At 43.1% G+C, this 115384-nt stretch overlaps 1 protein-coding gene, 1 long non-coding RNA gene and 1 pseudogene across 6 annotated transcripts; 1 reads left to right on the top strand and 2 right to left on the bottom strand.

Moving 5' to 3' along the window:
* Window positions 1-2205: 2205 nt before the first annotated feature.
* On the bottom strand, window positions 2206-2964 carry LOC134732463 (uncharacterized). The gene is made up of 3 exons (XR_010115652.1): window positions 2896-2964; window positions 2574-2655; window positions 2206-2363 (listed from the first exon to the last, which is right to left on the bottom strand). It is a non-coding gene; the product is annotated as an uncharacterized lncRNA (long non-coding RNA).
* A 6083-nt stretch (window positions 2965-9047) lies between these two features.
* ULK2 (unc-51 like autophagy activating kinase 2) lies at window positions 9048-113207 on the bottom strand. Of its 5 annotated transcripts, XM_063617737.1 has the most exons (29): window positions 111860-113207; window positions 110317-110409; window positions 109385-109426; window positions 91914-91946; window positions 91548-91584; window positions 85378-85551; window positions 83957-84030; window positions 81780-81881; window positions 80189-80247; window positions 79081-79137; window positions 77201-77283; window positions 64265-64312; window positions 63983-64105; window positions 63364-63452; window positions 54444-54615; window positions 48088-48148; window positions 42398-42535; window positions 39452-39597; window positions 37152-37232; window positions 33915-34201; window positions 32617-32804; window positions 32146-32249; window positions 22497-22646; window positions 18504-18712; window positions 16706-16884; window positions 15830-15948; window positions 15318-15475; window positions 12444-12579; window positions 9048-11299 (listed from the first exon to the last, which is right to left on the bottom strand). In XM_063617737.1, exons 1-29 carry the CDS (start codon window positions 111947-111949, stop codon window positions 11241-11243), a joined length of 3291 nt encoding a protein of 1096 aa, XP_063473807.1. In that variant the 5' UTR covers window positions 111950-113207; the 3' UTR covers window positions 9048-11240. The 5 variants fall into 5 exon arrangements, 4 of the variants coding, with proteins under 4 accessions (XP_063473807.1, XP_063473809.1, XP_063473808.1 ...); XM_063617739.1 differs by lacking the exon at window positions 63983-64105; XM_063617738.1 differs by lacking the exon at window positions 79081-79137.
* LOC129463299 (uncharacterized) lies at window positions 86727-86818 on the top strand (annotated as a pseudogene).
* Window positions 113208-115384: the final 2177 nt, after the last annotated feature.

Below are 115384 nucleotides of genomic sequence, written 5' to 3'. Positions count from 1 at the left end.
CCTGGCTGGGTATGCGGAACCCTCTGGCAGGCTGAGAGTCCGGAGGTAGAGAGCTGCCTCACAGGAAGGCGTGCCCACCAGGAAGGCACTGAGGAATTCCATCACCTGGTTCTAGAATCCCTCGATGGCTGTGGGAGGGGAGCTGGTGGGAGGAGGTGGTCTCTAAGCCTTCTCCCACCGTGTGCCCTCCATGCCCCTGACCACCCCCAGTCAGCCCAGGGAGAAGAGAAATGGCTGCTCCCCTCTCTCATCCCTTTCCCTCCATCTTCCCTTTTGTGACCAAAAATAAGTCCCCCCCACTTCCCTGGTGACGACGCAGCTGTGGGGGAGGGGTGGTATTGCTGTTGCCATGGCAACTGCAGGCCACCTGTCAGCGGGGGGTGTGTGGACTCAGAACCTGGAATCTGTTCTTTGGTTCCCACACAGACTGCAGGGCATCTAAGCCGCCTCCCCAAGGCTCAGGACTCTGAGGTCAGAATGGCCCCTCCCTGCTTCCCAGTGGCACCCCATCCCCACCCCCATCACTGCCCTCCAGGCAACCTTAGTGAATAATGTGGCAGCAGGACCCGGAAGTCCTGGCCTTTCCAACCCAAGGCAGAAGGTGTTCGATCCTCCGGTCCCCCTGGTCCCCAAATCATAAGCCTGGCCAGCAGGAGCCAGAACGGGCACAGCTTGTCCAGGGCCTGGGGCTCTGGCCACCTCCCATGTCCTGCCTGCCCTCCCTGTGGCCCAGAGGCCAGAGCAGGTGCTGCCAGCACTCAACTCCCAGCCAAGTCACCAGGGCCAGCCACCGCAGAAGTGGGCAGCTCACCCCGGGCACTGGCCCCCACCTCCAGAGGCCTCCACTGATGGCATTCCTTCTTGTGAACGTGCATGTGTTCATGAAGAGCTTCCTGTTTTTAGTAAATTCACTCCCTCCGTGTGGCCTCCGCCACCCCCAGCATACCCCCACCCTGGGGATGGTGGCTCTGAGTTCCCTGTGCCCAGTCTGGCCTGGCTTCCGAGACAGTTCCCTCTGAGGGCAAGGGAGGAGAACCCCCTTATTCACAAAGAGGGTCCAGCCTGGCCCCTGAGCCCTCCTTTCATTCATTTCTGATGCCCCGTGGGTGACCGCATGGGGTGTGTGCATGCACGTGCTCACACACACACACACTGGCCTTCAATCCTTCACTGTAGCTGGCCAGGCCTGGGGAAGGCTCACGGGCTGTTGGTTTTGCCCACAACCTGACTTCTCTGAGGGTCACTGGCTGGCACCCAGCACAGCATGAAGCACATTTTTGGGTGCCTACCATGTGCCAGGTGGGGTCGTGCTGCAATCCCATCGGGGTGGCGTTATCCATCCCACGGCACGGATAAAGAAGCCGAGGCACAGAGAGGGAAGGGGCACTTGTCAGAACATGAGGCCATTCCTCTGCAACTCCTTGGCCCCCCTGGCCAGCTCTCTCCTTCCGCTGAGCCATCTGTGTCCAGGGGCAGGGTGGGGGCCGCAGCACCCCGTCCCACCTGTCTCCGCCGGTTGCTCTCTATCCCCAATGGGCCATCTCTTTGGCCCCCTGTTTAGATTCAGCATCCGGGTGGGAGCCAGGGGCTAAAAATACTCCCCATGTGTTTAGATGGTTCTTGGAAAATAAACTTCCCCATCTTGGCTCTTGGTTTGCACACTTGCTGGCCCTGCTTCCTGTGACTCTGATCTGACAATGTGGGGGTGGAGGAGGAAGGTGGGGTGGAGGGGGGTCTACAGGGGGCCCAGAGTCATGGGGGCGGTGTGGATGTCTCCTCATGGTTCGTGCAGGCTGCCGTGTCTCAAAACTCCAGGGGGCGCCTATACCGACATGGCCTTGTGAACGGTGCCCCCCACGTGGTGCAACCCCGAGGCTCTGAGCTTGTGTGTGTGTTGGGGTGGGAAGAGGCAAGGAAGCTGGTGGCTCCATGGGCATGGAGGCATGCTCCCTGCTCTGGGCCTTGGTTCATCCATCTGCAGAAGGGGCTACCCTTCGTCCCCCCATCTAATTGGGCCTGGCTGTCCCAGGCTCCTGCTGTCCCCAGTGACCTCGGAAGGAAGGCCAGGCCTCTCTAAGGTTGGGGAACTGTTCCTGCACCTTGCACTACACATGTCCTAGCTGCTCTGTTTGTTTATCTGAGAGGGGACAAAGGCATTCTTTCCCCCAGGGACGAAGGACGATGCCAAGGCCCAGGGAGGGGCTTCCTTTGGAGAAGAGCTGCGGGACAGAAGTCAGTTCCTTCCGCAGATGGCTGGACATGTGGGAGGTTTTTCAGGTTGTTCCAAGTGTCAGCTGTCGCAAGGTCCGGAGGACAGGAAGAGGGCAGCGGAGCAGGACACAGGGAAGGGATGTGGGTGCATTCTGGAACAAGATTTAATCCTCCATCAAGATTTAGTCTTTTCAGCCAGGCGCAGTGGCTCACGCCTGTAATCCCAGCACTTTGGGAGGTCAAGGCGGGAGGATCACTTGAGCCTGGGAGTTTAAGATCAGCCTGAGTAACTTAGGGAGATCCTGTCTCTATGAGGGGGGAAAAAAAGCCAGATGTGGTGGCACACCTGTGGTCCCAGTTACCTGAGAGGTGGAGGTGGGAGGCTGGCTTAAGCCCAGGAGTTCAGGCACCATTGCACTCCTGCCTGGGCAACAGAGAGAGACCCTGTCTCAAAAAAGAAAAAGAAAAAATTAATCTTTCTTTTCTTCCTTCCTTCCTTCCCTCCCTCCTTTCTTCCTTCCTTCCTTTTCCTTCCTTCCTTCCTTCCTTCCTTCCTTCCTTCCTTCCTTCCTTCCTTCCTTCTTTCCTTCCTTCCTTCCTTCCTTCCTTCCTTCCTTCCTTCCTTCCTCCCTCCCTCCCTTCCTTCCTTTCTTTTTTCTGTATAGAGAAAAACAGCATACATACATGGTTTGGCAGTTTCCAAGGTTTCAGACATCCATTGGGGGGTCTTGGAGCATAACCTCATGAATAAGGTGGGACTCCTGCAGTTGTGACAGAGACCAGACGGTCTTCAAAACCTAAAATATTTGTATTTTTCTACAGGAAAAGCTTGCCAACCCCTGGTCTACACACCTGGTATCTTGGACCATCCTGCCCCAGACTTCCTCTGTAACAACCCATATAATGTTTCTATGACCATAGATGTAAAAGGAAACTGTGACCTTTACCAAAATAAGCAACTTATTTTTCATAAATTACTTATGTAATAAGCATCCTGTTTCCAAAACAGACCTCAGTTTTCATGTCTGTTTTGAACTGACATTTGTCACACTGCTGACTCCTTTGTTACTGAGTGAACGATATATTCTTGAGATCAACTTTTCTAAGAAATGTTATTTTAGCACATGTTCCATGGAAAGGAGGGTTTATGTTTCCAAAATACAGATGTGACAAAGAGGAAGCACATCTGATGGCCAAAAAGGAGAAACAACAGGGTGGATCCTGAGGCCTCCTGTGTCCTTTCAGCCTCCCTCTGCTACTCCCGCTGCTGGCCGCGCCAGCCTCAGGCAGGGACTGCCATGCGCACTTTCCATGGCAGCTCATTTAACTCTTGCAGGAAACCCGAGAGGCAAGGTATGTTTCTGTCTCTGCTTTACTGACAAGGACAGGGAAGCCCAGGGAGCGAGGCGTCTCACCCAGGTCAGTGTGGGCGCACACAGGAGGCAACCAGGGCATGTGGCAGGGCCCCACAGGACACCAGGGCTTCTCAAACCCGCTACCCTTTCAGGTCCCTCTGCTGCTCACCATTGGTGAGATGGGGCTGTCAGGAGCAAAGAGAATTTCTGGATTTTCTCCTAACATTTTCCCCTACTTTAACCTCCCTTCATCTGTTGAATTTATTGCAAATCTTTCCTAGTCTTTTAGTTTTCCTATACTTAAAAAAACCTTGTTTTTAAAAATTACATAATTAGGCTGGGCACAGTGGCTCATGCCTATAATCCCAGCACTTTGGGAGGCCAAGGTGGGTGGATCACCTGAGGTCAGGAGTTCGAGACCAGCCTGGCCAACATGGTGAAACCCTGTCTCTACTAAAAATACAAAAATTAGCTGGGTGTGGTGGCACGCGCCTATAATTCCAGCTACTCAGGAGGCTGAGGCAGGAGAATCACTTGAACCCGGGAGGTGGAGGTTGCAGTGAGACCATTGCACTCCAGCCTAGGCAACAGAGTGAGACTCCATCTCAAAAAAATACAAAAAAAAAAAAAAAAAAAGTTAGCCAGCCGTGCTGGCACACACCTGTAATCCCAGTTAGTTGGGAGGCTTAGCTGGGAGAATAGCTTGAACCCAGTAAGCAGAGGTTGCAGTGAGCTGAGATCGTGCCACTGCACTCCAGCCTGGGTAACAGAGTGACACTCTGTCTCAAAAAAAAAAATTTTTTTTTAATTATATAAACTCATGGCGAAAAATATCAGCATTATGGAATATAAAATTAAATGTCTCCTGTAATCCTAGCACTTTGGGAGGCCGAGGCGGTGGATCATCTAAGGCCAGAAGTTTGAGACCAGCCTGGCCAACATGCTGAAACCCCATCCCTACTAAAAACACAAAAAAAATTAGCCAGGCGTAGTGGCAGGCACCTGTAATCCCAGCTACTTGGGAGGCTGAGGCGGGAGAATCACTTGAACTTGGGAGGCAGAGGTCGCAGTGAACTGAGATCGCACCACTGCACTCCAGCCTGGGTGACTGAACAAGACTCAGCCTCAAACAAACAAACAAGTCTCACCCACCTTCTAAAATAATTCCCATTTTCCAGATCCATCAGACACTACAGATAGGGAAGGAAAACTTATTCCATTGGACACCCACAGATATATCTTTATCATCTTATAAACACTTAAAACGTATTCAAACCTTTTGTGCATACTTTCATCATATTGTAGGGAAGTTCTCCCCAAGAGACAGGCGTATGGGGGTGCTGTTTTCTTTCTCCGAATGTAAAAGGGATTTATGGAAACAAAACTGTTCGTGCTCAAAATATTCTGGGTTTCTACTAGAAACTAAATCCATTTTCCAACCACAAGGCATTCCATATCGAATTAGCAGTCTGCACTTTCTGCTCCTCATGAGAATTCCTAAATCAGCCATCTTTGGTTTAGCTCCAAAGTTTATCAACTCATCTTCATCTTCACTGAAATTTTCCAGAGGAAGTGGAGCAATAACCTGTAGCCACCCAGGGCCCCTCAGAAGCCCTGGCTGTTCCCATCACTGCTTCCTGAAGGGAATCCATGTGCTAGACAGGAAGTCACTTTATTGCCCGTGAGACTTGGGAGAGGCCTTCCAGAGATCTGGCCAGGCTCAGCCACTATCTTCTTCCCCAGCCTCTCCCTGTAGTAGCGGGTGGGGGTGCCAGTGTAAACAAGGGCCCTCATGTGGGCTGTGATGGGAACAATAGGACAGAAGGTAGGAGAAGGCAGCAACTGGGTGGACTTGGTGGCTGGAGACGGGGTTCTACATACCATCCTCCTCCTGCATAAGCCAAAGGGGACTGGCACTGAACGCTAGGCTGGGCAGGCCAAGGTGAGAACGGGAGCGCACACAGCCTCAGCAGCGCAGCCTCTAAAGAGCGTTCCTGGAGAAAGGGGCTATGTCTACTGCCATCAGTGAAGGAACTCGCCCCAGTAGGCAGCAGGGCCTGTGGCGGGGGAGGGTCCTCTGGGCACATCTAGACTTGAGGGTCCTCCCACTTCCCACTGAAGCAATTCCCTGCTCCTCAATCTCACTGCCATATGCAAAAACAAGCAAACAGGAACACTTAAAAGTGGGTTGATCAAATGCTTGAGTTTATTAACATGTCTCCGAAGTCTTTTTTACTGGGAGTTTCAGGGTGGTCTCTGAAATCCATTGCTGTTGAGCTCCAACTCCAGGCCCCATGGGGTTGCACCAAGCTGCTCAACCTCACCTGTTTCTTGAAATTTTGCTGCCTTCCACTAGGCAGAAGATGGGTCCAGCAGGAGACATTGAAGCACCAAATGGAAAAGCTCTTCCTTCTTTCCCCTCTTCCTGTACATCAGAAAGAATGCATTAGAAAGAAAAGGAGTGAGCATTTGGGCTTTCTAAGGGTGAGACAGTGTGGGGCTCCTGTGGGGAGGTGGGTACTGCTGCACCCAGTGTGGCCTCCTGCTCCCACCGCTTTCCAGCCGTAGGGCTTTTCCTTGTGGAAATTACTTTCCAAGTTTGATTTTTCCATCTGTAAAAGGAGGCAAGTAAGGGTTGGTATGAGGATCAAATGAATTAACAATTATCAGACTGACACAAACATTCCACTTAAACAGCCAAATTGACTTAAAAGGGCAACATAGATGTCTGAAGCCAGACTGCCTGGTGGGCAAGCTGGAGAAAGCAGCTTCTATGCAAGAACTGTGTCCTTTCAGAAGCTCCAGCCAGAGCACATGTGGTTCGAGAGAGCCCTGAAGACAGGCCTTGCCCCATACAAACACAGAACAAATTGTTCTCCACCCCCTCCCAACACAAAACAAGAGCAGTGAAGAGCCACAGAGTGATGACCACTACAATGGATACAGTATTGCTGAGCCTTCCATGGGCCAGGGCTGGGCAAAGAATGTCATATTCATTAACTTATTTCTCACCTCAACTCTGTGAGACATGCACTCTTCCCCCACTGACAGATTCGGAGGAGGGGAGGAACTTGCCAAAGAACATGCAACTGCACATGGTGTAGCTGGAGGTTGAGACCAAGTGGACCACTAAGCTACCTGCCAAATTGAGTTGCAGAAACCCCAAAGGAGGCATAGAACATGGTTTCCAATAAACAAGAGTTCATGTGGGCACTTCCTAATGAGAGAAGCTAACTGTCCGAGAGCACGACTGTTTTGGGACAGGAGGTCATGCAGCAGAGCCCAGGGAGGTCCGCCCTGCGCAGAGAGGGAGTGCAGACCTAAGGAGAGCCACACTCTGTGAAAAGAGGAAAAACCTACAGATTGATCCCACCTGTTCAGAGCAACAGGCACAGCTTCACTCGGGACCACATGTGCCCAGGGGCTCTGCAGGGCTGGGTCCTGGCTCTGGCCATCTCTGCACAGCCTCTGCTGGGCTACTCTGTGAGAGGTCACGCTGGCAGCAGGATCTCAGCCTCTGCTCCTTTCCCTAGTACAGTTTGATCTCTGAATTCACTTTGATCTTTTACCAGTTCAGCTTCACCTCTTGCACCAAGGCTGTGATTTCTCAGGGCAAGTTGTCAGTTTTCCTGCAGTGTTCTTCTAGGTGGATTGTTTCTGATGTGGTTTCCTCTGATGCAGGTGAGGGAAGTAATATCTTGACTCCTCCCCCAATAAAATTATTCTCACAGGGCTTTACTAAACATGAGACTTGGGAGGGACCCAAGAGCTTGCTTGGCTGCAGATTCAAGGGTACAGGACTCAGAAGAAAGTGGTCTGAGGCCGTCTAGAAATAGGCACAGATGCTTCCAGGATGCATGTAACAATACCAAGTTCTCTGAGCAGTAGCTACTCCCTGCCAAGTAATCCTCCTTGAGGAATATTGATCAACCTTGCTTTATTCCAGAAAGAATTTAAGACTGCTTATAGAAAATATGAGGGAGCATAGTTAAAAAAGTGTTAAGTCCTCCTCCAAAACATGTGCTAACCACTAATATCAACATTAAGGACAGCCCGTGGGCGGTGGCTCACGCCTGTAATCCCAGCACTTTGGGAGGAGGGTGGATCACGAGGTCAGGAGATCGAGACCATCCTGACTAACAGGGTGAAACCCCGCCTCTACTAAAAAATACAAAAAATCAGCCAGGCGTGGTGGCAGGCGCCTGTAGTCCCAGCTACTCGGGAGGCTGAGGCAGGAGAATGGCGTGAGCCCCAGACGCGGAGCTTGCAGTGAGCCAAGATTGTGCCACTGCATTCCAGCCTGGGTGACAGAGCGAGACTCCATCTCAAAAAAAACAAAAAAAAAACATTAAGGATTTCAGCCGGGCACGGTGGCTCACCCTTGTAATCCCAGCACTTTGGGAGGCCAAGGCTGGTGTTTAAGACCAGCCTGACCAACATGGTGAAACCCCATCTCTACTAAAAATACAAAAAATAGCTGAGCGTGGTGGCGCATGCCTGTAATCCTAGCTACCTGGGAGGCTGGGGCAGAAGAATCACTTGAACCTGCAAGGCAGAGGTTGCAGTGAGCCAAGATTGCGCCAATGCACTCCAGCCTGGGCAATAGAGTCAGACTCCGTCTCAAACAAAAAAATAATATGGATTCTTCAGATATCTGAGTACAGGTCCTCATGTCCACTGTGTCCAACTCATTACTGTGCAGACTGAGGCAGTCCAGCCCTAAAAATCCCCTCAAGCTCCTAGACGGGACTCTAGTGAGGGCAGAACTGCTGGGCTGGTAGTTCCTCTTAGTGGAGACAAAGGGACATGGGACTATGGGCACTAAGTTACTTACCAGTCTTCACTAGAGGGTGTTTCTCTCAACTAAAGTTATCAAAATTGGGTGTTATAATTTTTAACTTGATATTCCCAGACAAGTGCCAGGAGAGCTGTTGCAAATAGCTAGCTGAGTGGAGAGGAGAAAGCCTCAGCAGAGGCGAGCTGGAGGGAGGGACGGATGCTATCCTTCTCTGGACTGAAGCAGTCATAGGATGGCTGCACAGAGAACTCCTGGCATGCAGAAGGAGGGGTGGGGATTCAGACACTCTAAGATGCGTGGGTTTGGGGTACCCATTCCAGGCCTCATGTCCACTGTATCCAACTCAATTTCCTCCTAATTACTGTGGAGACTGAGGCAGCCCGACCCTAACAGTCCCCTCCTCCCAGCTCCTATTCACCACTCCAGCGAGGGAGAACAACTGTTGCTTTGGTTACTTCTCTCAATGGAAGGAGGGGACAGGGACTGTGGGAAACCAACTATATAGAGCACAGGCTCTCTCTATATATATAGTCCAGTGGAGGGTATAATTAAAGCAAACCCTTAGAGTAGGAATAGCTGGTCAGCAATTTTCCAGGTTATGGCTTGAATACAGGTGTCAACCCATGAATGTATGAACTGGTACATTTCCACTCTATGAAACACGATATGAAATTTTAAAATACTCAGGGAAACATAAAGCATTTGTTTATTATTGCTATACTCAAGGCAAAATCTCTTAAAACAATTAGGCTTGATAATGGAAGTATAACCAGAACCATTATTCATGAATTTACATTTTGTTCTTTTCTGCTGTTGAGACTTCACTGTTTCACACACACCATCTACCCACGACCTTTAACATACAAGAACAAGAAGAATTAACTTGAAAGTCACAAAGCATGGCTTGACCACTTGCCTAGTTCCTGACTTTAGGCCAATCACTTCCCCTCTCTGAACCTGTTTCATCCTGTGTTAAAAAAGAAATGGGAGAGGAAGAGGAGAGGATAGAATAAGCCTACAACTGAGATAACACAGGTGATAACTGAAAGAACATGAATGAAATTTCACTGTGAATAAAAAATATTATATAAAATAAAGTATCACTAATAACAAATAGGGTTGTGGAGGTAAACAGTCTATGTTCCTGGAAGCCTGCATGACAGTGGCCGAGATCTAAATCCTGGGGCAGGACAAAGGATATTCACGGCCAAGTCTCTAAACTCACTAAGGAAGTACCTGGCTCAACAAGCCACTTAATATGTACCCAGCTACACCCTAGAAACACTTTGTCAGTTTTATTTTACCTTAATATACATTTGTACAGGCAATAATAAAAAGGCTATTACACAACAATTCAGTGAGTTTTACCTAGTTTCAAGAATAATGCATGCAGTTACAAATGAGAGGTAGAAACACTGTATTAAAGACCTAAAAATACAAACGTCATATAAATAAACGTTCAAATTACTACTGGAATTTCATACAGATAAATAAGGTAAAAATTACATTACTTTGTCAAAGTAAAGGAAAACCATGTTTGTTTTTATCAGTACATTAAAATTAGATTAATGCCAAAGAGCTCTGTGCAATTTGTCAAAGAGTTCAGATTATTTTATTTAAAAGGATTAAAATAAAAGGATTAAAATTGGTGAATGGTTTATTCCAGTATTCAAGCAGGTAAGTAAAAGAAACCAAATAATACACAACGTAGGAGCCATTCCTGGAGGGATATTAACTGCCTGCATTCTCCATGACTAGCTATTTGGTGAACTGTCAGGATTAACATGAAAAATACACATTAGGCAGAAAACAGCTGCCCATTTTCCTAAGAGAAAACGAACTTCATTTTCCACTCACTGCATGTAGGAACTCCACATCACTAACAAACCTTTAGGTCACCAACTTTGTTTTGGCCCTATTCAAATGATCAAGAGTATCTCTTGATCCATGATTTTGTTTCTAATGCTGCCCAAATAAACCTAGCCTTTAATAAACCTAAGGTCACAGGCATCAATGTACATTCTGCATGCACAATAAAAAATGGAACCAAAAGCTAACAAAAACATTACTGAGAAAATCTGTAGGTGTAGATGAAGAAGTTAAAAAAAAAAAGTGTGCAAAGGTTCACATGAATACAAGTTTTAACCACTTAAAAGTTCACTGGAGATTACATGTGAATTCTGGAAAGAGTATATGTATACAATCAAGTAAAATATTTTAAACAAGTCCATTGTGCCTTAGTTAAATTACAAAATCCAATACACAGTTGTTTTAATAAATTAGCGCAATATGAAAGATTTTGGAAGATTAACATGTGTCCATATTAGGATCAAATTGAAGATTTCAAAATTTCTTCCAAGATCCATGTTTCACTTCTTCTTAAGCTATTTCTTCCTGAGCTGTTTAAAGATGCATGCTCAGATTTAAACAAACTTACTCCAAATATCAAACTGCCTGGATGAGGGGTGAATACTTTTACCTTTATACCTCAGCAAACACATGGAATTTCACACACTGCTCTGATGAACCCAGTGACAAGCACTCACTTTGTTTCATTTTTAATTATCTTTAAGAATAACTGTACCCGATTATCCTAGTTCTAAGGTACATTTATTCACCAAGTCCAAACTGGGAGCCAAACATTCTTGCTCCTGCTTCTACAAGAAAAAGGGAAACGGTGACTTTCTCCAGTAAGGCAGATTTCCAACAAATATGTAGTTTTTGGATTGTTTTTCCTTTTTTAAATCACTGCTTGTTCTTTGGTAGTCACCAGTTAAGAAGCTAGTTTCCTGGGGATGGGGTGACAAAACTCAAGCTGTAATCCCAAAGGCATCACCTCACGTTCCCACCACCGGTCCATGGGATGAGGCTGCTGCTCACACGGTTGCGGTGCTATGGCAGAGCGCTGACAGTCTTCTCTCAATACTACATTTATCTAGAAATAAAATAACAAAAATGAAGAACTAATGAAAAAAATCACTATACTGTCATCTCTATTCTATCTTTGCCCCAAATTTAACAGTTCTGAGTATGTTTTCTTCTTTCTGCTTGGTAATAGTTATGACTTCTAGCTTAGTGCTGCAAAGTGGTAAAATTTAGGTAAGCACATCGGCTAGCTTGCTCATAAATGCAAATAATCTTAGAACTGCCATCCTCTTGTGGCTACTCAAAATGTAGCAGGACCGCATACACTCCAACCAGTCCACCATCTCTGCCTAAAAAGCCAGATTATTGGGCTTGTATGTGATAAGTAATAACATCCTGGTATCCCATTAATCTCCACTCTGCTATCTATACAAAGTCTGTAGTACACAGAAGTTTCACAGGACTCTTCAGTCACTAAGCCCATGAGGCTTAAAACAGTTACATTTAATAATAAAAATAAAGTCCTCCTACATATACAAACACTTGCCAACAAAGTAACACAGCGTAGAAATCTAAAGATGAATTACGCAGTCACCAGTGCTTTTCATGTATCACCTGTAATCCTCACAACAACCCTGCAAGGCAGGCACTGCTGTATCTATGTATCTATCTAGCTATGCATCTATTTATCTATGTATGTATCTATCTATGTATCTATGTATGTATGTATGTATCTATCTACCTACTTACCTACCTAGAATGGAGTCTTGCTTTGTCGCCCAGGCTGGAGTGCAGTGGCGCAATCTCAGCTCACTGCAACCTCTACCTCCTGGGTTCAAGCGATTCTCCTGCCTCATCCTCCCGAGAAGTGGAGCTTACAGGTATGCGCCATGATGCCCAGCTAATTTTTGTATTTTTAAGACAGGGTTTTGCCATGTTGGCAGGGCTGGTCTCGCACTCCTGAGCTCAGGTGATCCGCCCACCTTGGCCTCCCAAAATGCTGGGATTACAGGCGTGAGCCACTGTGCCTGGCCCTACTCCTATTTTATGAAAAAGAAGCCGAGGCCACACAAAGGCTCAGTGATTTGCTCAAGGCTGGAAAGCCACGATTCAAACCAAGGCAGGATTCCAAACTCGAAGCTCTGTACAATGCCTGTGATAGACAACTAAAATGAAGTAAAAAAAAAAATACACTACTTTGTAAGTCAACTTACATTTATGTACATTTTCAATATCTCCAGGGTCCTGTAGAATCTTACTTAGGCCTTCCAAAAGAAGGGCTGCCTTATGATAGCGATAAACAATATCTTCGGTCTGCTGAAACATCTCATCCAGGGCTGCAGACTGAACCTGGAACCAGTCAGCAAAAACACAATTCTCTCAATTTTTCCAAGAAAATACACATTCATCTGGGCAATGAAGCTTTCAATGGAATCCACCTAAAATTAACACATTTTGGTAAAGTGATACAGTCTGCAAAACTACATAAAATTCAAAGATTCTTTGGGATGAGCAATATATAAGAGCAACTTCATAAAAAGTCACTCTGCTTTCAAACACAGCCTTCTGGTATTCAGAGGTATGCTTCATAAATTTCATACTAGAACCCTTCTAAACTGGCTCTTTTATGACTTCATTATAAATTGATTTTAAACACACACTTCCATACAAGGGTAACCTGAAATTTCATTAAAGTAGATTTTGTTTCAATAATATAATTAAATGATGCTAATAGTCACTTACTGGCTTTATTGGCTTCTTTTTCTAGCCAAATAATTTTTGGGTGTAGTCATTCATTCATTCAAAGATACTTATTGAGCACCTACAAAGTGCCAGGCACTGTGCCTACAATGAAGGAGAGCTTGCAGTCTGGAGGAAGATACAGTCCTGCAAAAAATGCAATTCTAATGCCAAGGGAGACACATGGTATTACAGGAGGAAGCACTGGATGGTGCGGAATACATAGGGGATGCCTCTAACCTATATTACGGAAGGAGAAGATGATTAAGGGAAGCTTCCAGGAGGTGCTGTTTGTGCTGAATCATAAAGCAACAACAGCAGAAGTGAATCAGGTGAGGAAAAATGTGGGAAGGGGCTCTCCAGAAAGAGGGGATGGTAGCATTATTCACAAGGGTTTCCCCATCGACATTCTGATTTTCTCTTTGATCATTAAGTACCAGAACTCTCAGTAATCCAGTATCCAAATTTACTTGTTAATATGCTATATCTTGTTTTTGTTTTTAATTTTTAAAATGTATTTATGTATTCTTATACAGATGGGGTCTTGCTCTGTTGCCTAGACTGATCTTGAACTCCTGAGCTCAAGCAATCCTCTCGCCTCAGCCTCCTGAGTAGCTAGGACTACAGGTGCATGCCACTGCACCTGGCTATTCTCTCTCCTTCAAAAAAATAATTTCAAGCAGCTAACAATAAAGCAAATAAAATGGATACAGAAGATCAGAGCCAGGACAAGGAAAAAGAAAAAAATAACTAAGTGTTAATGCCTCTAAGCTCACTAAGCAGCCAGGATGAAAGGAGGAATTTATTAAGTTATAGGGCTCTTTATTCTGAGAAGGAAAAACAGCATTATAATTCTTTATGGAGGACATTTTTCTGGTGCAAAATTCTAAAAATAATTTATCATATGAAGTCTCAACTCAGCATACAGTGATGCAGTGCATATTATTCATCTCAATAGTTTATAGCAATATGATATATACTATTTTTGTCAAGAATTTATATTCCAAAGTTATTTTCCTATGGTTATTTTAATACATTTCAAAATAAGGCCATGGATGTAACATAACAGCACAGTTCACAGTAGACAAATAGAAAATGGAAAGGGGGATCTATTATGTTAATGTGTTAGAAATACAATTGGTGTGCCGGGCACGGTGGCCCACACCTATAATCCCAGCACTTTGGGAGGCTGAGGCGGGTGGATCACCTGAGGTCAAGAGTTCAAGACCAGCCTGGCCAACATGGTAAAATCCTTTCTCTACTAAAAACACAAAAATTAGCTGGGCGTGGTGGCAGGTGCCTGTAATCCCAGCTACATGGGAGGCTAAGGCAGCAGAATCGCTTGAACCTGGGAAGGGGAGGTTGCAGTGAGCCAAGATCATGCTGCTGCATGTCAGCCTGGATGACAGAACAAAACTCCATCTCAAAAAAAAAAAAAAGAAAAAAATATGATTGGCTAACTAATGAATTTTCCCCCACTTAACTACTTTTTCAACAGCCTCTATTTTTATTTATACTTCAGAGCAATTTTTCCCCAAGAGAGGCAGAAAACAAATTATTTCCAATATTAAAATCAGAAAATAGGAAAAGGAGGTTTTACTTTGTGTCTATACTACAATATCAGTAAGTGGGACCTGAGCACATAAATTTGTATGGATTAATAAAGCAGTGTTTTTCCTAAGAGTTTTATCAAGCCTAACTTTCTTAAACAACAGAAAATGCAGAAACAGATCCTGCTAATGCTTTTAGATGCACACTATAAAAAGATTAGATCGGCTGGGCACAGTGGCTCACACCTGTAATCCCAGCACTTTGGGAGGCTGAGGAAGGTGGATCACCTGAGGCCAGGAGTTGGAGACCACCCTGGCTAACATGGCGAAACCCCATCTCTACTAAAAATACAAAAATTAGCTGGGCATGGTGGCAGGTGCCTGTAATCCCAGCTACTCAGGAAGCTGAGGCAGGAGAATCACTTGAATCTGGGAAGCAGAAGTTGCAGTGAGTTGAGATCGTGCCACTGTACTCCAGCCTGGGCAACAGGGTGACTCCGTCTCAAAAAAAAAAAAAAAAAAAAGATTAGATCATGCCTAATGCCAGCAATGTTTAATAAGAGCTGTAATAAACTGCTAGCAAATGTGGTAAACGGATTTGTAATTACATAAAATACATTCAGTAAATTACATTAAGAGTTGCTTAAATCCAATTACTTCTTTAGTAGAAGGCAATCCACAATACTTGGGACTTGAGACATTATCTTTTAAAAGGATAGCTGTCATATAGATATTCAATTAAAAAGACACTTAAAAGGTAAGTAGTACTATATAATATTAAACCTTAGAAAGGGTTACCATTTCTACAGCACAATTATAGATGAGTTTCTCTGCAGTCACACTGTTGATTTCATCAATAAACCTCTGTTTGTCAGAGAAGAATCGATTCAGCTTTTCTGTAAGTTTCTTGCACATGGTGATGCAGAATTTGTATCGTTCATTCAGATTCTTGACAACTGAAAAAAAATTGAGATGGGAACTAATTTTAATTTTCCTCCAGAAATAAAGACACAGTTATATGTATCTTTCCTGCTGATATATAGGGGAGGTGTCACTATGTGATCATTCAAAAAAAGAACCAGAAATAGGATTCTTTCATATGTTATCTCTTTCAATATGAAAAGATTGAGAATAATGCACTTCTGACTTCTATCGATTGAACTGCAAAAAGCTAATAACACAGCATCTTTTCCCTTTAAGAATATTGAAAAATAAAAACAACAATGGGTACTCATCAGACGCTCTCTCACAGTGTGATGGGAAAGAGCAACTTAAGAACCCCTGGAGTCACACACTGCCTTCTCCCATACCTTGTTTCACAGCTGTGGATGGGCTCAGTTTCCCGGACTTGATCTGGGCTTTAGCAAGATGCAGAGAAGCCGCAAGCAGCTGTGCTGCTTTCATGTACAATACCAGCTGCTCCACCCGCCTGCACCCAAAAGACAGTAGCAGAGGGTTATCTTGTGAACTAATATAAGATGTGGCACTCTACACAACAGGTCACCATTAAAATTGGCTTTCTATAAAGGAATAGCATCCCTTTTGATTTCTCTTTTTTCTGACAGAGTCTTGCTCTGTCCCCGAGGCTGAAGTGTAGGGGTTTGATCTTGGCTTACTGCAACCTCTACTTCCTGGGCTCAAGGGATCCTCCCACCTCAGCCTCCCGAATATTAATAGTTGGGACCACAGGGACGCACCATCATGCCCGGCTAATTTTTTAATTTTTTGTAGAGACAGGGATTCATCATATTGCCCAGGCTGGTCTCAAACCCATGGGCTCAAGCAATCCTTCTGCCTCACCCTCCCAAAGTGCTGGAATTACATATAGGCGTGAGCCATTGCGACCAGCCCTCCTTAATTTCTTAATGCACAAGTAAACTCTCGAGGGACAAGGCACAGTTAAAGATGTGTGTACTGTGAAAACAACGGATACACTCAGATAAAAATCAATACAATCTATTTACATAAAAGATCTTCAACAGTATAATTTACAAGGAAAGGCAACACTGAGGTTGCATAATCTCCAGGTCTTGGCTCATATAGTGAAATGTAGTACAAAGAAATAATTGAGACTCCTAGCTTTTAATAATGAGATATGATCTTCAGTGGATGACAATACCTACAACTTCGACACAAGTTTAGACAAAGCATGAAAAGTCTGGAAATGAATGACGGGGGGCACCCACCCCCAGTCTTTGCTCAGCTGACTGATCTGGTCCACCACCACACTCTCCTGGATCTGGTACAAGGACACAGCAGATGTGTACAGCTCAGGGTTTCCTCCCCTCATGGCTGTCAGGTCCAGCACACACTCAGTGAACATCAGCATCACATTCAGATGGTGTAAGGTGTCTGTGTGTTCCCGCTGCAGCAAAGTCAATTTGTCTTAGAAAATTTCAGGTTAAAAATAGGTACATACTCATTTCTGTACATAAACCATGGCCACTGATCATGTTTTCTATACTTATGAGTATCAGAATGACAAAAGGAGATTGAAATTTTTAAATTCCAGAAAGCTGGTAAGAAAATGAACACAAATGAAACCAAATGTAGGTATATGCGTGTGTTTGTGTATATGTATCAGAGTACCCACATAAGTAAACTCAGGATGGGTCGCTGTGCTTTTACCAGAAAAACAAAAGAAAGCTGAACGATTAAATCAATATACATGAGACAAAAACATGACAAGTTAGACACCAAGATTATAAAGATACTATAGGTGCTAAATCACACTTCTTGATACTGTATTGAATTCTGCTGACTTCTTATAATTTCAGAGTTGCTTTATTTAATTTCTGGTCGTTTTTCAGTTAACAGTGATTCCTAATACCAAAGCTCTAACTTTCTGTGATCTTTTCAGTTAGTTAAAGAGGGGAGTGTGGGTAGACATAACAGCATTCAGAGGGCTGTCATTTAAAAATGGGCATTCTAGGCCGGGCATGGTGGCTCCCACCTGTAATCCAAGCACGTTGGGAGGCTGAGGCGGGTGGATCACCTGAGGTCAGGAGTTTGAGACCAGCCTGGCCAACATGGCGAAATCCCGTCTCTACTAAAAATACAAAAATCAGCCGGGCATGGTGGCATGTGCCTGTAGTCCCAGCTCCTCAGGAAGCTGAGGCAGGAGAGTGGCTTGAACCCAGGAGGTGGAGGTTAGAGTGAGCTGAGATCGCGCCACTGCATTCCAACCTGGGTGACAGAGCGAGACTCCGTCTCAAATAAATAAACAAATAAATAAATAAATAAATGGGTATTCTAGATTGTTGTTTTGAGATTTGTTTTTAGTTATAAATGCATTCTGAAATCTCAAATAAGCCTAAAAGTTTCCCACTCTTTTATGGTTAAAGAAAGATGAGAATCATTTTCCTAGTGACAGGAGAATAAGCCAACTGACTTCTAAAAGTGTCTCTGCTCTGTGACAGCATATTGCACTATATGTTTCAATACACTGGAACACGTAATAGAATGTACTAGAATGCTCATGCCTGTAATCCTAGCACTTTGGGAGGCAGAGGTGGGCGGATCACGAGGTCAGGAGTTCGAGACCAGCCTGGCCAACAAGGTGAAACCCTGTCTCTACTAAAAATACAAAAATTAGCCAGGCATGGTGGCGTGTGCCTGTAATCCCAGCTACTTGGGGCACTGAGGCAGGAGAATTGCCTGAACTCAGGAGGCGGAGGTTGCAGTGAGCCGAGATTGCGCCACTGCACTCCAGCCTGGGTGACAGAACAAGACTCTGTCTCAAAAAAAAAAAAGAAAGAAAAACACAGAATCTATGTGTTTCTTCCTATAAACCAAAGCTTATTATGGATGAGTGTCACTGTCAACATTAATCTAAAAAGACATCAGCAATACTTTTCAAACAGAAAAGGAACGTTAAAGAGAACATAACTTCCTAACTATTTAACTTATTTTGTTCTTGTCATCACTAGAATGTTCTCATATCAAATCAACACTACATTCACACCACTATAGTCTCTTCTCTACCTCCATCAGCGTCTCCTCTGGCAGTTCAGGGGCTTCAAAGGTGATGAGCCCCTCTAGGCTGGGGGGTGAAGCACCATAAGGCACGTATCTCAGGCTGGGAGCTGCCTCTGCTCCTGGAGGGGAAGAGCCGAAGCCTGGGCCAGGCGGGGACCCCACGCACACGCGGCCACTCATGGCACACAGAGAGCCCCCGGAGTTGCTGGGCCCCACTACAAGGAAACAGAGGATACATGGCAGTGTCCAGAGTTAGGGCTTTCACACCCACTCCTACTCTTATTTGCTGAACGAACCTGCTGAGGTGATAAAGAAAACATTAAAAGAAACTCACTGACCCCCATGTACTATTTAAGGATATTAATAGTTTTTACTTATCCATGTTGATTGTTATTCCTTATCTATATATTTTATATTAAACATCATCAGAGCTACTTTTTTTATACTGTTTTTTTATTTTTATTTTTTATTTTCTTTTTTTATTATTTTTTTTGCACACAAAACAATAAACATTTTCTAAAAATACATACAAACAAAAAGATGCATATCAAACATATTAGGAAGGTTGCACATGGGAAGACGGGGAATAGAAATGGGGGGTGGGAATTAAAGAAAATAAATGAGAGAGGGACTTTGTATGGATCAATGATAATAACTCAATCCTCTATTTGACAAAGAAGGAGGAGAAGGAAGAGGAAGAAAAAGAAAGTGGGATAAAGGATCAGAAAGGGAGGAAAATAGAAAAAATTAGAGTATGACTCCAGGGTAGACCTGTTTTGTTGTCGCTTGGTTGGTTGGTTGGTTTGTCAGTTGTATTTTTCATGTTTTGCCATATTGGCCAGGCTGGTCTCGAACTCCTAGCCTCAAGTGATCAACTCGCCTCGGCCTCCCAGAGTACTGGGACTACAGGTGTGAGCCACCACGTCCAGCCCCCACATTGCTTCTGGCCTCTGTGGTAGACCTCCCAGACGGGGCGGCCAGGCAGAGGCGCTCCCCACATCCCAGATGGGGTGGCCAGGCAGAGGTGCTCCTCACTTCCCAGACGGGGTGGCCGGGCAGAGACGCTCCTCACTTCCTAGACGGGGTGGCGGCCGGGCAGAGGCGCTCCTCACATCCCAGACAATGGGTGGCCGGGCAGAGGCGCTCCTCACTTCCCAGACGGGGCGGCCGGGCAGAGGCGCTCCTCACTTCCCAGACGGGGCGGCCGGGCAGAGGCGCTCCTCACTTCCCAGACGGGGCGGCCGGGCAGAGGCGCTCCTCACTTCCCAGAAGGGGCGGCCGGGCAGAGGCGCTCCTCACTTCCCAGATGGGGCGGCCGGGCAGAGGCACTCCTCACCTCCCAGAAGGGGCGGCCGGGCAGAGGCGCTCCTCACTTCTTCCCAGACTGGGAGGCCGGGCAGAGGCGCTCCTCACTTCTTCCCAGACTGGGAGGCCGGGCAGAGGCGCTCCTCACTTCTTCCCAGACGGGGTGGCGGGCAGGCAGAGGCCCTCCTCACATCCCAGACGATGGGCGGCCGGGCAGAGGCGCTCCTCACATCCCAGACGATGGGCGGCCGGGCAGAGGCGCTCCTCACATCCCACACGATGGGCGGCCAGGCAGAGGCGCTCCTCACCTCCCAGACGGGGCGGCCGGGCAGAGGAGCTCCTCATAACCCAGACGATGGGCGGCCAGGCAGAGATGCTCCCCACCTCCCAGACGGGGCGGCGGCCGGGCAGAGGCTGCAATCCCAGCACCCTGGGAGGCCAAGGCAGGCAGCTGGGAGGCGGAGGCTGCAGCGAGCCAAGACCATGCCACCGCACTGCAGCCGGGGCAACACCGAGCACCGAGTAAGCGAGCCTCCGTCTGCAGTCCCAGCACCTCTAGAGGCCGAGGCGGGCAGACCACTCGAGGTCAGGAGCTGGAGACCAGCCTGGCCGACACGGCGAAACCGCGCCTCCAGCCAAAGCAGAAAAACCAGGGAGGCGTGGTGGCGCGCGCCCGCAATCCCAGGCAGCCAGCAGGCCAGGGCAGGAGAATCACGGGAGCCGGACGCAGGGAGTTTGCAGCGAGCCGAGTGTACTCCAGCCTGGGCCACAGAGGGAAGAAAAGAAAAAGAAAGAAGAAAAGAAAGAAAGAAAGAGAAGAAAGAAAAGAAAGAAGGAAAGAAGGAAGGAAGGAAGGAAGGAAGGAAGGAAGGAAGGAAGGAAGGAAGGAAGGAAGGAATACTCTGTTTTAAGCAAATTTAGATCATATTCATTTCTCCTTGCTGCTCCACAGGGCCTCATAATTATAAAACTCAATGGATGCACAGTGATTCATTAAGTTTATATATATTATATAATGTTTATCTGGAGTCATTTATACTATTTCTGATTTTATTCATATTACAAATAGCACTGTAATGAAATGCAGACAGTTGTTCCTTCTTTTGAGTAATTTCTTTGTGATAAATGCTCTGAAGTGGTATAAGAAGGAATGGAATTAGCATAGATCAATACATATGTTTACAGCTCTTCCTAAGAACTGTTATAGTACTCTCTAACGCAGCCCTGAGTAAGCACATAGATCCTACTAAACCTCCTCAGTAACACTGGACATGATACTTTTTTTTTTTTTTTTTTGAGTCAGGGTCTTGCTGTTGCCCAGGCTGAATTGCAATGGTGTGATCACGGCTCACTGCAGCCTTGATTTTCTGGGCTCAGGTAATTCTTTCACCTCAGCCTCACAAGTAGCTGGGACTATAGGCGTATGCCACCATGTCTGGCTAATTTCTATATTTTTTTGGTAGAGACGGGGTTTCACCATGTTGCCCAGGCTGGTCTCGAACTCCTGACCTCAAGTGATCCTCCCACCTCGGCCTCCCAAAGTGCTGGGATTACAGGCGTGAACCACCATGCCCAGTCTTGGGCACTGTACTTTTTAAGATATAGGTATAGTCAACAGATATAAAATGTTACTTTCTTAAAATGGTATTTTCTTCTTATTCAAGGTTTTTAATTGTCTTAAAAATATAATTTTAGATCTATTTTCTCTTATTATCTATTTCTATCCTTTGCTTATTAATCTGGTGTCTTGATTAGCAACTTATTTAGAATAAGATAACTTGACTCATGATACAACAGGTAAGACATCAAATTATTGATTTCAAGTCCAATCTAAATACTTTAATTTTTGGTATTAACCTATTTACAGATTATAAATGATAAAACAAATCTATTAGCCTTCTAACCATATATAGGATTAAGTGCAAAGATTGAGACCCAAAGTACAAAAAATTAAAAAATAAAATAAAACAAGTTTCTTTTTTTTTTTTTTTTTGAGACAGAGTTTCACTTGTTACCCAGGCTGGAGTGCAGTGGCACGATTTTGGCTCACTGCAACCTCCACTTCCCAGGTTCAAGTGATTCTCCTGCCTCAGCCTCCTGAGTAGCTGGGATTACAGGTACCCGCCACGACACCTGGCTAAATTTTTGTATTTTTAGTAGAGACGGGGTTTCACCATGTTGGCCAGGCTGGTTTCGAGTTCCTGGCCTCAAGTGATCTGCCTGCCTCAGCCTCCCAAAGTAAATGCTGGGATTACAGGCATAAGCCACCTCACCTGGCCAAAACAAGTTTCTTTAAAAAAGAAAAAAAAAACAAAACCTATACTTTTCAAATAATTTATTGGATCTACTAAAGTAACCCTTTAATATATAACCTGAGAAGAACCATATATGATTTGCTTCTTCATGAAGAAGTCATATTTATACTATATGTCATTTTGTAAAATATTATATACAACATATATTTATAATATTTTAATATCTAATATAGCACTTTACAAAGTTTTTTCCCCACAAATGATGCCTCATTTACTTCTTATAACCCATTAAGATAAAGAAAATCGTAATCTCCATTTCACTGGTAAAGAAACTGAAGCCCAGAGAAGTGACTTGTCCAAGTTACAACACTGAGTCATTTGTCAAAACGCTACATTCCAAATACTAGCCAAAGACTGTAATATAACAAATGCTCCTTACCTGAGGTTGTTCTTGTTTGAAGGAACACGTGGGTACAAGTGGGAGCCGCTGCACTGTGTGGAGGAGACCCTACAGTGAAGAGGACAGCCCTGGAACTTGCTGCTGTACCTGCAGGAGGTGCCAGAACACCACCACAGGCTCCTGCCGGAGCTACAACAAAAAGTTTATAGAAGGTCATATTACCTTGGTAGTGTTTATATCCGGCAGATGGGATTGCAGGGGGATACTGACTTTTATATCAGGAGTCTAGTGGCTTTTTTTTTTTTTTCCTCTTCTTACAAAAAGTACTTATTGCTCTTAAAATCAGAAAATGTAATACAATATTTTCATTAAAATAATTCATAGTAATCTCAAGTGTGAATCTTCTTCACACCGAAATCTAGCATTCAGAGTTACGTTTGTATACTTCTAAAATACATGAACCGTAAGTTATACATGCTGAAGACAGTCCTAAAAAGTGAACGCCAAGAACTGGGAATAAAAACAGGTTAAACTAGGGTGGGTGTGGTGGCTCATGCCTGTAATCCCAGCACTTTGGGAGGCCAAGGCGGGTGGATCACCTGAGGTCAGGAGTTTGAGACCAGCCTGGCCAACATGGTAAAACCCTGTTTCTACTAAAAATACAAAAATTTGCTGGGCATGGTGATGCGTGCCTGTAATCCCAGCTACTCAAGAGCCTGAGTCAGGAGAATCTCTTGAACCCAGGAGGCAGAGGTTGCAGTGAGCCGAGATCCTGCCATTGCACTCCAGCCTGAGCGAGGCTCCATCTCAAAAAAAAAAAGAGAGAAAGAAAAGAAATCAAAATAAAGACATTCCCAAATAAACAATAGCTGAGAGAATTTACTGCCAGCAGACCTGTCTTACAAGAAATACAAAGGATAGTTCTTCAGACCAAAAGTAATTAACTCCAAATAGTAATCCCAATCTGTAAAGATAATTATAAAACACAAACTGTGTATTTCTTCTGTTAACCGATTTTAAAAAGCAACTGTATAAAACATGTATACAGTTGCATTGTCAGGTCTATAGCATATAGAAATGTAATGTTCATTTATTTACTTTTTTTCTTTTTTGGAGACAATCTCACTGTCACCAGGCTGGAATGCATTGGCACGATCTCGGCTCACTGCAACCTCCGCCTCCTGATTCTCCTGCCTCAGCCTCCCAAGTAGCTGGGATTACAGGCACGTGCCACCACGCCCAGCTAATTTTTGTATTTTTAGTAGAGACAGGGTTTCACCATGTTGGCCAGGATGATCTCGATCTCTTGACCTTGTGATCTGCCCGCCTTGGCCTCTCAAACTGCTGGGATTACAGGCGTGAGCCACTGCGCCCAGCCTTACTTTTTATTTTTTTAGAGACAGGGTCTCCACCTGTCACCCAGGCTGAAGGGCAGTGGTGTGACCATAGCTCACTGCAGCCTCCAACTCCTGAGCTCAAGTGATCCTCCTGCCTCAGCCTTCCACAGTGTTGGGATTACAGGCGTGAGCCACTGCCCCCAGCCAGAAATATATTTGATAATAAGAACATAAAGGAGTCAGATGGGAGTAAAACTGTATTAGAGTAAGGATGTGACACCAGATGGTAACTCAAATCCACAAAAACACACCAAGATAACCAGAAATGATAAATAAGAAAGTTAATATAACAAACTATAAATATATACTTGCTTTCTTATCTCAGCTTCTTTTCAAAGACATAAAATTACAAACCAGGGTAAGATGGCAAAATAGAAGGCTCCATCAATTGTACAACCCACCTCCCAAAAATTTGCACACAATAAAGCACCTTTATAAGAACCAAAAATCAGGTGAGTAATCACAGTACCTGGTTTTAACTTCGTATCACTGAAAGAGGCACTGAAAAGGGTAGAAAAGGCAGTCTTGAATCACCAGCACCACCCACCCTCCGCCCCTCCCCTGGCAGCAGCTGTGTGTGGCAAGGAAATAATCTGTGTACTTAGGGGAGGGAGAGTGCAGCAATTTGGGGATTGCACATTGAACTCAGTGCTGCCCTGTCACAGTGCAAAGGAAAACCATGCTGAACTCAGCTGGTGTCCACCCACGGAGGGAGCATTTGGACCAGCTGTAGCCAGAGGGAATGTGCCCGTCTGAGTGGCCAGAATGTGAGTTTCCACAAGCCTCACCACCACAAGCTAAAGCGCACTGGGTCCAAAGTGAACTTGAAAGGCAGTCTAGGACACAAGGACTACAATTCCTAGCCAAATCCTGGTGCCGTGCTGGGCTTAAAGCCAGTGGATTGGGGCATGACCTAGAGAGACATCAGACACGGCTTCTAAGGGAGTGTTTGTGCCACTCCTCCTCCCAAACCCAGGCAGCGTAGCTCACAGCAACAAAATGACTCCTTCCTTCTGCTTGAGGACAAGAGAGAAAGGTAAAAAGGGCTTTCTCTTATGTCTTGAATACTAGGCTCAGCCACAGTAGGACGAGCCCCGGGCAGAGTCGTGAGACCCCCATCCCAGGCCCTAGTTCCTGCTGACATTTCTAAACATACCCTGAGCCAGAAGTGAACTTACTGGCCTTGAAAAAAAAGACCCAGTCTTGGCAGGATTCATCACCTGTTGACTGAAGAGTCCTCGGGACCTGAATAACCAATAACACTACCCAGGGAGCATGCTTGGGCCTTGGGTGAGACTCTGAAACATGCTGGCTTCAGGTAGCAGCTTGATCACAGTGGGATAGAGCACCAAGCAGGCTCTTGGGGTTCCTAAGTCTAGGCCTAAGCTCTTGGACATTTCTGGACCTGTCCTGAAGGGTGGGTCCTAGGCCTAGCAGCACTCAGCACATGCTGACTGAAGAGCCCTTGGGCCTTAAGTTAACATCAGTGGTGGCCTGGCAGAACTCCTTGTGGGCCAGTGGTGGTTATGGCCACAGGTATAGGTTCCTCTGCCTGTAGAAGGGGCAGGAAAGACCGGGAAGGACTTTGTCTTGCGGTTTGAGTGGCAGCTTAGCTGCAGTAGGATACAATACCAGGTAGATTTCTAAGGTTTTTTATTCCAACCCCTGACTCCTAGATAGCAACTCTGGACATGCCTGGTGCCTGGGGAACTTGTTGCCCTGAAAGGAAGGACACAAATCTGGCTGGTTTCGCCACCTGCTGATTGTAAGTCCCGGGGCTTGAGCGAACATAAGTAGTAGCCAGGCAATGGTTAAAGAGGGCCTTGGGCAAGACCCAGGGCTGTGCTGGCTTCAGGTCTAACCCAGGCAGTTCCAGTGGTGGTGGCCACAGGGGTGTTTGCATCACCCCACCCCCACCTCCAAGCAGCTCAGCATAGAAAGAGAGACACGCCATTAGTTGTTCACCTTTTGATAAAAAGTTAGGGAAGAGAACATAAGTCTCTAGCTGGTAATCCATAGAATTCTTCTGGATCTTATCCAAGTCTACGAGTCTGCAAGAACTACAGCATTACTGGGCTTAGAGCCCAAGTCCTGTCAAATACCTGGAAAGTCTCCCCAAGAAGGACAGGTACAGATTGCAAAGCCCAGACTGTGAAGACAACAATAAATACCTAACATGTCAGTGCTCAGACACGGACAAAAATCTACATCAAGACCAGCCAGGAAAACATGAACTTACCAAGTGAACTAAATAAGCCACCAGGGACCAATCATGGAGAAACAGAGATATATAACCTTTCAGACAGAGAATTCAAAATAGCTGTTTTGAGGAAACTCAAGGAAATTTAAGATAACATAGAGAAGAAATTCAGAATTCTATCAGATAAATCTAACACAGACTGAAATAATTAAAAGAATCAAGTAAAAATTCCAGAGGTGAAAAATGCAACTGACACACTGAAGAATGCATTGGAGTCTCTTAATAGCAGAATTGATCAAGCAGAAGAAAGAATTAGTGAGCTTTTAAAATAGGCTATTTGAAAATACAGAGGAAACAGAAGAAAAAAATGAAAAAGAAAGAAGCAAGCCTACAAGATCTAAAAAATAGTTGCAAAAAAAAAATTCTAAGGGTTATTGGCTTTAAGTAGAAAGACTAAACGACGACCCAATCAAAAATAGTAACTACAACTTTTCAAGACGCAGACAGTACAATAACATATAAAGAGAAACAACAAAAAGTTAAGAAGCAAGGAGATAAAGTTAGAGTATTTTTAGTTTTCTTATTGCTTATTTATGCCACAGTGTTGTCATCACTTTAAAATAATGGATAGGGCCGGAGTGGTGGCTCATGCCTGTAATCCTAGCAATTTGGGAGGCCAAGACAGGTGAATCACCTGTGGTCAGGAGTTCGAGACTATCCTGGCCAACATGGTGAAACTCCGTCTCTACTAAAAATACAAAAATTTGCCGGGTGTGGTGGCAGGCACCTGTAATCCCAGCTACTTGGGAGGCTGGGGCAGGATAATCACTTGAACTCAGGAGGCAGAGGTTGCAATGAGCCAAGATCGTGCCATTGCACTCCAGCCTGGGTGACAAAAGCGAAACTCCATCTCAAAAATAAAAAAAATTAAATTAAATTGAATTAATGGATAGTATTTACAAGCCTCATGGTAACCTCAAATAAAAAAACATATACTGGATACACAAAAAATAGAAAGCAAGAAAATCAGTGATACCACCAGAGAAAATCACCTTCACTAAAAGCAAGAAAGAGGGAGGGAAGAAGGAAGGAAGGAAAAAGACGACGAGAAAACAAATAACAAAATGGCAGATTAAGTCCTTACTTGCCAATACAAACATTGAATATAAATGAACTAAACTCTTCAGCCATGAGTTAAAAGACCTTGAGTGGCTGAATGGATTAAAAAAATAAGCCCCACCTATCTGGTACCTATAAGAAACATACTTCACCTATAGAGACACACATAGACTGATAATAAAGGGATGGAAAAAGATATTCCACGCAACGGAAACTAAAAAAGAGCAGGAGTAGCTATACTTACAACAGACAAGTTAGATTTCAAGACAAAAACCATAAAAAGAGACAAAGGTCATTATATAATGACAAAGGGGTCAATTCAGCAAGAGGATGTGACAACTGTAGATATATACGCACCCAACACTGGAGCATACAGATATATAAAGCAAATATTGTTAGAGCTAAAGACAGAGATAGACCCTAATACAATAGCTGGAAACTTCAACACCCCACTTTCACCGTTGGATAGATCATCCAGACAGAAAATCAACAAAGAAACATCAGACTTAATCTGCACTGTAGGACCTAACTGATATTTACAGAACGTTTCACCCAATGGCTGCAGAATATACATTGCTCTCAGCATATGGATCATTCTCATATGTTAGGTCACAAAACAAGTCATAAAACATTAAACAACAACAACGGCCAGGTGTAGTGGCTCATACCTGTAGCTGCAGCACTTTGGGAGGCCAAGGAGGGCAGATTACTTGAGGCCAGTTCGAGACCAGCCTAGCCAACATGACAAAACCCTGTCTCTACTAAAATTACAAAAATTAGGTGGGTGCAGTGGCCCACGCCTATAATCCCAGGACTCTGGGAGGCCAAGACGGGCAAATCACATGAGGCCAGGAGTTCCAGACCAGCCTGGCCAACATGGCGAAACCCTGTCTCTCCTAAAAATACAAAAATTAGCTGGGTATGGTGGCACACACCTGTGGTTCCAGCTACTCAAGAGGCTGAGGCAGGAGAATCACTTGAACCCAGGAGGAGGTGGTTACAGTGAGCCAAGATTGCACTAATGTACTCCAGCCCGGGAAACAGAGTGAAACTCTGTCTAAAAAGAAAAAAAAAAAATTATAAAAATTAGCCAGGCAAGGTGGTACACACTTGTAATCCCAGCAACGAGGGAGGCTGAAGCACAAGAATTGCTTGAACCTGGGAGGTGGAGATTGCAGTGCACCAAGATCGTGCCACTGCACTCCAGCAACACCCTGTTTACAAAAAAAAAAAATTTTGAAATAATATCAAGCATCTTCTCTGACTACCATGAAATAAAACTAGAAATTAATAAGAGGTATTTTGGAAACTATATAAATACATGGAAATTAAACAATATGCTCCTGAATGACCAGTGGGTCAATGAAGAAAGAAAATTGAAAAATTTCTTGAAACAAATAATAATGGAAACACAACATACTAAACCTATGGGATTACAGTGAAAGCAGTACTAAGAGGGAAATTTATAGCTAAAAGTGCCTACACATCAAAAAAGAAGAAATCTTCAAATAACCTAACAATGCATCTTAAAGAACTACAAAGGAAGAGCAAACCAAACCTAACATTACTAGAAGAAAAGAAATAATAAAAATGAGGGCACAAATAAACGAAATTGAAACTAAGAAAACAATACACAAAATCAAGGAAATGAAAGCTAGTTTATTGAAAAGATAAATGAAATTGACAAACCTTTGACCAGACTAAGAAAAGAGGAAACAAGACCCAAAAGCCCTTATGAATGGATTAATGCCATTATAAAAGGGCTTGAGGTCAAAGGACAAGCCCTCTTCTGCCCTTCTGCCTTCCACTATGTGATGATGCAGCAAGACCCTCACCAGATCAAGTGCTTTGATCTTGGACTTTCAGCCTCCAGAATGGTAAGAAAGTAAATTTCTGCTCATTATAAATTATGCAGTCTCAGATGTTCTGTTATAGCAGCACAAAATGGACTAAGACAGATTTCAATATTCACTAAAGTGATCTAATAATGCAATCTCCACCAAAAACCCGGCCAGTCTCTCGGAGCTTGCAGTGAGCCAAGATGGCGCCACTGCACTCCAGCCTGGGCAACAGAGCGAGACTCCGTCTCAAAAAAAAAAAAAAAACAAAAATAAAAAACCAAAAAAACCCAGCCAGTCTCTCTACAGAAACTGACAAGATGATGCAAAAATTCATATGGAAACTCAAGGCACCCCTAATAACCAAAACAATCTTGAAAAAGAACAAAAAAGAAAAACTCCTATTTCCTGATTTCAAAACTTACGACAAAGCTACAGTAATCAAGGCAGTATAGTACCAGCATAAATTGGCATATAGATCAATGAAACAGTTAAGAGTCCAGAAATAAACATATTTGTAGTTGTATTAGTTCGTTTTCATACTGTTATAAATAACTGCCCGAGACTGGGAAATTTATAAAGGAAAGAGGTTTAATTGACTCACAGTTAAGCATGGCTGGGGAGGCCTCAGGAAACTTACGATTACGGTGGAAGGCAAAAAGGCACTTTCTTGACAAGGCAGCAAGAAGGAGAAATGCTGAGCAAAGGGGGGAAGAGCCCCTTATAAAACCATCATATCTCGTGAGAACTCACTATCACGAGAACATCATGGGGGAAACTGCCCCCATGATTCAATTACCTCCACCTGGTCTCTCCCCGACACATGGAAATTATGGGAAATACAATTCAAGATGAGATTTGGGTAGGGACACAAAACCTAACCCTATCAATGGTCAACAGATTTTTGACAAGGCTAGCAAAACAACACAACAGGGAAAGAATAGTCTTCAATGGTGCCACGACCACCAAATAGCCCATCCAGAAGAGTAAAGCTGGATCCCTTCACCACATCATCCATATAAATTAAGTCAAACTGGACCACAGACGTAAGTGTAAGAGCTACATCTTACACTTTTAAAATTAGAATTATAAAACTCTCGGAAAAAAATACAGAGTTAGGCAAGGTCCAGATGCAATTTAAGAAGGAGTGTATAGGGAAACCTAAAAACAATAGGAGAGACAAAAACAAGGATACCAGAGAAAATTTTAGCCTCTGATACCTACAGCTACAGCAAACACTAAATAAAGCTTAACTCCTGGCCAGATAAACAAAAAACCTCACACTAAAGGCCTATTTAACTCAGTTTTTAAACAAAGTACATCATACCCAGCCTCAATTAAAAGGCATGCTAAAAGGCAAAAGAACAGTTTGAAAAGAGAGAGCAAATCAAACATCAGAACCAGACTCACATATGGCAGAGATACTGGAATTGTTTAATACCACGCTGGGAATTTAAAGTAATGATAATTAATATACTAAGCGCTCTAATGGAGAAAGTGGACAACATGCAAGAATAGATAGGTAATACAGAGAGAGGGATGGAAACTCAGAGTAAAAAGAAATGCTAAAAATCAAAATCACAGTAACAGAAACAAAGAATGCCTTTGATGGGCTCATCAGTAGACTGGACTTTGCCAAGGAAAGAATCAGTGAGATTGAAGATATGTCAATATCTTCCTGAACTAAAAAGCAAAGAGAAAGAAGAATGAAAAGAAGAAAAAAAAAAGAACAGACTAAGAACAGTGGAGCCAGTGCCCAGCTAGCTCAGTCAGTAGAGCATGAGACTTTTAAGAACAATGGGCCAACTGTAAGAGTGGAACATATACTTAATGGGAATACCAGAAGAATGAGAGAGAGAAGCAGAAGAAACATTCAAAGTAGTAATGGCTGAAAAACTTCCAAAATTAATGACAGAACCAAACCACGGACCTAGGAAACAGAAAACACCAAGCAGAATGAATATGAAAAAATCTGCACCTAAGCATATCATATTCAAACTTCAGAGAATCAAAGACAAAGAGAAAATTTTGAAAGAAGCCAAAGACAAAAACACACCTCACCTATAGAGAACAAGGGTAAGAATTAACGTCAGATTTCTCTTTAGAAACTATGTGGGGAAGAAGATAGTACAGTGAAATATTAAATCCTACAGTATTCTCTTTGGATTAGAAAGAAACCATGCTGGCTCAGATATTCCCTCCTTTGCATGCTCATGGGGAAAATTAAAAAATCATAGAGAAAAAAAAACAAGGAGATTACAATAGTGATTCTCAAATCTGGGTGTCCACAATAATCACCTCAGAGTGTATGACACATATTGATTCCTGAAAACCCCCAGAACACTTTGGGAGGCCGAGATGGGCGGATCATGAGGTCAGGAGATCAAGACCATCCTGGCTAACACGGTGAAACCCCGTCTCTACTAAAAATACAAAAAAATTAGCCAGGTGTAGTGGCGGGCGCCTATAGTCCCAACTACTTGGGAGGCTGAGGCAGGAGAATGGTGTGAACCCGGGAGGCGGAGCTTGCAGTGAGCCAAGATTGCACCACTGCCCTCCAACCTGGGCGACTGAGCGAGACTTCACCTCCCAAAGAAAAAAAAAAAAACCAGAAAATTTAAGCAAGCAAGTCTGGAATATGGAATTAGAGTCTAGAATCTGCATTTTGTTTTTGTTTTTTTGACACGCAGGCCAAGTAATCTAGATATATATATGGGTGGTCACGAACATACAGTCTCTGGAGCAACTCTGAAAGGTTCAGGGGTCTCAGTGACATATGGGTCTTTATAAAATCCAGTTGCTGTAAAGTAAATGCTCAGGAGTACATGTAGGTTTAAGCCAACTTCGACCAGTATTATCCTACTGATGAAAAAAAAAGAAAAAAAATCTTGGTCAGAACTCCTTCCATTAGTAATTCACAGGCTGCTGCTCATCAAGATAGTGAATAAGCTCCTATTCTAAATGGGATACTGAGAAGGAAGATGAGAGAATAGGGATGGCATCCAGAACTATAAAATAATACATTTGTGTTGTTTTATGCCACCAAGCATGTGATGATTTGTTACAACAGCAGTAAGAAACTAATGCATATGCTAGCAAATTACCTGCCTAAAAAGAAACTACACTTTTCTTACCTATATCCATTGGTCGTTCTGTACTTAAACTGTCTGTGCTGCCCTGATGTCGACATATAGGAGTCTTTCCTTGTTGATCTGATAACTTCCCAGTACTGACAGATCTAAAAAGAATGGTGATGTTTTTAATAAAGGAAAAGTACACTTTTTAAAACTAGAAGGGTTAATAGGAAGTTAGAGAATGAGGAAACAAGAAATAGATACCAAACAATTCAGGGTCGAGATAAACTTCAATAATACAAATAAAGGACAGAAATAGAATATTCAAAAAGTTCAGGAAGAACTATGTTCCTACACAGTTACAGGAAGCATTTGTGGTTTTCAGAGATTCTAAATGTACGCAGTACATATCAATAACCACATGGCACAAATCACCCACTACACTAATGTAGTCTTGCTGCTTTTATAACAGAAATCTGTTTTACTATTACAGTTTTCATGTTTAATGCTAGAATGGAAACAGTCTTTTACCTGCCAAACACTGCCTTGCTCTGCTGCTCGGCCCGCTGCCTCTCACTTCCTTGCACTAAGAGGCAATGGGCACATTCCCGTGGCTCATTCCCATCTTTGGACTGTTCTTCAGCAGGCCCATGACGAGTAACCAAGGCTAACAGGTTGGAAGATGCTTGCGTTTTAGGGATTTTGAAAGGAGCTGTGGTCTAAAGAGACATATATATGTAAACTAGTTAATACGATGCATGAACTATTCAGTACTGGCAGGCTTGTATGACCCAGTAGTCAGGAGTATGTAGGAGATAGGTCGGGGTGGTGGGAAAAATTGTAGAAAGATGCAAACCTTCCTGGAAGGCCGGGAGGTTTTACAAAAATTAGGATTTGGCTGAAGGCAGCCAGATTCTCTTATCTGGTGCCTGAAAGCTTAGGTTAGATAACAAGTGGATGTTAAAAAACTGATCTAGATAATTTAGTTTACTTAGGCCTTGGAACATGGCCTTTAATCATCCATGCACAATTACGTACAAGTATGTTGACTCAAGGCCTTTGTCATTAACTCTGTACTAAGTAAATGCCTGCAGCACCAGCAGGTCAGGGCTGTGGCTGCTACAACTCTTTCTGTGAACGGCCCAGTCCCCTAGCCCACTCCTTCACTGGATATCTGTTTCGGAGTGCATTTTTTCATCCATTGCTTGGTCAGGGTCTGCGGGTCAGACCTGGCAGGAGTATAGACTCTGGAGTCAGTCGAACCCAGATTCAAACACTGGCAGCTCTATTTACAGCTTGTGTGACCTTGCACAATTCATTTAAACTCTCTAAGCCTCAATTTCCTTTTTTCAGGATTAAATGGGATCATACACAAAAAGCATTCTGCAAGTAAAGTACTTACGCTGCGTCTGGTACATAGAAAGTGCTCATTATATTATAGCTATTATTGTCTAGGAGCAGTGGCTCATACCTGTAATTCCAGCATTTTGGGAGACTGAGGCAGGCGGATCACTTGAGGTTAGGAGTTAAAGACCAGCCTGGCCAACATGGTGAAATCCTGTCCCTACTAAAAATACAAAAAAAATTAGCTGGGCATGGTGGCACATGCCTGTAATCCCAGCTTCTCAGGGCTGAGATACCAGAATTGTTTGAACCTGGGAGGTGGAGGTTGTGGTGAGCTGAGGTTGCGCCACTGCACTCCAGCCTGGGCGACAAAGCAAGACTATCTCAAAAAATAAAATAAATAAATTATAGCTATTCTCATAATGAATCCTTTCCATAAAGTACTATACCAGTTCCTGACCTACAAAAGGGTTTAATAAACAAACCTTAGTAGGAGAGCCAATGATTGTTGGCAAAGGAGTTTTAAAGAACCAGTCAGAACTCCGTGGAGAGGACCCCAAGTGCTTGGTGGGAGAAGTTCCAAGGCTGCCAGGCCGACTGGGCTGAGGCGAGTAGCTGTACCCAGCCCCAGTATGGGATGGGCACACGGGGTCAGAGTGCTGTTTTCTGAGCTTCTGCTTGTTCTGATAGATGTCAGTGAGGGTGGGGGCGCTCTGCAGTCTAGCACCCAATAAGAGAGACTGTGGTGACTGAGCTTGTGGCACTGGAGAACCTAACAAGAAAACAAATCTAACATTAACCTGAAGTGAAGAAGTGCAGTGCAAAAATATAAAAATTAAGAAGACAATTTTTAAAATGAGAATTCTGATATTTTTCATAAGACATTCTAAAAGTGATTTACTTGGCAAGAGACTATTTTTCTGTCATCCTTTGCAAAACAAGTCCATTGTTCATATTCTCAGGAGACAGAATTTAATGATTATGGGTTATTAGCTGTTTTTAATCAGTAGGTAGCAAATAACTCAGATTAATGCAAGGTCTGATTAGCACCAAAGAGAACAATATTGTTAATGATTAAAGTTAATGAATACAACAAAAGCCTACATTGAACAGGATGATTTTTACTCTGGATAAATATATGTAATTATTCTCTTTTCTCACACAGCAACTAAAAGAAAACTCAAACTAACCCAAAATAACTCCTTATTCAAAAAAAACAAAATAAACAAATATATATAACGTGTAGGAAAGAAGATAACAGACCTTTCTGAGATTTTACTTTGTGTAAAAATAGCAAGCATGTGGATTTTCTGTACTTTGTCCATTAAATTACACACTTAAAACCAAAAGCATCCATATTCTCACAAAGAAAATACTTGCCTGCAGATATCCTTGCCTCTTCAGGGGACACCAAATCAAGAGCCTAGGAGGTCCCCTTTCCCCCGCTACAAACCTTGTTGTTTCCAACCCAAGGTCCACTAATCCTTGACTCCAGTTACACAATCTTTGGAGTTTCTTAGAAGCCAAACTATCAAGAATAACATAAAGGGCATGCAAATATTCTTAGTGACCTAACCATCATTCTTCTAAAAACAGAAACCAACAGAAGCTTTGCTATTGACCACTCCTGGCTTCATCTCTTTCCAAACCTGATATTTAACTTTACTGCCCTTTATAAAAATAAATTTGTGTTAAAATCTTATGGTCTGAATAAAGTTATTTAAGCTTTGTTAAAGAGTGCTTTTCTAAGTAACACAGGAGTCCTTTAACTGGCCAACTCCTTAAATATCCATACAATAGAATTTAACTTATAAAGCCACGATTCATACATATCTTTTCAGGCAAATATATATTATATAATTTTAAAAATCTGTATTATTTTATCTGATACTGACTCATGGCTCTTACCAAAAATGGTATTAATCAGCTGGGCATGGTGGCTCACACCTGTAATCCCAGCACTTTGGGAGGCCGAGGCGGGTGGATCACAAGGTCAGGAGTTCGAGACTAGCCTGGCCAATATGGTGAAACCCCGTCTCTACTAAAAATACAAAAATTAGCCGGGCATGGTGGCGCTCACCTGTAGTCCCAGCTACTTGGGAGGCTGAGGCAGAAGAATTGCTTGAGCCCAGGAGGCGGAGGTTGCAGTGAGCCAAGATCGTGCCACTACACTCCAGCCTGGGCGACAGAGCGAGACTCCATTTCAAAAAAAAAAAAAAAAAGTATTATTAATCAATAGTATTAAAGTAATAAAATTTCACTCCATAAATAATTTTCATTATCTATGTGAAAATAACCAAAACTTAGCCAAGTTATTTAATTCCTAAGACTTACTTTCATTAAGGAATCTCATATCCAAAAGGAGGTATTAGATTAGCTTTATGACATATTAAACCACATTAGACCAAGATTCTAAAAATCAGGATGGCAGAGGAGATATTTCTTTTTTTTATAGTTTTTTTTTTTTAATTTTTTATTAATTTTTTTTGCATACAAAAACAATAAACATTTTCTAAAAATACATACAAACAAAAAGATGCGTATCAAACATATTAGGAAGGTTGCACATGGGAAGTCGGGGAATAGAAATGGGGGGTGGGAGTTAAAATAAATGAGAGAGGGACTTTATATGGATCAGTGATAATAACTCAATCCTCTATTTGACAAAGAAGAGGGAGAAGGAAGAGGAAGAAAAAGAAAGTGGGATAAAGGATCAGAAAGGGAGGAAAATAGAAAAAATTAGAGTATGACTCCAGGGTAGACCTGTTTTGTTGTCATTGAGTTGGTTGGTTGGTTTGTCTGTTGTATTCTTCATGTTTCGCCAAGTTGGCCAGACTGGTCTCGAACTCCTAGCCCGAAGTGATCAACCCGCCTCGCCCCCCAGAGTGCTGGGACCACAGGCGTGAGCCACCACGTCCAGCCCCCACATTGCTTCTGGCCTCCGTGGTAGACCTCCCAGACAGAGCGGCCAGGCAGAGGAGCTCCTCACTTCTACCCAGACACGGGGCGGCCGGGCAGAGGGGCTCCTCACTTCCCAGACGGGGCGGCCAGGCAGAGACGCTCCTCACTTCTTCCCAGACGATAGGTGGCCGGGCAGAGGCGCTCCTCACTTCCCAGACGATGGGTGGTCGGGCAGAGGCGCTCCCCACTTCCCAGACGATGGGTGGCCGGGCAGAGGCGCTCCTCACCTCCCAGACGATGGGTGGCCGGGCAGAGGCACTCCTCACTTCCCAGATGGGGCAGCCGGGCAGAGGCGCTCCTCACTTTCCAGACGATGGGTGGCCAGGCAGAGGCGCTCCTCACCTCCCAGACGATGGGTGGCCGGGCAGAGGCACTCCTCACCTCCCAGACGATGGGTGGCCGGGCAGAGGCGCTCCTCACCTCCCAGACGGGGCGGCCGGGCAGAGGCGCTCCTCACTTCTTCCCGGACGGGGCGGCCGGGCAGAGGCGCTCCTCACTTCTTCCCGGATGGGGCGGCCGGGCAGAGGCGCTCCTCACTTCCCAGACGGTGGGTGGCCGGGCAGAGGCGCTCCTCACTTCTTCCCGGATGGGGCGGCCGGGCAGAGGCGCTCCTCACTTCTTCCCGGATGGGGCGCCCGGGCAGAGGCGCTCAGAGGAGATATTTCATATCAATTCTGTTCTTTGATAAGACTAGAAAAACACAACTCAAATCCATTTATAATACAATTCAAATTATTAATAAACCAAATACATTCTCCTACCTGAGGAGTTTCTACTCCTGGAGTCATGGCCCTGAGGATGCCCACAGCAGCACTGACTGAATTGCTCAGGAATGGTACCAACTACAAAAAAAAAAAAAAAAAAGATGGGGAAAGGAAGAAAAATGATCAAAAACCAATAAAAGATGGCAACAGGCAACACATGCACAAATTGCACAGTAAATTACTGGTTAGAAAATTTTAAGTAACAAACGTTTAGTTCAACTAACATTTACCGGACAACGAATCTGCTGGGTGCTGCACACTAAGATAAAAAGTATCATATAATCTGCCTTGAAATAAGAACATTAGGGGAAGAAAAACCACATAAACAAATAAATGCTCCTAACAGGTATGTCCATAAGATAGGTAAGTACAAAGAGTTTGTACAAAGTGTCCGGGCTTGTGGAGCTGCAGGGCACAGCTAACAGACAGCCCCAGCTGCAGTCCCTCTGGATCTACTACAGTGGTGCCAAGGCTAGGCTTCCCCCAGGGCTGTTCCCAGCCAATGACTGCATATGGTGGGGCACGAATTCAGGCTTGTTGAAGCGGGTCAGGGAATTCCTCTAACAAGACAATCTGGTGCTTGGGGCTACTCCTTCAGTCTGGCTGAAACCTTCTTAGACCTACACCACAGTCTGAGACTCTTCCTGACCAGCTCTTCCTCCTTCCTGCCCTCCTTTTCCAGGTGTTGGACCTATGTCTTGGTCTGAGGGCCCTCCCTGCTTCCTCCTGCTCCTCCCCTTTATTCTTCACAGAAGTTTCCCCAAGTCACTCTCTTGTATATCTAATATGTTCTATGCATCCATTTCTCTGAGAATGAAAACTAACACAGAGAGAGAGAGTTAGGGAAGGCTTCAGGGAGTTTAAGCAGATGAGAAACATATGTCTATATCAAGAGGGCTCATTCCAAGGGATCAGGCAGCGGGCAGAGATCAGATCCTTAGGGAAGGGCTTTATCCTTGTGTGCAAGGATGAGATTTGGACCTTGTCTTTGGAGACCTTGAAGTACCTCAGGGGCTGCTACGGGGGTGAGAAAGAGCCAAAATTTTATTTAAAGATTTTTCATCTAAAAACAGCTTTGAAACCATTGCAACAGGTAATGTGGCAATTTAAACTTTTTTCTTTTTCTTAACACTATCATTGTGTGTTTTGTCTTGTTTTAAATAGGGCTCCTGAGGAAAGCCCTTCTCTTTTTGTCTCTGGAGACTTCTTCCCGTTCCATCTTAGTGTTACTTCAGCAGTTCTGACTGAAGGTGGGGCCCTCTCCTGGGGCCCCTTTTTTGCAGTTTTGAGATTTGCCACCCCCAGGCCCTATCTGCACCACCTGTTCTTCCCACCACCTCAATGCTGCCTCTCATACAGCTGCTGTAGTCTCAATGGCTTTCGCTCTCTCACACATATTTCTGGAGTTTGAGCTTTTATTTCTGTCTCCTGGTTTCAATGAAGATATGGTACATGGTTTGTTTTTCCTTTTGGTAGGGTTTTTCTTGTTTCTGGTGTTTTGTTTGTATTGGTATTCTCCTTATTACAGTACCAGGAGGAGTGGGAAGATCTATAACGAAGCTGTCACAACATGCCTACCAAAACTGGAAGGTTTCTGGTAATTGTGACCCAGAGCTGCTATACAGTAATCCTTATGAGTGATAAGTAGAAAAGGCATTTTATGCACTTCAACCTAGGGTTTCTGACTTTGCATTTAGAGCCCAATCCCAAAGGAGATGTTTTTTATACATAAGTTACATTTATATTATTGTATTTCCAGTAGAGATCCTAACAAATGTATACAGAGATTCTCAAAAAGAAGTTGGGGCTGGGCGCAGTGGATCACACATATAATCCCAGCACTTTGGAAGCCCAAGGCGAGTGGATGCTTGAGCCCAGGAGCTCGAGACCAGCCTGGGTAACACAGTGAAACTTTGTCTCTATAAAAATAAAAAAATAAAAAAAATTAGCTGGGTGTGGTGGCATGAGCCTGTAGTTCCAGCTACTTGGGAGACTGAGGTGAAAAGATCCTTTAAACCCGGGAAGCAGAGGCTGCAGTGAGCTGAGATCATGCCCCTGCACTCCAGCCTGGGCGACAGAGTGAGACCTTGTCTCAAATAAAGAAAGAAAAAGAAAAAGAAAAAAAGAAAAGAAAAGAGGGAGTTGGGATTGGGGTAAAGATGGAGGGACGGGATATGGCCTCCAATCAGCAAAGAATCACTGCCATCATGAGCCAAATGTCCTAAAGAAAATGTGTCATGTCAGATTTATTACAGTGAAGAAAAGGTTGAAAACAATTGTTTTTAAACTCTACTTACCCAAAGGGGAAGGTGAGTAAGGCCTAGAAGACCCAGTGGAGAGCCTTCGTCCAACTGTCTGTGCTGTGTCTGCTGGCACCGGGGAACATGATCCCAGCCGGAGGAAGCCCATGGGGCTGGTGTTGGACCTTCGTACCACTGCAGATCTGAAAAGTAAATTATTCCTTCTATAAAAGGTTCTAGAACTCTCTTTTTATTCCTGCATTTTCTGAAACTTCCTAACAATATGCCACGGAGTAGTTTTCAAAAATATGTAATACAGTCACATGGAACAATTATAAGATGCATAGAAAGAGTGAGGTCTACCTCTCATTTTTCTATTCTATCTGCCTAATTCCCAACACTTCCCCAATTCTGTTCAAAAGGTTACCATGATTCTTAGTTTCCACTGCATCCTTCCAGAGTTCTTTAATGCATATACAAAACAAACTAAATATATACTCCTTTTCACCACGTTTTAACACCAAAGGTGATATATTACATACCAACCATTTTGAATCCTTTTGGTCTCAGGTCCTCTTTATACTCTTAAAAATTACTAAAGACCCCAGAGAGTTCTGTTTATGTAACTTATATCTACTGATATTTACTGTATTCAAAATTAAGCTGAGAATTTTTAAGAATTAACTCATTAATAAGCTTATTCCATGTAATATAAGATTATGAAAAATAAGCATATTTTCCAAAACAAAATAAATTAGTAAGAAGCATGGCATTATTTTATATTTTTATAAATTTCTAATGGCTCACAGAAGACATTTGGATTCTCATAATTGCTTCTGCATTCAATCTGTTGTAAGATACGTTATTTTGAGTGAAGAATATGAAGAGGATCCAGCCTTCCACAGATGTGCAACTGTGAAAGGAAGGAATATTTTGGTAGCCTTTTCAGGTTAACTGTGACATGTTTCTTTGATACTACACCAAAACTCATCAAGTGGTCGTTGCTAAAAGGTTGGCTGCAATGTGGATCTGAAACCAGATTAATGAACTCATACTCCATTATGTGAGACTCCATTCTTTTGCAAAGAATCTTGCACTTTGAATGAAACTTTTACCTGTGCATTTTTTTAAACCATTCAGTAATTTGGAAAACGTTGGTTCACTGAGTTATGCAGATATTCCAATACTGATACATTAAACAATATCAAAAAGTCATATTCATAACAAAATATCACCCTCAATTTTAAAAGAAACACGTGTCAAAATATAACAGAAGCTGTCAAACTTGTATTCACCACTGAATTTTTCCAACATTCTAATTTTTGCTTAAAAGCTCAAGTTTTATCATTGATATTTATCATCACTTGTTTTCTTCAAAGTGGAAAGACTTACCATTTTTGACAGAATGGATGCTTGATACCTATAACCATGGTTTATCAGCCATTTTTTAAGGTAAAAAGGGTACTCTATGACAAAGCAGCTAGTTCAGCTTGGAACTGGAACAATCATACAATGCTTTTCCTAAGATAACTACTCTAATATGCAGCAAAAGTGCTTTATGTGTACATCTCACTCAAAGATTGAGATTTTCAGAGAAAAATATTAATTTTTACTGCCTCATTACGGACATTCCTTTGTACTGCAAGTGTGTAGTGGAGAAGAATACAAAGACTAATAGTACTGTTTGGGTACCACCACCCTGATTCAGGCAAAGGTACCAATAGCTTTATCCATCTTTGCTTTTTGTACTATCAGTGCATGTACCAATATAATGAAAAAAACAAATAACGTCTAATTTTTATTACGAAAATAGTTTTGACCTCATGGACCCTCTGAAGGGATCCACAGACTAAACTTTGAGAACTACTGCACGATATACTGTTAATCACTTTACTTTTTTCATTTTATAGTATAACTTGGAAATCTTTCTATCTTGGCACAGAGGGAACTCCTTCACTCTTTGTGGAATGGAAGGTGTTTAATATTCCATTATCAGAGATGGATCATAATAAATTAGTTCATTACTGGTGGCCACTTGGCTTATTTTTCATCCTTTCATCCTTGTAACCCTGTAACAGTTAACAACTTTGTGTAAATGCAATTTCATACACAGGAGAGGCCTGTATATGTAGAGTATATCCATGACATACATATATGTAGAATTAGTTACCAGAAGTCAAAGTGCTATTTCCTCCCTCCACTCTATCAAGTTCTCTGAGATTTAGGTCTCTCTGAGGGTACTGTGGGGCACAGTGATTCTCCTTATGTCAGAATCCCTGATTATATGCATACTTACATCTGCCATGCTAAATCAAGTACCATTCTTCTATCCCCTTCTGTTTTCCAGAAATTTACTGAACTCTCTCTCTCACTGAATAGAATAAGAATAATCTATGCTTGGCCAGGCGTGGTGGCTCATGCCTGTAATCCCAGCACTTTGGGAAGCTGAGACGGGAGGATCGCTTGAGGCCAGGAGTTCAAGACCAGCCTGGTCAATGTAGTGAGACCCCGTCTCTAAAGCACAAAAAAAAAAAGGAAAAGAAAAAGAAAAAAAAAAGAATAATCTATTCTTATTTCACTTGTTTTTGTGGACTTGTACTTTTGTTATTCCTTTAATATGATCTTAGTAAGGTCTCAGGATGGGGGAAAAGTAAACAATATGTAAATAATCTGCTACAACTGGTGGGATTTCATTTTTTAATAAGTTCTTCCTCAATTCTTAAAAGTATACTTTTTAAGTATATGTATCTATACACATGTATACTTAACATATATAAATAAATACACAAATATATACATATCATACTATATTATCAAGCTAAGCTTAAATATCATTTAAATTGATCAATTATAAAACTTTATTATTCAATTTTGTGCATTTCCATTATACACACATGTAAGAGACTAACTATGCCACAGAAAGTAACACATCTTCCAATAGCAATAAAATTTTTTTTAAAGGAGAAGAAAAAGAATTAAGCAAGAAAAAAGCTACTAGCTTACCTTGGAGAACCATGTACATTTGTGCCTGAGCTGGCAGTAGATGTAAGATTCTGCTCTATGCGCTGATAATTCCTTATTTGAGTAGGAACTGGAATTGGTGCTGTTTCGCTGTGAGGTGACACAGTAGGCTGACACTGCCTGCAATCATAATTTATTGAAAAAGGAAAGAAACAGTGGTAGGACTGTTTTTCTTTCATTTGACCCATTAGTTATATTTAGAGAAAATTCCAGAAAGAGCCAAATGGTCACTCCACTATCTTAATAAGAAATGATCTTGTTAAAAAAATATATAAAGCCAAAAAAATCACATTTATTATCTAAAAAACTCCTGGCATTCATATGCCTATTGAGCACTAAGAATTATAATAACCTGGAAAAAAGTTCCTTTACAACAACAGGAAAAGTCCACAGGTCAGCAAAACTGTTTCATCCACTCACATTCTGCTATTCATTACTATGTGAGAGAAAAAATATCCAGGAAAATATGCTGGATAAAAGAACAGGAAGTTCAACAACAAAGATGACTGGAATGTTTGCAAAAGTCATGAATGCTGTAAGCATTCCCAAAGAGCTCTGAGTTTATGAAGGAGAACACCTTGCACAAACTCTCAAAGCATGCAACTCATCTGACGTCCACATTTTGTAGTGTCAGTGTTTGGTTTCTTTAATAGCCTCTTTCCTCACTTTTCATAAATTCAGAAATAGAATGTCCTTATATTACTTTCAATTCACTTTACAACATATCCTAAAACATATCAGAGATAACACTGAGCCCTAAGAGAGATGACTTATTTCAAAGTAAAAAGAAATATAAAACACTTTTGTAGTGGAGATGTTAGCTGCTTTCCCAATATCCATTCAGCCTTTATGTCTTACTAAAAAATAACTTAAATTTTATTAGTGGCAATAATATGCCCAATTAATTGCAGCATATCCCAGACTCCCTTGCAGCCAAGGATAACCATATGACTTTCTTGGTCAGTGAGATATAAGCAGAAGTATTCTACTCATTCTTCCTGCTCAAAATGTGAGCATACTTGCTGGAGCTTCGGCAGTTACCTTTGAACCACAAAAAAAAGGCCAAAAGACCTGAAGACACGTAACCTCCTTGAGCCACAGAAACCAAGGAAACAACTGTTTATCGTGACTTTTCTTCATGTGAGAAAACTTTTAAGTGTTCAACCACGCTATAGTTAGGACCCTGTGGTTTACAGCCAAGTGGAATTCCTCATGATACACCATTTAGTGTGCTTCTATGAGTTCTCTATATACATTTTTATTTAGGTATTTCCATTTAGTATCTTTAAATACAATAATGAATGTTTTTAGTATCTACACATCGGATTCTTCAGTTTATCTACATCCTAAAAACAAACAAACAAAATCCCAAAAACACAAACCCTCTACTACCACTTAAAACAGCTTAACAGTACTTCACTAATCAGCTCTGGTGTCTGCAAGCCAGTGCACTCACAGGTCTGACAACTCAAGTTCCTTAACAACAGAATAACCAACACAGTCATCAATTAGCAGAATGTGAATGAATAAATGCCATTTTTTTAATTGTTTCAATTTAGTAAGTAAACAGAGTTTTTGAAGCATTCATTCCCTGCTAAAGTACATCAGGGAATTTTTTTTTAAATACACATTATCAAGCTCTAAAATTTTTCCTGTACTGGTTAATCTCTGAAGGGAAGAAGCTAAATAAAGGTACCCAAAGAAGTAAACTTAGCAACCTTATAATTCTAAGCGCCTCTCTCAGGTAATCTCAGCTGCCTTCTCTAACACCTCTGGTTCCTCCCCCTAGCAGCATGAGGACATGAACAGCCATGGACGGTGTTCTGCAAACGTTATCTCAGATAGTCTCTGGACAGGACCTGCAAGCAGACTTGCTCAGAGTCTAGAAAGTCTTCCCTGGACAAATTCCAGATCTCCAGCTAGCTACGACAACTGCAGCCATTTTCCTGTACAACTTAATATTAACACCAATATTTAACCATCACTCAACTCCCTGAGTCCAAGGTAAGGAGAGGGAAAGTCTATGTATGTCCTGAGTCTCCAGCATATCTTCCTCACCTCCACTAGGGCCTACAATTCACAACATTCTCTGTGTGGACCGTCATCTTGGACCCATATGAAATACTTGAAAGATGAGGCAGCCTGGCCACACAGTAGCACAATCACATGTTACTCCATCTACTTGTGCTGACAGAAAAGCACAAATGCAAATGGACAAATAAAGACTAGGTGATAGTATGACAACTTCTTCAAATTCACAATCTTCACACCAGGAGATCCCCAGTTGCCTCTTTGTTTTAGAAGACTCCATGAGTAAATCCTAAAAGGCTGACAAGTAACCAGGAAAGCAAGGGTTCAGCTGGAAGTAATGCCAAGGGACAGAGGGAAAGAAGAAGGAAGGATCTGTGCATAAGAGCTCCTGTGAAACGCTATCTAGCAGACTAATGCTAAGCCACAGTTGTGAGCTCATGCTCATGAGGCTGGGTAAGCGACGGGGAGCCAAGTGGAGATAACCTGCTCATCACCCAGGGACCCAAGCAGCATCAGAGAAGGGCCTAGTCTGGCACACAGGCACACAGCTTGCAAGGTTCTAGTGAGAAAGGGGTTACTGCATGTAAAGGGAAGCAATCAGAAAGGTAGAAATCCACTCAGATGGTGCACTCTAATGCACCATGGGCTGTGTATGCAGCTGACCTCCATCAATGCCTGGCAACAACCAGTCTTAGAATTCTGATATCCTAACTCCCATGCCTGTGCCTATTTTTTGTCTGGATGCACAAGGAATAGATATTATATTCCCTACATGTACTGAAAACTGCCATGTAGCTAATGAAGGCACTATTACTAAGAAGTGCTGCTTTAGAGAAAAATGCATATTCACTGGTAAAGGAAAGTTCAAGAATTAGACCATAGGAAGAGAAGCCAAAAAGGAGCCAAAGACAACTCAAGAAGAAAAAAAGGCAGCACATCAAAAGAAGTGAAAATTTGGCAACATACAATTCCCATATTTGAATTCCCATATCCTCAAAGAAAGGAAAGAAACAAGATTGTACAAGATTTGCTTATCCCCATGGTTCCCAAAAACTGTGCACTGAGGGCCCCTAAGGTACCAGTGCTACTCAAGGGGCGCCTTAGAGTACATCAAATTGTTTAAGGTTTGGGAGGCCGAAGCAGGTGGATCACGAGGTCAGGGGTTCGAGACCAGCCTGACCAACATGGCGAAAACCGTCTCTACTAAAAATACAAAAAATTAGCCAGGCGTGGTGGTGGGTACCTGTAATCCCAGCTATCCTGGAGGCTGAGGCAGGAGAATTGCTTGAACCTGGGAGGCGGAGGCTGCAGTGAGCCAAAATTGCACCATTGCACTCCAGCCTGGGCAACAAGAGCAAAACTCCACCTCAAAAAAAAAAAAAAAAAAAAAGATACTCTTGCATATACAGTGAAATGATCTTAGACAAGAATGCTAAGACCACACAACGGGACAGGGACAGTCTCTTCAGCAAATGGTGCTGGGAAAACCGGATATCCACATGCAAAAGAGTAAAGTTGGAATCTTATCATACACCATACACAAAAATTAACTCAAAGGGGATTAAAGGCCTGAACATTACACCCAAAACTATAAAACTCCTAGACGAAAACAGAGGGAAAACTTAATGACATAGGAGTAGGCAATGATTTCTTGAATATGATGCCAAAAGCACAGGCAACAAAACAAAAAATAGACAAATATGACCTCCTCCAACTTAAAAAATTTTCATGTATCAAAGGACACATGAGTCAAAAAACAACCAACAGAATGGGAAGAAATATTTGCAAACCATACCTGACAAGAGGCTAATATCGAAAATATATAGAGAACTCTTACAACCCAACAACAAAAACCCAAATAACTCAATTTAAAAATGGGCAAAGATCTTGACTGGAGATTTCTCCAAAGATGATATACAAATGGCTAAGTATAAGAAAAGATGCTCAACATCACTAATCATTAGAGAAGTGCAAATCAAAATCACAATGAGGTATCACCTCATGCTCATTAATTAGGATGACTACTATCAAAAAAATAGAAAATAACAAATGCTGGTGAGAATGTGGAGAAACTGGAACCCCTGTGCACTGTTGGTGGGACTGTAAAACAGCACAACTGCTATTTAGCCAATTCCTGAAAAAATTAAACACAAAATTACCATATGATCCAGCAGTCTCACTTCTCAGTACATATCCAAAGGTACTGAAAGCAGGATCTTAAGGAAATATTTACACACTCGTGTTCATAACAGCATGCACAATAGCCAAGAGGTTGAAGCAACTCCAAATATTCACCAATGGATGAATGGATAAACAAAATGTAGCATATACATACCATGGAATATAATTCATCTGTAAAAAGGGAAGAAGCCTGTCACACGCCACAACATGGATGAACCTTACAGTCATTACGCTAAGTGAAATAAGCCAAGTCACAAAAAAGGCAAATGCTATATGATTTCACTTACATGAGGTATCTAAAGTAGTCAAATTCATGGAAACAGACAGCAGAATGTGGTTATTATCAGGGCCTTGAGGGGAAGGGGAAACGGGGAGGTAATGTTTAACGAGTATAGAGTTTCAGATTTGCAAAATGAGAAAGTCCTAGAAATTGGTTGCATAACAATGTGAACATATTTAACATTAATGAACTATAAACATTAAAATGGCTGAAATAGTAGATTTTACTTGTTTTTTAATCACAATTAAAATTTCAGGCCGGGCGCAGCGGCTCACACCTGTAATCCCAGCACTTTGGGAGGCCAAGGCAGGCGGATCACCTGAGGTCAGGAGTTTGAGACCAGCCTGGCCAACATGGTGAAACCCCATCTCTACTAAAGACACAAAAAATTAGCCGGGCACGGTGGTGCGTACCTGTAATCCCATCTACTCAGGAGGCTGAGGCAGGAGAATCACTTGAACCCGCGAGGCAAAGGCTGCAGTGAGCCGACATCACGCCACTGCACTCCAGCCTGGGTGACAGGACGAGACTCCGTCTCAAAAAAAAAAAAAAAAAAAAATTAGCCGGGTATGGTGGCACATGCCTGTAATCCCAGCTACTTGGGAGGCTGAGACAGGAGAATGGCTTGAACCCAGGAGGCAGAGGTTGCAGTGAGCCAACATCCCACCAATGCACTCCAGCCTGGGCCACAGAGCAAGACTCCATCTCAAAGAAAAAAATAACTAAATAAAATTTCAAGAAAAGAAATACTGAGGCCGGGCACGGTGGCTCATGCCTATAATCCCAGCACTCTGGGAGGCCAAGGTGGGCAGATCATGAGGTCAGGAGATCGGGACCATCCCAGCTAACACAGTGAAACCTTGTCTCTGTTAAAAATACAAAAAATTAGCCAGGCGTGATGGCAGGCGCCTATAGTCACAGCTACTCGGGAGGCTGAGGCAGGAGAATGGTGTGAACCCGGAGGTGGAGCCTGCAGTGAGCCGAGATCGCACCACTGCACTCCAGTCTGGGTGACAGAGCCAGACTCCATCTCAAAAAAAAAAAAAAAAAAAGAAAAAAAAAAACCAGAAATAATGGACTGTTAAGCAAAATAGATCTTAAATCAAGAACACTAAGTTCTATAACCTTACTCACAAAAATATAAAAAAAACTTTTAATAAGATAATGTAAATATACATACCCTCCACACACCAAGAACTCATTTGAAGCACGTCTGCCAGCAGTCCCCATTGGCATATCATCTAAAGGAGAGAAAAGTACAATCAGTTCCTGTTATACCATCTGCTTAAAAAAAACACAAATTTGTTCCAACATGATTATTAGGATTTCATGCACAATGCAAAATTACCATTGGCTTATGTTATGATTTCATCTATAAGAAATAATAGATGACGTCAGAAAACTACGCCTAGCTGAAGACATAGGCTGCAACTCTTTGGATGCCCACTTCTATAAGCAAATTTGAGGTCTTCTTCAAAATAAAATGCCATATTTATTGCAGTGTTTACATATTTCTTCCCCATTAAATATGCAAAAACTGTGCTGTTTTTATCGGGTTCCTTTTTCTGTGTCAATGACAAAAGTTCTGAGAGTTGTGCCCTTTAATACCACTTGCACATAACTTTATTGCAAAATTTTGCAAAGAACATGTATGTAACATAATAGAAGAAATGACCATATAACAAAGTCTAGTTCCATAAAATGTCAGATTACCCCATCCTCCTGCATAACACTCTCTCAGGTCTTGCATGGGTTGTTGAACAAGATGTCATGGAAGAAGGCCAGGTGTGGTAGCTCATGCCTGGAATCCCATCACTTAGGGAGGCAGAGGCGGGAGAATAGCTTGAGCCCAGGAGTTTGAAACCTGCCTGGGCAACACAGCAAGATCCCATTCTCAAAACAAAAAACATAGTAATGTCAGGTAGCAATAAGCATTATAAAGGAAAATAAATCAGAGTAAGGGAACAAACAGTAGCAGGGCAAAGGGGAGTCCATTTTTATTTAAAGACAATGAATACATGTCTATAGGAGAATTGAGAAAACAGGGAGAAGAGGCAGGGATAAAAGCTAGATTTCACTAAGTGTACTTTCTTTTGTAGCTTTGAGTTTGAAACCATACATAATTTTCAAACGAAATTAAATCAAAAGAAAGTAAAATCCCTAAAAATCAAAAGTAAAGGAATCTAATCATGTATCAACCTGATACTTAATCATGAGAGGGAAATTATTTCAAGTAACTTTTTTTTTTAATTTATGTATTTTTGAGACAGAGTCTCACTCTGTCGCCCAGGCTAAAGTGCAGCAGCATGATCTCGGCTCACTGCAACCTCTGCCTCCAAGGTTCAAGCAATTCTCCTGCCTCAGCCTCCCAAGTAGCTCGGATTACAGGTGTGTGCCACCACACCCACCTAATTTTCGTATTTTTAGTAGAGACGGGGTTTCCCCATGTTGGCCAGGCTGGTCTCGAACTCCTGAGCTCAAGTGATCTGCCCACCTCGGCCTCCCAAAGTGCTGAGATTACAGACATGAGCCACTGAACCCGGCCTCAAGTAACTTTGAAACTCAGTAATTTGACTGCATATACGCAACGAGATTATCCTAAGGACAAAAAAGATTCAGAAAAGATCTTAAATGGCTTTCAATGACCACATTTAAAAAATTTTTAAGTCAGATAGGACCAATAAATAATCATATTTTAAGTAATAGTCACAGAGTTCTTTTGATACCATATTGTAATTTTGAAACTATAGAGGCAACGGGACAGAAAAGAGAAGAGCCTAAACTCACAAGGACAAAAAGAACAGAAAAGTTCACAGCCACCAAAATTTGGAAGGTATAAAGTTGATGGATAAGTAGTATTTGACTTAGTTGACCCAAGAAGATAGAACCTTAGCCAGCTGAAAAGCCCAGAAGTAAACCAATTTACATCACAGAACTCCAAAATGCTGAGTAATCAGCAGTACCAGATACCTTTCAGAGTAGCACTGAAGGTAGGACTAAAAGCAGGATTGATTGAAAGTCTATTTAGAAGCAGTTAGAATATAGTTCATCATAGTGTATCATATTCAGGATTTTTGGTAAGTGAATAGATTACAGCTGCTCATGGAAGGAGGGGTGAGTAACTATGTAAGTTGATGAATACACTGATTTATTTCACTGTAGTAACCATTTTACTATATACAGATGCCCCTCAACCTAAGATGGTGTCACTTCTGAATAAACCCATTGTAGTCTGAAATTGTCCTGGGTCAAAATGCATTTAATACACCTAACCTACCGAACATCATGGCTAAGCCCAGCTACCTTAAACATACTCAGAATACTTACACTGGCCTACAATTGGGCACACAAAGCCTATTTTATAAAGTGTTGAGTATCTCCAGCATCAGCTGTTTACTCTGGTGACCGCAGGCTGACTAGGAGCTGCAGCTAGCTGCTGCCACCCAGCATCACAAGACAGTTCTGTACCACATATTGCTAACACAGAAAAAGATCAAAATTCAAAATTTGAGGGATGGTTTCTACTGAATGCATATCATTTTCCCACCATCATAAAGTCAAAAAATTGTAAGCCAGTGACCATTTGTATATCTCATAATATCATGTTGCATACCTTAAATATACATAATACAACATATTTTTATATAGAATTCTTTTTAAAAGTAGCAGTTAGAATTTTATATCCTTTCCCCAACCTTATGCAGGTAGGCAATGCCCATCTCCCACTATAGCAAAAAACTGTACATTCATACTTGGGACAGAGTAAAACAGAGGGTCTCTGAATTGCAGAACAGCAGGAAAAATTAAAAGCAAGGGTACTTACTACACTGATAAAAGAGATTAGTGGAAAAGAGTTATTAAATGAAATTTTACGCTGACTATTGAGAACTCCATACTTCTTCCCCCATTTTGCTACTCCAGATAGTATCGGGTTTAAACTCTTTAGGCAAAAGATTGGATGAGTCTTTTGGGGGATCTGAGTAGCCCTCCAAAAGGGAAATAGTCCCAAGAATTGCCCCCGCCATATCATTCATCAAAGAGGCTTGCTTGCTGTCAATGAGACGCTCCCACGTAAAGAGCTCTCAAACAACTTTCAAATTCTCCATCCTCAAAGAGCATACAATAATATACTGCACGTTGAAATAAGAACAATACTCAGAGAAAAAGAACTTCTGAAAATTTAAAACATGAGAGCATAAAAGAAAAACTCACTAAACGGGTAAAAAGAAACATTAATGAAATTAAATTAGAGCAATAAGACAAAAAGATGGAAAATCAGACCAAAAAAAGATAAAAATCAGCAGGGCACTCAGGTACTTGTTATGTATTACTTTTAAACTGTATAGCTGTTTTAAACATCCTGTATGTATGATACATTTCACAATAGCACATTTTTAATCGTTAAAAAGAAGGGCATGATCAACTGTAACAAATGTGGATATATCAGGACAATGAGGACTGAGAACCGACACCTAGGATTTGACAGCAGGAAGATCTTGACAGGAGCAGTTTTGAAACATTTACACCAGCACACACAAGAAAGAAGATAACTAGAATAAAACAAAAGATGTGAATGCTCTTTATATACAAAAGTATAAAAATGTATCAAAACACATTAAAGAAACCTAAATAAGTGGAGAAATACGCATTCATAATTAGGTAACTTAATATTGTCAAGAACCTGCCTGTCCTTGAATAGGTCATACTATATAGTCAATGCAATTCCCATCAAAATCCCAAAATGGTTTTCATAAACTTATTGAGCTGAAATTAAACTGTACGTGGGGGGAAAGGGCCAAGAATAGCCAGAGTGATTCTGAAGAATACTGAAATGCTCTCTGCCCCTCCTTCCCTCCCAGACCACACACACATACTGACACACACAAATTTAAAAATAATTATAATATAGACAAAAAAAGAAACCCCATCCTGTATTTCAAGCTGACATGACAAACGTGACACTGCATATCAGTGGAGAAAAGACAAATATTTAATAAATAGGACAACTGACCGATCTCTACCTTGCTCCATCTACAAAAATGAATTACAGGTAAAATTATATGTGGAAAACAAAATCTTTAGAAGAAAATATAGAACACCATTATAACACTAGGACAGCATGACAGAGAATATTAGTACAAGTTGTTTGTACCAATATATTGTAAAGTTGTAGATATCTAAGTTTTTAGTTAGAAGAAATTCTGGGACATGTACACAAGAATGTCTGTTATTATATACATATATATATATTTCTTTTCTTTTTTTTGAGACAGGGTCTTGCTCTGTTGCCCAGGCTGGAGTGCAGTGGCACAGTCATGGCTCACTGCAGCCTCAAACTCCCAAGCTGAGACTACAGGCATGAACCACCACACCCAGCTAATTTTTCTATTTTTGGTAAAGGTGGGGTCTCGCCATGATGCCCTGGGTGGTCTTGAACTTAGGGGTTCATGCGATTCTCCCACTTCAGCCCCCAGAGAAGCTCTGACTACAGGTGTGTACCACCATGTCTGGCTAACTTTTTAGTTTCTGTAGAGAAAGAATCTCACTATGTTGCCCAAACTGGTTTCAAATTTCTGGGTACAAGCAATCCTTCCTCCTCAGCCTCCCAAACTACTGAGATTACAGGTTGTGAACCACAATGCCTGGCTCATTACATTTTGGATAGTGAAAAGGTAGAAGTAACCCAACTATAAATCAGTAGGGAAATGGATAAACTGTGTTTTAGTTATATTATACAATTCAGGTATTAGAATGAATTTCGAATTTTAGAACATTCACATTATACTGAGCATTCCAAATGCAAAAATCTAAAATCTGAAATGCTTCAATGAGCATTTCCATTGAGCATCATGCTGGCACTCTAAAATTAGTTTCAGATTTGGGGGCATTTCAGATTTTCTGATTTGGCAGGCTCAACCTGTAACTATAAAAACACAAAAACCCTATGTTAAGTATGGATACAATTATATGCAGAAATATGAAATCTACAGGAAGAATATACCGCTAGCAAGAACAGAAAGAGAAAAGGCACTTTAGCTTTACTTACAGCATTTTTTGTTTGTTTGTTTGTTTTTTGAGACGGAGTCACTCTCTGTCGCCCAGGCTGGAGTACAATGGCACAATCTCAGCTCACTGCAACCTCCCCCTCCCAGGGACCCCAGTGCTCCTGGAGGGGGTTCAAGCGATTCTCCAGCCTCAGCCTCCTGAGTAGCTGGGGTTACAGGTGTGCGCCACCATACCTGGCTAATTTTTGTATTTTTAGTAGAGACGGGGTTTCACCATGTTGGTCAGGCTGGTCTCAAACTCCTGATCTCATGATCTGCCCACCTTGGCCTCCCAAAGTGGTGGGATTACAGGCGTGAGCCACTGCGCCCGGCAACTTAGAGCATTTTATATATTTTTAAAAGACATCTAAGACAAATATGGCAAAATATTGACCTATATAAAAGTAACACAGCCTAGTGGGTACCTTGAGTATCTGCTCTATTATTTTGTTTAAAATGTTTCATGATTTTAAAAGTTTGACTTACTTTTGGTAAGGAAATAAAATCACTTGACGAGTTAATGGGTGCAGCACACCAACACAGCACATGTATACATATGTAACAAACCTGCACGTTGTACACATGTACCCTAAAACTTAAAGCATAATAATAATAAAATTAAAAAAAAAAAAAGAAAAAAGAAATAAAACCACTGTACTAGATGACTTTTAAAGGTAACTCTCACTTCTCATAATGCTGGTTATAAACTGCCATGGCATTGCTGCTGTGGTCCATGTTTTCCCTTCTGCACCCAGCTAATACTTAATTACATTCAGTCTAGGGATTATGGTCTTCACAACAACTAGCACAGTGCCTAGAATGAGCATCTACTAAATAAGTACTAGACGAACAACTAAAAAGACCTGATACAAACTGCTGCACACAATTAGCACTTGATACTATTCAATTATTACAGTAATCAAATCTCTAGCTTTTCTGATACTATTCCTTCATGATCAAACCATGGTTCCTTCTTTTTAATAGTTTTACCTAATCTTTTTTGTAGGTTTTCTGGTACCCTTCACTATTCCAAAGTACACTGGCTCTATTTAGTCACTTGGATTCTAGTTCCTTTATGAAAATTCTTCCCAAATATTTATGAAGCTCATTCCTTAACTTATATAAGTATTTTCTGAAGGACGTTCAGATTGTTTATAACACTCTTTTGACTCAGGTTTTTTCCCCAAATGAATTGTTCCCTTCTTTCCTTAGTTTCACTCACTCTGCTGGTTTCTCTATTTCTTTCTGTTTGGATACAAACAGAATTTGAGATCATTTCCTATAAAGTTTTCATGTACCTTCAGAATCCAAAATTATTGTTTAATAGAAGATGATTGAGTAAATTTTAAAAAGGTAGGAATATAATTCTGAGAATTCAAACAATTAATAAAATGCTCATTTGAAAAGGTGCCCTACACAAGAAAGTGTAATATACGGGTGCTAGTTTAGTAGATTAAGAAATACAATGTGTACAAGTAGAAAAGATTCTCACATGAGTGGTCTGACGAGATGTTGTGTGGCACCAAAACAAAGTCATCCGTGTCACAAGAAGAGTTCTTGCTACTAGTACTGGCAGAATCTTTGGAAACTTGTAGATAGTTGGGAGGACCCAATGGTGGGGAAGATAAGTTTTCTTCCTGAATATGCTGCATATCTGGAAGGGACTAAAATTAACAACATAAAATTAAAACTGGCCTAATAATCAAATGCAAGTCAGAATAGTGACTAGACTAAGGAATTTTTTTTTTCCCACAAAAGTGGGCATAAAGTCCAATTCCATCTAAGGTTTCAAAAAATCTCTTTAGAAAAGCTTTCCTTTAGAAAACGTTTCTTTTAAAAGTGTTTGCATAAAGACTTCTAAAATGTTTTCCAAAAATGATACTTAAAAATATATCATATCACTTATCCAATGTACTTGCCGCCCTCTCCTGAAGTTTTTGAGAAAGTGAATTGGCCGCACGCGGTGGCTCACGCCTGTAATCCCAGCACTTTGGGAGGCTGAGGCGGGCGGATCATGCGGTCAGGAGATTGAGACCATCCTTGCTAACATGGTGAAACCCCGCCTCTACTAAGAATACAAAAAATTAGCCGGGCATGGTGGCGGGCGCCTGTAGTCCCAGCAACTCGGGAGGCTGAGGCAGGAGAATGGCATGAACCCAGGAGGCGGAGCTTGCAGTGAGCTGAGATTGTGCCACTGCACTCCAGCCTGGCTGACAGAGCAAGACTCTGTCTCGAAAAAAAAAAAAGAAAAAAAAGAGTGAATTTTTATCATCACAACATCCCCCAGTTCTAGCTCATGACCTAACAAAGCAGATACTTAATAACTCTCCACTTAATGACTAAACACAAAATGTCCAGAGACTTTAAATTAATGACATCTTACACACACACAAGTTTTAAATATATAATGAAGAAAAATTACAAGCAGGAAACCAACAGACCACATTTTCGTAAAAAAAAAATAGACAAATCAGGAAGGGTGCCTGCACCTAAGACCAGAAATGTATTTATAGACTTGGAAAACCTTACAGGTCTCCTTGTGTTCCTCTTGTTTTTGTTTTACCGGGGGGTAGTAGTTGATTTGTTAGTAGGAGATAGGATAGGAAGGGAAGAAAAGCATGTAAATATATTTAAACAAATACTTAAGAGCTAACTAGCTACGTATCTTTTGTTGTTTATCTAGTTCAAGGACCCCAGTTGACAACTCATTGAATATCTTGATTATTACAATGGTTTCCTACAACAATGAACTTCATAGCTTATTGTGTTAAGCCCCTATTAACCTGTTTCATCTTTGCCTTTATTTAAGGAAAGGAAAAATACTGTATTATGCTCTTTAAACCCAAGCCTTAAATACCTGGTTCACTGTTGCTGCTCCTTTGAATGTCACTGTGCCATGGTATCGGTCACTGATACCACTTATTTTCACGTGTGTGACATGCACTTGACACAATCTCTCCTTATCACTTTTTGAAGAGACTTTGTATCACAAGGTAATGAAGGGAAGGGAAGATGGAAGAACTAGCACTACTAAGCCTCAACCATGCACTAGGCACTGTTAAGAGCTTTCCAGCGGGGCGCAAATTACGGCTCACACCTATAATTCCAGCACTTTGGGCCTGTAATTCCAGCACTTTGGGAGGCCGAGGTGGGCAGATCACAAGGTCAGGAGATCGAGACCATCCTGGCTAACACGGTGAAACCCCGTCTCTACTAAAAATACAAAAAATTAGCCGGGGGTGATGGCGGGCGCCTGTAGTCCCAGCTACTCTGGAGGCTGAGGCAGGAGAATGGCGTGAACCCGGGAGGCGGAGCTTGCAGTGAGCTGAGATCGCACCACTGCACTCCAGCCTGGGTGACAGAGCAAGACTCGTCTCAAAAAAAAAAAAAAAAAAAAAGAGCTTTCCATGTTATCTAACTTTAGCCCATTCACATATAAATAAACAAAGTTCAGACAGGTAATTTGCCCTAGATCACACAATTAAAAAGTAGTCCAGCTGAGATGTGATTCCAATTATCTAACTCCACAATATCTTTCCAGTGGTTTAGGCAGGAACTTTCCCAGTTTCTTCTCCTGCTATTTACAAAATTACCTGCATCCACAATCACCCTGGTTATTCTTTCTCGTAATAGTGGAAGAGATGCTTCTCTTCCATGGGAGCTCCTCTCTCCACCTGTGCTCTGCATTCCATGCTCCTCTATGTCCCCAGTGGCCTAGAACAACTCCCCTCAGCTCCTGACATTCTTATCCTCTCCCTTTATTATGGCATTTTTTCCCTCTGTAGATAACCATGTTTAACTTTCTCACATCTCAAATCCCTACAACCCTTTCGAATTATCATCTCTTCTTCACTTCTTTTCTTCTTTTTTTTCTTTCTTTTTTTTTTTTTTTTTGAGATGGAGTCTCACTGTGTCACCCATGCTGGAGTACAGTGGCATGATCTTGGCTCACTGCAACCTCTGCTACCCAGGTTCAAGCGATTCTCCTGCCTCAGACTCTTGAGTAGCTGGGATTACAGGCGTCTGCCATCATGCCTAGCTAATTTTTGTAGTTTCAGTAGAGACGGGGTTTCACCATCTTGGCCAGGCTGGCCTTGAACTCCTGACCTCATGATCCACCCACCTCAGCCTCTCAAAGTGCTGGGATTACAGGCGTGAGCCTATAAACAACATATCTTGAAATTATCATCTTCACTGACTCAAATTTGTCACATCCTATATATCCCTTAATTCAACATAACCCACTCTGTCTTCAACCCTTGAATAAAAATACCTTTACTAAGATTATCAACAATTTCTATTGTCAAGTCCAACAAGTATTTCCCATACTCCTTAACGTACTTGAACTTTCTGCTCCATCTGTACTGTGGACCATTCTTCTCAACACTCTGCCCCTTCATTCAGTGACCCTGCAATCTCTTGTTTTTCCTCCTACTTCTTGGGGACTCCTTCTGAGTCTCTTTTGTGAGTACATACTTCTCATTTGCCCCTCAAAAAGGAGGAGGAGAAGAGTATTGAGTTCCCCATGAGCCACCCTGGGCTCTTCACGCTTCACTTGTTGTACTTACCCGAGTGACCATGCTCACCGTCCCTCCTACCCTTAACTACCACTCACAGAATGATGGTTCCCACTTTTTGATCTTCAGCCAAGATTCTCTCTGACGAGCTCTAGATCCCTTTGTTCACTTGCCTATACAACACATCCATGCCTGTACGTTAACTCATCACCATTACATTCCAAAGCACTGCTCTCCAAGTTCCCTCAGAGTGACCTTGCCAGCCGGCCATTGTCACCAGCAAGGTCTCACTCTTCTTCAGGTCCTAAGTTCAAGCAATCTTCAAGATCTGTGTGCTCTTTGCCTTTCTCTTACCTGGCTCTTCTCCTTTCCTACTGCCGCCTTAGTTCAGGCTTCATTCTCAAAACAGTAATGATGACAATGACAATAATGATGATAAAATAAAAGGTGCAAGGGTCTCAACGTGTCCTCTCTCTTCTAGTGGAGACCTCTGTATTTCCTCTCTCACTCCAACCTAGTCCTCCACCCTGCTTTTGGGAGAATCTAGCTAAAAAACACAGTGGATCATATCACTCACTCTAAAATCATTCCAATGGCTCACTGCAACTTTTTTTTTTTTGAGATGGAGTCTCGCTCTATCACTGATCTCAGCTCACCGTAACCTCCGCCTCCCAGGTTCAAGCGATTCTCCTGCTGCAGCCTCCCGAGTAGCTGGAACTACAGGCGCGCACTACCACGCCCAGCTAATTTTTGTATTTTTAGTAGAAATGGGGTTTCACCATGTTGGCCAGGATGGTCTCAGTCTCTTGACCTCGTGATCCACCCGCCTAGGCTCCCAAAGTGCTGGGATTACAGGCGTGAGCCACTGTGCCCAGCCTGGCTCACTACAACTTTTAAGAATGCAGCTGAAATTCCTTTGCTTGACCTCCAAATACTGTCAGGCCTCTGTCTACCTCTCTAGCTTTCTTTTCCCTCCACCCATCACCAATGCTCTCTACATCCACAAAAATGAACTACTGAGTGCAGCCTTGTTCTTTCTGCAATGATGGAAAAGGCCTATATTTGAGCTATCCACCATAGGAGCTACCAGCTAGCTAAGGCTACTAAGCACTTGAAATGTGGCTGGTGTGAGTAAGAAAGTGAATTCTAGAGAGTTCCTTCAGTGGCTCACGCTTCTGTGACTTTATGTATGGAAATTCTTCTGCTTACAATATCATTCTTTCACTAATTCTTGCAATCTTTCTTCAAAACTCAGCTCAAACAATCCCCTCTTTTTAGTAGCCTTCCTAAATCCTTAGTCTAATTTTGATGTTCCCCAATCACATTCCCATAGGCAATGAAGATACATATACATATGCTTCTGGCAATGACTGAGTTACCTACCTCTTCTCCATACAATTAAATTAAAACTTCCTTAATGTCAGGGACCTGGTCATCTCATTCATTAGTATAAACCAGAACATCACACAAAGTAGGTATTCAATAAATGTTATAAAATGAATAAATAGGCCAGGCGAGGAGGCTCACATCTATAATCTTGGCATTTTGGGAGGCCAAAGCAGGCGGATAACCTGAGGTCAGGAGTTCGAGACCAGCCTCGCCAACATGGCGAAACCCCATCTCTACTAAAAATACAAAAATTACCCGGAAGCGGTGGCACACGCCTGTAATCCCAGCTACTTGAGAGGCTGAGGCAGGAGAATCACTTGAACCCAGGAGGCAGAGGTTGCAGTGAGCCGAGATCGCACCACTGCACTCCAGCCTGGGTGACAGAGTGAGAGTCTCAAAAAAATAACTAAATAAATAAATATTCAAGATTTACCATCTAAATAGCATTTAATCTCTAGTCAGTATCATAATTAAGAGTGATTTGGAGTTTTTTTATTGTTTGTAATTTTTTGTTGGGGGGGGCCTAGAATTTTTCTGGAATAAAATAGCAGCTAGATATTTACACGAGAATGTAAAAACGACAACGTTATATCACATGCCTGCGCATCTCAAGCCTCTGTATGAGTCTACACCAGTCCCAGAAAGAAGGAAAGGGAAGCATGTATGAAATCATCTTATTTTTGGCAGATGATGTTAAATGTAAAGTCTATCAAACCATCCCATTTTCTAATCCCACTAACTGGAAACTATATACAAATGTTCGTACTTTCCTTTTTTCCCCTGCTTTCCACTTTATTTCCATTTTTTTTAAAGGCTTCCTAAAATGGTGTTTATTGGTTAGTTGGTTGGTTGGTTTTTGAGACAGTGTCTCTCTGTATCCAGGGTGAAGTGCAGTGGAGCAATCATAGCTCACTGTAACCTCGAAGTCAGGGGCTCAAGCACCCAGCTAATTTTTAATTTTTTTGTAGAGACGGGATTTCACCATGTTGCCCAAGCTGGTCTCAAACTCCTGGGCTCAAGCAATCCTCCCACCTTGGCCTTCCAAAGTGCTGGGATTACAGGCGTGAGCAAGCACACCCAGCTGACCTTATCTTTTTTTTTTTTTTTTTTTTTGAGACAAAGTCACAAAGTCTTGCTCTGCGGTGGCACAATCTCAGCTCACTGCCATCTCCACCTCCTAGGTTCAAGCGATTCCCCCACCTCAGCCTCCCAAGTAGCTGAGATTACAGGCACACGCCACCACACCCGGCTAATTTTTGTATTTTTAGTAGAGACGAGTTTTCGCCATGTTGGCCAGGCAGGTCTCAAACTCCTGATCTCAAGCGATCCACCCACCTTGGCCTCCCAAGGTGCTGGATTAAAGGCGTGAGCCACTGAGCCTGGCCCAACCATACTTTTTAAAGAACTCTAATGAATAAGACATAAAAAGGATATGTTTATGCCAGTGACTTATTTTATTGTTTTTTTTTTTTTTTTTTTTTTTTTTTGAGACGGAGTCTTGCTCTGTTACCCAGGCTGGCTGGAGTGCAGTGGCGTGATCTTGGCTCACTGCAGCCTCTGCCTCCTGGGTTCAAGTGATTCTACCGCCTCAGCCTCCTGAGTATCTGGGATTACAGGTGCACGCCGCCATGCCTGGCTAATTCTTGTTATTTGAAAAAACACCAAGACAGGGTTTTGGCATGTTGGCCAGGCTTGTCTCAAACTCCTGACCTCAAGTGGTCCACCCGCCTCAGACTTCCAAAGTGCTGGGATTACAGGCGTGAACCACCACCGGCCATTTTACTGTTTTTTGTTTGCTTTGTGTTTTTTTTATTGAGATGGAGTCGCGCTCTGTCGCCCAGGCTGGAGTGCAGTTACGTGATCTTGGCTCACTGCAACCTCCGCCTCCAAGGTTCAAGCGATTCTCCTGCCTCAGCCTCCCGAGTAGGTGGGAGTACAGGCACGTGCCACCACGCCCGGCTAATTTTTTGTATTTTCAGTAGAGATGGGGTTTCACCGTGTTAGACAGGACGGTCTTGATCTCCTGGTCTCGTGATCTGGCCACCTCAGCCTCCCAAAGTGTTGGGATTACAGGCATGAGTCACCACGCCCAGCCAGGTTTTTTTTTTTTAATAGAAGCAGGTTCTTACTACGTTGCCCAGTCTGGCCTTGAACTCCTGGGATCAAGCAATCCTCTCATTTCAGCCTCCCTTACAGCTGAGTCTACAGTCCTGCCCAGGCACACCTGGCTATTTGTTGTTTTTTTTTTTTTTTTTTTGATAGAGATGGGTGGTCTTGATATGTTGCCCACGCTGGTCTTAAACTCCTGGGATCAAACAATATTCCTGCCTCAGAAAAAACAGGTTTGTCCACCAGAGTTTTCAACATCTAAAAATGCCTTTCTCTTTCTCCTGCCTCTCTTCACTCCTCCAGTTACTTCTACATTCAGCTACTCCTTGGCAGCCCTAGCCTGGCTCCTATTTGTTCCCCTCTTTCAACCAACAAAAACCCCAAAATGCTCTCTCCAGTCAAAGAAAATTTCCAGTTCAACGTCCTCCCTGCTGGCCTCTCTCATCCCTCAGTCACACTATCATCCCACAGGCTCCTTTATGTTTGCTCTCCCAAAATTAGATTCTTCCCTGTGTTCTTTTCTCTAGCACAAGCTTTGCTTTTCATATTACATTGTGTCAAATATATGGTTCATAATAATAGCCACAATTTATTGAGACTTTGCCATGGCTAGGCACTTCCCACATCTTACTACCAGGACCCTGCAAGCAAAGGTTAATCAAGCCTATGGTCCAGAAGAGGACACCATGGCCCACCTCTCTAACTGACCAGCCGAAAGTCACTGGGTGGGCTAGCAGCAGGGCTAGGACTGGTGCCAGTGTGTCTGGCTCTTAATTTTTTTAGTTCACGAGAACATAAGTCTTATTAACATAATCTGCTTTATCTATTTGATATGAATTTGCAGGGCTCTGTAAGAAAGGTCTGCTGCCAGTTTTGAGACTTGTCTGTTTGCAACAGGCTACATCTGCATCTGATTTACCTAATAGTTGCCACCTCCTGCGTTATATACTATGTGTCAGACCCTGCATGCAATAAGTGCTTACACTCACTTATCCCTGAAGAACCCTACGAGGTAGGTAAATTACACTCACTTGACATACAAAAAAAAGGTGTCCTAGTTAATATGACAGGTAAGGTACATGGAGGCTGCAAGCCCCATCCACTTAAACCTCTGAGTTGCCTCACTTTTATGGCTCCCCTACCTTTCTGCCAGCGGCATTCAAGAAATTGATGTCTGGGGCCGGGTGCCGTGGCTCACACTTTGGGAGGTCAAGGCGGGCAGATCACTTGAGTTCAGGAGTTTGAGACCAGCCTGGCCAACACAGTGAAACCCCGTCTCTACAAAAGATACAAAAAATTAGCTGGGTGTGGTGGTGTGCACCTATAGTCCCAGCTACTTGGGAGGCTGAGGCTGGAGAATCGCTTAAACCCAGGCGGTGGAGGTTGTAGTGAGCCAAGATGGTGCCACTACACTCCAGCCTGGGCGACTGAGCAAGATTCCATCTCAAAAAAACAAACAAAAAACAAAAAACAAAGGCCTAAGAGGAGAGTGGAGTAGGAAGAAGTGACTAGAGTGACCAGAAGGCCTCAGGATTAGGAAGAAGTACTGAGATGGGAGGGAACACAGCCATGAAGAAAATGGCTTGGGAGCTTCAAGGAAAGGAAGAGGTTTAGTAGAAGCCACCTTAAAGTGCCAGAAATCATGATTAAAAGAATCTAAGTCAGAGAAATCTGGCTCAGAGGTGACTCCTCCCTCAGTAGAAATTCCACATACAAAAAAAATCCAAGCGGCTGGGCGCGGTGGCTCACGCTTGTAATCCCAGCACTTTGGGAGGCCGAGGCGGGCGGATCACGAGGTCAGGAGATCGAGACCACAGTGAAATCCCGTCTCTACTAAAAATACAAAAAAATTAGCCGGGCGTGGTGGCGGGCGCCTATAGTCCCAGCTACTCGGAGAGGCTGAGGCAGGAGAATGGCGTGACCCCGGGAGGCGGAGCTTGCAGTGAGCAAGATCGGGCCACTGCACTCCAGCCTGGGTGACAGAGCGAGACTCCGTCTCAAAAAAAAAAAAAAAAAAAAAAATCCAAGCTCATGTCTACAGCGTTCAGATAAAATAAATACTTACTGCCTATCCACCTGTAATGGGTACTCTTTGCTTGCAAGTATCATCACCAAAACACCATAGGGTATAAAAAGGTGATAGTACTATACTCACTGTTCAGAGGAAAATGGCCCAGAGAGGTGACATTTCTTTCTAGAGCTTACACAGTAACATATGGACAGAGGTCCGAATGCAGGTCCATTTGACCCAACTATCATGTTCTTTCTCCCAAACCTCAGCTGCATTAGTAAACATTACACATAAAAAGAATATCCACAGTGTATGTGCATGCTCCATTTCAGAACAGATGTAACAGCACTAACTCTGAAATTATTTTTAATAAAACTATAACTTACTGGTGGAGAAGCAAAACGACAAGATGGAGAGCTGCCACAGGAGCTTCCAGAGACAGAACCAGAATACACGGGCACTGGAACTGGGCAAGCTAGGGGAAGAAACACAAATGAACTACATCATTTTGTAGTGCAGTCACATGACCTGTATAACAGAAACACTTGCCAAAACTACTACATACACCTTTGTGTTTCCCCAAAATCTGCATTTACCTATTTATTAGCACATCTGCTGATGAAACTAAAAGTGCAGCAATTACTAAAACTATTCCAACTCCGTTTCAGAAGGAAAAATAGAACAGTTATTAAATAAACACAATTGTAGGTATCTAAGAAAATCAGGCCAGGTGCAGAGGCTCACTCCTATAATCCCAACACTTTGGGAGGCTGAGGCGGGAGGATCACTTGAGGTCAGGAATTTGAGACCAGCCTGACCAACATGGTGAAACCTCGTCTCTACTAAAAATACAAAAATTAGCCAGGTGTGATGGTGCCCGCCTGTAATCCCAGTTACTTGGGAGGCTGAGGCAGGAGAATCACTTGAAACCAGGAAGCAGAGGTTGCACCACTGCACTCCAGCCTGAGTGACAGAGCAAGACTCCGTTTGCGTGGTGGCACATGCCTGTAATCCCAGCTACTCCAGAGGCTGAGGCAGGAGAATGGCTTGAACCCGGGAGGCAGAGGTTGTTGTGAGCTGAGATCGCGCCACTGCACTCCAGCCTGGGCAACAAAAGTGAAACTCCGTCTCAAAAAATAAATAAATAAATAAATTAATTAATTAATTAATTAATTCAATGAAATTTTAAGAGTCACAATAAAAGATTAATTTTGTAGTAAAAATCATTAATTTTTCCTAAAGCTTGCATTCATTCTTTAAGTGAAAATACAAAAAATGGATACTCACATTTTTTTACTGGAACTTGTTCAAGAAAAGGATGGCTAAAAAATGCTTCTGTAACAAGAAATGAAAATGCAACCTTTAAAGAGACATTGACTAAAATATCAACCAGGTTATTTTTTCTCAATGTATTCAACATGTCTTTGAGATCAGAATTTAACTTCTTTATATAGGCTCCATTTCCTTTAAATGTAAAAGCGTATTTTTTATAAATCCTCTATAACTATTTTTATAATCATATAAAATAATGAATCAATAACAAATTTTAAATAATTATGAATTCTCAAAACATCTATCACCAGCACAACATACTCTGATGCTACTTACACAGATATGTTCTCTAACATATGCCACTCTCTAGTGGACAGCCCCACAGGAGAACTGTGATCACCAGGCCCTTGTTAAGCATCCATGTGAACTACAGCTGTTAAATTGTCCTAAGAGGAAACTGAGGCAGCTGATTTATACAACAAACTATCCTTCGCCCCTAGAAGTATTCCTGATGCTGATTTCACATTAAAAAGAGAAAAAACTGGCCGGGTGTGGTGGCTCATGCCTGTAGCCCAGCACTTTGGGAGGCTGAGGCAGGCAGATCACCTAAGGTCAGGAGATTGAGACCATCTTAGCTAACACGGTGAAACCCAGTCTCTACTAAAAATACAAAAAATTAGCTGGGCATGGTGGTGGCCGCCTGTAGTCCCAGCTACTCGGGAGGCTGAGGCAGGAGAATGGTGTGAACCCAGGAAGCAGAGCTTGCAGTGAGCCGAGATCGTGCCACTGCACTCCAGCCTGGGTGACAGAGAGAGACTCCATCTCAAAAAAAAAACAAAAAACAAAAAAAAGAAACTACAAAAACAATACATTCAATAATTTTAAAACCATTATCCTTAATAGTTGTTTCACTATTGACCATAATTCTCGTGGTTCAGAGCAACTCTCAGCTTAACTTCTCCCTAATAGGTATAAATATTTCCAACTACATGAACTTAATTTTAGTCCAACTTTACAAAACGTTAAGAAAATAGGTATTCAAACCATTTCATCTTTTCCCCGGCATGGAAACAATTATAGCTATCCTCTACTGAGTATTCAACATTCACTAAGACAATGAACTGGGTGCTTCAAAAACCTTATCTGAGGACGTATGTCGTCCTATCATGGGTAAGAAAATTAAAAGCACAGGAAGGCCATGTTTCTTGTCCAATATCAAAGAGATACTAGGGTGAGGGACTAGAATTCAAATTCCAGTCCATCTTATTTAAATACCAATGTGGATTTCCATATTATACTATACATTAGCAAACCAAAATCCTGGAGTATATTTCCACAAATTTCTGTTAGTATTACAACTATTACTACAGGAAAAGTCAAACACTTTTTTCCCTAAAAACTACAAGATCAGGGTTAATTTGCTAAGTATTGGGGTGGGGGGAGGGACCAATGAGGAGTTAATGGGTGCAGCACACCAACATGGCACATGGATACATATGTAACAAACCTGCACATTGTGCACATGTACCCTAAAACTTAAAGTATAATAATAATAATTTAAAAACAAAAAGGAAAAAAAAATTTGCTAAGTATTTTCATTAAACATGTCTTAATGATTTCTCTGGTCTGACATTTTCAAGTATTGCTGTTTTTACCTAAGATAAGAATTAGGTTGGACCGGGCGTGGTGGCTCACGCCTATAATCCCAGCACTTTGGGAGGCAGAGGTGGGCGGATCACCTGAGGTCGGGAGTTTCAGACCAGCCTGACCAACATGGAGAAACCCCGTCTCTACTAAAAATACAAAATGAACAGGCATACTGGCACATGCCTGTAATCCCAGCTACTCAGGAGGCTGAGGCAGGGGAATCGCTTGAACCCGGGAGGTGGAGGTTGCGGTGAGCCGAGAACCTGCCATTGAGCTCCAGCCTAGGCAACAAGGGCGAAACTGTCTCAAAAAAAAAAAAGAAACTTCCAAAAACTCTTAAGATAAACTGATGAGACCCACACAGAGTTACAGAATCAAACTTTCAAAAGACAGAGAGAATCTTGGAAGCAGCAAGAGAGAAGCAACTTGTAATATACAGGGATCCTTAATAAGAATATCAGCCAATTTCCCATCAGAAATCTTGAGGCCAGAAGGTAGTGGGATATTATCTAAAGTGCTGAAAGAAAAAAAAAGTTAACTGAGAATTCTATATTCCACAAAACTGTCCTTCAAAACTCAGGAAGAAATTAAGATATTCCCAGAAAAACAAAAGCTGAGGGAATTCATTACCACAAGACCTCCCCTATAAGAAATGCTAAAGAGAGTACTTCAGATTGAAATGAAAAGAGCTAGACAGTAAAAAGCCACATGAAGACATAAAGATCTCCGGAAAAGATAACTGCACTGGCAATTTAAAATCCAATAGTACTGTAATTTTGGTTTGTAACTTCACTTTTTCACTTGCTACAGAGTTTAAAAGACAAATGCATTAAAATCACTATAAAGATATAACTTGTAATATCAACATAAAGGGGGGATAGAGCAATACAGAAGTAGAGTTTTTGTATGCAACTAAAGTTAATATGAATTCAATAACTTTAGATGTTATATGTAATCCCCAGGTAACCACAAGGAAAAATATACACAAAAGGAAATGAGAAAGGAATCAAAACACATTACTATAAAAATCAAACAACACAAAAGAGAGCAGTAATGGGAGAAACGTGGGACAAAAAAGCTGTAAGACATAAAAATAGTGAAATGGTGAAAATCTTTCCTCATCAGTAATTACTTTAAATGTAAATAGATCTCCTTAGGCAGAGACTGGCAAAGTAGATTAAAAGGAAATAATCCAGCTATAATCTGTAAACAGAACAGAGTCCCTTTAGGCCATGTGAGGTGGCTCACGCCTCTAATCCCAGGCGGATCTCTTAAGCTCAGGAATTCAAGACCAGCCTGGGCAACACGGTGAAACCAAAAAATACAAAAAAATTAGCTAGGCATGGTGCTGCACATCTGTGGTCCCAGCTGAAGTGAGAGGATCGCCTGAACTCGGGACACGGAAGTTGCAGTGAGCTGAGATTGTGCCACTGCACTCCAGCCTGGGTGAAAGTGTAAGACTACATCTCAAAAAAAAAAAAAAAAAAAAAAAAAAAAAAAGAAAAAGAGACTTACTTTAAATCTAAAGACACAAATATATTGAAAGCAAAATGATGGAAAAAGCTATTCCAGACAAATACTAAGCAAAAGAGAAGGGCAAAGCTGACTATCAGACAAAATAGAATTTGAACTGAAAACTGTTATAAAAGACAGAAAGTACATTAAATAAGGCCAAGTACAGTGGCTTAAGCCTATAATCCTAGCACTTTGGGAGGCCCGAGGTGGGTGGATCGTTTGAGCTCAAGAGTTCTAGATCAGCCTGGAAAAAAAGGTGAAACCCTGTCTCCACAAAAAATACAAAAATTAGCCAGGTGTGGTAGCTTTGTACCTGTAGTCCCAGCTACTTGGGGGGCAGAGTGAGAGGATCACTTGAGCCCAGGAGGCAGGGGTTGCAGTGAGCCGAGACTGCACCACCACGCTCCAGACTAGGTGACAGAATGAGACCCTGTCTCAAGGAAAAAAAAAAAAAGAGGGGGGGGGCTGGGCACGGTAGCTCATGCCTGTAATCCCAGCACTTTAGGAGGCTGAGGAGGGCGGATTGCAAGGTTAGGAGTTCAAGACCAGCCTGACCAACATGGTGAAACCCCGCCTCTACTAAAAATACAAAAATTAGCTGGGCGAGGTGGCAGGCACCTGTAGTCCAAGCTACTTGGGAGGCTGAGGCAGGAGAATCGCTTGAACCTGGGAGGCGGAGGTTGTTGCAGTAAGTTGAGATCGCGCCACTGCACTCCAGCCTGGGCGACAGAGCGAGACTCCATCTCAAAAAAAAAAAAGACATTAAATAATGATAGAAGGGTTAATTAACCAAGAAAATTTAAGATTTATAAACATCAGAGCCCCAAAATACATGAAGCAAACATTGACAACTGAAGTGAGAAAGAGATTTGTACAATAATAGTTGGAGACTTCAATATCCCGCCTTCAGTAATGGATAGGATAACCAGATACAGCATCAATAAGGAAACGGAGGCACTGAACAGTGCTATAAACTAACTGGACCTAACAGACATACACAGAGTACTCTAGTCTCCGAGAGCAGAGCACATATTTTTCTCAAGTACACATGGGACATTCTCCAAAACAGACCACACCTTAGGCCACAAAACAAGTCTTAATAATTTTTTTTTTTTTAATCAGAGACAATGTCGTGCTCTGTTTTTCAGGCTGGAATGCAGTGGTGCAATTAGCTCATTGCAGCATCAAACTCCTGGGCTGAAGTAATCCCTCTTACCTCAGCCTTCCAAGAAGCTGGAACTAAAGGTGCACACCACCACACCCAGCTAATTTTTAATATTTTTTGTAGAGACAGGTTCTCACTATGTTGCCCTGGCTAATCTCAAACTCCTGGCCTCATGCAGTCTTCCTTCCTCAGCCTCTCAAAGCACTAAGGTTACAGATATGAGCCACCATGCCTGGCCCATAAATTTTAAAAGACTGTAATCATGGTGATTGATTATCTTTTCCAATCATAATGGAATAAAAGTGGAAATCAAGGGCCGGGCACAGTGGTTCATGCCTGTCCTTTTGAGATTCTGTTTAAAAAAACAAACAAACAAAAACTAGAAATCAATTAACAGAGGAAATAACGGGAAAATCCACAATATGTGGAAATTAAACAAAACACTCTTGTATTACTCTGTTTTCACACGCTATGAAGAACTACTTGAGGCCGGGCACAGTGGCTCATGCCTGTAATCCCAGCACTTTGGGATCCAGAGGCAGGCTGATCGCTTGAGAACAGAAGTTCAAGACCAGCTGGCCAACATGGTGAAACCCCGTCTCTACCAAAAATACAAAAATTAGCCAGGCGTGGTGGCATGCAGCTGTAATTCCAGCTACTCAGGAGCCTGAGACAGGAGAATCGCCTGAACCCCGGAAGTGGAGGTTGCAGTGAGCCAAGACTGCTCCACTGCACTCCAGCCTGGGTAACACAGCAAGACTCCGTCCCTAAAAAACAAAATAAAACAAAACAAAACAAAAAACTACCTGAGACTGGCCATTTCATGAAGAAAAGAGGTTTAATTTAGTTCTCCATGGCTGGGGAGGTTTCAAAAAACTTATAATCATGACAGAAGGCGAAGGGGAAGCAAGCATGTCTTACCATTGCAGAGCAGGAAGGGGATGTACCACACTTTCAGACCATCAGATCTTGTGAGAACTCACTGTCACAAGAACAGCATGGAGGAAATCCACCCCCATGATTCACTCACCTCCCACCAAGCCCCTCCCCATTCACTCACCTCCCACCAAGCCCTTCCCCAGACACATGGAGATTACAATTCAAGATGAGATCTGGGTGGGACACAGAGCCAAAGGATACCAACTCTTAAGCAACCATTGAGTCTAAGTCATAAAGGAAAATTAGAAAATATCTTGAGACAAATGAAAATGAAAACACAACATACTAAAACTTATGGGATGTAGCAAAAGCAGTAGTAAGAGGGAAAAATATACCTGTAAACACCTCCTTTAAAAAAGAAGAAATACTGGCCGGGCGCGGTGGCTCACGCTTGTAATCCCAGCACTTTGGGAGGCCGAGGAGGGCGGATCACGAGGTCAGGAGATCGAGACCACGATGAAACCCCGTCTCTACTAAAAATACAAAAAATTAACCGGGCGTGGTGGCAGGCGCCTGTAGTCCCAGCTACTCGGAGAGGCTGAGGCAGGAGAATGGCGTGAACCCGGGAGGCGGAGCTTGCAGTGAGCCGAGATTGCGCCACTGCACTCCAGCCTGGGCGACAGAGCGAGACTCCGTCTCAAAAAAAAAAAAATAAAATAAAAGAAGAAATAAGGCCAGGTGCCGTGCCCCACGCCTATAATCCCAACACTTTGGGAGGCCAAGGCAGGCAGACTACTTGAGGTTGGGGGTTCAAGACCAGCCTGGCCAACATGGTGAAGCCCCATCTCTACTAAAAATACAAAAAAAATTAGCTGGGCGTGGTGGCGGGCACCTGTCATCCCAGCTGCTTGGGAGGCTGAGGCAGAAGAATCACTTTAGCCCAGGAGGCGGGGGTTGTAGTGAGCCAAGATTGTGCCACTGCACTCCAGCCTGGGCAACAGAGCAAGACTCTGTCTCAAAAAAAAAGAAGAAATAGGCCAGGCATGGTGGCTCACACTCGTAATCCCAGTATTTTGGGAGGCCGAGGCAAGTGGATCACCTGAGATCAGGAGTTTGAGACCAGCCTGGCCAACATGATGAAACCCTGTCTCTACTAAAAATACAAAATAGCCAGGCGTGGTGACTTGAGCCTGTAGTCCCAGCTACTCTGGAGGCTGAAGCAGGAGTATCGCCTGAACCCAGGAGCTGGATGGAGGTCGCAGTGAGCCAAGACGGCGCCACTGCACTCCAGCCTTGGTGACAGAGCAAAACTCTGTCTCAAAAAAAAAGAAAAAGAAACATCTAATCAATAAGCTAACTTCATGCTTATGGAACTTTTTAGAAAAACAGCAAACTAAGCCCAAAACTAGTAGAAGGAAAGAAATAATAAAGATTGGAGTCAAGATAAATGAAACATTTTCTTTTTTTTTTCTTTTTAGACAGGGTCTCACTCTGTCACCCAGGCTGGGTGCACTGGCATGATCACAGCTCACTGTAGCCTTGACCTCCAGGGCTCAAGCAATCCTCCCAGCTCAGCCTCCTGAGTAGCTGGGACTACAGGCCCACACCACCACACCAGCTAATTTTTGTATTTTTAGTAGAAGGGTTTCACCATGTTGCCCAGGCTGGTCTCACTGATCTGCCCACCTCAGCCTCCCAAAGCACTGGGATTACACATGTGAGCCACCATGCCCAGCTGTGCTTGAACTTTTAGTGCATTCCCCAAGCCACACACAGATCTATGGACAAAGGATGGTAACTTACCGTCTCAAAGCACCATCTTTGACCAATAACTGGCTGACCACTAAAAAACTGTAGACACGGGGTGACCCCTAGGAAACTGGGCTTTACAATTTTTTTAACTGAAAAAAATACAAAAACAATTCTGGAGATAAATCAATGTTCAAAAACTGCAAGGAAAACAATATTCCACAGATTTCATCCAGGCAAGTTACTAAACAAATAGAGCAATCCGACCAGGCATTGTGGCTCATGCCTGTAATCCTAGCACTTTGGGAGGCCGAGGCAGGTGGATCACTTAAGGTCAGGAGTTCGTGACTAGCCTGGCCAACATGGTGAAACCCCGTCTCTACTAAAAATACAAAAATTCTCCAGGCATACTGGTGTGCACCTGTAATCCCAGCTACTCGGGAGACTGAGGCAGGAGAATTGTTTGAACTCGGGAGGCGGAGCTTGCAGTGAGCTGAGATCATGCCATTGCACTCCAGCCTGGGCGACACAGTAAGACTTTGTCTCAAAGGAAAAAAAAAAAAAAAAAACAGAACAACCCCCAATTGGGAGAGGGAGAGGGTTCAAATCTAAAGTTGCTATCTGTATTGAACAAAATGTTTGATCTTTGACAAAAAACCACAAGGCATGCAAAGTAACAAAGAAGTATGGCCCATACACAGGGGAATGAAGCAGTCAATAGAAACTGTCATGAGGGGGCCAAATGTTGGACTTAGCAAAGACTTTAAAGCAGTTATTATAAACAAAGTTTTTTTTTTTTTTGAGACAGAGTCTCGCTCTGTCACCCATTTTTAAAAGTAGAGAAAGCCAGCCGGGCACAGTGGCTCATGCTTGTAATCCCAGCACTTTAGGAGGCCGAGGTGGGTGGATCACGTGAGCCCAGGAGTTCAAGACCAGCCTGGCCCACATGGTGAAACCCTGACTCTATTAAAAATACAAAAAATTAGCTGGGCATGGTGGTGAGTGCCTGTAGTCCCAGCTATGCAGGAGGCTGAGGCAGGAGACAGTGACTCATCAAATAGAGAATATCAAGAAAAAGACAGAAATTATAAAAAAGAACCAAACAGAAAATCTGGAGTTAAAATCACAATAACTGAATAAAACAATCAGCAAGCTTGAGAACAGATTAATAGATATTTCCAATCTGAAAAACTCAAAGGAAAAAACAATATGGAAAAATGAACAGACTCAGCTGTGGAACATCATCAAGCATAGACCATTTTTTTTTTTTTGAGACGGAGTCTGGCTCTGTTGCCCAGGCTGGAGTGCAGTGGCCCTATCTCAGCTCACTGCAACCTCCGCCTCCCAGGTTCATGCCATTGTCCCGCCTCAGCCTCCCGAGTAGCTGGGACTACAGGCGCCTGCCACCACGCCCGGCTAATTTTTTATATTTTTTAGTAGAGACAGGTTTTCACCGTGTTAGCCAGGATGGTCTCGATCTCCCAACCTCATGATCCACCTGCCTCGGCCTCCCAAAGTGCTAGGATTATAGGCGTGAGCCACTGCGCCTGGCGCAAGCATAGACCATTAAGTGCAAACAATGGGAGTCTCAGAGAAGATAAAGAGAAAGTGACAGAATGAATATTTTAAGAAATGATGGTTGACAACTCCCCAAATTTGGTGAAAAATATTTATTTATATATCCAAAAAGATCAATAAACTCCAAGCAGGATAAATACAGAGATACACATCTAGACACATCACAGTTAAAACTGTTGAAAATCAAAGACAGAGAAAAATCTCAAAAGCACTAACAGAAAAATGACTCATCACCTACTAGGGAAACCTAGTAAGATTAACAGGTGACTTCTCATCAGAAACAATGGAGGCCAGAAAGCAGTAAGATGACATAGTCAAAGTACTGGCTGGAGGAAATCCTAACAACCAAGAATTCAGTATCTACCAAAAAAACACTTTTCCAAAGTGAAGGGAAATAAAGGGAAATAATGACATTCTCAGATAAATGAAGATTCTGAGAATTTGTATAAAGAGCATTGGTAATTATGTAGATAATTATGGAAGACAGTACATTATGTATTTTTCTCTTAGCCAATTTAAAGGACAACTGTATAAAATAATTATAAAATTGTACTATTGGGCTTTGTAACATACAAAGATTAATATATATGATAACACAAAAGAGGAGGAAAGGAATGGAATTATATTAGAGCTAAAAAAATGACATCAAACAAAAAAGAGATAAAAAAATACAAAAAGAAAAAAAAATGACACCAAACAGTAACTTGAGTCCATAAGAATAAATGAAGAGTGTCATAAATGATAACTGTATAAGCTAAAATAGTACTCTAAGGCTGGGCATGATGGCTCACACCTGTAATCCCAGCACTCTGGGAGGCCGAGGCAGGATGTTCGCTTGAACTCAGGAGTTGGCGACCAGCCTGGGCAACATGGCAAAAACCTCTCTACAAAAATTTTAAAAATTAGCTGGGCATGGTGGTGTGCACTTGTCATCCCAGCTATATAGAAGTTTCAGGCAGGAGGATCACTTGAGCCCAGGAGGTCAAGGCTGCAGTGAGGCTTGTTTGTACCACTGTACTTAGGCCTGGGTGCAGAGTGAGATTCTGTCTCAGAAAAAAAAAAAAAAAAAAAGAGAAACACACAACAAGACGCTATACATGTTTTTCACCTTTCTTCTCCTCACTTCTTAAAAAGAGATAAGACTGCATAAAGCAATCGTTAACACTGCACTGTTGAGATTACAACATAGACATAATATGAGACAATAACAGCACAAAGGGAAGAGCGAATGGAGCCATATTAAGGGAACAAAGCTTCTATATTTTAATGGAATTCAACTAGTTTTTTGTTTTTTTTTTTTTTGGAGATAGAGTCTTGCTTTGTCGCCCAGGCTGGAGGACTGCAGTGGCGCGATCTTGGCTCACTGCAAGCTCCGCCTCCCGGGTTCATGCCATTCTCCTGCCTCAGCCTCTCGAGTAGCTGGGACTACAGGCGCCCGCCAACATGCCCAGCTAGTTTTTTTGGTATTTTTAGTAGAGACAGGATTTCACTGTGTTACCCAGGATGGTCTTGGTCTCCTGACCTCGTGATCTGCCCACCTCAGCCTCCCAAAGTGCTGGGATTACAGGTCTGAGCCACCACGCCCGGCCTCAACTAGTATCTATATAAAGTAGACTGTGATAAATTAAGATGCATACTGTAATCCCTAGAGCAATCATTAAAAAAAATAATAAATAGTACAAAAAAGCCAGAACACTCAATGAAAGAATTTAAATGGCACACTAGAAAATAATCTATTTTGACTAGGAACAATGGCTCATACCTGTAATCCCAGCACTTTGGGAGGCTAAGGCAAGAAGATTTCTTGAAGCCAGGAGTTCGAGAATAGCCCTGGCAATTTTTTGAGACCCTATCCCTACAAAAGGGTAAAAAAATTAGCCGACTGGGCAGCGCCCGCTGGCTCATGCCTGTAATCTCAGCACTTTGGGAGGCCAAGGCAGGTGGATCACCTGAGGCCAGGAGTTCAAGATAAGCCTGACCAACATGGCAAAAACCCATCTCTACTAAAAAAAAAAAAAAAAAAAATACAAAAATTAGGCTGAGCGTGGTGGCTTACGCCTGTAATCCCACCACTTTGGGAGACCAAGGCAGGTGGATCATGAGGTCAGGAGTTCAAGATCAGCCTGACCGACATGGTGAAACCCCATCTCTACTAAAAATACAAAAATTAGCCGGGCATAGTGGCATGTGCCTGTAATCCCAGCTACTCAGAAGGCTAAGGCAGGAGAATCGCTTGAACCCAGGAGACGGAGGTTGTAGTGAGCTGACATTGCGCCACTGCACTCCAGCCTGGGTGACAGAGCAAGACTCCGTCTCAAAAATACAAACAAGCAAAAAAAATTAGCCAGGCACGGTGACGGGCACTTGTAATCCCAGCTACTTGGGAGGCTGAGGCAGGAGAATAGCTTGAACCTGGGAGATGGAAGTTGCAGTGAGCCGAGATCACGCCACTGCACTCCAGCCTGGGCAACAAGAGCAAAACTTCATCTCGAAAAAAACAAAACAAAACAGGCCGGGCATGGTGGCTCATGTCTGTAATCCCAGCACTTTGGGAGACTGAGGTGGGCGGGTCACAAGGTCAGGAGTTCAAGACCAGCCTGGACAAGATGGTGAAACCCTGTCTCTACTAAAAATATAAAAAATTAGCTGGACATGGTGGCGGGCTCCTGTAATCCCAGCTACTCAGGAGGCTGAGGCAGGAGAATTGCCTGAACCCAGGAGGCGGATGTTGCAGTGAGCCAAGATTGCGCCACTGCATTCCAGCCTGGGCGACAGAGCGAGACTCCGTCTCAAAAACAAAACAAAATAAAACAAAACAAAAAATTAGCCAACTGTGGTGGTGCAGGCTTGTAGTCCCAGCTACTAAGGAAGCTGAGGCGGGAGAATCACTTGCACCCAGGAGTCCAAGGATGCAGTGAGCTACGGTCACACCACTGCATTCCGGTCCAGCCTGGGTAACAGAGTGAGGCCTTTTCTCAAATAAAGGAAAAAAAGAAAGAAAATAATCTATTTAATAAATATTGCTGGGCACTGTGGCTCACATTTGTAATCTCAGCATTTTGGCAGGCCAAGGTCGGTAGATCACTTGAGCCCAGGAGTTTGAGACCAGCCTGGGCAACATGACGAAACCCTGTCTCTACAAAAGAATACAAAAATTAGCCAGAGGTGGTGGTGTACATCTGTAGTCCCAGGTACTGGGGAGGCTGAGGTGGGAGGATCACCTGAGCCTGGGGAAGTCAAGGCTGCAGTGAGCCATGATCGTACCATTACACTCCAGCCTGGGTGACAGAGTAAAACCCTGCCTCAAAAAAAAAAAAAAAAATACATACATACATAAATAAATAAATAAATAAATAATAAATAAATCCAGGCTGACAACTCCCCAATCTGTCCCCAGTCTAGACTTTTCTGAAATTCAAGTGCACTTCTCACATTGACACTTAGATATCCAATGGTTATCTTAAATTTAACACGTCCAACAGAAACTCCTCATCTTGTCCCCATAGCCCGCTCTATCCATACAGTCTTTCCCTTTACTGTAACCGACAACATCCTTTCAGCTGCTCAGGCCAAAAACCTTGGAGTCATCCTTGAGTCTTCTTTCTCACACCCTCATATTCAATCCGTCAGTGAATGCTGTTGCCTCTACCACCAGAAAGACTTCTTACCACCTCCACTACTATTACCCTAGTCAAAGCTACACTCATCTCTCACCTGGGTAACGACAAGAGTCTCCTGATTAGTCTCCCGGCTTCTGCTCTTCCCCTTATATCCACAGTCTATTCTCAAGCAGCAGCCAGCTTGATCCTTTTTAAAAACATTAGTCACATCACTTTTCTTCCACTCAAAACCCTCTAAATGACTCCCATCACATTTTGTGGAAAAGCCCAAGTCTTCAACTGGCCTTCTAGTTGTTCCTCAAGCTTACAGGCATGCTCCCAGCCCTAAGCATTTATATTGGCTGTTCACTCTGCTTAAAAAGCTCTTCCCACAGATATCCACATGGCTCATTCTCATTTCATGTCAAGTCTTTTTTCAAATGTCACTTTCTCAGTAAGGTCTTCACTGACTACCTTATTTAAAATTTCAATCCCCACCCCCACCCCTACCCCCACTTCTTTATTCCCATAATACTTAGCAACTTCTAATATAATATGTAATTATGGTTTTTAATTTGTTTATTGTCTCTCTCTACCACTAGAATATATGTTACATGAGCAGAGTGATTTTATTACTCTATCTCCCATACCTAGAACATAGTAATAAGCACTCAATAAATATTTACGAAACTAGTGAAGGAAATAAACCAAAAGAAAAGTGAAACTGACTTTAATTTTCTGAAATCTCTATTTTTTAAATCTTTCAGCATATATAACAATAAAATTAGAAAACATGCAAAAGTTAAAACTATTTCTTACCAAAGTCCATTCTATCTTTTTGGTTTCTCTGAAGCAAACCCAAAAGGAGATTGGCCAAATAAGGTGATGTTTCTCTGGGAATACTGGGGGAAAGGAAAAACACAACCACCTGAGTGATAAGTTTATATATATAAACATTAACTTTTGCCTTCCATATAGTAAACTAAAACGTATATGCGGTTTCACAAATACCGATACATTTATACCAAGAAGACCATGTAAGAGTCATCTAAAGAAGGAAAAAAAGCCAGGTGCTGTGGCTCACACCTGTAATCCCAGCACTTTGGGAGGCCGAGACAGGCAGATCATGAGGTCAGGAGATCGAGACCATCCTGACTAACACGATGAAACCCCGTCTCTACTAAAAATAGAAAAAAAAAAAAATTAGCTGGGCATGGTGGCGGGCGCCTGTAGTCCCAGCTACTTGGGAGGCTGAGGCAGGAGAACGGCATGGACCTGGGAGGTGGAGCGTGCAGTGAGCCGAGATCATGTCATGGTACTCCAGGCTGGGCGACAGAGTGAGACTTCATCTCAAAAAAAAAAAAAGAAGGAAAAAAAAGCACTAAATTGCCTTTGAGAAACGGCATCAAATTGAGAAGATTCCTGTATTGTGCTTGCTGTTGTTTTGAGTATCTGTAGGAGTAAGGCACCTCAAAAGCCCAATGTTGAGTTTTAGCATAGCTTCAATCTTGCACTAATAGTTGCTATAATGTTCTCTATTACAAAATAGCCACCTCCATTTCTGTCTGGAAAGGGGCAGCACTTAAATACAAGTGAGAACTAATACAACTTCCTAATATCCAATATGAAAACAACAAGCAATAGGAAAATGAGTTAAGTAATAGCAGTACACAATTCAAAGAATAAGAATTACAAAAAGATATTAAACAGGCTGGGCATGGTGTCTCACGCGTGTAATCTCAGCACTTTGGGGGGCCAAGGCGGGTGGATCACTTGAGGTCAGGAGTTCAAGACCAGCCTGAACAACATGGTGAAATCCTGCCTCCACTAAAAATACAAAAATTGGCCGGGTGTGGTAGCCTGCCTGTAGTCCTAACTACCTGGGAGGCTGAGGCAGGAGAATGGCTTGAAACTGGGAGGTGGACGTTGCAGTGAGCCAAGATCGTGCCATTGCACTCCAGCCTGGCAACAGAACAAGACTCCGTCTCAAAAAAAAAAAAAAAGAAAAAGATATTAAACAAATACAAAGAAGCCAAACTCACTAATAAAGAGAATAATGCAAATTAAATTAATAGCTAACTGGTCCTCATGCATTTGTGCGGCATCAAATCCACTAACATTCCGTGTTGGTAAAAATGAGGGAAAAGGAGCAGTCTTCTATCTTGCTGTATTCACTGGGACAGCCTATTTGGAAAGTGTATCTTTTGGTCTGACAATTCCATTTCTAGGAGTCCACCCTAACAAAATGCACACATACACAAAGGTGTACACACACATACATACGTACACACACACACACACTTCACTAGAGCCTGTTTGCAGTAACCAAAAAATGAAAACAGGGATCTGATTAAATAAAATAATGTGCATCTATGGGACTCTCTGTGGCATTTAAAAGCATACAGTGGCAGGTGCAGTTGAGCCCCGGGTCACCAAGATGTCATTCCCAAAGTATACTCCATCGCGCCTGGCCACTCTGCCCCTGACATCTCAACCCGGCCAAATACGACATATCTCTGGAAACCCAACGGGCACAAGTCGAGCAGCTGGCCATAAGAGCCTGGCTGAAACAGAGTACCTGCTTCAGTACAACAACCCCAACAGCAGAGGGCTCATCGAAGATCCTGCCTTGATTCATTGGACCTATGCAAGATCAGCAAATGTCTATCCTAATTTCAGACCCACTCCTAAAAACTCACTCTTGGGCGCTCTGTGTGGATTTGGGCCCCTCTTCTTCTGGCATTATGTTTTCAAAACTGACATGGATAGAAAAGAAAAACTTATCTGTGAAGGAAAATTGGATCAAACATTTAACCTCTCATATTAAGTCTGTCAATGATGACTATATGTACTCCTCCCTAAATAGTCTATTAATCATTAAAAAAACAAACAAAAAAAAGCATACAGTTGGCCAGGTATGGTGGCTCATGCCTGTAATCCCAGCACTTTGGGAGGATGAGGCGGGGGGATCACTTGAGGTCAGGAGTTCAAGACCAGCCTGGCCAACATGGTGAAACTCCGTGTCCACTAAAAAAAAAAAAAAAAAAAAAATACAAAAATTAGCCAGGCGTGGTGGTGGGTGCCTACAGTCCCCGCTACTAGGAAGGCTGAAGCAGCAGAATCGCTTGAACTTGGGAGGGGGAGGCTGCAGTGAGCCGAGATCGTGCCACTGCACTCCAGCCTGGGCGACAGAGCAAGACTCTGTCTCAAAAAAAAAAAAAAAAGCATACAGTGGCTGTCCACATCCTGCTGCGGAACATCATCTGTGATGTGCTACAAAGTAAAAAACAAAACGACGCTGCAAACAACTTACAAAATATGATGTAATTTGTCTTAAACTATGCATGTGTATAAATACATACATAAACAAGCACTCATCTCAAGATACAAGTTCAAGAGAAAAAAAAAAAAAGGAAAACAAGCACTCAAACACGTATAAAGAATGCCCAAAAAACTATGAAGAAAGAGACACAGCAACCTCTTGTTACCCCTAAAGAGAGCAAAGCTGGGGGGAATTCACTTCCTACTTTACGCGTATCTATTCTGTCCACATTACCCTCCCCACAAGGAACACTGTAACTTCCATATATTTTTCTTTTAAATTTGGATTTTAAAAAAGAAAGAAAAGAGTACAGCACTACACAGACACCTATGATGTGCCAGCAATTTTCTAATTTGTTGTAACAAATGCTTTCACATTATCAACTGAAAAAGAATTAAAAAATGAGAATACATAAAACACGAACAGTTCAAATAAACAACACTGTATTCACAAATAGTAAAACCCAGTGTAATCTAAACACATACCTAGGCATTAAGCTCCTGTTTTTTTCATAAAACATCCTTAAGTCTTGAGGACTACTGGCCTATTAAAAAAAAAAAAAAAAGGTTTAATTTCCTAAACAACGGGGGAAAACTTTCAAATCATATGATTGACACTCATATGCTTTTTTTTTAAGGGATTGAGGGAGTGGGAGTTTCAAGGAAGGGACTGAGAGGGAAGGAGGGAAAGTACGAGGGAGGAGGAAAGGAAAGGGAGATGATGCTCATACTCTTGCTACAGAACATAGATTCTCAACTTGAAAGCCACGGATTGCTGAAGGACCCATAACTGGTCATTAGGAACTCATAAAACCTGTGACACTGTGTGAGAATTCTGTACATCTGAGTATAATGTACCTTTTCTGAGGTCAGACTCTGAGAGAAGCCTGAAACTTAGAATAGATTAAGGGCCACTATTCTGAAGGTTACATGGCCTGCCCAATAGGTACATTATTGTTGGGTAAAATTCAGGTGTACTTTACCTTAGAACCCTGAAGGAATTCAAAGAAAAGAACTATGTATACTGCTACTATTCAGTCTCTCCACAGCAACAAATAGCTGATAACAACAGCTGATGAATTAGTGAAGCCTCCTCTACATGCAAACTAGACTAAGAAATGAAAAGTGTTTAACCTGGCTGTGTTACTAATTTTCTTTTTTCTTTTTTTTTGAGACGGAGTTTCGCTCTTGTTGCCCAGGCTGGAGTGCAATGGCGCGATCTCGGCTCACCGCAACCTCCGCCTCCCAGGTTCAAGCAATTCTCCTGCCTCAGCCTCCCTAGTAGCTGGGATTACAGGCATGTGCCACCACGGCCAGCTAATTTTGTATTTTTAGTAGAGACGGGGTTTCTCCATGTTGGTCAGGCTGGTCTCGAAGTCCTGATCTCAGGTGATCTGCCTGCCTCGGCCTCCCAAAGTGCTGAGATTACAGGCGTGAGCCACCGCGCCGAGCCGTCACTAATTTTCTTAATACTATCTTGGGCAAATATTTTCACTTTGTTCCAGTTTTCAAATTCAAAGATCTTCTTTGTAACATAAGAAATTATAACACGGCAATATGAACTCAAGAGAAATCATCTTGATTATACTCTACAGGGTCACTTTTTGGCAGGATGTTGGGGGAGAGGAGGAGAAGACAGACCCATAATAATTTCCATAAAGTGTATATAATTACCTCCCTCTCACCTAGCAGTGTCGGGAATAGAGAGCTAGAGATGGTTTCCAGAGATCTCCCCAGACCAGCCCCAGCCCTCATGTGGATTCCAGGATCCCAAAACCAGGCTAACCAGGAAGCTCTGGTGTCACCATTCACACCCATTTCCCACCAGGCTGTTAGCCCCGAACCCAACATACAACAGACTTCATGCCCAGTCCAACTACAAAGGGCAGGCAGATAAAAGGGGAAAACCAAAAGACGTTCTGACTCACTAAAGCAGTTCTTGCCTATAACAGAATCAAAGTAAGTCACAGAGGAGCCAAAAACACTGCTTTCAAAGTATTCTTCATTTTACAAATCAAACGCAACTATAAAATGACAAGATCCCAAAACTGAGGACATAAGAAAAAAGTCAGCGTACCTGAAAAGGTGGTTTTCCAACTAGGCATTGGTATATCACTGTTCCTATGCTCCACAAGTCAGCCTTAGCATCATAATGTTGAGACATAATAACCTCAGGAGCCTGGAAACAGAGAAATTTAAGGGGCATGCAGTACGTTATTTACATAATTAATATGCACATATTAACTGGTAAAGGTGACACTCCTAACAAACTACCAGAATAAAACAATACCCTATGATAGTTCTCTAATCAAATAATAAGGCAATGAACTTACAACATATTATATATTGAGATTTACTAGTAAATCTCAAAATCAATGTTGCATGAAAAGAGGCAAGTTATAGAAACAAATGTTTCAACTGATTATGATGGACACATGAAGTACAGTGAGAGGGCCGAAATAATAATGAAAAATACACACCATAGGACATGGTATATAAAATACATACCACAGGACAGAGGTTCCCTCAGGTGTGTGAGAGGAGCAGAGGAGGAAATGGAATCAGGGAGAGGTACAAAAGGAACTTGAGCTGTCTCCAAAATATTTTTCTTTTCTTTTTTTTTTTTTTTTTTTTGAGAATGAGTCTCACTGTGTCACCCAGGCTGGAGTGCAGTGGCGTGATCTCGGCTCACTGCAACCTCCACCTCCTGGGTTCAAGCGACTCTCCTGTCTCAGCCTCCCGAGTAGCTAGGATTACATGCACCTGCAACCATGCCCAGTTAATTTTTTATATTTTTAGTAGAGACGGGGTTTCAACATGTTGGCCAGGCTGGTCTCGAACTCCTGACCTCGTGATCCTCCCACCGTGGCCCCCCAAAGTGCTGGGATTACAGGCATGAGCCACCATGCCCAGCCTATTTTATTTCTTTCAAAAACAAGATCAAGACAAACATGGCAAAATGTTAACTTTGTGAAATATGGATGGTGGGTACATAGGTGTTTGCTATATTATTCCCTATGTTTTTTGTAATCTGAATACTTTTATAGTAATAGAAAAACTATGATGCAAAACCCCACACAATACTAAAAATTGTCCTAAGGGCAAAACCATTTCTCTGCTGCTTTGTTACAGGTATTTTCCCACCTCTCATCAAATTTTGCGTTTTAAATAAACCATTAATCAGGACAAATATTAAACAGAAACGGAAAATATACTTAAAGATAGTTTTATTTCTCAGAGGTAACATTTCCTTTTAACTTTACTTCTTTGTGGAAATGGGGTCTTGCTGTGTTCACAGGCTGGCCATGAACTCCTGGGCTTCAGAGGTCCTCCTGCCTCAGCCTCCCAAGTAGCTGGGACTAAAGGCACGCATCACTACACCCAGCTCAGGCATAACATTTTTATTTATTTTCCCTAGTAAATTTCTTATTAAGTCAATATCCTTTAATAATCAGCCAAAGCACTCTAACCTCAAGGCTAAACTAATTTTCTACTCAAGAAGTACAAAGTAATTTTAAAATTCATATAAAATTATAAAATTTATTATATATAAGCAGTATAAATCTAATAAAAATTTTTTTGAAATTTGATTACTAGTTCAAAGTTGATTTTAGTTTAGAGAAATTTTGAATTTAATAGAAATCTATTTTAAATTTAGAACTGAAACAGGTACAATTATTTCACATAATTCTGAAGCTCTAGAATTAAGGTATTTCCAGACTTAATACTGCACATTACTTTAGAAGTTTCATAGCCTAACCCTATAATACATGATGACATCTATTTGAGAGGATAAAGGGGAAAGCTGAGATAGTTCAGCTGTGTGAGGCTAATGGAAAAAACATCTATAACATAGGGATCCTGTCAAGAGAGTTAACATGCAAAAGATGAGCACATCCTACAGCTGAAGAAGTGCTCCTAGAAGGTGTTTTTTAAAGCACTCCTAGTATTATACATTATGTACAGCATGACTACCCTTGATTAATTTTTATTTTCAACTTAACAGATTTGTCTCATAACTAATCTTTTTTAAAAAATAAAAACAAATGGGCAAAAATGACTTACTTTTATAGTCCACTATGCTAAGGCAAAAGATGTCTGTATTATAGCATTATTAGTAATATAATTAACATTAGTAATAACAACTTGGACTATATGTAAAATCACATCTTATTTGGAAGCAAGCATTATATTTAAATTCCAATGCTTATGGAGCCATGCTTTAAACACACAAGGATGCAAAGACTCACTCACCATGTACATTGGGGATCCACACAGTGTTGCAGCCATCATGTTACTATGTAGGTAACGAGCAAAACCAAAATCCGCTATTTCACAAAACAGAAAGTAGAAAAGCAAATTATATCTTCGCTCATACCTAACATATATCATATGATTCTTCAAGACACAATAAGGCACAAAGGACTGTGAAAAATAAACAGCTTATTGAATAAGACTATCCACCAAAGAAAAAAGTACCTACCTTGATTTCAACAAGCTAAAAATAGTAGTAATCGTCAACTGTACAACTCACTGCTCTGCCAGATTTGTAACCAAGGTGCACGAAACTTTGCAAGTGAAAATGCTAATTCTAGTAAGTAGCTCATTAATACAGTTTTCACTAAATATCAATACCAGATGGAGAATGTGAACAATTATGTTTTTATTGTTTCAAATAATTCTGAGGTACTACTAAAAAAAACTGCCAAGGGCTAAACTAGATGGTCTCTGAGATCCCTATGTCAAAAGCCTAGGAACTGTAAAGAATCAGGGTTATGGCCAGGCGTGGTGGCTCACACCTATAATCCCAGCACTTTGGGAGGCTGAGGTGGGCGGATCACCTGAGGTCAGGAGTTCAAGACCAGCTTGGCCAACATGGTGAAACCCTGTCTCTACTAAAAAAAAAATACAAAAAAAATTAGCTGGGTGTGGTGGCACATGCCAGCTACTTGCGCATCCCAGCTACTTGGGAGGCTGAGACAGGAGAATCTCTTGAACCTGGGAGGCAGAGGTTATAGTGAGCCTAGATCGTGCCACAGCACTTCAGCCTGGTGACAGAGCGAGACTCCATCTCAAAAAAAAAGAATCAGCGTTATTAATTTGCTGCCAGTAACCACACCACATCAATTTTCCTCTCGAGAGACGCAGGTATTCATATTTAGAGCTCCTGATGTGGGCCTGTCAGCACTGCCTGAGACTTAGCAGAAACTGTCAATAATGTAAAGGATTCACCTATCTAACAGAACTCCACGATCTCAATAAAAATATCAAATTGCATCAATAAAATCCATCATTTGGCCAGGTGTGGAGGCTCACACCTGTAATCCCAGTACTTTCAGAGGTTGAAGTGGGCAGATCACCCGAGGTCAGGAGTTCAAGACCAGCCTGGCCAACATGGTGAAACCCTGTCTCTACTAAGAATATAAAATTTAGCTGGGCATAGTGGTGCATGCCTGTAATCCCAGCTACTCAGGAGGCTGAAGCAGGAGAATCGCTTGAACCCCGGAGGCGTAGGTTGCAGTGAGCCAAGATTGTGCCACTACACTCCAGCCTGAGCAACAGAGCGAGACTCCATCTCAAAAAAAAAAAAAAAAATCCATCATTCAACAAAGCTAAAGTTGTCTAAAAATAGTTTCAAAAATGTCCTTTCCATGACACAATACATGGTCATTTACCTATTTTGATGCGAATACCACTGATGCTTGATTTTCTGCGACTGGCATAGGACAGCAAGATGTTCTGTGGTTTGAGATCTCTGTGGATGATTCCTTTGCTGTGCAGAATTCGCATGGCAGCAGCAATCTGATGCAGAAACACTCTGATAGTATCTTCACTGAGAGTTCCTTTCACTGGTACAAAAGGAGTCACGTAAATATTTAAGCACACAAAATCAAATACCATCTGCATATTCCATCCACAGGACTAGGTCGTGAAGGAGAGCATGAAGGGAATGAGGAATTTGGATTCACATTTATTCATTTTTTTAACTTTAATAATTGAAATCTACGAAGAGATACCAGATTTCTCAAACCTGTAGTCCATCTGTTGTAAAGAGAACTGACTGGCACTTTCATCTTTTGTTTCACCTGTGTTTTTTGCTTTTCCCTTCCTGTTCTTACCACTGAAGGTGCCCACGTGACTGAACACCATATGTACTCAATAAATATGAATGTCCTTTACAAGCCAAAAGCTAAGTTCCTCTTCATATTAGTCAAATATCTGGAATAAATGTCCATATTTAATTCCAACCATTATGTGAGCACAAATTAAAAACAAGCAAAATCTTTGACCAGAGGGACCAGATACTACTGCTACCTGTACCTGTGAGGCATCTGTGTTCCTGCATCTACTCTGTCCTTTTATCTCCCACACCCCCGTCCCACTATCTTTCATAACTAAAAATACCTTAAGAATAAATGTTTTAACCTATTTCACCACTATAAAGAGGTGATATGAACATTATTTGAAAGTAGTGAGTCATTATTCTGTAAATTTTTTTTTTTTTTTGAGACAGAGTTTCACTCTGTCCCCCAGGCTGGAGTGCAGTGGCACAATCTCAGCTCACTGCAACCTCCGCCTCCTGGGTTCAAGAGATTCTCCTGCTTCAGCCTCCTGAGTAGCTGGGACTACAGGCATGTATCACCATGCCCAGCTAATTTTTCTGTTTTTGTAGAGACAGGGTTTCACCATGTTGGCCAGGCTGGTCTTGAACTCCTGACCTAAGTGAGGAGTGCCTCAGCCGCCCACAGTGCTGGGATTACACTGAGATTACACTGAGAGACATCGTGACCAGCCTATTCAGTAAATTCTACAGTATTTCTGTGTATGCCAGAGAATGTTGTGGTTAACAGCTTGATTTGAAGTCTAACTGCCTTCGTTCAACTCCTAGTTCTTCCACTTAATGTGTGACCCTTTTTAAAAGACAATCCCTCTGTGCCCACCTTCCTCATGTATAAAAGTTGATGAGAATAACTACATGAGTTGACATGATGATTAAATAAAACCCATTTAATAATGAAAACTTGTGCTCATTTCAGCAGCACATGTACTAAAATTGGAACAATACAGAGAAGATTAGCAAAAAATATTTATATTAAAAAAATTATGAAAACTTTAGAAAAAGGCTTTGCACATATTTCAATGTAGTAAGTATGCAAATAAGCTTATTACAGTGAGTCTAAAAGTCACAAGTGTAATTCCTTACCTACACTGAGGATTTAGTATCCACGTACCTATTTAAATTATTTGTGATGCATATCTGTCCGTATAATTCTTAGAGTATGTTCTATATAACCTTTCCATTTGTAAATAAGAGAGAAATAACATTAATACTTGGAACAAGTGAAATATTGTGGTTTTAAAATAATTTTAATGACCTGTCAAGTTTTACAAGTCCTTAACGTCTTCAAATAAAGTAAATCTTTATGGTTTAAAAATTATCAAATATGGCCCGGTGTGTGGCTCATGCCTGTAATCCCAGCACTTTGGGAGGTCATGGTGGATGGATTGCTTGAGCCCAGGAGTTTGAGATCAGCCTAGACAACATGATAAGACTTTGTCTCTACAAAAAAATAAAAAAGTAAGGCCAGGTATGGTGGCTCACACCTGTAATCCCAGCCCTTTGGGAGGCCAAGGTGGGCGCATCACCTGAGCTCAGGAGTCTGAGACCACCCTGGGTAACATGATGAAACCCCATCTCTACTAAAATACAAAAAATTAGCCAGGCATGGTGGCACATGTCTATAGTCCAGCTACTTGGGAGGCTGAGGCATGAGAACCACTTGAGCCAGGGAGGCAAAGGTTGCAGTGAGCCGAGATCATGCCATTGCACTCCAGCTTAGACTACAGAGATGCCATCTCAAATAAATAAATACAATTAAAAATTAAAACTAAAAGAAATTTTTGGGGACTGGGCACGGTGGCTCACACCTGTAATCCCAGCACTTTGAGAGGCCAAGGCGGGTGGATCATGAGGTCAGGAGTTTGAAACCAGCCTGGCCAGCATGGTGAAATGCTGTCTCTACTAAAAATACAAAAATTAGCCCAGCATGGTGGCGCACGCCTGTAGTCCCAGCTACTCGGGAGGCTGAGGCAGGAGAATAGTCTGAACCCAGGAGGTGGACGTTGCAGTGAGCTGAGATCTTGCCACTGCACTCCAGCCTGGGCAACAGAGCAAGACTCCATCTCAAAAAAAAAAAAAAATCATCCTTCGGAGATGAACACTGTTAAAAATTTGATGTGCATTTTTCCAGCTCTACTTTCTGGCAGATGCTAATATATATATTATCGCATATTAGTGGGGAGGTCAAATCAACAACTAGAACTTTATTTTTGTAATGTTTTATTAAATTACATTGTGGCAATTGAAATGGATGGTATATTTAAAATTTATTTTGGCCGGGCGCGGTGGCTCACACCTGTAATCCCAACACTTTGGGAGGCCGAGGAGGGTGGATCACCTGAGGTCAGGAGTTCAAAACCAACCTGGCCAACATGGCAAAATCCCGTCTCTACTAAAAATATGAAATTAGCCAGGCACAGTGGCAGGTGCCTGTAACATACTCGGGAGGCTGAGGCAGGAGAATGGCTTGAAACCGGGTGGCAGAGGTTGCAGTGAGCCAAGATCGCACCACTGCACTCCAGCCTGGGCGACAGAGTGAGACTCCATCTCAAAAAGGAAAAAAAAAAAAAGAAAGACAATGTAAAAGGTGTTTGTTTCAAAGAGCAAATTAAAGGACTAAATGACCCTATTGTGACACAATGACATTCAACCTTCTAGACATTCCAGACCTTCTAGACATTCCAGACCTTCTAGACCCGTGCTCTCTAACAGGAATATAAGGTGGCCACACATCAAACTTTCCGTTTTCTAGTGGCCAGATTTTAAAAAGTGAAAAGAAAGAGATATAATATATTTAACCCAATATATCCAAAATATTACCATTTCAACTTGTAATAAATATTTTTATTTTTTATTTATTTTTTTTTGAGACGGAGTCTCGCTCTGTCGCCCAGGCTGGAGTGCAGTGGCACAATCTCGGCTCACTGCAAGCTCCGCCTCCCGGGTTCACGCCATTCTGCCTCAGCCTCTCCGAGTAGCTGGGACTACAGGCTCCCGCCACCACGCCCGGCTAATTTTTTGTATTTTTTAGTAGAGACGGGGTTTCACCGTGGTCTCGAACTCCTGACCTCGTGATCCGCCCGCCTCAGCCTCCCAAAGTGCTGGGATTACAAGCGTGAGCCACTGCGCCCGGCAATAAATATTTTTAAATTAATGAGATTTAATCATTCCTTCTGATGAAGTATTCAAAATCTGTTGTGCATTTTACACTTACAGCACATCTTGATTCTGACTAGCCACACTTCAACAGCGCAATGTGGTCAGTGGCTACTATACTGGGCAGTGCAGCTCTCAATAATTCCTCTAAGGACCAGAATTTCTTTCATATGTCTTTAAAGTGCTTTCATACTACAAAGGATTCCCTTAAGGACTGCGGCAGAGAAAGATCAGGGAGAAGTTAAAAAACCAAAATCCTACAGCAGTATAAGTAAACACTAGTGCTAGAACCATGCTTGCCTGGCTGACTCCAACATTCAAGCTATTAAGCTCTTCACTATTCAGTCTCCTAACAATATTGCTTTAGAATATCAAACACAAGAGTTCAACAAAACTGTTCTAATAGTGCTTCTATGGGTGAATAATAGTTCTGTTAATGAGACTGATATTCTCTCTCTTTTTTTTTAACAACATGTTCTCTAGAAAAGAAAAAACTGATATTCTAAGGAGGGTGGTGTCAACTGATACTCTAATGAGGGCTGTAAGCTGGTGTCACTCAGTCTGACGCCAGGTAGAAAAGTGCTTCATCAGGAACGCTAAGGATGTCAAGAAAGGCAGAGCAGGGTGCTTTCCAGCTTCAACTCCTTTCCAACAGCAGTGAATGAAAGTGTCTGTCTCACTGCATTCTATCTATGATTAACATTTTGAAATCTGTTTACTAAATTGACAGTTTTTTTTTTTTTTAACTACCAAATTCAGGACAATGGCTGCCTCTAGGGAAAGGACAGGAATGGGGCTGCAGAAAGGCTTACAGGGAGCTTCAACTGTATTTATAATTTTTTTTTTTTTTTTGAGACAGAGCCTTGCTCTGTAGCCCAGGCTGGAGTAAAATGGTGTGACCTCAGCTCACTGCAACCTCCGCTACCTGGGTCCAAGAGATTCTCCTGCCCCAGCCTCCCAAGCAGCTAGGACTACAGGAGTGCATCACCATGCCCAGCTACATTTTGTATTTTTAGTACAGACAAGAGTTTCACCATGTTGGACAGGATGGTCTCGAACTCCTGGCCTCAAGTGATCCATCCACCTCGGCCTCCCAAAGTGCTGGGATTATAGGCTAGAGCCACCACGCCCAGCCTATAATTCCCTTGTAATGGTGGTGGGGGGTACACGTACTGGTATTCTTTACACTTTTCTCCACACAGCTTCTGAATGTTAGCAATATTCTATATTATTCTATATATCTATGTTATCTTTTGTAAACTGTCCACAGTGCTTTTACCATCAACTGCCATAATCTATTTTTTTTTTTCTGAGATGGGAGTTTCTATCTTGTTGCCCAGGCTGGAGTGCAATGGCATGATCTCAGCTCACTGCAACCTCTGCCTCCTGGGTTCAAGTGATTCTCCTGCCTCAGCCTCCCAAGTAGCTGGGATTACAGGCATGTGCCACCCAGCTAATTTTGTATTCTTAGTAGAGATGAGGTTTCTCCATGTTGATCAGGCTGGTCTCGAACTCCCCACCTCAGGTGATCCGCCCACCTCAGCCTCACAAAGTGCTAGGATTACAGGCGTGAGCCACCGCACCCGGCCGCCGTAACCTATTTATAGGTTGAATATTTTAACCTTTTACTGTCTTTTTGCATATTCCCCTTGCATCTTTTAAGGGGTGAACGAGTACATACTGGCTTCACTGGCCAGGTGCGGTGGCTCAGGCCTGTAATCTCAGCACTTTGGGAGGCCGAGGCGGGCAGATCACGAGCAGTTCAAGACCAGCCTGATCAACACGGTGAAACCCTGTCTCTACTAAAAATACAAAAATTAGCTGGGCATGGAGGCATGCACCTGTAATCCCAATTACTCAGGAGGCTGAGGCAGGAGAATCACTTGAACCCAGGAGGCGGAGGTTGCAGTGAGCCGAGAATGCACCACTGCACTGCAGCCTGGGCGACAGAGTGAGACTTCATCTCCCCCCTCCAAAAAAAAAAAAGGAAAAAGAAAATACTCTGAAGGCACACAATTTGATCTGAATGCTTCATATCCTACATGTATGCATTTTGGGTTCAGAATTTCAAGCACCATCTAATACTAAAATCTTACTTCTGTACCACAAAATAATTTAAATGTTACCTTTAATGCCTTATAATTTTTGTTGCCTTTTTTTAATTGCAAGAAATATTCACATAAATACATTCTTGGATATATTTTTCCACTATAATTTTTTAATTTTGAAAGAAACGAAACAGACTAAAACTCAGTCAAGCCTTTTGAAGGAGAGGAATTCTATCGGGTTTCTCCTCTCCTGGGGATAGGACCATCTCTCAAACACTGTCAGAGAGAGACACACAAAAAGGTAACTACTTATATACAAGTAAAGTTTAGGAACAAAACCACAAACAACAACAACAACAACAGGTCTGCAAAGTGACCACAAGTCAAACAAATACACAAATATTTATTGAATGTTTCTACATAAGAGCAGAAAATGGGTAGTGTATTTCAAAAGTACCTCTTAGGATTAAACAGGCTGCAGCACTATCTTTACTGAACACTGACACACACACACAGTTACCTTGCAAATAATCTGCGAGGTCTCCACCATTGCAATACTGACATAGAAAAGAGAAAGTAATGAAAATAAGGACAGTGATTCAAGATTAATTCAATCCATTCGCAATTGTGATTAAAAAATCATTTGTATATAATGTCATGTAAATATAGCCTAAAAACATTATTATAGATTCAAAATTTTTAAAATTTTATATTCCTCGAGTAGAATCTGGATCACTGAATCAACTTTATTAATACAAAAATTCAAATAATCTACTACCAATTTTAAAGTTCATATTAATCAAAAAGGATTTGAAATATGCAGATTCATGCTAGAATCTAAAAAAAAAAAAATTTGAAATTAAACAGAAGTTTGTATACTACCTACCTCCATCACCAAAAAGACAGAGTTGGGTAATTCCTGAAAAGTAAACATATTAAATATCATTTAGAGAAAAATTAAACACAAAATTTAAAGATAATGATAGTTAAAAATACCATACTTGTTCATTATTAAAACTGGTAAAATGAAATCACAAAATCTTTTAGAAGTGAAATTAGGCCCAGGCGCGGTGGCTCACGCTTATAATCCCAGCACTTTGGGAGGCCGAAGCAGGCGGATCACGAGGTCAGGAGATCGAGACCACGGTGAAACCCCGTCTCTACTAAAAATACAAAAAAAATTAGCCAGGCGTGGTGGCGGGCGCCTGTAGTCCCAGCTACTCGGAGAGGCTGAGGCAGGAGAATGGCGTGAACCCAGGAGGCAGAGCTTACAGTGAGCCGAGATTGCGCCACTGCACTCCAGCCTGGGTGACAGAGCAAGACTCCGTCTCCAAAAAAAAAAGAAAGTGAAATTAAAATTCCCAACACAATGATGTAATTATCTCCTCTACAAAGCCAAATCAAGTTTTGGTAACACTAACGTAGTCATCAAGAAGTAAAATTTTGTTTACAGAACTAACTAGAGAAATATTCATCTTTTGGTTACGATTGACCTAAAACAACAGATCTAGGACAAAAAGCATGGTAAATTTACAAGGGGGAAAAAGGAAGGATTCTTTGGTCCTTGGGGAAAGTTTCACTTTGAAAAGTTTATGATTCGGAGCAGTAAAACAGCATAATCCTCCCTAGCAACACTATATGCACAATCTGATTTCTGGAATATATGACGCAGGATGCCTGGTTTTTTGTTTTTCTGATTTTTATGTTTATTTGGGGCAATCGCATTATCAGCAATCGGTGGCAAAGGGAAATGTTTTATCACATTATCAACACGTTCCAAAATGTTGAGGAAATCAATTGAGGGCTCTTAAAAAGTCTCTCAAATCCATATAGCTCCAGGTCTGCTGTTGATTAAGTAACTCAAAGACTGATTAGCTGGCTCTTAACGGCAATTTTTATAACGATAACTAAATTTTAGATTGAACTTCCCTGTGGCTTAACTTGAGCCAGTGTGCAAATGTGATTCAAAATATAGCTTTTGGCCAGGTGCGGTGGCTCACATCTGTAATCCCAGCACTTTGGGAGGCTGAGGCGGGCAGATCATGAGGTCAGGAGATCGAGACCATCCTGGCTAATACAGTGAAACCCCATCTCTACTAAAAATACAAAAATCAGCCGGGCGTGGTGGCAGGCACCTGTAGTCCCAGCTACTTGGGAGGCTGAGGCAGGAGAATGGCATGAACCTGGGAGGCGGAGCTTGCAGTGAGCCGAGATCATGCCACTGCACTCCAGCCTGGGCAAGAGAGCCAGATTCTGTCTCAAAAGATATATACAGATAGGTGGGCCGGGTGCGGTGGCTCACACTGTAATCCCAGGACTTTGGGAGGCCAAGGTGGGTGGATCACGAGGTCAGGAGATCGAGACCATCCTGGCTAAAACGGTGAAACGCCATCTCTACCAAAAATACAAAAAATCAGCCGGGCGTGGTGGCAGGCGCCGTAGTCCCAGCTACTTGGGAGGCTGAGGCAGGAGAATGGCATGAACCCAGGGGGCGGAGCTTGCAGTGAGCCGAGATTGCGCCACTGCACTCCAGCCTGGGTGACAGAGCGAGACTCCGTCTCAAAAAAAAAAAAAAAAGATATATACAGATAGGTCTAGATCGGTCTAGATCTATCTATATCTAGATATATAGCTTTTGGGCTGGGCCCAGTGGCTAACACCTGCAATCCCAACACTTTGGAAGGCCAAGGTGGGAGGATCACTTGAGCCCAAGAGTTCAAGACTAGCCTAGGTAACACACGGAGAACTCATCTCTACTAACAATTAAAAAATGGCCGGGTACAGTGGCTCATGCCTGTAATCCCAGCACTTTGGGAGGCTGAGGCGGTTGGATCACCTGAGCTAAAGAGTTCGAGACCAGCTTGGCCAACATGGTGAAACCCCGTCTCTAATAAAAATACCAAAAAAAAAAAAAAATTAGCCGGGCGTGGTGGCGGGTGCCTATAATCCCAGCTACTTGGGAGGCTGAGGTAGGAGAATCACTTGAACCCAGGAGACAGAGGTTGCAGTGAGCCGAGATCGTACCACTGCACTCCAGCCTGGGCAACAGAGTGAGAATTCATCTCAAAAAAAAAAAAAAATTAGGCCAGGCACAGGGGCTCACACCTGTAATCCCAGCACTTTGGGAGGCCAAGGTGGGCATATCACCTGAGGTCAGGAGTTCAAGACCAGCCTGGCCAACATGGTGAAACCCCATCTCTACTAAAAATACAAAAAAATTAGCCGGGCTTGGTGGTGCACGCCTGCAATCCCAGCTACTCCAGAGGCTGAGGCATGAGAATCGCTTGAGCCTGGGAGGTGGAGGTTGCAGTGAGCTGCGACTGTGCCACTGCACTCCAGCCTAGGCAATAGAATGAGATGCCATCACAAAATAAATAAATAAATAATAAAAATAAAAAAGTCTTGAAGGACACAAAACAGTTTTTTCTTCTGGAAAAAGGAAATAAAGAGGTATAAGAAGAGGGCATCTCGGCCGGGTGCAGTGGTTCTCGACTGTAATCCCAGCACTTTGGGAGGCTGAGGCGGGTGGATTACGACGTCAGGAGATCGAGACCTCGATGTCAGGAGTTCGAGACTAGCCTGGCCAATACAGTGAAACCCCATCTCCACTACAAAATATAAAAATTAGCTGGGCATGGTGGCACGTGCCTATAGTCCCAACTACCCAGGAGGGAGAGGCAGGAGAATCACTTGAACCCGGGAGACAGAGGTTGCAGTAAGCCAAGATCGCGCCACTGCATTCCAGCCTGGCAACAGAACGAGAGTCCATCTCAAAAAAAAAAAAAAGACAAAAATTAGCTGGGCAGCGTGGTACACACCTGTAGTCCCAGCTGCTTGGGAGGCTGAGGCAGGAGAATCGCTTGAACCCAGGAGGCAGAGGTTGCAGTGAGCTGAGATCACGCCACTGCACTCTAGCTTGAGCGACAGAGCAAGATTCCATCTCAAACAAACAAACAAACAAAAAAGCACCAGGTGCAGTGGCTCATGCCTGTAATCCCAGCACTTTGGGAGGCCAAGGCAGGCAGATCACAAGGTCAGGAGATCAAGACCATCCCGGCTAACACTGTGAAACCCCATCTCTACTAAAAATACAAAAAGTTAGCTGGGCATGGTGGTGGGTGCCTACAGCCCCAGCTACTCAGGAGGCTGAGGCAGGAGAATAGCGTGAACCCGGGAGGCGGAGCTTGCAGTGAGCCGAGATGGCCACTGCACTCCAGCCTGGGTGACAGAGTGAGACTCCATCTCAAAAAAAAAAAAAAAAAAAGAAGAGGGCATCTCTTTTTTACTTCATATACTGCTAGACTATTTGAAGTGTTTTTATACTGAAGGTCATTTACTTTTGTAATTTAAAAAAACAATAAAGTAAATTTTTTTTTTTTTTTGAGACGGCATCTCGCTCTGTGGCCCAGGTTGGAGTACAGTGGCGTGATCTGAGCTCACTGCTCCACCTCCCGGGTCCACGCCATTCTCCTGCCTCAGTCTCCCAAGTAGCTAGGACTACAGGCGCCCGCCACCACACCTGGCTATTTTTTTTTTTTTTTTTTGGTATTTTTAGTAGAGACGGGGTTTCACTATGTTAGCCAGGATGGTCTCGATCTCCTGACCTCATGATCCGCCCACCTCAGCCTCCCAAAGTGCTGGGATTACAGGCGTGAGCCACCGTGCCCGCCCAATTTTTAGAAGTCAAAATAACATGAGTAGGTGGTTCTCTCCAGTAAATTCAGATGCCTAGAAGCAGAAGTAGAGAAAACGGCAGCATGATACAAAGCAACAGAAAAGTAAATGACAAGCCAGACATTTCAAAGAAAAATTCCTGGTTTCTTTTTTATTTTAAATGACACTTTTTAAAATTTTTTTAATTTTTTTTTTTTTTTTTTTTTGAGACAAGGTCCCGCTCTATTACCCAGGCTGAAATTCAATGGTGTGATGTTGGCTCACTGTAACCTCCACCTCCAAGGTTCAAGCGAGTCTCCTGCCTCAACACCCCTGACTATGACTAGCTAGGACCACAGGTGTGCACCACCACGCCCGGCTAATTTTTATGTATTTTTTCTAGAGACGGGGTTTTGCCACGTTGTCCAGGCTGGTCCCAAACTCTTGGACTCAAGCGATCTGCCCAGCTTGCCCTTCGAAAGTGCTGGGATTACAAGCATGAGCCACCGCACTTGGCCTAATTCCTGGTTTCTAAAACCCAAATCCTCACATCTCTCTGCTATATTCTTAATTCATTCTCCACCCCTCAGCCAACTTCTATGGTTTATGTCACAGGAAAAGAGGAAAGAAACATTTCTACAATTCTTGGGCTTATTTCCCTTAGGGTTACCTGGTACTGGACTGCCTCAAGGCATGACTAAGTAGGGTTGGAATATCACTCACACTTTGGTGAGAGGGTGGTGTTAACATGGAAAAAGTGGTTTGCTCAAGATCCTAAGTTGAGTTTGCTAATAACAGTACTCTAAGCCCATGTTTCCTTATTGACATCTATGGCTCTTCCTCTTAGATCATTTCTTAGTCCATTTAGGCTGCTAAATTTTCATAACAAACTACCATAGACGGGGGGGGTTGAAAATAGAAATGTATTTCTCACTATTCTGGAGGCTGGGAAGTCCATCAAGGCACAGGCAAATTTGGTGTCTGGCCCACTTGTGGTTCAGACGGCCATCTTCTCACAATAAGCTTACACAGCTGAAGGAACAACGGAGTTCCCTCTGGAGTCTCTTATAAAGGCACTAATATCTCATTCATGAAGGCTCCACCCTCATGATCTAATGAGGCCCCACCTTCTTTTTTTTTTTTTTTTTTGGAGAGAGTCTCACTCTATCGCCCAGGCAGGAGTGCAGTGGCACAATCTCAGCTCACTGCAACCTCCACCTCCCGGGTTCACGCCATTCTCCTACCTCAGCCTCCCGAGTAGCTGGGACTACAGGCGCCTGCCACCATGCCTTGTTAGCCAGGATAGTCTCGATCTCCTGACCTCATGATCCGCCCGCCTCAGCCTCCCGAAGTGCTGGTATTACAGGCATAAGCCACCGCATCCAGCTGAGGCCCCACTTTCTAATACCATCACCTTGAGGGATAGGATTTCAACATATGAATTTTGGAGGGACATGAACATTGATTGACACCATAGCAAATCAAGTTCTACAAAACTTAGAGATGCAAAATACAATATATGAAAGCCAATTCTGGCCAGGCACGATGGCTCACACCTGTAATCCCATCACTTTGGGAAGCCGAGGCGGGCGAATCACCTGAGGTCAGGAGTTTGAGACCAGCCTGGCCAACACGGTGAAATCCATCTCTACTGAAAATACAAAAATTAGCTGGGTGTGGTGGTGCATGCCTGTAACCCCAGCTACTCAGAAGGCTGAAGGAGGAGAACTGCTTGAACCTAGAAGACGAAGTTTGCAGTGAGCCAAGATCGTGCCACTGCACTCCAGCCCGGGCAACAGAGTGAGACTCCATCTCAAAAAAAAAAAAAAAAAAAAAAAAGGCACACAAAAAGAAAGCCATTTCTAGCTTCCTGATCTAACACAAACCCAACATAGGTTTGTGGAAAAACTCTCCTTCAATGTGTATCTCATTAATACTAATTACACCAAAGGTTGCAAAAATATTCAGAATATATAATACTGATGTATAAATTTATAAATTGATTCTCACCTAATCTGACCCTGATTTGCTATAATTCTTCAAATTCCCTAAGTCCTAACTCTTTTTAACAGTCTTACAGAAGACTTCTTCTGTAGATATCCTCAAAAATAGGTAAGAGTCTGGGATAGCCGGTTGGGCTTTCTGGAAAATAAGTTAAGTCCCTACATTATCCCTTTGTACATAACTAAGTTCCAGAGATCAAAAATATAAATATGGGCTGGGTGCGGTGGCTCAAGCCTGTAATCCCAGCACTTTGGGAGGCCGAGGCGGGCGGATCACGAGGTCAGGAGATCGAGACCATCCTGGCTAACACGGTGAAACCCCGTCTCTACTAAAAATACAAAAAATTAGCCGGGCGTGTTGGCGGGCGCCTGTACTCCCAGCTACTCGGGAGGCTGAGGCAGGAGAATGGCATGAACCCGGGAGGCGGAGCTTGCAGTGAGCCGAGATTGCGCCACTGCACTCCAGCCTGGGGGACACAGAAAGACTCCGTCTCAAAAAAAAGAAAAACAAAACAAAAATATAAATATGAAAAAATGAAACCCTAAGTACTAGATGAAAACATGGGGAATCATTTTCATAAGCTCAGGGTAAAGAAATATTCTGTAATATGAAACCTAGGGGTCATTAAATAACAAGTTGGATAAATTCTACCATGTAGGAACTTCTATATATTAAAAAGAGGCAGGCGGGGGCGTGGTGGCTTACGCCTGTAATCCCAGCACTTTGGGAGGCAGAGGCGAGTGGATCACGAGGTCAGGAGTTCAAGACCAGCCTGGCCAAGATGGTGAAACCCCGTCTCTACTAAAAATACAAAAAATAAGCTGGGCTTGGTGGCAGATGCCTGTAATCCCAGCTACTCAGGAGGCTGAGGCAGGAGAATCGCTTGAACCCAGGAAGCAGAGGTTGCAGTGAGCTGAGATCGCGCCACTGTACTCCAGACTTGGCAACAGAACAAGACTCCATCTCAAAAAAAAAAAGAGGCTAGGCCAGGTGCGGTGGCTCATGCCTGTAATCCCAGCACTTTGGGAGGCTGAGGCGGGCAGATCACCTGAGGTCGGGAGTTCGAGACCAGCCTGGCTAGCATGGTGAAACCCTGTCTCTACTAAAAATACATTAGCCGGGTGTGGTAGCAGGTGCCTGTAATCCCAGCTACTGGGGAAGCTAAGGCAGGAGAATCACTTGAACCCAAGAGGTGGAGGTTGTAGTGAGCCGAGACTGCACCATTGCACTCCAGCCTGGGCAACAGAGCAAGACTCCATCTCAAAAAAAAAAAAAGGAAAAAAAGTCTAAAATAAGACCCCCCCAAAAATACCAAACAAAATGGGAAAAATATCTCAAAACATGACAAAGAGCTATAAACTCTGATTCCCTCTTGTTAACCTCCTACAGTCCAAGTGCCCAAGTCCTACCAATTCTGTCTCCTAAACATCTCACTAATCTGTCCAGCCCTCTGTCTCCATTGATATCATCAGTCTTTCTTACCCAGATATAAATAGCTCTTTCTTTTTAATAACGGTATACACTGAGTATGGTGGCACAGGCCTGTAATCCTAGCTACTCAGGAGGCAAAGGCAGGAAGATCGCTTGAGCCCAGGAGTTAGAGGCTGCAGTGAGATATGATGGCACCACAGAAGAAATGCACTCCAGCCTGAGTAACAGAGTAAGACCCCATTTCTAAATAACTATTTAAAAATAAAAATAAATGTACAGTTCAATGTGTTGTGACAAATGTTTACACCTACATATCTACCCTGCCAATCAAAATACATAACAATTCCATCACCCCAAAAAGTTATCTCATGCCTCTTTCCCATCAGTCCCTGGGACCAAGAGGCAACCTCTGTTCTGATTTCTATCACCCTAGCTTACTTCTGACTCTTCCCAAAATTCACAGAAACAGAATTATACTGTAGCAGTATATGGCATGCTTCTTTTTCTCAAAATAATGTTTGAGGCCAGGCGCGGTGGCTCACGCCTGTAATTCCAGCACTTTGGGAGGCCAAGGCAGGCAGATCACGAGGTCAGGAGATCGAGACCATCCTGGCTAACACGGTGAAACCCCGTCTCTACTAAAAATACAAAAAATTAGCCGGGCGTGGTGGCAGGTGCCTGTAGTCCCACTCGGGAGGCTAAGGCAGGAGAATGGCAGGAACCCGGGAGGCAGAGCTTGCAGTGAGCTGAGATCGCGCCACTGCACTCCAGCCTCGGGGACAGGGTGAGACTCCGTCACAAAAAAAAAAAAAAAAGTTTGAGATTCACATGTTATGACATGTATCGTTTGTTCCTTTTTATATATGTCAATTTGTTCATTGTATTATTTATTATAAAACGAGTTTTACGGCCGGGTGCGGTGGCTCACGCCTGTAATCCCAGCACTTTGGGTGGCCGAGGCGGGCAGATCACAAGGTCAGGAGATCGAGACCATCCTGGCTAACACGGTGAAACCCCATCTCTACTAAAAAATACAAAAACAAAATTAGCCGGGCATGGTGGTAGGCGCCTGTAGTCCCAGCTACTCGGGAGGCTGAGGTGGGAGAATAGCATGAACCCAGGAGGTGGAGCTTGCAGTGAGCCGAGATTGCACCACTGCACTCCAGCCTGGGTGACAAAGTGAGACTCCGTCTCAAAACAAAAAAAAAAAAGAGCTTTTAAAATTTTTTATAGCCAATCCCAGCACTTTGGGAGGCCGAGGCGGGCGGATCATGAGGTCAGGAGATCGAGACCACGGTGAAACCCCGTCTCTATTAAAAACACAAAAAATTAGCCAGGCGTGGTGGCGGGCGCAAGTAGTCCCAGCTACTCGGAGAGGCTGAGGCAGGAGAATGGCGTGAACCCGGCAGGCGGAGCTTGCAGTGAGCCGAGATTGCGCCACTGCACTCCAGCCTGGGCGACAGAGAGAGACTCCGTCTCAAAAAAAATAAAAAAAATTTTTATAGCCAGGCACTGTGGTTCACACCTGTAATCCCGACACTTTGGGAGGCCAAGACGGGCAGATCACCTGAGGTCAGGAGTTCGAGACTAGGCTGGCAAATATGGCAAAACCTCGTCTCTACTAAATATATAGAAATTAGCCAGGCGTGGCGGTGGGGTGCCTGTAATCCCAGCTACTCAGGAGGCTGAGGCAGGGAGAATCACTTGAACCTGGGAGGTGGAGGTTGCAGTGGGCCAAGATCACAGCATTGCACTCCAGCCTGGGTGACAGAGCGAGACTCTGTCTTAAAAAAAAAAAAAAAAAAAAATGTTTTATATGTCCCTACTACAGCTTCTGATACTACAGCTTCTGAGTTTCCTATCTTGATTTAAAATGTCTTTCCATCCCTTAGATTATATAGTCATTTAAATATTATTCTGAGACTGTTATTGTTTACTTTATATATTTAAGCCTTTAATTCATTTGGAAATGATTTTGGAAAATGATGAGAATGGTGTTCCAATTCTATTTTTTGTCAGATGTCTCAGTTTTATGAGCACCACCTATTAAATTAATCATTTTTTTCTTGTGATACTAAAAATTACTAAGAGGTAGATATTAACCAGGCCACTGACAATCACAGTTATATATTCCTAAGTGAAAGTATTTATCTCATGCTCAGAGTGCTCTAGGAGACTTATCTTTTGAAAAACAAAAACGGTATCACTCTCCCGCTTTTAAAATTCTTCAATAGCTTTGTACTGTCCTTAAGATAAAGATCAGATCTGGCTCCTGCTAACCTCTCCAGTATCATCTAACACTATGCTCTCACTCTCATTACTGTACTCCAGACACACTAGCCTTCTTCCAGTTCCTTAAACTCAGTGATCTCTCCTGTCAGTGGTCTTTACAGAAGACTTCATCCCCTTGGGAAACTTACTTTATTTTCCCCCATTAACCCCCACCTAGCCTTCTCCCACCCATCCCTCAATCTCTACACACATCGTTTCCCCAGGAAGCCTTCCCTTGTCCCATTTTCCTAGCCCCCATATTGTCCAAACCTCGCCAACAGCTCTCCCTTACAGCACTTGGCACACTTGGAAATAGTAACTACTGGCCCAGGTATGGTGGCTCACGCCTATAATCCCAGCACTTTGGGAAGCCAAGGTGGGCAGGTCACTTAAGCTCAGAAGTTTGAGACCAGGCTGAGCAACATGGTGAAACCCCATCTCTACAAAAAATAGAAAAATTAGCCAGGCATGGTGGTGCCTGCCTGTAGTCCCAGATACTTCGAAGGCTGAGGTGGGAGGATGGCTTAAGCCCTGAAGGTGGAGGCTGCAGTGAGGTGTGATCATGCCACTGCACTCCAGCCTGGGCAAGAGAGCCAGACCCTGTCTCGAAAAAGAAAAAAAAAAAAAAGAAATAGTAACTACTTGCTTAATGTCATCTTCCCTAATATCCTGTAAGAGTTCCACAATGACAAGGACCATTTCTACTTTGTTCACCACTATACTCCTGTACAACTCATTAACTAGCTCAAGAAATACTAGTCACAAATAAATCAGTAAGAAAATTGAACACAACCTATGCATCACAGGACAGCAATGGGAACGTCACAGAAGAAATGTAAAAACACAAATACAGCAAAAAGATGACTGATACCCTAATGATTTAAGAAAAAAAAAATACCAGATGGGCGCAGTGGCTCACATCTGTAATCCCAGAACTTTGGGAGGCTGAGGCAGGTGGATCACTTGAGGTCACGAGTTCGAGGCCAGCCTAGCCAACATGGTGAAACCCCATTTCTACTAAAAATACAAAAATTAGCCAGGTGTGGTGGTGGGTGCCTGTAATCCCAGCTACTTGGGAGGCTGAGGCAGGAGAACTGTTTGAGCCCAGGAGGCGGAGGTTGCAGCGAGCCAAGATCGTGCCACTGCACTCCAACCTGGGCAACAGAGTGAAACTCCATCTCAAAAAAATAAAAAAAGGCCGGGCACGGTGGCTCACACCTGTAATCCCAGCACTTTGGGAGGCCGAGGCAGGCGGATCACAAGGTCAAGAGATCGAGACCATCCTGGCTAACACAGTGAAACCCCGTCTCTACTAAAAATACAAAAAATTAGCCAGGCGTGGTAGCGGGTGCCTGTAGTCCCAGCTACTAGGGAGGCTGAGGCAGGAGAATGGCGTGAACCCGGGAGGCAGAGCTTGCAGTGAGCCAAGATCGTGCCACTGCGCTCCAGCCTGGGCAACAGAGAGAGACCCCGTCTCAAAAAAAAAATTAAAAAAAAAAAAAGAAAGAAAAGAAAAGTAATAAATAAATAAAAAAATTAGGCTGGGCATGGTGGCTCATGCCTATAATCCCAGCACTTTAGGAAGCCAAGGCAGGAGGATCACTTTAGTCCAGGAGTTCGAGACCAGCCTGGGCAACATAGTGACCTCATCTCTACTAATTAAGTAAATATCATTTAAAAATTTTTTAAAAGATATTTTCCTAGTGTGAGATTGTAAAAATTTTTTTTAAAAAAGGTCACTACTGGTTAGAAAGAACTAGTATAGCCGGGCATGGTGGCTCACACCTGTAATCCCAGCACTTTGGGAGGCCAAGGCGGGCGGATCACGAAGTCAGGAGATCGAGACCATCCTGGCTAACACAGTGAAACCCCGTCTCTACTAAAAATACATAAAAATTAGCCGGGCGTGGTGGTGGGCGCCTGTAGTCCCAGCTCCTCGGGAGGCTGAGGCAGGAGAATGGCATGAACCCAGGAGGCAGAGCTTGCAGTGAGCCGAGATAGCACCACTGCACTCCAGCCTGGGCAACAGAGCAAGACTCTGTCTCAAAAAAAAAAAAAAAAAAAAAAAAAAAAAAGAACTAGTATAGGCTGGGTGCAGTGGCTCAGGCCTGTAATCCCAGCACTTTGGGAGGCTGAGGCAGGTGGATCACCTGAGGTCAGAAGTTCAAGACCAGCCTGGGCAACAAGGTGAAGCTCCATCTCTACTAAAAATACAAAAACAAAATTATCCAGGCATGGTGGCAGGCACCTGTAATCCCAGCTGCTTGGGAGGCTGAGGCAAGAGAATCACTTGAACTCAGGAGGCAGAGGTTGCAGTGAGCCGAGATTGTGTTGCTGCACTCCAGCCTGGGTAACAGAAAGAATTGGTATAATCTTTTTTCTTTTGAGACGCAGTCTCGCTGTCGCCCAGGCTGGAGTGCAGTGGCGCGATCTCGGCTCACTGCAGGCTCCGCCCCCTGGGGTTCATGCCATTCTCCTGCCTCAGCCTCCCGAGTAGCTGGGACTACAGGCGCCCGCCACCTCACCCAGCTAATTTTTTGTATTTTTAGTAGAGACGGGGTTTCACTGTGTTAGCCAGGATGGTCTCAATCTCCTGACCTCGTGATCCGCCCACCTCGGCCTCCCAAAGTGCTGGGATCACAGGCGTGAGCCACCGCCTCCAGCCTGGTATAATCTTTCAAAAGATAGCTAGTATCTTTGACTAAGCAATTCCACTTTAAGGAATTTATTCTACAGGAACACTATAAAAACACAGAAAGATATATGCACACATCTTTCTCTGCAGTACTGTTTCCAATAGGGAAAAAATAGGAAACACTCCAAATAGCCATAGTTCGGTGGTTTTTTAAGCTACAGGACTCTCTGTCACCCAAGCTGGAGTACAGTGGCCAGTGGTGCAATCACAGCTCACTGTAACTTCAAGTTTCTGGGCTCAAGCCTTCCTTCCACTTTAGCCTCCCAAGTAGCTGGGATTACAGGTATGCACCACCACATCTGGCTAACTTTATTTTTTGTAGAAACAGGGTCTCACTATGTTGCACAGGTTGGTCTTGAACTTCTGGCTTCAGGCAACCCTCCGGCTTCAGCTTCCCAAAGCACTGAGTTTATGGTGTGAGCCACCATGCCTGGCTCATAATTGGGTTTTAAGTAAATTATCATTTAGCCCTACAATACTATACTGATTATGAAAAGGTATCTAAGATACATTAAGCTTAATAAAACAAGTTGCATTTCTGTACAAACACTAATTCTCTCAAAATGAAAAGCTTTAAAAACTAAGTATAAATGGTTATAGATTGATATATGTATTTAGAAAATTCTAAAACAAATATACCAAACAGTGGTTATCCCTGGGAATTGATATCTCTTTTCTAATTTACCATTTGCACAGTATTTGATTATTTTAACTGTGGGCATATATTACTTTTGGAATTAGAGGGAAAATGCATTTCTTTTTAAGTGTCATCTAAACTGAAAGCTGATTTTTACAATGTCAAAAGTTCTCAATTTATAAACTTCAGACAGATAACCGAAACTAATGGTCCGTAAAAATGACATTCACTTCAAGTTGATAGTTACTGTATTAGTTCCTAAACATAGTGTACCCCCGATGAACAATTTGAATCAATAAAACAAATATAAAGTATTAGGTCAAAACTCTGTTTATTTAACAGCCAAGTGCTTAAGACGTTTGATTAATACTTCTTTTTTTTTTTTTTTTTTTTTTTTTTTTTTTTGAGACGGAGTTTCCCTCTTGTTGCCCAGGCTGGAGTGCAATGGCGATCTCGGCTCACTGCAACCTCCACCTCTTCGGTTCAAGAGATTCTCCTATCTCAGCCTCCCGAGTAGCTGGGATTACAGGCATGTGCCACAATGCCCGGCTAATTTTGTATTTTTAGTGGAGACAGGGTTTCTCCCTGTTGGTCAGGCTGGTCTCAAACTCCTGACCTCAGGTGATCCACCTGCCTCAGCCTCCCAAAGTGCTGGTATTACAGGCATGAGCCACCGCGCTCAGCCTGACACTTCTTAAATTTGTTTTTATAAATTCATTTCAAAGCATTGGTGGTTCGGTGGTAGAATTCTTGCCTCCTACACAGGAGACCCAGGTTCGATTCCTGGCCAATCCAGCTCCCACCTTAATCCCAGCTATTCAGGAGGCTGAGGCAGGAGAATCCCTTGAACTCAGGAGGCAGAGGTGCAATGAGCTGAGATTGTGCCATTGCACTCCACCCTGGGCGACAAGAGTGAGACTTCTCAAAAAAAAAAAAAAAAAAAGAAAAAGAAAAAAATTAGTTCTAATAGTATACCATGTACAAAATAATACAACATTTTAATGCAGTTACCCTGAAATTCCTGATTAACAATTCACATTTTTTAGTATGTTCTCCCTAATGATACCTCATTCTATAATCAAAGCTGGTACTAAAAAATACTTTTCATTCTGATAGAAACCTGTTATCCCAGCACTTTGGGAGGCCGAGGTGGGCGGATCATGAGGTCAGGAGATCGAGACCATCCTGGTTAACAAGGTGAAACCTTGTCTCTACTAAAAATACAAAAATTAGCCGGGTATGATGGCAGGCGCCTGTAGTCCCAGCTACTCTGGAGGCTGAGGCAGGAGAATGGTGTGAACCCAGGAGGCGAAGCTTGCAGTGAGCCAAGATTGCACTGCACTCCAGCCTGGCCGACAGAACGAGACTCCGTCTCAAAAAAAAAAAAAAAAAAAAAAAAAGAAAATCATCTAAGTATACTTTTAAAACAAAACCTACTCTGCAATTGCCAGGGTTTTCTGTATCTCTCCAAGACTGGGAAACTAAAGAGTTAACATTTATTTAACAGTCTTTGTACTAGGCACTGAGTTGTACCACTTGGTGCCCTCTATCTACAGAGACTAACAGAAACTATACAAACAGCAGGGAGGAGAACCAACATTTCAACTAGGGACTGACAGATGAGTTTAGTTTTGACTTGCAAGGTTTCTCCCCTTTTCATGCTGCTTCGAATTTCTCAAATGAACAAATGAATTACAGCTATCTGAACAGGTAATAAAATATACCCACTGCATTCACATATTCCATGGATGGAGGTTTAAATTGTAAATTTTTTGGAAAGCAATCATACTCTACAATCAAAAACTTTAACACTACAATCAAAGACCAACAAATGCTATTTGACTTGGTCTTTCCAATTCTAGAAATTGAAGTTAAATAATCGAAAATATGTTCAGAAGGTATACATAATTCTTACAGCATTTTTCTGTTAGGAAAAACTTAAACATCCTTTTTCTTTTTTTTTTCCCCCGAGATGGAGTCTGGCTCTGTCACCCAGGCTGGAGTGCAGTGGCGCGATCTCAGCTCACTGCAACCTCCACCTCCTGGGTTCAAGTGATTCTCCTGCCTCAGCCTCCTGAGTAACTGGGATTACAGGCGCCCGCCACCACGCCCAGCTGATTTTTGTATTGTTAGCAGAGACAGAGTTTTGCCATGTTGGCCAGGCTGGTCTTGAACTCCTGACCTCAGGTGATCCGCTTGCCTCAGCCTCCCAAAGTGTGGATTACAAGCGTGAGCCATCGCAACCAGGCAAAAAAAGTTAAACATCTTACAACATGAGTTTAGTTACTTCGTGTTATATAACTATATGAAAAATGACAATTTTTTTTTTTTTTTTGAGACGGAGTTTCGCTCTTGTTACCCAGGCTGGAGTGCAATGGTGCAATCTCAGCTCAATGCAACCTCCGCCTCCTGGGCTCAAGCAATTCTCCTGCCTCAGGCTCCTGAGTAGCTGGGATTACAGGCACCCACCACCACACCTGGCTAATTTTTGTATTTTTAGTAGAAATGGGTTTCTCCATGTTGGTTAGGCTGGTCTCAAACTCCCAACCTCAGGTGACCCGCCTGCCTTGGCCTTCCAAAGTCCTGGGATTACAGGTATGAGCCACCGTGCCCAGCCGAAAAATGACAATATTTTTTAAAAAGTAAATATACAACAGTCCATTTGTCTCACCCCACTAAAACTAAACATATTGAAAGCAAAGACTTTTGTTTTATTCACTGCCTGATGCCTAGCACTTAGAACAATGCCTGGCACATAGCAGTCACTCAAAAACTTGCAAAATAGGCCGGGAGTGGTAGTTTACATCTGTAATCCCAGCACTTTGGGAGGCAGAGGCAGAAGGATCACCTGAGGTCAGGAGTTTGAGACCAGCATGGCCAACATAGTGAAACCCTGTCTCTACTAAAAATACAAAAATTAGCTGGACATGGTGGCAGGCACCTATAATCGCAGCTACTTGGGAGACTGAGGCACAAGAATCGCTTTAAGCCAGGGGGGCAAAGGTTGCAGTGAGCCAAGCTCACACCACCTCACTCCAGCCTGGGCGACAGAGTGAGACTGTCTCCAAAAAAAAAAAAAGGTTGTCGAATGAATGAATTTGAGTAATGCAAGTGAATACAGAAGAGGTTTTAGCTAGAAATATATATGTAATAGGATCACATAACATACATTTACCTTACCCGAATTCAACTGTTCAGACTAAGCAAAAGAAAGAAATTATGTAAATCATGCATGCTGACCTGCCCTGGAGTGACAGTGGAGAGAAAACCAGAATCTGCTGTTCCCTCTGGGAGTCTCAGGTCCCCACAGCTCTCACATGGTATCACACTAGCTACATGTGATTCTAGTTTTTGTTTTTGTTTTTTTTTTTTTAAGAGACGATCTTGCTCTGTTGTCCACACAGGACTGCAGTGGCAGGATTCACAGCTCACTGCAGCCTTGAACTCCTGTGCTCAAGTGATCTTCCTGCCTCAGCCTCCTGAGTAGCAAGAATTACAGGCTCAAGCCACCACACCCAGCCTGATTCTAGCATTTAAAGGATTTTTTAACATAATATGGCCCTAAATATAAGCCAGCTACTTCATCTGGTGCTACACCCAGAAAACAGCAATTTTCGCCAATGCTGAGATCTGAAAACGATTTCCAAGAGTAATTTTGACTATACGGAAATTTTGCCTTAGTAGATGACTTTAGAACCTACTTCCCATTCCAAATAAAATGCAACTCTACTGCATGCCATAGCATACACAAATATATCTATAACCTATAATCATAGATATAACTGGGTGATGAATATGCATAGTGTCCTTGTTTTTATTTTATTTTCTAATATTTCTTCAATTTACAAATATTGCTTTCATAAGAAGAAAAAGCTCTATTTAGGCCATGTGTGGTGGCTCACATCTGTAATCCCAGCACTTTGAGAGGCTGAGGCAGAAGGATCCCTTGAGCCCAGGAGTTCAAGACTAGCCTGAGCAACATAGAGAGACCTTATCTCTACAAAATAAAAAAAAGTTTTTTTAAAAAAAACTTCTATTTAGGCAGGGCGCAGTGGCTTATGCCTGCAATCCCAGCACTTTGGGAGGCCAAGGTGGGAGGATGACTTGAGGTCAGGAGTTCGAGACAAGCCTGGCCAACATGGTGAAACTCCATCTCTACTAAAAATACAGAAAAAAAAAAACTTAGCCAGGCATGGTGGTGCACACCTGTAGTCCTAGCTACTCGGAAGGCTGAGGCAGGGGAATCGCTTAAACCCGGGAGGTAGCGGTTGCAGTGAGCCGAGATCAAGCCACTGCACTGCAGCCCAAGAGACAGAGTGAGACTCCGTCAGAAAAAAAAAAAAAAAAAAAGCTCTATTTTTAATAGTCCTTTCAAAATTCATCAGAGAATGCTAGATCTGGTATCAATATTCCTCTACTTCACCTAAACAATGCTACGCCTATAGTATATGATCGATTGTTAATAAACTCACTCATGCAGCATATTCTTTCAGCCTATTACTCTGTTCTGTTTTAAACAATTTCTTAATTCAGAAACATATAACTCAAGCTATGTATCTTTTCAACAAGAATTAAGGTCATTTTTATTTCTATTAAGAGCCACTTAAATCTGTATGAAATAAAAAAAATTTTAGTTTAATTTTTAAAAATTTTCAAAATAAGGTACCTGAACATCATAGAGTGCTACAATATTTTCATGCTGAAGTTCCTATTAAGAAAATTGAGAATGAAAAATATGTAAGTATTCTAATAATTTTACCATATTTTAATATGTAAATAAAATTAAAGGATACACATACACTTCTAGTATTATACTTCTATTAATAGACTAAAAATTCAATTAAAGAATAAGAAATGTGCCTGATCAAACAAAAAGCACATTATCTCACTGAAAGAAAATATGATTTTTAGCTCAAAGAGCTACAATTCTTAAAAAAGAGCTCTCCACAGGAAGCAGTTTTGAGGAAATCGGGTGTTAAATGAGGGTTCCACGCTTGTATTAGTCTGGAAAACACTAGGTGAGGTACTTTGAAACAAGTTTCTTTATTGTAGAATTTTTCAGATTTTCTTTAATGAGCCACAGGCTTTGTGACTCTCCAAGAAGTATTTAGCAAATGGGGTTTTCCAAATTTACTTAACCATCTTCTCAAACCATCCCACTTAGATAACACTGGTTGTGAGTGATCTAAAAAGGCCACCTCCAAGGAATATAACTTTCTTCAATTTAAAGAAAGACCCCAAGCGCCCCTACTCTCCCCCAAAAACTTAGTAGTAACATGAAAGGGGACAACAGGAGAGGTAAAAACAATGTACAAGATGGGTCTGCCTGGCCCTTTTCTCAAACAACAACACAGTCACTAGGAAAAAGAGAAATGATGAGAAGCTAAACTCTGTCTTCACAGAATCCTCTGAGCTTTGGTTCTTAAAAATAGCTTCCGGGTACTCAATGCTTTAAAAAAGTGAGCACGCAAAAAGGAGAGCAACAGTTGAAAATTCTCAAACTTGGACCCAACTACCAAAATTGAAAAGGATGGCAGCATGTATTCATTTAGATTAAGTTTTAACCTTATATGAATACTACTACATAAAGTAACATACCTTTAAGATTTTAATTTCCTTTCCAAGCAGTATCTGTGATTTTGACAAGTTCTTTTTATTAATACTTTTAATAGCTACCTCCCAATCAGTTTTCTGAAAAGGAAAAACAGCGTTACTCCTAGATACCATTCCACAGAAATAACAGAAAAAAATTTACAAGCGCGAAGGTGTTTTTGGCAAATAAATATACGGCATTGGGGAAAAATGGAAAAGAACCTGTATTTTCAATAATGGGAAAGTGATTTCATAAATTATAGTGTAATATGCCAAGGTCCTACAACACAACTACTAAAAATAACAAATATGAAGTCCACATAGTAACTAACATTAAATGAAAAAAGAACAGTTCACAACCACTTCAAAGTTATGGACAAATGTAGAAATAAACTTGGAAGGTGATGCAGTTAATTGAAAAGCTATTTGTTAGCTTGGAAGGATCACACCGTGCTTGAGTTCTAAATTATTTTCCTAATAAATGAAAAGTAGGCCGGGCACCGTGGCTCACACCTGTAATCCCAGCACTTTGGGAGGCTGAGGCGGGCGGATCGGATCACCTGAGGTCACGAGTTCAAGACCACACTGGCCAACGTGGTGAAACCCCGTCTCTATTAAAAATACAAAAAAAAATTAGGCGGGCGTGGTGGCGGGCGCCTGTAATCCCACCTACTCAGGAGGCTGAGGCAGGAGAATCGCTTGAGCCCAGGAGGCAGCGGTTGCAATGAGCAGAGATCTCACCACGGCACTCCAGCCTGGGCGACAAAGAGAGAATCTGTCTCAAAAATAAATAAATAAATAGCATTACTTTATCCAATAAGCAACAAAGTCAGCCCACTTTTAACACGCCCCTTGGCAACAACCAGAACTGCCACACCCTTTATTTCCACTCCCGATATGCCTTTCCAAATTCTTTAGATTCTAAAACCTCGTGTAATTGTACTTGCGAAACAGCAAAGGCTTAAACATGATTTCATGTTCAAGGTGATTGAAAATGAATTGTCCAACCACCTTTCTCACCCGGAGCTCGTCTATCTGACTCCGGGGGCGGGGGGAAACGGTGCGGGGGCTCTTGGGGGTGCAGGGGACCAGTGCTGGGAAAGGTGACACCTCCCAGGCTGAGAAAGCCTGAGGCTAACGGGACATCCGCCCATTTTCCGCTGGGTCTGTAATAATCAACCTCAAAAGTGACCAGCCCTGGGCACGGGGGAAAAAAACCAAAAGTCCATTCACGCCCAAGCCTCCAGCCTGCACGGTGCAGTACCGTCTATTTTGGGTCCAGGGTAACCTAGGTGCAAAGGCTCCTGCGGGCGGCCCGCGGGGTGGGTCCCAGCGGCAGCCGGTCGGTAGGCGGAGCGCTGCCAGAGGCTTGGGCCTCACAGCAACCCTCACAGGACCAACACAAACCGCGAGACGGGCTGCGTACACAATAGCATCCCCGGGCGGCTGGCCGAGTCGGGGGTCTCGGCTCGCGACTGCGCCAAGTTTCAGAACCACCTAGCCCCGTGCCTGCCGCCCCGGGCCCGGCCTCGTCCCGGCCGGCGCTCACCTGGCGGTGCCGCCCCCGGAAGACCACGGCGAAGGCCCCGTGTCCCACGAGATCCCTCTTGCTGTACTCGAAGTCGCCCACCACCTCCATGGCCGCGTCCCCGGGGCACACAGCCGGCTGACGGGCGGTGCAGTGCGGCGCAGGTATCAGCACCGCGGGTCCGCGGGCCCGGAGCGCGCCAGCGGGCGGCCGGTCTGGGGTAGCCGCAGCCCCGGGCCCGGGCGGACTCTCATGTCGAGAGACCGGAGCGGAAACAGGGGAAGCCGCCGCGCGGCGCCGGGGTCAGCGAGGCCCGGCCCGGCCTGCCGCCGGCCGCGGGCTGTCTGGCGAAGCGGCCTCGGCGCTGCCGGGCCAGGGGCGCCGTCACCGTCACTGTGCGCGCCGAGAGCCGCACACGCGCTCTGAGGCAGTGAGGGGCCCGGTACTCCCCATCCCCAGCTGGTCCGGCCTCCTCGGCCCTCCCCGCTCGGGCGCTGCTGCGGCGGCGGCTGCCGCCGCCCTAGAACCCTCACCGCCGCGGCCCCGCGCTTCCCCGCCTCGCGGCGGCGCCCAACGCCCTCACGCGCGCTACCCGCTCCCGCGCGACTGGCTGCGCTCCGCGACGTCCGCGCGCCTTGAAAGCCGCAGCGTCAGCCGGCTCCCTCCGCCGGGGAAAGGAGTGCGGCCCGGGCTTGGCTCCCGCAGCTGGGCAGATCCTCCGCCGCTCTTGAGGCCAGGAGGAAGGGCGCGACCCGCTGCGGCCACAGCGGGTTACGGGCTGAGGGCTCCGTTCTGGGCCTGGGGAGCAGATTCGAGCCGACCACGCCCCGGGCTCCACGCCGCTGGGAGGCGGACTTCAGAGAAGCGGATCTTGAACCCCAGCTGCAGGCAAGACGGGATTATCTGTGCAGGGTAGACCCCCAGATTCCTGCCAGAGCAAAGGAGCAACTGCTACTCCAGGCTTTGCGCGCGCCTGGAAAACCAGAGTTCACGCTGCCAAACTACCGGCCTTCGGACGCCTCTCGGGGTTTACTCGCTCAGGATCCCTAGAGGGGCGGTGACAAGCGGGATTCTGCACCTTTTGGGGGTCCCTTGACTGCGAGAAGCTGGTGACAGCTCAGGGCCCTCTTCGCAGAGAATCGCTTCTGCACACCGCCTCAGGATCGCCCACGTTTTCAAGGCTCTCCTGGGGGCTCCCAGTGTCAGGCTAGTTTGACCTCGAGCTTACTTCAAATGGACGAAGGGAGCTTTCTTTTCTACCTGATTGTTAAAGCTGTCCAAGTGACAAGGAACAGATTGTCAGGTTTCCCGCAAGGAAGTGTCTTACGAAGCCATTTAATAAACAATATGCTTGAAACTATCATGGAAAACGCAGGCCCCACACTTGAGTGTGTGTTCTGTTGTATAGGGTATGTGCTTTTGGGGTCTCTCACCACCTCAACTGCCACTGCATGTCCCTGCAAGCTGATCTCTGAATCGTGACAGAGTCAGCTCCAGGATTCTGAGAGAACCCTCCTTCCTCACACGCTCAAAATGTAGGGCCTTGAGTTTCTGCTTCTGCTACTGTGCATGCTTACGTCATCCTGTCCTTATTTACATCTGGCCCAGGTGGTTGTGTTAGACACTGAAAATCTGGAGCTTTCAAAAGTTGACAGCAACTTAAGCAAGTTTGCACATACACCCAAAAAAGGATGGAGATGATTCCTTACCTCACTGAAAGATTCTCTACAGTCTATTTTTTTCTTTACTTTTTTTTTTTTTTTTTTTTTTTGAGACAGAATCTTACTCTATCACCCAGGCTGGAGTGCAGTAGCACAATCTTGGCTCACTGCAACCTCTGCCTCCCAAGTGCAAGTGATTCTCCTGCCTGAGCCTCCCAAGCAGCTAGAATTACAGGCACGCACCACCATGCCCGGCTAATTTTTGTATCTTAGTAGAGATGGGGTTTCACCACGTTGGCCAGGCTGGTCTCAAACTCCCAACTTCAAGCGATCAGCCTGTCTCGGCCTCTCAAAGTGCTGAGATCACAGGCCTGAGCCACCGCGCCCGGCCTATTTTTTGTTTTTTGTTTTGAGACAGAGTCTTGCTGTGTTGCCCAGGCTGGAGTGCAGTGGCATGATCTCGGCCCACTGCAACCTCCGCCTGCTCGGTTCGAGTGATTTTCCTGCCTCAGCCTCCCAAGTAGCTGGGATTACAGACCTGCACCACCATGCCCGACTAATTTTTTTATTTTTAGTAGAGATGGGGTTTCACCATGTTAGCTAGGCTGGTCTCAAAACTCCCAACTTCAAGCGATCTGCCCACTTCGGCCTCCCAAAGTGCTGGGATTACAGGTGTGAACCACTGCACCTGGCCACATGAAGGTTTTTTGTTTTTTGTTTGTTTGTTTGTTTTTTGAGACGGAGTCTTGCTCTATTGCCCAGACTGGAGTGCAGTGGCGTGATCTCAGCTCACCGCAAGCTCTACCTCCGGGGTTCACGCCATTCTCCTGCTTCAGCCTCTGGAGTAGCTGGGACTACAGGCACTCGCCACCACACCAGGCTAATTTTTTGTATTTTTAGTAGAGATGGGGTTTCACCGTGTTAGCCAGGATAGTCTCCATCTCCTGACCTCGTGATCCGCCCACCTCAGCCTACCAAAGTGCTGGGATTACAGGCGTGAGCCACTGTTCCCAGTCACATGAAGGTTTTTTTTTTTTTTTTTTTTTTTTTTTTAGAGAAGGAGTCTTGCTCTTTCACCTAGGCTGGTGTGCAGTGGCACGATCTCAGCGGCTCACTGCGGGGTCTGCCCCCGGGGGTTCACGCCATTCTCCTGCCTCAGCCTCCCACATAGCTGGGACTACAGGCACCCGCCACCTCGCCCGGCTAATTTTTTGTATTTTTAGTAGAGACGGGGTTTCACCATGTTAGCCGGGATGGTCTCGATCTCCTGACCTCGTGATCCGCCCGCCTCGGCCTCCCAAAGTGCTGGGATTACAGGCGTGAGCCACCATGCCCGGCCATGAAGGTATTTTCAAGAAACCTCCAATAGGCTCTTCATTTGGACATGCGTGTCCTGTATTCACAGGCCAAAAATGGGCCCCATGGACATATCCATTTGAAAAGAAAAATGTGCAGGATTTCTGACCTCAAGGGTCAGAAAAGAAGTGGGGGCAGGAGGCAGGGGATGCTTTGCTAAAAAATGTTTAGATAGGACTATGTTGGTGGCAAATAGCAAACGTCAAATGTGATAAAGTGAAAAATAAAGAATGTAGATAAAGATATAGGTGTGCTTCTCAGAGTTCGAAGTTGGACTTCAAAAGCAAACTACCCGCAGAACCAGGATCTCAAAGAGAACCGCCTTCCATCTGTGCCCCTGCTTTGTTCTCTTGCCTGAGATCTCCTACATGGTGGCAATGGCAGCCCCAGTCTCCAAACCAAATTTTTTTTTTTGGGGGGGGACTAAGTCTTGCTCTGTCACCCAGGGTGGTGTACAGTGGTACGATCTCAGCTCACCGCAACCTCCGCCTTCCGGGTTCAAGTGATTCTCCTGCCTCAGCCTCCCAAG

This window comes from Symphalangus syndactylus, chromosome 14 (assembly GCF_028878055.3).
Source record: "Symphalangus syndactylus isolate Jambi chromosome 14, NHGRI_mSymSyn1-v2.1_pri, whole genome shotgun sequence".
NCBI lineage: Eukaryota > Metazoa > Chordata > Mammalia > Primates > Hylobatidae > Symphalangus > Symphalangus syndactylus.
Note: the sequence above shows the minus strand (reverse complement) of the source record. Positions and strands in the feature narration are given on the sequence as shown.

Coding starts and splice junctions, on each gene's coding strand:
- ULK2 (XM_063617737.1), bottom strand. CDS start 111,949: ATGGAGGTGGTGGGCGACTTCGAGTACAGCAAGAGGGATCTCGTGGGA. Junction 42,536..48,087: donor GAGTTCTTGGTGTGTGGAGG/GTATGTATATTT, acceptor TTATGATTGCAG/GCAGTGTCAGCCTACTGTGT. Junction 32,805..33,914: donor TCATTGGCTCTCCTACTAAG/GTTTGTTTATTA, acceptor ATGTCTCTTTAG/ACCACAGCTCCTTTCAAAAT.